Raw genomic sequence first — 144,179 nt, 5'->3', positions numbered from 1 at the left:
AGCTCCGCCCCTTTTTCGCTGACTTTTCTCCCGCTTTTTTATGGATTCTGGCAGGGGTAATTATCACATATATAGCCTCTGGGGCTATATAGTGATTATTTTGCCCCCCCCCCCCCCCCAGCGCCCTGCACCCTCAGTGACTGGAGTGTGAAGTGTGTATGAGGAGCAATGGCGCACAGCTGCAGTGCTGTGCGCTACCTTGGTGAAGACTGAAGTCTTCTGCCGCCGATTTTCCGGACCATCTTCATGCTTCTGGCTCTGTAAGGGGGACGGCGGCGCGGCTCCGGGAACGAACACCAAGGACGGGTCCTGCGGTCGATCCCTCTGGAGCTAATGGTGTCCAGTAGCCTAAGAAGCCCAAGCTAGCTGCAAGCAGGTAGGTTCGCTTCTTCTCCCCTTAGTCCCTCGTTGCAGTGAGCCTGTTGCCAGCAGGTCTCACTGTAAAATAAAAAACCTAACATATACTTTCTTTCTAGGAGCTCAGGAGAGCCCCTAGTGTGCATCCAGCTCGGCCGGGCACAGAAATCTAACTGAGGTCTGGAGGAGGGGCATAGAGGGAGGAGCCAGTGCACACCAGATAGTACCTAATCTTTCTTTTAGAGTGCCCAGTCTCCTGCGGAGCCCGTCTATTCCCCATGGTCCTTACGGAGTTCCCAGCATCCACTAGGACGTCAGAGAAAATGTGTGTGTCAGGAGCATTGTGGTGTGTTGCAAAATGTGTCATGGGCATTCTGGTATGTGGAATAATGCATCAGGGGCATTGCGGTGTGTGGCATATTGTGGAAGAGGGATTATGGTGCATGGTATAATGTGTCACGAGCATTACAGTGCGAGGCATAATGTGTAAGGGGCATTACTATAAGAAGGACAAATGAAAAGTAATGTAAGGGGCAAGAATAAGGATTTTCTTTTTTCTGTGGTGGCCAATGTCTGGGCGTGCAGGTTGCAAAACTGGGGTATAAGGTAGTAATGTCCTGTAAAGCCATGCCCCTTGCAGTGAGGCCACAACCCCTTTTTGGATCGTGCACGTTACTTCTTTACTTTTCATATGTCAATGGATGGGGTGCCAGACATTTTTTTGGCAGGGGGAGCAAAAGTTATAGCTACAGTACACCTCAAAACTGAGAGAACCCTAGCAACGGTCATGTCAGGCTGGAAAGTTGTATCCGACGAATGAACCTGAGCAGAGGTGGCAGAGGCCACTAACAGAAGAAGACATGGAGGCCGGATATAGAGCCTAATTCAGATCTGATCGCTCGCAGGCAATTTTTGCACTGCTGCGATCAGATAGTCACCGCCTACAGGGGGAGTGTATTTTCGCTTTGCAAGTGTGCGTATGCATGTGTAGCAGAGCTGTACAAACAGATTTTGTGCAGTCTCTGAGCAGTCCAGGACTTACTCAGCCGCTGCAAACACTTCAGCCTGTCCGGGACAGGTATTGACGTCAGACACCCGCCCTGCAAACGCTTGGATGCGCCTGCGCATTACGGTGCATATGCATGCGCAGTTTAGACCTGGCCCGCTGTACAAAAACGGAGCCTAGCGATCAGGTCTGAATTAGGCCCATAGTTCCTTCTCATGGACTCCCAGGGCAGAAGGAATAGCACACTGGGACAACTGGATTAGAAATAACTGGGCTGGGAAACGGTTACTGTGAAGTTGGAGAACGTGGTTACTGTAGCCGAAAGATAATAACTGCAAAGATTGGTACTTGATTACTGCGACTTGGAGATACTAGCTGTGAAGACAGAGTTTGTTAACTGTAGCTTGAAGATAGAACTGTGAGGACTGAGAGTTGGATAACTGTAACCTCGATGATAATAACCAGTGGCAGTTTTTACCTATGGGCTCCACCTCAGCTTACTGTAAGTGAAGCCAGATGCAGTCCGTGAAACTGCACAGGCTTCACTGTAACTGGCAGGGACTTACTATTAGAAGCACTACTTGCCAATAAAATAAACTACAGGGAGTCCCACTGAGAGGTGTGTCCTCCCTCCAGGACTGCCAGTCCAGGCTGCGATAGGGAGAGAGCTGGCTAGCTGTAGTAGCCAGCTTCTATGGGCTGCAGCCGATGCTGTCCAAAAAAAGCTGTGGTTTTGCGCATGCGCAGTACCGTCGCCGCTACTGCGCATGTGAAAGGGTTCCGGAATCTGTGAATTACATAGTGCAGGTGCTGGGACCCGGCCAGCGGCAGCGGAGAGCATCGCCAGCGGGAGCCCTCCACCTACAAGAAGGTAGGAGCTGCCGCTGATAATAACCATTAAGACTGGACCCTGGATGACTATGACTTGGAGATAACTGTGAAGACTGGATACTGAATGACTGTGACTTGAGGACTGTAACAATAAAGACTGGATACTTAATGACTGGGACTTAGAGACAATAACTGTGAATACTGGGTACTTGATCACTGTGACTTGGGACTAAAACTGTGAAGACTGGATTTCTGAGGGCCAAAGACAAAAATTAAGAAAACTGGATACTAGGAAAATGTGACTGAAGAACTAAGACTTTGGATTCTAGGATCTCGGAAATCATGTCTGAAGACCACTGACACTGGATTCTTGGATAACATGACTTTGGAAACTGGATTCTTAGAAAATGTGGTTGAAAGACTTGGACTGTGAACTATGGATACTTGTTAAATGTAACGGAGTGCGATTTTGCACAAACGTGCAAATTTAGCGTTAAACTCGCACGTTTTGCAAACTCGACCAATGTAATTGGATGCGAATGTGAGTAAACTCGCACGTTTTGCAAACTTGACCAATGTAATTGGATGCGAATGTGAGTAAACTCGCATTTTTCAGACCTTACTCCAGAGGTTCCCAAACACGGTCCTCAAGGCACCCCAATGGTCCAGGTTTTAAATTTATCCATGCTTGGCCACAGCTGACTTAATTAGCACTTAAGTCAATTTGATTTAACCATCTGTGCTGAGCCATGGATATACCTAAATCCTGGACGGTTAGGGTGCCTTGAGGACCACGTTTGGGAACCTCTGCCTTACTCAAAATTCACAAAGAACAACTCATATCCAGATGTTTTCCAATACAAAACATAAATCTCAGGCAATGTAATGCAATGAGAGTTTGTAACAAAACATTACCAAAAACTAGTCTAAACATAGACCAGGTTCAGGTAGGCGAGTTTGACAGAGGCATGCATAGATCAGTGAGATCGATGCATGCTTCTGCCTGTAAAGATAAAGAGAGTTTATTATTACCAGTTATTTTATATAACATATAACATAAATATTCCGCAGCGCAAGATAATATTTTGCCCATTCGCATCAGTCCCTGCCCCAGTGGAGCTTACAATCTATATTCCCTATCACATGTACACACAGACACATTTTACACTAGGGTTAATTTTTGTTGGAAGCCAATTAACCTACCAGTATATTTTTGGATTGTGGGAGGAAACCAGAGTACCCGGAGGAAACCCACGCAAGTACGGGGAGAATATACAAACTCCGCACAGTTGGGGCCATGGTGGGAATCGAACCCAGGACCTCATTGCTGTGAGGCAGTAATGCTAACCATTACACCATATGTACTGCCCAAAATAAAATAAAAAACAGGAGGTGCAGGTCCAGCCCCCACAAGCATAACCAACCCGTGCTCTTTGAGATGTAAAATACAGGGGGGGAAAAAATGCGTAGGGGTTCCCCATATTTTAACAACCAGCATGGGGCTCTTGGACCGGTCCTGGTTCCACAAATATGGTAGGAAAAAGAAGTAGGAGTCCCCCGTATTTTTGAAACCAGCCCCGGGCTCCACTAGCCAGGGAGGTAACGCCGCAGCCGGGGGACACTTTGATATAGGTCCCTGCGGCCGCAGCATCACCCCTCCCCCAAGTAGTCAACCCTGGCCTAGGTTCCCTGGGGGAGTGGGAACCCCTATAATAAAGGGATAAAGGGGTCCCCACCCCCTCCAGGCACCCAAGGGCCAGGGATTAGCACAAGGCTATCCCTGGCACCCATGGGCAGTGGGTACCAGGCTGTTTGCCATAAATAGTGTAAAAATAAGAAATACATAAATACTGTTCTGGAATACAATTTTGGTGTGGAACTACAGGTCCCACAAGTACCAGCATGTGGGACATTAAAGGGCCCACTGTTACCTATAGTTCTACAACAAAATAAATATTACAATAAACACACACCGTGAAAGTCAAATTTTATTAACATACACTTACACATTTAAAAATACTTACCTATATCCCATGCAGCCAATCACGTCTCCTTGTTCAGTAGAATCCACAGGGTACCTGTAAATTAAAAAATATACACTGTATACTCACCTAATCCAGTGTAGATCGGTCCTCTTCGCTCCATGTAGGCATCCAGGGGTTAAAAAAAAAAAACCCTGGTCCACTCAACTGAAGGCGATCCATGTGTATACATGGATCCACTTTCCCATGACTCTTGTCACTAGTGGACCCGCCAGCCAATCAGTGAGCACCACATCATAGCGCTCTCCTGATTGGCTATGTGCTCCCGGCCTCCCAATCAAGCTGAACGCATAAGCAGTAATGGGGAAAGAAATGGAGTGTTATGGTAGACTTACCATGGTTAACACTCTTTCTGCTAGGTGCATTGGGTTCCACAGGGAAACAGGTGTAGAGTGGATCTTGATCCAGAGGCACCAATAGGCTAAAGCTTTAGGTTGTCCCAGGATGCATTGGGGCCTCCTCTATAACCTCACCTCCAGGCACTGAGAGCTCAGTTTTGTTAACCAGTCCAATGCAGGAGCAGGCAAGAGAGAAGGCAGATGTTAGTCACATGGAACAACATTCTCACGACAGGAGACGGTACCAGTGGCTAATGCCATACAAACCCATAGAAGCTAGGTGCGTCAGGGTGGGCACCCTGTGAAACCCAATCTACCTCGCAGAAAGTGTGTTAACCATGGTAAGTCTACCATAACACTCCTTTACTGCAGCAGGGTACATTGGTTTCCACAGGGAAACATCAGGGATGTCCTAAAGCAGTTTCTCAAGGGATGAAAATCCGGCATCCAAAGGAAGCATCCTGGGAGGTTAAAGTATCAAAGGCATAGAACCTAAGAAACATGTTTACTGAGGATCACGTAGGTGCACAATTGTTCTGCGGATGCACCACGACTATCCGCTCAAGAAGGTCCAACAGACCGAGTAGAATGGACTTAAATAGCAGCAGGAGCTGGGAGTCCAGCCTGCGCATAAGCTTGTGCAATCACCATTCTACTCTACCTGGCCAAGGTTTGCTTATTCGCAAGGCCAGCCAAGTTTGTGAAAACCAAACCGGACAAAAAGGGCATCTGACCTCCTGATAAAGGCAGTCCTCTCCACATAGATATGGAGAGCCCTTACCACATCCAAAGAACGTTCTTTGGGAGACAAATCCATAGAGATAAAGGCCGGAACCACAATCTCTTGGTTAAGGTGAAAAGATGACATCACCTTAGGTAAATAACCAGGTCGAGTTTGTAGAACTGCCCGATCATAATGAAATATCAGAAAGGGTGGAGGACAGTACAAAGCGCCTGAGTGCGACACCCGTCTTGCAGAGGCAATAGCAAGCAAAAACAGGACCTTGGCCGTGAGCCATTTAAAGTCCACTGATTCAAGAGTTTCGAATGGAGACTCTTGCAGAACATTTAGTACAACAGACAGATCCCATGGAGTCAAAGGAAGGACATAGGGAGGCTGAATCCGCAGTACACCCTGAGTGAATGTGTGAACGTCAGGTATACACGCAATGTTTCTCTGAAACCACACTGACAAGACAGATATGTGAACCTTGAGGGAGGCCAGACGAAGGCTTAAATCCAGACCCCATCGCAGAAAAGCCAGAATTCTGTAGGTTCTGAATCTGTATGCATCATAATTCTTATCAACACACCAAGTGAAGTAAGAATTCCAGACCCTGTAATAAATCCGGGCAGATGACGGTTTGCAGGCCTTCTGCATAGTCTGGATAACCGCCTCAGAGAATCCTTTGGTCCTCAGGAGTGAAGCTTCAAGAGCCACGCCGTTAAAGCCAGTCTGGTCAGGTTTGGGTAAAGACAAGGGCCCTGTATGAGGAGATATGGGCGCTGAAGAAGTAGAAGGTGATGCTCTGTCGAAAGACCCTGCAGGTTTAAGAACCAATGCTGTCTGGCCAACGCTGTAATATTCCTTCTTGTTTGAACTTCCGTAGGGCAGGAGTGACAGTGGAGGGAACACGCAGGGCAGCTGAGAGTTCCATGGAACCGCCAGTGCATCTACGAACGCTGCTTGAGGATCTTTGGTCTTTGATCCGAAAACAGAACCTTGTGATTGTGTCGAGACGCCATGAGCTCTATGTCCGGGTAGGCCCCACCTGTCCACTAGGCGTTGAAAGACTTCTGTATGAAGACTCCATTCTCCAGCGTGCACGTCCTGGCAACTGAAGAAGACTGTTTCGCAGTTGAGGACTCCCGGAATGAACACTGATGATATGGCTGGCAGATGGCATTCCACCCAACAGAGGATTTTTGACACTTATATCATTGCCATGCGGCTTCGCCTTGATGGTTTATGTATGCTACCGTGGTGGCGTTGTCTGATCGTACTTGAACAGGCCTGTTCTGTATTAGAGGCAGGGCGAGAGATAGTGCATTGAACACTGTCCTCAGCTCCAGAATATTTATTGGAAGGAGTGATTCCTCCTTTGTCCAACAACCTTGAAAAGAGTGTTGCTCCAACACCGCTCCCCATCCCCTCAGATTAGTGTCCATTGTTAGCAGTACCCAGTCGGGGACCCAGAAGGGATGGCCCCTGCTCAATTGCTGGTACTGGAGCAACCAGGTCAGCGACAGACGAACCTCCGGAGTCAAAGAGATCATGTGAGATCTGATCCGATGAGGCAGGCCGTCCCACTTGGATAGGATTAATCTCTGTAAAAGGGAAGGAATGAAATTGAGCGTACTCTACCATGTCGAAGGCCGACAACATCAGGCCAAGAACTTGAATCGCTGAGTGTATAGACACTCTGGGGCAACAAAGGAAGCATCTTATACTGTCCTGAAGCTTCAGGACTTTTTCTGGAGACAGAAACAGTCTCTGACTGTGTGTGTCCAGGAGTGCCCCCAGGTGCACTATGCTTTGAGCTGGGACCAGTGAGGACTTCTTCTAATTGATAAGCCACCCGTGGGCTTGCAGGAAGGTTACCGTCAGTTGCAGATGACTGAGGAGGACTTTGTGGGAATTTGCTAGAATCAGCAGGAGCCGTAGCCAGTCCAAATGGCAGAGCCTGGAATTGGTAGTGAAGGTTGCCAATAGCAAACCACAGGAACTGCCGATGCTACATGGCAATAGGATTATGCAGATATGTGTCCCATATATACAGGGATACCCCCTATAGTCTCCGGGTTCCATAGCCAGTACAATGGAGCGCAGTGTTTCCACACAAAACCTGGGCACTCTCACAAACTTGTCCAAAGACTTGAAATTTAGTGTAGGCCGGAAGGACCCATTGAGTTTCGGGACCAGAAACAGGGTAGAGTAATAACCTCTGCCTCTCTGGGACTGAGGCACCAGTACAACCACTCCTGTACTCAGGAGGGAACTCACCACAGTTTGTAGAGTTTGCACCTTTAACAGATCCGAAAGGAGGGCCATAGTGCAAAACTGGCAAGGAAGACGTCTCTTCAACGAGACAACATACCTGCGAGAGACAACTTCCAGTACCCATGCGTCTGAAGTGGTCTTTAACCAGACCTGGGCAACTGTAGAAGTCGGCCTTCCACCCTGGGGTCCCCCAGGGGGAAGGTCCTCCCTGTCATGCAGCAGGCTTGTCAGGTTTTGAAGCAGGCTGCCCAGGATTGATTTGCCTTGGGCTTTGTGGTTTGGGGAGCACGAGATTGTCTCGGGTATGCCTGACCTTTTGCTTTCCCTTGAGGGCAAAAGGAACGAAAAGTGGTACCCTTTTGCCTTCTGTCCAGAAGGACTAGTAGTGGGATAAAAGCCGTCGTATTGGTTGCAATTCAGACACTATTTTATTTAGGTCTTCCCCAAACAAATGTCCCCAGTGAAGGGGAGTACCTCCAAGGTCTTTTTGGAGTCCAGGTCCACTTTCCACAACCACAGAATGCGGCGAGCCAGGACAGACATGGATGACGCCTTGGCTGCCATTACACCCGTAATAGGTGGCGGTGGAAATGTGAGACAGGTATTGTCTAGCAATGACAGATATATACTTGGGCAGCTTTCTCTCTAGTGTCTAAAACCATGCTATTTTTACAGCCCAGGAGGCAGTGATAGTGGGTCTATGATTAGCCCCTTGTAGGGGAATATATATATATATATATATATATATATATAAAAACAAATCTAGAAAACCACAGCACTCGCCACCCCAGAAGCGGGGTGCAATGTCTGCACTCACCACTCATAGGGTGGGGTGCATGCAGCCCATGGCCACCAACCCAAATATATACAGACAGAAAGTTCAGCACTCACCATAGCAAGCTCACTTATCCTCACAACATCAACAAATAAATGATGGGGGTTTAGTTAGTGAATTGGCCAATGCACGGAAGCCTGCAAACCGCTCGCCAAGGTACCCCACCTTCTTGCAGGTCCTACACTATCACAAAGTCTCAAAAATTAAAACCTGCCAACTGTATCACACATAATATAACTGCACACATGCCCACTAGGTTTAATGTGTATCTGCCATGTATCTTATGGCTTTTAAAGGTACACTAGTCACCTGACACTGGCTGATAAATTACTAAGGAGCAGCTGACACAGGTTTAGAACAAATGAGATTACACAGGGGTGCATGAAAAGGCCTGTGACCACGGTTAATAAGAGTTAACTAAAGATTTACCCCGCAATATACAAACAAATCTAGAAAACCACAGCACTCGGCCCCCCCCCCCCCCCCCCCCCAGGCATCCCTTCACACACTTATGTGTTGGTTCTTTCAGAGAAGTGACAGTGGTGATGAGCAGAGTGGATGACACCACAAGGCGGGTGACTTAAGAATCCGCCAGCGGTGGAATCTCCCATTTGTTAGACAACTCTGCAGTGAGAGGATAGTGAGCCAAAGCCCGTTTATGCAGAGGAAATTTCTTTCCAGGATAAGACCAGGGTTCCCACCTGAAGTCCGTGGTCTGAATTGGGTATTAAAGTTTTAACCACCTTCTGCTGTTTAAACTTACCAGTTTTCTTTGCCACCGTAGTGGAATCCACATCACAAGTGATTTGTAGGATATGCTTAAGAGCAACCACTAAGACAGGGACATCAATCTGCAAGGGAGAATCCTCATCAGTAACACAGGATTCACTGTCTGACAGGACCGTATGCTTCCCCCTCCCTCTTCTGATGAAACATCAGAGATGATTGTGAATTGTGAGGAGGAAGCAGCCAGCTTAAAGGACCCAGGGACACAGGAGATACCTGGGGTCGATTTTTGTCTTACCAATGACTGGTTTGTCTGCAGCTGGTTAGACAGATTTTCTGCCCAAAGCAGATTAACAATGGGGACAATTTGTGACTGTAGTTACAAAGATGGTCCCATAGGGGGTGCTAGGCATTCCACCACAGTACCCAGTAGGTAGGTGAACGCAGCCCAGGTAGGCTCCAGTGTAGATGCAGGAGCTGCGGACTGACTGGGAGATGTATGACAAATAGTACACAGACCATTATACAACACTGATAGGACCTCAACATCAAAGGTGAAGACTGCAGCATAGCCAACTAACTGGGGACTCAGAACTACAAAACACTGATCTCATTTACGGAATCTTGGCATTGTCCTGGATGTAGGCTTGACACTTAAACATCAGATATTAGCCACAATCAAATCCTTTTATCTGAGGAACATATCCAGAATCTAGCACTTAATTCCCCCTGAATATCTGCCAAAAGTCATCCATGCATTTGTATCATCTCGATTAGACTACTGCAATGCCCTCTACCTTGGTCTCCCAGCAACAGAGTAGCACCACTTACAGCTGGTACAAAACGCAGCTGCCATGCTATTAACCAATTACTCCCGTTCCAGCCACATAACACCCATTTTCTCCACTCGCTCCCCTGGCTGCCTATGAGATGGCGACTTGTTTTCAAGATTGGCTCAATGATTTTCAAAGCCCTACATGACCAGGACCCTAGGTACCCCACTCAATTACTATGATCTGTACATGAAGGACTTTTAGCAGTACCTAGAATCTCCCGTAACTCATCAGAGGGTCGAGCTTTTTGGCATACAGCACCGACTTTATGGAACTCTTTTCCCTGCACAGTTCAAGAGGACCCCCCTCTAGAATCAGTCAAAAACAGATTCAAGACTTTCCTATTTACTCAAGCATATCCTCAATGTCCCTTTAGTATCTACATGCTCTCTGTATTTTCTGAAAAGCTTTTCTGTACTGCATTATATTCATTCTATGTATAAAGCGCCTTGAGTCCTATTGGCTATATAAATACAATTATTATTATTACTATTATTAAGCACTGACTTCCCAGAGCTACAATAAGTCATTACATAAAGCAATAATGCAACACTAGTCTAACTTTAACCCTAGAATAAACAAGAAGTCACATACAGATGTGTCCTCACATGTAGCCTACATACGCCATGCAGCACGAGACGCCTTTCATGAGTGAGCCGCGCTGAACTGTGCAGTGTCTTTTTCTAATCTAATTTGTGTCTTAGCCGCAATGCAACAAAACAGCTTCATGAGACTACATTACTTTCATATGCGGCACATATATCTGTGCGCAGAGTCTGATTTGGTATACGAAGCACAACAGAACTTTGTCAGAAAACGAGATTTATGGTGAGAACTTACCGTTGTTAAATCTCTTTCTGCGAGGTACACTGGGCTCCACAAGGAATAACATCTGGGGTGTAGAGTAGGATCTTGACCCGAGGCACCAACAGGCTCAAAGCTTTAGACTGTTCCCAAGATGCACAGCGCCGCCTCCTGTATAACCCCGCCTCCATGCCAGTGAGCCCAGTTTAGTTAACCAGCCCAATGCAGCAGCAGGTACCAGAGACAACAACCGCTCGTAGCCAATTACACCACACTCACCGCAGGAGAGGGTCAGTGGCTATGCCAATACCAACCCAAAGAAGCTAAGTGCGTCAGGGTGGGCGCCTTGTGGAGCCCAGTGTACCTCGAGGAAAGAGATTTAACAACGGTAAGTTCACACCATAAATCTCATTTTCTGCTGCGGGGTACACTGGGCTCCGCAAGGAATAACATCGGGGATGTCCTAAAGCAGTACCTTATGGGAGTGGACGCACTGTAGCAGGCACAAGAACCCGGCGTCCAAAGGAAGCATCCTGGGAAGCGGCAGTATCAAAGGCATAGAACCTAATAAACGTGTTCCTCGAGGACCACGTAGCCGCCTTGTACAACTGTTCAAGGGTCGCACCACGGTGGGCCGCCCAAGAAGGTCCAACCGACAGAGTAGAATGGGCTTTGATGGTAGCAGGAACGGGGCGACCAGCCTGTACATAAGCATGTGCAATCACCATTCTAATCCATCTGGCCAATGTCTGCTTAGAAGCAGGTCAGCCACGTTTGTGAAAACCAAACACAAAAAGAGAATCAGATTTCCTAATGGAGGACGTTCTCTTCACATAGATACGGAGAGCCCGTACCACATCCAAAGACCGCTCTTTGGAAGACAACTCAAGAGAATTAAAGGCCGGAACCACAATCTCCTGGTTAAGTTGGAAAGAAGAAACCACCTTGGGTAAATAACCTGGGCGTGTCTGAAGAACCGCCCGGTCATGGTGAAAAATAAAAAATGGGGACTTATAGGACAAGGCGCCCAAGTCCGAGACCCTCCTAGCTGAAGCAATAGCCAGCAAAAACAAAACCTTAAGGTCAGGGAAAGCCACTTAAGGTCAGCAGAGGTAAGAGGCTCAAACAAAGACTCTTGTAAAGCCCCCAAAACCACAGACAGATCCCAAGGGGCCACTGGTGGCACATAAGGAGGCTGAATCCTCAGCACACCCTGAGTGAATGTATGGACATCAGGTAGGGTAGCGATATTTCTCTGAAACCAAACCGACAAGGCCGAGATGTGAACCTTGAGGGAGGCCTGACGCAGGCCTAAATCCAGGCCTTCCCGTAGAAAAGCCAATAGTTTGGCCGTACTAAATTTGAAAACGTCAGGATTGTGAGACGCACACCAAGTAAAGTAAGCATTCCAGACCCTATGGCATACCCAATGGTATAAGCCCGTCTGGCTTTGCCGGCTTATGGGCCTTCAACATAGTTTGAACGACCGCCTCAGAAAAACCCTTGGCCCTCAGGACGGAAGCTTCAAGAGCCATGCCGTCAAAGCCAGACGGGCCAAATCCTGGTAAACACAAGGGACCTGAACGAGGAGGTCTGGTTGTTGTGGAAGTAGAAGGGAACGATCCAACGAGAGGCCTTTTAGAGCGGAGAAACAGTGGCGCCTGGGCCACGCTGGAGTGACTAGAAGTAGGTTTCCTCCTTCTTACTTGAACTTCCGTATTACTCTGGGCAGAAGTGACACCGGAGGGAACACATACGGCAGCCGAAAGTTCCACGGGACTGACAGAGCATCCACGAACACTGCTTGAGGATCCCTTGTCCTTGCGCCGAAGACCGGAACCTTGTGATTGTGTCGAGACGCCATCAGGTGCACATCTGGGAGGCCCCACGTGTCCACGAGAAGTTGAAACACATCCAGATGTAGGTTCCATTCACCAGCATGCACGTCCTGACGACTGAGATAGTCCGCCTCCCAGTTCAGAACGCCCGGAATGAACACTGCTGATATGGCCGGCAGATGGCGTTCTGCCCACTGAAGAATCCTTGATACTTCCCTCACTGCCATGCGGCTTCGAGTGCCGCCCTGATGATTGATGTACACCACTGTGGTGGCGTTGTCCGATTGTACTTGAATAGGTCTGTTCTGTATCAGATGCTGGGCCATTGTCAACGCATTGAACACTGCCCGCAGTTCCAGAATGTTTATCGTGAGTAGCGACTCCTCCTCGGTCCACCGACCCTGGAGAGAGTGTTGTTCCAACACCGCACCCCAACCTCTCAGACTGGCATCCGTCGTCAGCAGGACTCAGTTGGATATCCAGAAGGGACGGCCCCTGCTCAATCATTGGTCCTGAAGCCACCAGCTCCGTGACAGACGGACCTCCGGAGATAGGGAGATCATGCGAGATCTGATCCGGTGAGGCAGGCCGTCCCATTGCACAGAATCAACTTCTGCAGAGGGTGAGAATGGAATTGAGCATACTACACCATGTCGAAAGCCGACACCATGAGACCTAGCACTTGCATCGCCGAACGAATAGACACTTGCGGAAGGGATAGGAAGCATCGGATCTTGTCCTGTAGCTTCAGGACTTTCTCCTGAGACAGGAACAACTGCTGGTTGTGGGTGTCCAATAACGCTCCCAGGTGTACCATGCTCCGAGCCGGAACCAGGGAGGATTTCTTCCAGTTGATCAGCCATCCGTGGGCTTTCATGCACTGGATTGTCAAATCGAGATGACACAGGAGAAGTTCTGGGGAACTCGCCAGGATCAACAAATCACCTTGGTATGGTAGTATCCTGACCCCTTGACGGCGTAGCGTGGCCATCATGACCGCCATAACCTTGGTGAAGACTCGCGGAGCCGTTGTCAAACCAAAAGGTAACGCCCGAAATTGGTAATGAAGGTTGCACACTGCAAACCGCAGGTACTGCTGATGAGATACCGCAATAGGAATATGTAGGTAGGCATCCTGTAAGTCCAGGGAGACCATATAGTCCCCAGGCTCCATGGCCAGAACAATAGAGCGCAGCGTTTCCATACGGAACTTGGAAATTCGCACATGCTTGTTCAAGGACTTCAGATTGAGAATGGGCCGCGAGGACCCGTTCGGTTTTGGGACTAGAAACAGCGGTGTGGACAGGAGGAAATGTACCACCGAGTGCAACGTGTTTGCTTTTGCCGGATCCAGAGGCACATCTGTTAGGCAAAATCGATGAGGGGGGCGAATCTTGAAGGGTATGGCGTAACCTTGAGCAACGACTTCCCTCACCGAGGTATCAAAAGTGGTCTTCAACCATTCCTGGGTAAAACCTAGAAGTCAGCCCCCCACCCTGGGGAGGCCCGCCCCGTCATGCGGCCGGCTTATCAGTTTTTGAAGCTGGCTGACGGGCGGCCCAAGCACGCTTCGGTCTGGGCTTGGCAGGCCTGGTAGTATGGGCTTGCTTTGGGTACGCCTGACCTTTTGCTTTACCTGGAGTACGAAAGGGTCGAGGGAAAGTACTTTTAGCCTTCTGTGCGGAAGGAGCCGTACTAGGTAGGCAGGCTGTTTTAGCAGTAGCCAGGTCAGCCGCAATCTTATTGAGGTCTTCTCCAAAGAGAATGTCTCCCTTGAAAGGAAGTACCTCCAGGGTTTTTCTGGAATCCAAATCCAGCGACCAGGATCTCAACCAAAGGATACGTCTGGCCAAAACGGACGCAGTAGCAGCCTTGGCCGCGAGCACCCCGGCATCGGAGGCCGCCTCCTTAAGGTACAGAGAAGCCGTGGCAATATATGAGAGACATTGTCGAGCATGCTCAGAAGCATCAGAAGGCAGTTCCGCCTCAAGTTCCTGAGCCCACGCCTCAACATCTTCAGCAGCCCAAGTCGCTGCAATAGTTGGCCTTTGAACAGCCCCAGACAGGGTACAAATCGCTTTAAAACAGCCCTCCACCTGACGATCCGTCGGTTCCTTCAGAGAGGTGACGGTAGTTACTGGCAGGGCAGAGGAAACAACCATACACGCCACATGAGAATCTACAGGCGGAGGGATTTCCCAATTTTTACACACCTCCGCAGAGAGAGGATAGCAAGCCAACAGTCTCTTATTCGGTGTAAACTTTGTCCCTGGATTTTCCCAGGATTCCTGACGTATGTCAATCAGGTGTTTAGAGTAGGGTAGAACCCGCTTAACCACCTTCTTACGCTTAAACCTATCAGGTTTCTTGGAGACAGTCTCAGGCTCAGAATCATAAGCCACCTGAAGAATGAGCCATATCGCCTCAATTAAATCAGAGACATCCACGGACGATTTCCCCTACCAATCTGAAACATCAGCGTCAGTGTCCGAGGGGTCAGTATAAGAACCGTCCTCCTCGGAGGACGTGTCAGTTAAGGCCGCGGATCGGGAGGAGGTAATGGCCCTTTTAGAAGTCTTATGCGGGCGAGAGTGATCCTTAGATTTGGACATGGATCGGTTCAAATGCTGTAACTGAGTGGAAAGCTGATCCACCCATGGCGGGTTCCCAGCGGGAACCATAATCTGTGGTAGCGGCACAGGCGGTCCCATAGGGATAATGTGTTTAACAATGTGGAAAATGTAGCCCGATGTGGTACTTGTGATGCCTCGAGTGCTACCGACCCACTGGGGGGAAAGGAAGCCCCTGAACCTGAACTCTTAGCTGCTGAATTATCCTCCATCCCATCATTGGCCTCCTTACCACACAGTGTGGGAGAGGCCCCAACGTCGTTGCCACGTGTAGCAGACATAACAATGCGCACAGTAATGGGCAACCCGGTACAAAAAGATATTTTTTATTTTGTAGAAGGACTATACCTAGTAAGAACTCTCAGAGAAACAGCCGAAGCTGGCACAGAACATATGGTGACTATAATTCACAAGTAAGAAAATAAGAATTTACTCACCGGTAATTCTATTTCTCGTAGTCCGTAGTGGATGCTGGGTACTCCGTAAGGACCATGGGGTATAGACGGGCTCCGCAGGAGACTGGGCACTCTTAAAAGAAAGATTAGGTACTATATCTGGTGTGCACTGGCTCCTCCCTCTATGCCCCTCCTCCAGACCTCAGTTAGGGAAACTGTGCCCGGAAGAGCTGACATTACTAGGAAAGGATTTGGAATCCAGGGTAAGACTCATACCAGCCACACCAAGCACACCGTACAACTCGTGATAACTATACCCAGTTAACAGTATGAACAATAACTGAGCCTCTCTCAACAGATGGCTCATACAATAACCCTTTAGTTAAGCAATAACTATATACATGTATTGCAGAGAGTCCGCACTTGGGACGGGCTCCCAGCATCCACTACGGACTACGAGAAATAGAATTACCGGTGAGTAAATTCTTATTTTCTCTGACGTCCTAGTGCAGGGGTGGCCAACCAGGCAAAGACAAAGAGCCAAAAAATCTTGTTAGGTACGTCAAAGAGTCGACATCGAGCCGAAGGCGCGTGTGCAAAAATGGGGTGTGGCTTTATGCCAGCTAGGACACACTGCCGGTATAAAATACATTGAAAAGGCTAGTTTCAGCATAAGATACATTTTAAAGCCAGATCCAACATAAAATACATTGAATAAATAATAAAATAATAAAATAATTGAAAAAGCCAAATCCATATAAAGGTGCCATCTGACCCCTGGGCCAGTGCAATATAAGTGTTCCAGGGCCACTTGACTGCAGATTCCCTATAAAAAAAATGGGGCCGCTTGCTTGAGTCTGCACCCCAGGCTAAAAGTTTCCAAGCCCGTGATTGCAGCAGCCCCTTATGTGTCCTATATTTGCCAGTGGATTTCTCACCTATAGTATTTGGCTCCCTCAGTTTTCAGTCCCTGTAGTGTTGCTGTGTGTCTGGCTGGAGTGCAGCGGTTTCTGTATCTGTTGTGGTCATGTGACTTTGAGTGTTGGGAGCCACATTTGAGTAAAGAAAGAGCCTCATGTGGCTCAAGAGCCACAGGTTGGCCACCGCTGTCCTAGTGGATGCTGGGTACTCCGTAAGGACCATGGGGATTATACCAAAGCTCCCAAACGGGCGGGAGAGTGCGGATGACTCTGCAGCACCGAATGAGCAAACTCAAGGTCCTCCTCAGCCAGGGTATCAAACTTGTAGAATTTTGCAAAAGTGTTTGAACCCGACCAAGTAGCAGCTCGGCAAAGTTGTAAAGCCGAGACCCATCGGGCAGCCCCCAAGAAGAGCCCACCTTCCTTGTGGAATGGGCTTTTACTGATTTAGGATGCGGCAGTCCAGCTGCAGAATGTGCAAGCTGAATCGTGCTACAGATCCAGCGAGCAATAGTCTGCTTTTAAGCAGGAGCACCCAGCTTGTTGGGTGCATGCAGGATAAATAGCGAGTCAGTTTTTCTGACTCTAGCCGTCCTGGAAACAAAGTTTCAGGGCCCGGACTACGTCCAGCAACTTGGAATCCTCCAAGTCCCTAGTAGCCGCAGGCACCACAATAGGTTGGTTCAAATGAAACGATGATACCACCTTAGGGAGAAATTGGGGACAAGTCCTCCATTCTGCCCTTTCCATATGGAAGATCAGATATGGGCTTTTACATGACAAAGCCGCCAATTCTGACACACGCCTAGTCCAAGCTAAGGCCAAAAGCATGACCACTTTCCACGTGAGATATTTTAGCTCCACGGTCTTAAGTGGCTCAAACCAGTGGGATTTTAGGAATCCAACACACGTTAAGATCCCAAGGTGCCACTGGAGGCACAAAAGGGGCTGAATATGCAGCACCCCTGTAACAACGTCCGAACTTCAGGCAGTGAAGCCAGTTCTTTTTGAGAGAAAAAGGGATAGGGCCGAAATCTTGGCCTTTATGGATCCTAATTTTAGGCCCATAGTCACTCCTGACTGTAGGAAGTGCAGGAATCGACCCCCCTGGAATTCCTCTGTAGGGCCTTCCCGGCCACACACCAAGCAACCTATTTTCGCCATATACAGTGAAAAAGTCTTGCTGTCACGTCTTTCCTAGCCGTTATCAGCGTAGGAATAACTGCATCCGGAATGCCCTTTTCCGCTAGGATCCGGCGTTCAACCGCCATGCCGTCCAACGCAGCCGCGGTAAGTCTTGGATCAGACAGGGTCCCTGTTGCAACATGTCCTGACTGAGAGGCAGAGGCCATGGGTCCTCTGAGAGCATTTCTTGCAGTTCCGGGTACCGAGTCCTTCTTGGCCAATCCGGAGCAAAGAATATTGTTCACACTCCTCCGTTTATTACAATTCTCAGCCCTTGGGTCTGAGAGGAAGAGGAGGGAATATATAGACTGACTGGAACACCCACGGTGTTACTAGTGCGACCACAGCTATCGCCTGAGAGTCCCTTGACCCAGCGTAAAACTTTTTTTATCTTTTTATTGAGGTGGGACGCCATGTAGTCCACCTGAGGCAGTTTCCATCAATTTGCAAAACTGCGTGAAGACTTCCTGATGAAGTCACCACTTTCACGGGTGGAGGTTGTGTCCACTCCCGGAATGAACACTGCTGACAGTGCGCTTACTTGATTCTCCGCCCAGCGAAGAATTCTGGTGGCTTCTACCCTCGCCACCCTGCTCCTTGTGCCACCCTGGCGGTTTACATGAGCCCCTGCGGTCTGACTGGATCAGAACCGGTTGGTCGCGAAGCAGGAACTCCGCTTGACTTAGGGCGTTGTATATGGCCCTTAGTTCCAGGATATTGATGTGAAGGCAAGTCTGTTGGCTTGACCACAAACCTTGGAATTTTCTTCCCTGTGTAACTGCCCCCCACCCTCGGAGGCTTGCATCCGTGGTCACCAGGACCCAGTCCTGAATGCCGAATCTGCGGCCCTCGAGAAGGTGAGCACTCCGCAGCCACCACAGGAGAGACACCCTGGCCCTGGGGGATAGGGTGATTAACCGATGCATCTGAAGATGTGATCCGGACCACTTGTCCAGTAAGTTCCATTGTCCTTGCATGGAACCAGCCGAAGGAGATGGCCTCGTATGATGCCATCATCCTTCCCAGGACTTTGAGTGCAGTGATGCACTGACACCTGTTTTGGTTTTCAATAGATTCCTGACCAGTGTCATGAGCTCCTGAGCTCTCTCTATCGGGAGCTAAACCCTCTTCTGGTCTGTGTCTAGGATCATGCCTAGGCGAGGCAGATGAGCTGTAGGAACCAACTGCGACTTCGGAATATATAGAATCCAGTCGTGTTGCCGTTTCACTTCCAGAGAAGGTGATACGCTGTCCAGCAACTGCTCTCTTGATCTCGCTTTTATGAGGAGATCATCCACGTATGTGATAATAGTGTCACCTTGCTTCCGCAGGAGCACCATCATATCCGCCATTACCTTGGTGAAATTGGTAATGACAATCCCGTACCGCAATTCTGAGGTACGCCTGATGAGGTGAATAAATGGGGACACGAAGGTATGCATCCCTTATGTCCCGATTCATTTCAGGCTTGCAATGACCGCTCTTAGCGATTCCATCTTGAACCTGAACCTTTTCAGGTATATGTTCAGGGATTTTAATTCAATATGGGTCTAACCGAACCGTCTGGTTTCGGGATTATAACATGGTCGAATAATAACACCCTCTTGTTGAAGGAGGGGACCCTTGACCACCACCTGTTGAAGATACAATTTACGAATTGCAGTTAACACTGGCTCCCTCTCTTGGGGGTAAGCCCGCCGGGTCCTCGGTGAGGGGGCATCTTCTCACAGTCCAGCCTGTATCCCTGCGATACAATTTCTATTGCCCAGGGATCTAACAGGGAGTGAACCCACTTGTGGCTGAACTTACGAAGGCGTGTCCCCACCGGGCCTAGCTCCGCCTGTGGAGCCCCAGCGACATGCGGTGGATTTTTGTAGAGGCCGGGGAGGACTTCTGTTCCTGGGGACTAGAATGTGTTGTACAGCTTCTTTCCTCTGCCCCCGGCTCTGACAAGAAAGGACGCACCTCAGACTTTGTTTCTTTATTCGAAAAGCTGCATTTAATAATGTCGTGCTTTCCTAGGCTGTGCAGGAATATAAGGCAAAATATCAGAATTACCAGCTATAGCTGTGGAGACCAGGCCCGAGAACCTTTCTCCACACAATCCTCAGCCTTCCATATGCCTCTTAAGTCGGCATCATCTGTCCAATGTATATTCTACAGGACACGTCAAGCAGAAATCGACATAGCTTTTGTCTCTAGGACCCAGTATACTCATGTCCCTTTGGGCATGCTTTCTAATTATATATCTATCACTTAAGACCGCATCTTAAAATATTTATATGCATACTAGGGTCTCAATCTCTGCTGATAAGGTACCTGTCCACGCTGCCACAGCGCTATAAACCCATGCCGACACAATCGCCGGTCTGGGTAGTATACTAGAATGTGCACACTATCTGCAGGATCCCTGAGAATAGCTAGTGCAAACAGGACACCCAAGGCCCTGGCCCTAGTGGGGAAAGGATACAGCCTGAGAATTCTCTTGTGGGAAGCTGCCGTCTCTTGTCTGGAGATTCCCGCTCTTTTTCCTCATGAGAGGAGGGAAATTTACCTCAGCATTCTTCCCCTTAACATGTGTACTCTCGTGTCAGGGACAGATGAGTCATCAGTGATATGCAAATAATCTTTTATTCCAATAATCATATATTGAATATCTTTTAGCCCTCTTGGCTGTAACTTTGCATTATCGTAGTCGACAGTGGAGTTAAACTCTGTGTCGATACTTTGTTATTTTGGATAGTGAGCATAGAGAGACTATGAAGGACTCTGTGACATAGGGACAAACCAGGGTAGATTTCCTTTCTGTTCCCTAACCTTTTGTGCAATAATTTTACCTCAGCACTTACACATATCCAAACAGGTGTCGGCGTTGTTGACGGAGACACCCTCCCACACACTTATCCGCTCTATCACCTCCTTAGAGGAGCCTTTTACCTCAGACATGTCGACACACGCGTACCGACACACCACACACACAGGGGATGCTCTATTTGAAGACAGTTCCCCCACCAGGCCCTTTGGAGAGACAGAGAGAGTATGCCAGCACACACCACAGCGCTATATAATACAGGGATGTACACTATACTGAGTGATTTTTCCCCTATAGCAGCTTATATACACAGTTTTGCGCCTAAATTTATGTGGCCCCCCCCTCTCTTTTTTATCCTTTGTGTACCAGGATACTGCAGGGGAGAGCCTGGGGAGCTTCCTTCCAGCTGAGCTGTGAAGAGAAAATGGCGCCGGTGTGCTGAGGAAGAAGTCACGGCCCCCTCAGCGGCGGGCTTCTGTCCTTTTATGTACTTTAATGGCGGGGGTTAATGCACATATATAGTTTATCAGACTGTATTATGTGCTTTTCGCCAAGTAAGGTAATCTAATTGCTGCCCAGGGCGCCCCCCCCCCCCAGCGCCCTGCACCCATCAGTGACCGGAGTGTGTGGTGTGCTAAGGGAGCAATGGCGCACAGCTGCAGTGCTGCGCGCTACCTTAATGAAGACCGGAGTCTTCAGCCGCCGATTTTAAACTTCTCTTCGTTCTTCTGGCTCTGCAAGGGGGGCGGCGGCGCGGCTCCGGACGACCGAGGACTGGGCCTGTGTTCGATCCCTCTGGAGCTAATGGTGTCCAGTAGCCTTAGAAGCCCAAGCTAGCTGCAAGCAGGTAGGTTCGCTTCTCTCCCCTCAGTCCCACGTAGCAGTGAGTCTGTTGCCAGCAGATCTCAGTGAAAATAAAAAACCTAACAAATACTTTCTTTTCTAGGAAGCTCAGGAGAGCCCCTAGGGTGCATCCAGCTCTGGCCGGGCACAGATACTAACTGAGGTCTGGAGGAGGGGCATAGAGGGAGGAGCCAGTGCACACCAGATATAGTACCTAATCTTTCTTTTAAGAGTGCCCAGTCTCCTGCGGAGCCCGTCTATACCCCATGGTCCTTACGGAGTACCCAGCATCCACTAGGACGTCAGAGAAATACTCCAGTAGCATATCTTGTGAAACAAACCTATATTATCAGAGAAAATCTGAAACACTTGGCCCCCACAGGTATAGTAATATAGGAATAGCACGCTGAGTGAAATACCCTGCAATAAGGCAACCACACAGCAGCTACATGCACACACACGTATATAGTCACAAACGTACCATGCAGAAATTATGTACCATAAACTGCACTGGACTAGCAATACAAAGTAATACTCAGTATGGCTATATGTGATAACAATAGATATAACAAACGCAGTAAACACTGGATGTATATCACAGGGTGTTTGTACCACACAACCCTGAAGGTATGCACTCTTTCTTAACTAACACAGTCGCAGTGACAGGTAGAATACTCAAGTGTCCTGTGGGAAGCACAGCACTGGCAGTCAGGCGGTTCCACAGAGGAGGATTTGCCCCAGCAGTCCTAGAAACAGCTCAGCTCAACCTGTAATGGCCGCTGGTTAGGAGTGAGGGAGAGATATGCAGCTCCAGGGCGGGAACATTATAGAAATGGCGCCCTGGGGCTGGGGGGAGGGGCCTCAGGTCCGGCTTGCTACCCCTGCTGGCATCCCCACCGTGCGTGCGGGCAGTAAAGAAAGCGGGGGTTAATGGTACAACGTCCCCCCTGACCTGTGCCCATATAGAATCACCCTGGTGGCTGGTGGAACATCAGCCCAGTAATCTGTGTCCACGCCAGCGCGCAGCCTGCCTCCTACGGCTGTGCGGGATCGCGGTGCAAAGTGTGGCACAGAAGCCCCTTACCTCACCCTTGTCAGCGGCCCTGCGATCCGGGAGATGGCGGCGTGTGTGTGACTCACGTGAGGACAGAGGAAGAAGCAGGCGCCTCCGCTGTAGTGAACCGGCAACCGCGGAAGTATACAGCGCCGCTGGGGGTGATGGAGCTGCAGCAGAGACGTCGATCAGACACAGCCTGCTGAAGCCCTTTCTAGAATCCTCTTATGTCTTTAAAGTTAAGTTAAGAATAGGCTGCCTGAAGCAGCCCCCTGTTAAGTGACCTGCTACTGCAGGCACCATCTACAAACTGAGCTCACTGGCATGGAGGCGGGGTTAAAGAGGAGGCGGCGCTGTGCACTTTGGGAACAGTCTAAAGCTTTGAGCCTGTTGGTGCCTCGGATCAAGATCCTACTCTACACCCCCGATGTTATTCCTTGTGGAGCCCAGTGTACCCCGCAGCAGAAAAAAAAAACTCTGCGGCCGCAGCATCGTAGCACTGCGCATACAAATTCAGTCACATACAGATATACAAGTGTTGCATATCAAATTAATTACTGCAGTCTCGTGAAGCGGTTTTGTTGCATTGCATTACGATTAAGACACATATTTTAGCAAAAAAGACGCTTGCTGCAGAATCAAACAGGACCTGGTGCACATAGATGGTCCATTTGTTGAGAAGGCATCAATAGTGTATGAGGATAGATCTGTAATAACCATACGAGTAAACAATCCTTCAGTACTGTACATATTTGTAGCAAAAGACACATACGAGTCAATGTTACATACTGATAAGAAGACAAGTTTATTTACCTAACGATATGTTTTAATGCATTACATTTGTAGACAAAACACTTTGGGGTAATTGTTATTAATAAACGATTTGTCAAAATCGTGATTCTCAGCTTTAAATCCTGTGACAAAAATCTTTGAGAAAAACAAAATGGTTTATGTAAGGTGCAAGGCATAGTTTTGTTTTGGTCCAAATTGCACTTTACATCCACCACCAATACTCATCAAGCGTCCCCATGTATTTCATATAAAGAAACAAAAAAATATGGACTTCTTGGGTGGTACATTAAAATTCATTATGAGCACCACCAGTGATTGGATATAATAGAAGGTGTCTCAGGTAGAGATACAGATGAATCCTCATCGCACCAAACAGCCTCCAGGTCAGCATGCCAAACAGCACGCCAGGTCCCGTGAGACACTGCTCGATGAGGGCACATTTGTATGTAAAAAGTCAATTAAAATTAAATAAAACATCCAAAGTTCCATACTAGACTCCCAAACCGATTCAAGAAAAAAGCGGATATAAGGCTGCAATGTTATGCAGCAAGTTCTGGAAAGCCTTACTTTCTGGAGCTTCTGCCAAAGGATAACATTGGACCCAAAGGATGCCCCCCCACAGAGTTTGGCTTCTGCAATAGGACATCCAGATCATAAACCTGGAAGTTCTCTCATTGCAAAGGACAGTTCTTATTGGAAGAGCTGTCTCTGGAGGGAATGTATTCACATTATTAAACGCCAGTCTGCATGTGACAGGGGTGGGATGTATTGCATAGTATATGCAATACCTGATACATCCAACACTTCTCTCTTGAGAGTATGGCTTCCAATACGGCAAGGAAAAAAGATCATAGAAAGGAAAATGATCCCCGACTACGGATCATTTGACACATGATTTATGATTCTTTGTAGGTGTGGAACTTTGGATTTCTACTTCTCTTAAGTTACATTTCAATCCATCCATCCTCTCTATCTGTCCTGGATACTTTATTTTATATACAATGACTGGTGATGGTCATACATATTTATTACTGTACCAAACTATAATTCTGTTTTTCTTGTTTCTCTATCGTCCTAGTGGATGCTGGGGTTCCTGAAAGGACCATGGGGAATAGCGGCTCCGCAGGAGACAGGGCACAAAAAGTAAAGCTTTTCCAGATCAGGTGGTGTGCACTGGCTCCTCCCCCTATGACCCTCCTCCAGACTCCAGTTAGATTTTTGTGCCCGGCCGAGAAGGGTGCAATTCTAGGTGGCTCTCATAAAGAGCTGCTTAGAGAAAGTTTAGCTTAGGTTTTTTATTTTACAGTGATTCCTGCTGGCAACAGGATCACTGCAACGAGGGACAGAGGGGAGAAGAAGTGAACTCACCTGCGTGCAGGATGGATTGGCTTCTTGGCTACTGGACATCAGCTCCAGAGGGACGATCACAGGTACAGCCTGGATGGTCACCGGAGCCGCGCCGCCGGCCCCCTTGCAGATGCTGAAGTAAGAAGAGGTCCAGAATCGGCGGCTGAAGACTCCTGCAGTCTTCTAAAGGTAGCGCACAGCACTGCAGCTGTGCGCCATTTTCCTCTCAGCACACTTCACACGCAGTCACTGAGGGTGCAGGGCGCTGGGGGGGGGCGCCCTGGGAGGCAAATGTAAACCTATATAAAGGCTAAAAATACCTCACATATAGCCCCCAGAGGCTATATGGAGATATTTAACCCCTGCCTGTATTCACAAAATAGCGGGAAACGAGCCCGCCGAAAAAGGGGCGGGGCCTATCTCCTCAGCACACGGCGCCATTTCCTCTCACAGCTCCGCTGGTCAGGACGGCTCCCAGGTCTCTCCCCTGCACTGCACTACAGAAACAGGGTAAAACAGAGAGGGGGGGCAAATTTAATGGCAATATCTTGATATATATAAAGCAGCTATAAGGGAGCACTTATTATAAGGCTATCCCTGTCATATATAGCGCTTTTTGGTGTGTGCTGGCAGACTCTCCCTCTGTCTCCCCAAAGGGCTAGTGGGTCCTGTCTTCGTTTAGAGCATTCCCTGTGTGTCTGCTGTGTGTCGGTACGTGTGTGTCGACATGTATGAGGACGATATTGGTGTGGAGGCGGAGCAATTGCCAAATATGGGGATGTCACCTCCTAGGGGGTCGACACCAGAATGGATGCCTTTATTTATGGAATTACGGGATAGTGTCAACACGCTAAAGCAGTCGTTTGTCGACATGAGGCGGCCGGACAATCAATTAGTGCCTGTCCAGGCGCCTCAAACACCGTCAGGGGCTGTAAAACGCCCTTTGCCTCAGTCGGTCGACACAGACCCAGACACAGGCACTGATTCCAGTGGTGACGGTGACGAATCAACCGTATTTTCCAGTAGGGCCACACGTTATATGATTTTGGCAATGAAGGAGGCGTTACATTTAGCTGATACTACAGGTACCACTAAACAGGGTATTATGTGGGGTGTGAAAAAACTACCTATAGTTTTTCCTGAATCAGAAGAATTAAATGACGTGTGTGATGAAGCGTGGGTTGCCCCTGATAAAAAGCTGATAATTTCAAAGAAATTATTGGCAATATACCCTTTCCCGCCAGAGGTTAGGGAGCGCTGGGAAACACCTCCTAGGGTGGACAAGGCGCTAACACGCTTATCAAAACAAGTGGCGTTACCTTCTCCTGAGACGGCCGCACTTAAAGATCCATCAGATAGGAGGATGGAAAATATCCAAAAAAGTATATACACACATGCAGGTGTTATACTACGACCAGCTATAGCGACTGCCTGGATGTGCAGTGCTGGGGTAGTTTGGTCAGAGTCCCTGATTGAAAATATTGATACCCTGGACAGGGACAATATTTTACTGTCGTTAGAACAAATAAAGGATGCATTTCTTTATATGCGTGATGCACAGAGGGATATCTGCACACTGGCATCACGGGTAAGTGCTATGTCCATTTCGGCCAGAAGAGCTTTATGGACGCGACAGTGGACAGGCGATGCGGATTCAAAACGGCATATGGAAGTTTTGCCGTATAAAGGGGAGGAGTTATTTGGAGTCGGTCTATCAGATTTGGTGGCCACGGCTACAGCCGGGAAATCCACCTTTCTACCTCAAGTCACTCCCCAACAGAAAAAGGCACCGATTTTTCAACCGCAGCCCTTTCGTTCCTTTAAAAATAAGAGAGCAAAGGGCTATTCATATCTGCCACGAGGCAGAGGTCGAGGGAAGAAACAGCAACAGGCAGCTCCTTCCCGGGAACAGAAGCCCTCCCCGGCTTCTACAAAAGCCTCAGCATGACGCTGGGGCTTCTCAAGCGGACTCGGGGACGGTGGGAGGTCGTCTCAAAAATTACAGCGCGCAGTGGGCTCACTCGCAGGTAGATCCCTGGATCCTGCAGATAATATCTCAGGGGTACAGGTTGGAATTAGAGACAGATCCACCTCGCCGTTTCCTGAAGTCTGCTTTACCAACGTCCCCTTCCGAAAGGGAGACGGTTTTGGAAGCCATTCACAAGCTGTACTCTCAGCAGGTGATAGTCAAGGTACCTCTTCTACAACAAGGGAAGGGGTATTATTCCACTCTATTTGTGGTACCGAAGCCGGATGGCTCGGTAAGGCCTATTCTAAATCTGAAGTCCTTGAACCTGTACATAAAGAAGTTCAAGTTCAAGATGGAGTCACTCAGAGCAGTGATAGCGAACCTGGAAGAAGGGGACTTTATGGTATCCTTGGACATCAAGGATGCGTATCTCCACGTTCCAATTTACCCCTCACACCAGGGGTACCTCAGGTTCGTTGTACAAAACTGTCACTATCAGTTTCAGACGCTGCCGTTTGGTTTGTCCACGGCACCTCGGGTCTTTACAAAGGTAATGGCCGAGATGATGATTCTTCTTCGAAGAAAAGGCGTATTAATTATCCCATACTTGGACGATCTCCTAATAAGGGCAAGGTCCAGAGAACAGCTAGAGATGGGATTAGCAATATCTCAAGAGGTGCTAAAGCAGCACGGATGGATTCTGAATATTCCAAAATCCCAATTAATGCCGACAACTCGTCTGCTGTTTCCTAGGGATGATTCTGGACACGGTTCAGAAAAAGGTTTTTCTTCCCGAGGAAAAAGCCAAGGAGTTATCCGACCTGGTCAGGAATCTCCTAAAACCAGGAAAGGTGTCTGTACATCAATGCACGCATCTTCAGATGCACCTGCGGATAACCCTGTCTCCAAGGACAAGGGTATCTCTTCTGTGGTGGTTGCAGAGGGCTCATCTATTGGAGGGCCGCAGATTCGGCATACAGGATTGGATCCTGGTGACCACGGACGCCAGCCTGAGAGGCTGGGGAGCAGTCACACAAGGAAGAAACTTCCAGGGAGTGTGGTCGAGCCTGGAAAAGTCTCTTCACATAAACATTCTGGAACTAAGAGCAATCTACAATGCTCTAAGCCAGGCGGAACCTCTGCTTCAAGGAAGACCGGTGTTGATCCAGTCGGACAACATCACGGCAGTCGCCCATGTAAACAGACAGGGCGGCACAAGAAGCAGGAGTGCAATGGCAGAAGCTGCCAGGATCCTTCGCTGGGCGGAGAATCACGTGATAGCACTGTCAGCAGTGTTCATCCCGGGAGTGGACAACTGGGAAGCAGACTTCCTCAGCAGACACGATCTTCACCCGGGAGAGTGGGGACTTCATCCAGAAGTTTTCCACATGCTAATAAACCGTTGGGAAAGACCAATGGTGGACATGATGGCGTCTCGCCTCAACAAAAAACTGGACAGGTATTGCGCCAGGTCAAGAGATCCGCAGGCAATAGCTGTGGACGCGCTGGTAACACCTTGGGTGTACCAGTCGGTGTATGTGTTTCCTCCTCTGCCTCTCATACCAAAGGTATTGAGAATCATACGGCAAAGCGGAGTAAGAACGATACTAGTGGCTCCGGATTGGCCAAGAAGGTCTTGGTACCCGGAACTTCAAGAGATGGTCACGGACGATCCGTGGCCTCTACCTCTAAGACAGGACCTGCTTCAGCAGGGACCGTGTCTATTCCAAGACTTACCGCGGCTGCGTTTGACGGCATGGCGGTTGAACGCCAGATCCTAAAAGGAAAAGGCATTCCAGAAGAAGTCTTTCCTACCTTGATTAAGGCAAGAAAGGAAGTCACCGCGAAGCATTTTCACCGCATTTGGCGGAAATATGTTGCGTGGTGCGAGGATCGGAGTGCTCCGACGGAGGAATTTCAACTGGGTCGTTTCCTACATTTCCTGCAATCAGGATTGTCTATGGGTCTCAAATTGGGATCTATTAAGGTTCAAATTTCGGCCCTGTCAATATTCTTCCAAAAAGAATTGGCCTCAGTTCCTGAGGTCCAGACTTTTGTCAAAGGAGTACTGCATATACAGCCTCCTGTGGTGCCTCCGGTGGCACCGTGGGATCTAAATGTAGTTTTAGATTTCCTCAAATCCCATTGGTTTGAACCACTAAAAAATGTGGATTTGAAATATCTCACATGGAAAGTGACTATGTTACTGGCCCTGGCGTCTGCCAGGAGAGTATCTGAACTGGCGGCTTTATCTTATAAAAGCCCTTATTTAATTTTCCATTCGGATAGGGCAGAGCTGCGGACGCGTCCGCATTTTCTCCCTAAGGTGGTATCAGCGTTTCACCTGAACCAGCCTATTGTAGTGCCTGCGGCTACAAGCGACTTGGAGGACTCCAAGTTGTTGGACGTTGTCAGAGCTTTAATAATATACATTTCAAGGACGGCTGGAGTCAGAAAATCTGACTCGCTGTTTATACTGTATGCACCCAACAAGTTGGGTGCGCCTGCTTCTAAGCAGTCGATTGCTCGTTGGATTTGTAACACAATTCAACTTGCACATTCTGTGGCAGGCCTGCCACAGCCTAAATCTGTTAAGGCCCATTCCACAAGGAAGGTGGGCTCATCTTGGGCGGCTGCCCGAGGGGTCTCGGCATTACAACTCTGCCGAGCAGCTACGTGGTCAGGGGAGAACACGTTTGTAAAATTCTACAAATTTGATACCCTGGCAAAGGAGGACCTGGAGTTCTCTCATTCGGTGCTGCAGAGTCATCCGCACTCTCCCGCCCGTTTGGGAGCTTTGGTATAATCCCCATGGTCCTTTCAGGAACCCCAGCATCCACTAGGACGATAGAGAAAATAAGAATTTACTTACCGATAATTCTATTTCTCGGAGTCCGTAGTGGATGCTGGGCGCCCATCCCAAGTGCGGATTATCTGCAATACTTGTACATAGTTATTGTTAACTAATTCGGGTTATTGTTTAGGGAGCCATCTTTCAGAGGCTCCTCTGTTATCATACTGTTAACTGGGTTTAGATCACAAGTTGTACGGTGTGATTGGTGTGGCTGGTATGAGTCTTACCCGGGATTCAAAATCCTCCCTTATTGTGTACGCTCGTCCGGGCACAGTACCTAACTGGAGTCTGGAGGAGGGTCATAGGGGGAGGAGCCAGTGCACACCACCTGATCTGGAAAAGCTTTACTTTTTGTGCCCTGTCTCCTGCGGAGCCGCTATTCCCCATGGTCCTTTCAGGAACCCCAGCATCCACTACAGACTCCGAGAAATAGAATTATCGGTAAGTAAATTCTTATTTTCTTTATATATGAAATACATAGAGGAGCTTGAAGGTAATCGACATGGATGTAAAGTGGAATTTGCAAACAGAAGGCTACGTCTTATGTAAACATTTTAGGTTGTTTTCCCTTATTCTAATGAGGATTTTCTAGTGGACCTTTTAGGGTTATCAGTGGCTGCATGTTAAAGAGTGCGCTCATATTTCCTTCTCCAATACATACTTTATTGCCGAGAACCTTCGATTTTGACAAAGCGCTGTTCATTACATTTGTACCTTAGTTATTTCAAAACATCATTAGATTATATAATTTTATATAACATTAGCCTTTCATACAGTTTTTCTGTTTACCAACTTAGAGTTTCACATATAATAATTCTGACAAAATTAATGCTGAGAGATAGTGTGTCCCACCAGTGATTACTGGTCATCAGATGGTAGTGCTTATTTACAAGCATGAAGCACACTCATTTTACAAACAAATTCAAGTGAAATGAAATGTAAAAAACAAAACTGCTGACAATTGTGGAAAAGTGATGTCACTATTATTTAACTGGCTGATAAGTTTGGGAAATTATTTATCTAAAAACGTAAAAAAAAAAATTTCTTCATGTGCATTGTACTATTTTATAAAAAATGAATGACCATATTTTCCAGTCCATATGGTATACACAAAACTATCAAAGCAGCAGCCTGCATTATTATAGCACCACCACTGCTTGCTGGAGAGGCAAGGATACGAAGGGGTCTATTTACTAAGCCTTGGATGGAGATAAAGTGGACAGAGATAAAGTAACAGCCAATCAGCTCCTAACTTTCCTGTCATAGGCTGGGTTTGAAAAATGACAGTTAGGAGCTGGTTGGCTGCTACTTTATCGCCATCCACTTCATCTCCACCCAAGGCTTAGTAAATAGAACTCAAAGTCTGTTTGCAATGAAAGAAGCAGTGTCACTGCTACAGGTATAACTATGCAACAGGTGCTAGTGAGATTGAGAGACGCAAGCAGTGACATCACTACTCCGCATCATCCTATTATAGATGCCACTGGTAGATTAAAGTAAAAAGCAAAATCAGTGCCACCTACGATTGCAACAGCAATATGCCGTAAGCATTAATGATTGCAAGAATGATATCAACTACTTGCATCTTGATGACTCAATCGTAGAGCAGGGGGATATGGGCTGCAATTAGTGATTGATGGGTCTATTCATGAAGCAGTGAAAAGTGTGGAGAAGTGCGCCAGTGGAGAAGTTACCCATGGCAACCAATCAGCATTGAAGTAACATTTATAATTTGCATATGATTGTACGGAGCAGATGATTGGTTGCCATGGGCAACTTCTCCGCAGGCTCACTTCTCCACGCTTTTCACTGCTTCATGAACAGACCCATGAGAGAGGAATAAATAAGGCTTGCAAAAGTAAAGGCTGTGAAAAGAAAAGTGAGCAAATGATAGTGAAAGGTGTATACCTGGGTGGCACACATGTGACAGTGACAAATGGAGAGAAGGGGATGTCTAACTTGCTGCTGTGTTTTACAAATCACTCGTAACTGATTTGTAATAGATCATTTAAATATAACCATACATTACTGAATGGTTCATTATTATAACTCCCTGTACCAGCTTTTCATCATTAGGCACAATGTTAAAACTTACACTACCATTTAATCAAAATCTATGGACACTATGGAGGGAATTCAAATGTTTGAAAAGTCGATTTCAACTTTTCAAACAACTGAATACCCCCCTATGTTAAAAATTTGTCCAAATCCTTCAGAAACCAAGCTGTACATCATTTTACATCGACTCACAAAATGTCACCATACATTTCTGCAGCTGCTGAGAATACCATCCATTACAACACTGTGTTTTCGCCAGATGTGTTATAGGTTATTGTCCACATCCTACTGTGCAGCCACTGTATAATTCTGGTCACATCTTGTGTTCTTTGTGGGAGATAGCTGTTTTTACAGGTGATCACTGTAACATAAACAGATACATGTGCTAATACGGACTTAAGCAAAATACACAAAATTGCTCAACTGAAAAAATATAAAATTGAAATTTTACTATATATCCTTTTAGCCAAATAGTCACTTAAAATTTAAAACAAGATAATAACATGAAGTTGAATACCTGAATATTTATTCTTGGTATATAAACAGAGGCAAAATATTGAAATCAATCTTATAAAAAACACAATATAGGTAGTTTTCTTACATTAACATAAAAGGTAACATGTCAACCTGCCTAAATGTAAGGACTTAGGGGCCGATTCAGACCTGATCGCTAGTCTGCGTTTTCTCACAGCCTGTGATCAGATCTGAACTACGCATGCATTGCAATGCCCAGGTGCGACGGCCCGCAGCAACGGAGATTGACAGGAAGAGGGTGTTTGTGGGTGGTAACTGACCGTTTTAAAGGAGTGTCCGGGAAAATGCAGGAGGGACCAGGCGTTTGGAGGGAGGGTTTCTGACATCAGCTCAGGCCCCGATCATCGCAGCGGCTAAGTCCTGGGCTGAGCAGAAACTGCACAAACTTATGTTTGTGCATATCTGCTACACATGCGATCGCACACCTGCACACACACCATACCCTCCCCCTGCAGGCGGCGACAACCTAATCGCAGGGATGCAAAAAACGCACCATAGCGATCAGGTCTGAATTACCCCCTATGTTATTTGCTACCTCACCCTTCCATTTGTGAGCTCATAGGTGAAGTCCCCTACATTGGATGTAGGCTGTTATGATGGCGACCCTACACGTTTTGTCCAAAAGCGGGACTCCATCAGGAGTATAGTTCAAGGATCAATTAAATGCAAAATCTGCGGTGAAGATATATTTTCTCCAAGTACAACAATTTTAGCGGGAGAAAATACTCGTATAAGCGCTTAAGAATAGGAAAAATAAGATTTTACTCACCGGTAAATCTATTTCTCGTAGTCCGTAGTGGATGCTGGGACTCCGTAAGGACCATGGGGAATAGCGGCTCCGCAGGAGACTGGGCACAGCTAAAGAAAGCTTTAGGACTACCTGGTGTACTGGCTCCTCCCACTATGACCCTCCTCCAGACCTCGGTTAGGATACTGTGCCCGGAAGAGCTGACACAATAAGGAAGGATTTTGAATCCCGGGTATGACTCATACCAGCCACACCAATCACACCGTATAACTCGTGATACTATACCCAGTTAACAGTATGAAATATAACTGAGCCTCTCAACAGATGGCTCAACAATAACCCTTTAGTTAGGCAATAACTATAAACAAGTATTGCAGACAATCCGCACTTGGGATGGGCGCCCAGCATCCACTACGGACTACGAGAAATAGATTTACCGGTGAGTAAAATCTTATTTTCTCTGACGTTCTAAGTGGATGCTGGGACTCCGTAAGGACCATGGGGATTATACCAAAGCTCCCAAACGGGCGGGAGAGTGCGGATGACTCTGCAGCACCGAATGAGCCAACTCTAGGTCCTCCTCAGCCAGGGTATCAAACTTGTAGACTCTTGCTTGCAAAAATGTTTGAACCTGACCAAGTAATAGCTCGGCAATTTTGCAAAGCAGAGACTCCTCGGGCAGCCGCCCAAGAACAGCCCACTTTCCTCGTGGAATGGGCTTTTACAGATTTAGGGTGCGGCAGTCCAGCCGCAGAACGTGCAAGTTGAATCATGCTACAGATCCAGCGAGCAATAGTCTGCTTAGTAGCAGGAGCACCCAGCTTGTTGGGTGCATACAGGATAAATAGCGAGTCAGTTTTCCTGACTCCAGCCGTCCTGGAAACATATACTTTTCAGGGCCCTGACTACGTCCAGTAACTTGGAATCCTCCAAGTCCCAAGTAGCCGCAGGCACCACAATAGGTTGGTTCACATGAAAAACTGATACCACCTTAGGAAGGAATTGGGAACGAGTCCTCAATTCCGCCATATCCATATAAAAAATCAGATAAGGGCTTTTGCATGACAAAACCGCCAATTCGGACACACGCCTGGCCGACGCCAAGGCCAACAGCATGACCACTTTCCACGTGAGGTATTGTAGCTCCACGGATTTAAGTGGCTCAACCCAATGCGACTTCAGGAAATCCAACACCACGTTGAGATCCCACGGTGCCACTGGAGGCACAAACGGGGGCTGACTATGCAGCACTCCCTTAACAAAAGTCTGAACTTCAGGCAGTGAAGCCAGCTCTATTTTGGAAGAAAATCGATAGAGCCGAAATCTGGACCTTAATGGAACCCAATTTTAGGCCCATAGTCACCCCTGACTGTAGGAAGTGCAGAAATCGACCTAGCTGAAATTCCTCATTTGGGGCCTTTCTGGCCTCACAGCACGCAACATATTTCCGCAATATGCGGTGATAATGGTTTGCGTTCACTTCTTTCCTAGCTTTAATTAGCGTAGGGATAACTTCCTCCGGAATGCCCTTTTCCTTCAGGATCCGGCGTACAACCGCCATGCCGTCAAACGCAGCCGCGGTACGTCTTGGAACAGACAGGCCCCCTGCTGCAGCAGGTCCTGTCTGAGCGGCAGAGGCCATGGGTCCTCTGAGATCATTTCTTGGAGTTCTGGGTACCAAGCTCTTCTTGGCCAATCCGGAACAATGAGTATAGTTCTTACTCCTCTCCTTCTTATTATTCTCATTACCCTGGGTAAGAGAGGCAGAGAAGGGAACACATACACCGACTGGTACACCCACGGTGTTACCAGAGCATCCACAGCTATCGCCTGAGGGTCCCTTGACCTGGCGCAATATCTTTGTAGCTTTTTGTTGAGGCGAAACGCCATCATGTCCACCTGTGGCCTTTCCCAACGGTGTACATTCATTTGGAAGACTTCTGGATGAAGTCCCCACTCTCCCGGGTGCAGGCCGTGCCTGCTGAGAAAGTCTGCTTCCCAGTTGTCCACTCCGGGAATGAACACTGCTGACAGTGCTAACACATAATTTTCCGCCCATCGGAGAATCCTTTTGGCTTCTGCCATCGCCATCCTGCTTCTTGTGCCGCCCTGTCTTGTCTGACTGGATCAGCACCGGCCGGTGTTGAAGCAGGGGTCTAGCCTGACTTAGGGCATTGTAAATGGCCCTTAGTTCCAGAATATTTGTGTGTAGGATAGTCTCCTGACTTTTCCATAGTCCTTGGAAGTTTCTTCCCTGTGTGACTGCCCCCCAGCCTCGAAGGCTGGCATCCGTGGTCACCAGGACCCAGTCCTGTATGCCGAATCTGCGGCCCCCTAGAAGATGAGCACTCTGCAGCCACCACAACAGCGACACCCTGGCCCTTGGAGACAGGGTTATCCGCCGATGCATCTGAAGATGCGACCCAGACCACTTGTCCAACAGATCCCACTGGAAGATCCTTGCATGGGACCTGGCGAATGGAATTTCTTCGTAAGAAGCTACCATCTTTCCCAGGGCTCGCGTGCATTGATGCACCGACACCTGTATTTGTATTAGGAGGTCTCTGTCTAGAGACGACAACTCCTTGGACTTCTCCTCCGGGAGAAACCCTTTTTATCCTGTTCTGTGTCCAGAACCATACCCAGGAACAGTAGACGCATCGTAGGAACCAGCTGCGACTTGGGAATATTCAGAATCCAGCCGTGCTGTTGTAGCACTTCCTGAGATAGTGCTACTCCGACGAACAACTGCTCCCTGGACCTCGCCTTTATAAGGAGATCGTCCAAGTACGGGATAATTATTTCGGCCATTACCTTGGTAAATACCCTCGGTGCCGGGGACAGACCAACGGCAACGTCTGGAATTGGTAATGACAATCCTGTACCACAATTTTGAGGTACTCCTGGTGAAGAGGGTAAATAGGGACATGTAGGTAAGCATCCTTGATGTCCAGTGATACCATGAAATTCTCCAGGCTTGCAATAATCGCCCTGAGCGATTCCATTTTGAACTTGAACTTTCGTATATAAGTGTTCAAGGATTTCAATTTTAGAATGGGTCTCACCGAACCGTCTGGTTTCGGTACCACAACATTCTGGAATAGTAACCCCGTCCTTGTTGAAGGAGGGGTACCTTGATTTCACCTGCTGGAAGTACAGCTTGTGAATTGCCGCCAGTACTACCTCCCTTTCTCCGAGGGCAGCAGGCAAGGCTGATGTGAGGTAACGGCGCGGGGGAGTCGCCTCGAACTCCAGCCTGTATCCCTGTGATACTACTTGCAGAACCTAGGGATCCACCTGTGTGCAAGCCCACTGGTCCCTGAAGTTCCCGAGACGCACCCCCACCGCACCTGTCTCCACCTGTGGAGCCCCAGCGTCATGCGGTGGACTCAGAGGAAGCGGGGGAAGATTTTTGATCCTGGGAACTGGCTGTCTGGTGCAGCTTTTTCCTTCTTCCCTTGTCTCTGTGCAGAAAGGAAGCGCCTTTGACCCTCTTGCTTTCCTGAAGCCGAAAGGACTGTACCTGAAAATACGGTGCTTTCTTAGGCTGTGAGGAAACCTGAGGTAAAAAATTTTCTTCCCAGCTGTTGCTGTGGATACGAGGTCCCAGAGACCATCCCCAAACAATTCCTCACCCTTATAAGGCAGAATCTCCATGTGCCTTTTAAAGGCAGCATCACCTGTCCACTGCCGGGTCTCTAATACCCTCCTGGCAGAATGGACATTGCATTAATTCTGGATGCAAGCCGGCAAATATCCCTCTGTGCATCCTTCATATATAAGACAACGTCTTTAATATGCTCTATGTTAGCAAAATATTATCCCTGTCTAGGGTATTAATATTATCTGACAGGGTATCAGACCATGCTGCAGCAGCACTATTTATGCTGAGGCAAATGCAGGTCTCAGTATAGTACCTGAGTGTGTATATACAGACTTCAGGATAACCTCCTGCTTTTTATCAGCAGGCTCCTTCAAAGTGGCCGTATCCCCAGACGGCAGTGCCGCCTTTTTTGACAAACGTGTGAGCGCCTTATCCACCCTAGGGGATATCTCCCAACGTGACCTATCCCCTGGCGGGAAAGGGTACGCCAGCAGTAACTTTTTAGAAATTACCATTTTCTTATCGGGGGAACCCACGCTCTTTACACACTTCATTCACTCATCTGATGGGGGAACAAAACACTGGCTGCTTTTTCTCCCCAAACATAAAACCCCTTTTATGTGGTACTTGGGTTCATGTCAGAAATGTGTAACACATTTTTCATTGCCGAGATCATGCAAGGGATGTTCCTAGTGGATTGTGTATATGTCTCAACCTCGTCGACACTGGAGTCAGACTCCGTGCCGACATCTGTGTCTGCCATCTGAGGTAACGGGCGTTTTTTGAGCCCCTGATGGCCTTTGAGACGCCTGGGCAGGCGCGGGCTGAGAAGCCGGCTGTCCCACAGCTGTCACGTCATCCAGCCTTTTATGTAAGGAGTTGACATTGTCGGTTAATACCTTCCACCTATCCATCCACTCTGGTGTCGGCCCCACAGGGGGCGATATCCCATTTATTGGCCTCTGCTCCGCCTCCACGTAACCTTCCTCATCCAACATGTCGACACAGCCGTACCGACACACCGCTCACACACAGGGAATGCTCTGACCGAGGACAGGACCCCACAAAGTCCTTTGGGGAGACAGAGAGAGAGTATGCCAGCACACACCAGAGCGCTATATAATGCAGGGATTAACACTATAACTGAGTGATTTTTCCCCCAATAGCTGCTTGTATACACATATTGCGCCTAAATTTAGTGCCCCCCCCCTCTCTTTTTAACCCTTTGAGCCTGAAAACTACAGGGGAGAGCCTGGGGAGCTGTCTTCCAGCTGCACTGTGAAGAAAAAATGGCACCAGTGTGCTGAGGGAGATAGCCCCGCCCCTTTTTCGGCTGACTTTTCTCCCGCTTTTTTCATGGATTCTGGCAGGGGTAATTTATCACATATATAGCCCTGGGACTATATATTGTGATGATTTGCCAGCCAAGGTGTATTATATTGCCCTCAGGGCGCCCCCCCCCCCCAGCGCCCTGCACCCATCAGTGACCGGAGTGTGAGGTGTGCATGAGGAGCAATGTGCGCTACCTTGTTGAAGACAGAAGTCTTCTGCCGCCGATTTTCCGGAACACTTCTTGCTTCTGGCTCTGTAAGGGGGCCGGCGGCGCGGCTCCGGGACCGAACATCGAGGTCGGGTCCTGTGGTCGATCCCTCTGGAGCTAATGGTGTCCAGTAGCCTAAGAAGCCCAAGCTACCACCAGTTAGGTAGGTTCGCTTCTTCTCCCCTTAGTCCCTCGCTGCAGTGAGTCTGTTGCCAGCAGATCTCACTGTAAAATAAAAAAACTAAAATATACTTTCTTTCTAGGAGCTCAGGAGAGCCCCTAGTGTGCATCCAGCTCAGCCGGGCACAAGATTCTAACTGAGGTCTGGAGGAGGGTCATAGTGGGAGGAGCCAGTGCACACCAGGTAGTCCTAAAGCTTTCTTTAGTTGTGCCCAGTCTCCTGCGGAGCCGCTATTCCCCATGGTCCTTACGGAGTCCCAGCATCCACTTAGGACGTCAGAGAAATGAATAAAACATTTCTTGTATATCCACAATGACGTTCCTTATTCCTCCGGCTTCGATATTGTGGTAGCAATTGATTCCACTCCAGTCCCAATGTATAAAAAAACAGAAAGAAAACACAAAATGTGTACAATTGCTTAAAGTCTATCCCGATGTATATAGCCCACTGGACCCACGGAGAGAGAAATTTTAAGAATCTGGCGTTCGTACCACGACTCACAATAGAGTATCCTACACTGTACACGTAGCAGTTTCTTTATCCTAGACCTCGTATACCCTTCACCAGAGGATCCCAGACTCACAATGGTATCTCCCAAAATATGTATTGGATGATAATCTCACATGGGACATCTACCCAACGTTTTTATGAAAGAATGCGTACCCAACTCACTTGAGAGAGGGGAGGAGACAAGCCTCAAAAGGTTTCTTTACTCGGGCCCAATGGTGGCTCCACCAGTACTTCCTGCTTTTCAATCACTCCTTTTATTCTTCCCAAAGTTCTTAATTCTCATGAGTATGTGGAAAAAGAATGACATACAATGTGTAGCGCTGTTTTATGGCCGTATATTGATCAACCCTCAAAAAATCCCAAACTGAAATGAAGGAAGTATATAGGGCGTACCCCGACTCACAGTACTGAACCCCACCATATGTGCAAAACGGTTTCTTTACAGCTGAACCCAGTATAGCCTCCACCAGAGTGTGTATAAGAGGCGTGCGTACCCAACTCACTTCTAAGCAATGGATTTTCAATCCTAATAAAGGTTTCTTTTATCTTGTTAAAGGTGATGCGTACCCTTACTCACACATATAGATGGAGATATCCCTCTTATCTGGGTTTCTTTTCATCTATGGATTCCACTGCTATAGTCCCCAAGGGCACAAGCTCCAACCTTAACCCGTGTATGATATTCTTTTCCAAGGAAACCAGTCCACAATGGTTAAAAGCGAATCTCTTTATAGTTTTTTAAAAAGGAATTGTACACATCCCATAGTTGAAATAAAAGGTACACTTGTTACAAACATCCAAATGGCAGAAAAACAGTATTCCAAAACAAAAAGAAGCAAAAACGGTTCCCCAAGAAGGAAAGGTTAACCACCATCCAACACAAAAGGGGAAGTCCGGACCCCCAAATGTATAGATAGTGAAACAGTACCTTCTGGTCCCAGAGCTGAATGAAAAAGCGTTCCAAAGTCACAGTACCAGGAGCTGTCAACGCGTTTCGGCCCTTTATGGAGCCTTTGTCAAGACATGCTGGTACTGTGCACACAGGTAGTATTTAACTGGTGAGTGACCAATCGGGTCTAACCAGGAAGTGACCTTCTAATTATCATTCCCACCTTTAAATGTAATAATAAACACAATAATGGCTCATAATCTCAAAATACAATAACCAGTAATAATGTCCTACATGCAAAAACCTAAAAAAGCATTCTAAATGCGATAAAAGTTTTTTTGGAAGGGATCCCTATTGACCCGGAAGTGGAAACAAACTTCCTTCCGGCACCAAAAATGTAATAAATAACATCAATTTAACACATTAGTCTCCAGATGAAAAAGTCTCCATTGATAAAAATTAGCCTAAGTGTCTGGACTTTTTCTGTAGGAACTTTGGACGGTGTGGAGCGGCTGGTGCGTTCCACCGCCGTCCGGATGCGTGTCACGCCGTACTTCCGGCCTCACTTGCGTCACTTCCGGCGTTACCGGAAGTGCGCGTCCGTATTCGCCGGAACCCGAAATCCCCACTACGGAGATGTGAGGAACCAGGACATCCTGTCCTTGCGTTCCATTCACAAACGCACCAGCCGCTCCACACCGTCCAAAGTTCCTACAGAAAAAGTCCAGACACTTAGGCTAATTTTTATCAATGGAGACTTTTTCATCTGGAGACTAATATGTTAAATTGATGTTATTTATTACATTTTTGGTGCCGGAAGGAAGTTTATGTTTCCACTTCCGGGTCAATAGGGATCCCTTCCAAAAAACTTTTATCGCATTTAGAATGCTTTTTTAGGTTTTTGCATGTAGGACATTATTACTGGTTATTATATTTTGAGATTATGAGCCATTATTGTGTTTATTATTAAATTTAAAGGTGGGAATGATAATTAGAAGGTCACTTCCTGATTAGACCAGATTGGTCACTCACCAGTTAAATACTACCTGTGTGCACAGTACCAGCATGTCTTGACAAAGGCTCCATAAAGGGCCGAAACGCATTGACAGATCCTGGTACTGTGACTTTGGAACGCTTTTTCATTCAGCTCGGGGACCAGAAGGTACTGTTTCACTATCTATACATTTGGGGGTCCGGACTTCCCCTTTTGTGTTGGATGGTGGTTAACCTTTCTTTCTTGGGGAACCGTTTTTGCTTCTTTTTACTTTGGAATACTGTTTTTCTGCCATTTGGATATTTGTAACAAGTGTATCTTTTATTTCAACTATGGGATGTGTACAATTCCTTTTTGAAAAACTATAAAAAGAGATTCGCTTTTAACCATTGTGGACTGGTTTCCTTGGAAAAGAATATCATACACGGGTTAAGGTTGGAGCTTGTGCCCTTGGAGACTATAGCAGTGGAATCCATAGATGAAAAGAAACCCAGATAAGAGGGATATCTCCATCTATATGTGTGAGTAAGGGTACGCATCACCTTTAACAAGATAAAAGAAACCTTTATTAGGATTGAAAATCCATTGCTTTGAAGTGAGTTGGGTACGCACGCCTCTTATACACACTCTGGTGGAGGCTATACTGGGTTCAGCTGTAAAGAAACCGTTTTGCACATGTGGTGGGGTTCAGTACTGTGAGTCGGGGTACGCCCTATATACTTCCTTCATTTCAGTTTGGGATTTTTTGAGGGTTGATCAATATACGGCCATAAAACAGCGCTACACATTGTATGTCATTCTTTTTCCACATACTCATGAGAATTAAGAACTTTGGGAAGAATAAAAGGAGTGATTGAAAAGCAGGAAGTACTGGTGGAGCCACCATTGGGCCCGAGTAAAGAAACCTTTTGAGGCTTGTCTCCTCCCCTCTCTCAAGTGAGTTGGGTACGCATTCTTTCATAAAAACGTTGGGTAGATGTCCCATGTGAGATTATCATCCAATACATATTTTGGGAGATACCATTGTGAGTCTGGGATCCTCTGGTGAAGGGTATACGAGGTCTAGGATAAAGAAACTGCTACGTGTACAGTGTAGGATACTCTATTGTGAGTCGTGGTACGAACGCCAGATTCTTAAAATTTCTCTCTCCGTGGGTCCAGTGGGCTATATACATCGGGATAGACTTTAAGCAATTGTACACATTTTGTGTTTTCTTTCTGTTTTTTTATACATTGGGACTGGAGTGGAATCAATTGCTACCACAATATCGAAGCCGGAGGAATAAGGAACGTCATTGTGGATATACAAGGAATGTATTATTCATTTTCCTATTCTTAAGCGCATATACGAGTATTTTCTCCCGCTAAAATTGTTGTATTTGTTCTGTCTGGGTGTGGTGACACCCTTGAGGGGGATTATATACGTTAAAGCTGTTTTTTTCTTGCGCACATCTCTAAGATAACTTCCTTCTGTTTTTTATTTTCTCCAAGTGGCCAGATAGAAACCACAATTTAGCTTTATACAGCCAGATACATCTTCATAAACATATGACTATAGATGTGTTGTGTGTTTCTCAGAAGGTGAAAAACCAATAAGACTTTATCTCTGCTGCGTGTGCCTCTCCCTCTGTCTTGCAATGATATCTATATTGATTAACCCTTAGTATAAGAGCTGATTTCTACATGACCCAAGACATTGTGGTATTTATGTAATCCTCCTACAAACATATAAAAAAAATACTTTAATATATAAAGGGATGGTTAACTCCAGCAGCAAGTAGGTACATTGTTTTAACTATTTTGCTGGCATAAGAATAACTTTAAAAAAAAAATAAAAAAAAAAATGTATGCACTTATTCATAGGGTGAGATTCAAATGATATATCACTCCCAATTTCCTTTCTAAAATGATCTCCGTTATCGTGCATATTGCGCTCATAGTAATCAGGTTTAGCTGTGTAAAGGGTTGGGTACTTCGCTACTTCGGGGGTAGGGAGCTGAAATAATGATACAACGTCCCTGAGGGCAGAAACAAAACGGGTGTGAAAAGAATTGAATCTCGCTCATAGTTACCATGTTAGCTACAGGTAGGGCCAGATTAACAATGAGGTGGATGGGACTATAACTCCAGATCTCCCCATAAAAGTATGCCCCTAATCATGACATTATGAGGATAATGAGCCACAAAGCTTGCAACATAGTTGGAAATAATAAGATTTTACTTACCGGTAAATCTATTTCTCGTAGTCCGTAGAGGATGCTGGGACTCCGTAAGGACCATGGGGAATAGACGGGCTCCGCAGGAGATAGGGCACTTTAATAAAGCTTTGGACTCTGGGTGTGCACTGGCTCCTCCCTCTATGCCCCTCCTCCAGACCTCAGTTAGGGAAACTGTGCCCAGAGGAGATGGACAGTACGAGGAAGGATTTTTGTAAATCTAATGGCGAGATTCATACCAGCCACACCAATCACACCGTATAGCTTGTGATACACTACCCAGTCAACAGTATGAACAACAACATAGCCTCGGTTAAACAGATAAACTATAACATAACCCTTATGAAAGCAACAACTATATACAAGTCTAGCAGAAGAAGTCCGCACTTGGGACGGGCGCCCAGCATCCTCTACGGACTACGAGAAATAGATTTACCGGTAAGTAAAATCTTATTTTCTCTAACGTCCTTGAGGATGCTGGAACTCCGTAAGGACCATGGGGATTATACCAAAGCTCCCAAACGGGCGGGAGAGTGCGGATGACTCTGCAGCACCGATTGAGCAAACATGAGGTCCTCCTCAGCCAGGGTATCAAACTTGTAGAACTTTGCAAAGGTGTTTGAACCCGACCAAGTAGCAGCTCGGCACAATTGCAATGCCGAGACCCCTCGGGCAGCCGCCCAAGAAGATCCCACTTTCCTAGTGGAATGGGCCTTAACCGATTTAGGCAATGGCAAACCTGCCGTAGAATGCGCCTGCTGAATCGTATTACAGATCCAGCGAGCAATAGTCTGCTTTGAAGCAGGAGCGCCAACCTTGTTGGCCGCATACAGAACAAACAGAGCTTCAGTACTCCTGATTCTAGCCGTTCTGGTCACCTAAATCTTCAAAGCCCTGACCACATCCAGGGACTCGGAATCCTCCAAGTCCCATGTAGCCACAGGCACGACAATAGGTTGGTTCACATGAAAAGATGAGACCACTTTTGGCAGAAAGTGAGGACGAGTCCTCAACTCTGCCCTATCCACGTGAAAAACCAAGTATGGGCTTTTATGTGATAAAGCCGCTAATTCTGAAACACGTCTTGCCGAAGCCAATGCCAACAACATGACCACCTTCCACATGAGGTATTTCAACTCCACAGTTTTGAGTGGTTCAAACCAAGGTGACTTGAGGAAACTTAACACCACGTTAAGATCCCAAGGCGCCACCGGAGGCACAAAGGGAGGCTGAATATGCAGCACACCCTTCACAAAAGTCTGTACTTCAGGAAGAGAGGCTAATTCTCTTTGAAAGAAAATGGATAAGGCCGAAATTTTGACCTTTATGGACCCTAATTTTAGGCCCAAAGTCACTCCTGTTTGAAGGAAGTGAAGTAGACGGCCCAAATGGAACTCCTCCGTAGGAGCAGCTCTGGCCTCACACCAAGAAACATATTTTCGCCATATACGGTGATAATGTTTTAACGTCACGTCTTTCCTAGCCTTGATCAGGGTAGGGATGACCTCCTCCTGAATCCCTTTTTCAAGCTAGGATCCGGCGTTCAACCGCCATGCCGTTAAACGCAGCCGCGGTAAGTCTTGGAACAGACAGGGCCCCTGCCGCAGCAGGTCCTGCCTTAGAGGAAGAGGCCACGGATCTTCTGTGAGCAACTCTTGCAGCTCCGGATACCAAGTCCTCCGTGGCCAATCTGGAACAATGAGGATTGTTCTGACCCTGCTTATTCTTATTATTCTCAACACTTTGGGTATGAGAGGAAGAGGAGGAAACACATAGACCAATCTGAACACCCAAGGTGTCACCAGAGCGTCTACCGCTACCGCCTGAGGGTCCCTTGACCTGGCGCAATACCGCTTTAGCTTTTTGTTGAGACGGGATGCCATCATGTCTATTTGAGGCAGTCCCCACCGACCCGTGATCTGTGAAAGGACTTCTTGATGAAGTCCCCACTCTCCCGGATGCAGGTCGTGCCTGCTGAGGAAGTCCGCCTCCCAGTTGTCCACCCCCGGGATGAACACTGCTGATAGCACGCTTACATGGCCTTCCGCCCAGCGTAGAATACTGGTCGCTTCTGCCATGGCCACTCTGCTCCTCGTTCCGCCTTGGCGGTTTATATGAGTCTGACTGAATCAGAACCGGTTTTCCCGAAGCAATTCCTCCGCTTGACACAGGGCGTTGTATATGGCCCTCAACTCCAGGACGTTGATGTGGAGAGTCTCTACATTTGACCAGAGACCTTGGAAATTTCTTCCCAGTGTGACTGCTCCCCAGCCTCGGAGGTTTGCGTCCGTGGTCACCAGGACCCAGTCCTGAATGCCGAACCTGCGACCCTCTAGTAGGTGAGCACTGTGCAGCCACCACAGGAGAGATACCCTGGTCCTGGGAGACAGGGTGATCCTTCGATGCATTTGTAAATGGGACCCGGACCACTTGTCCAAGAGGTCCCATTGAAAAGTCCTTGCATGGAACCTGCCGAAAGGGATGGCCTCTTATGAAGCCACCATCTTCCCCAGGACCAGCGTGCAATGATGCACTAAAACCTGTTTTGGTTTTAATAGGTTCCTGACCAGGGCTATGAGCTCCTGAACCTTTTCGGCCGGAAGAAAAACCTTTTTCTGGTCTGTGTCTAGAATCAGGCCCAAAAAAGTTAGATGCGTTGTAGGGACTAGCTGGGACTTCGGTATATTGAGAATCCAGCCGTGTAACTGCAACGTCTTCATGGACAGAGACACGCTGTCCAGCAACTTCTCCAGAGATCTCGCCTTTATGAGATCGTCCAAGTATGGGATAATTGTGACCCCCTGCCTGCGCAGGAGCACCATCATTTCCGCCATTACCTTGGTGAAAATTCTCGAGGCCGTGGACAGCCCAAACGGCAACGTCTGAAATTGGTAGTGACAGTCCTGCACTGCAAATCTCGGGAACGCCTGATGAGGGGAGAATACCGGAACATGAAGGTAAGCATCCTTTATGTCCAGGGACACCATCCAATCCCCCCCCTCCAGGCTGGCGATGACCGCCCTGAGTGATTCCATTTTGAACCTCTTCAAGTACAGGTTCAGTGATTTTAGGTTTAAAATGGGTCTGACCGAACCGTCCGGTTTCGGGACCACAAACAGGGTTGAGTAATATCCCTCTCCTTGCTGGAGATGAGGAACTGTGACAATCTCCTGTTGAATATACAATTTTTGGATTGCTGCCAACACTAGCTCCCTCTCTGACGGGGAAGCCGGCAGAGCCTATTTGAAAAACCGGCGAGGAGGTAAGTCTTCGAATTCCAGCCTGTATCCCTGAGAAACAATCTCTAATGCCCAGGGATCCACCTACGAGTGAACCCAGACCTGGCTGAAAAACCGAAGACGAGCCCCCACTAGATCTGCCTCCCCCCGGGAAGCCCCAGCATCATGCGGTGGACTTTGCAGACGCAGGGGAGGACTTCTGCTCTTGGGAATTAGCTGTGTGCAGCTTCTCTCCCCTGCCTTTCCCTCTGGCAACAAAGGACGATCCCCGTACCTTTTTGTTTTTATTGGAACGAAAGGACTGCATTTGATAATGAGGTGCCTTTTTTGTATGCTGCGGGGGGACATAAGGTAAGAAATTCGACTTACCAGCCGTAGCAGTAGAGACAAGGTCCGAGAGGCCGTCTCCAAACAACTCCTCCCCTTTGTAAGGCAAGGACTCCATATGCCACTTTGAATCGGCGTCTCCCGTCCACTGTCGGGTCCACAAGAGCCGCCTAGCAGAAATAGACATAGCATTTATTCTGGAACTTAATAACAAATGTCTCTCTGAGCATCTCTCATATACAAGGCAGCATCTCTGATATGCTCTATGGTCATTTGAATGGCATCCCTATCTAAGGTGTCAATCTCCGTAGATAAGGAATCTGCCCATGCCACAACTGCACTACAAACCCAGGCCGACGCCATAGCTGGCCTAACAATAGTACCTGAATGAGTGTAAATGTGCTTCATGGTAATTTCCTGCCTGCAATCAGCAGGATCCTTGAGGGAAGCCGTATCCTGAGAAGGCAGTGCCACCTTTTTGGACAAGCGTGTCAGCGCCTTGTCTACTTTAGGCGAAGATTCCCATCGTATCCTATCCGTTTGTGGAAAAGGATACGCCATAAGAATCCTTTTGGGAACTTGTGGTCTCCTATCCGGAGATTCCCAAGCCTTTTCGCACAATTCACTCAGTTCAAATGAGGACGGAAAGGTGACTTCAGGCTTTTCCCCTTTATACATGTGTACCCTTCGTGTCAGGGACAGGGGGTTCCTCAGTAATATGCAAAACCTCTTTAATGGCAATAATCATGTACCGAATACCTTTTGCCACCCACGGCTGTAATTTAGCATCTTCATAGTCGACACTAGAGTCAGTATCCGTGTCGGTATCTGTGTCATCGATCTGGGATATGGTGCGCTTCTGAGACCCCGAAGGGCCTGGTGCCACAGGGACAGGCATGGACTGGCTACCTGACTGATCCCTAGCTTCAGCCTTGTCTAACCTTTTATGCAATAGATTGACGTTTGCATTCAAGACATTCAGCATATCCACCCATTCCGGTGTCGGTGTTGACGACGGCTACATGACATTCAAGCACTCCCCCTCCACATTAAGCGAGCCTTCCTCGTCAAACATGTCGACACACGCGTACCGACACACTTCACACACACAGGGAACCTCTTTTCTGAAGACAGTATCCCCTTCAAGGCCCTTTGGAGAGACAGAGAGAGAGTATGCCAGCACACACCCAGCGCAATGACCCTGGAGACCAACACAAAATGTTTTTCCCCCAGCCGCGCTGTATAATATGTTATCCGCCAATTATGTGCCCCCCCTCTCTCTTTTAAACACCCCTTCACCGTGTGTAAGCAGGGGAGAGTCCGGGGAGTTTCCTCTCAGCGGTGTTGTGGAGAGAAAATGGCGCTGGTGAGTGCTGAGGGAGAAGCCCCGCCCCCTCGGCGGCGGGCTTCTGTCCCGCTCAAACTTACTAAAATATGGCGGGGGCTCTTTTATATACATGTACAGTGCCCACCTGTACATGTATATTGTCTAATATATTTTGCCATAATAGAGGTGTTATACTGCTGCCCAGGGCCCCCCCCCCCCCCCCCCTGCGCCCTTACAATGACCGGAGTATGTGAGGTGTATGGGAGCAATGACGCACAGCTGCAGTGCTGTGCGTTACCTCAGTGAAGCTGAAGGCTTCTGCCGCGTGACGTCTTCTGACTTCGGTTCTTCTGGCTCTGTGAGGAGAACGGCGGCGCGGCTCTGGGGGTGGACGCCCAGTAAGAACCTGTGTTCACCCCCTCTGGAGCTAATGGTGTCCAGTAGCCGAGGAAGCAGAGCCTATCTTAGACAAGAAGGTCTGCCCCTCTCTCCTCAGTCCCTCGATGCAGGGAGCCTGTTGCCAGCAGTACTCCCTGTAAAAAAGTAGAAAAAAATCCAAACAAAAATGCTTCTAGGCAGAGAACTCAGGAGAGCTCTCTGCAGTGCACCCATCTTGCTCTGGGCACAGTGTAAAACTGAGGTCTGGAGGAGGGGCATAGAGGGAGGAGCCAGTGCACACCCAGAGTCCAAAGCTTTCTTAAAGTGACCTATCTCCTGCGGAGCCCGTCTATTCCCCATGGTCCTTACGGAGTCCCAGCATCCTCAAGGACGTTAGAGAAAAATCATAAGTATTCACTCTCCATGGTGGATAATCCTACTCAAGTACTCATTAGACATGTTCCCAATGCAGACAATTGTGCTATTGCTGCTAAATGGAAAAAAAAGTGTATCCCCCACCTTCTTCTGCATAACATAACTCTATCTGATCTAGAATATCTATTTGTTCACATGAATGCCCTCACAAGTTTTATAAAATTTGGTCTCCCTGGATATCTTATCACAAGGTCCTCTATTCTTACCTTCTCTGCTTGAATACTTACCCTTCCATCCTTTCCCACGTCTCTCCCTGCCTTCCCTTATTCTCCCTACAACTTACCAGTCACCCTTGGTTTCTCCCTTTTCTCTGTTCAACCTCACGATTAATCTACTATTGTTCACATATGTAAGCAATTAGGTTTCCATGCTACTCTTTCTGTATACATGGTAATGAGATCATTTTTGGATAACTTTCTTTGGTTATTTACCTGCTTGTTATCTCTTTTTGAAAACTTCAATAAGTATTAAAAATCCATTTTGATTTTCATTAAAAAATTTATTATTTTTTCTATTTATTTTACATAGGGTCGATAGCTCCCCTGCTTGTTACAATAGGCTTTTATATCATTCTCAGTTGAAGGCTCATGTGGCTCTTAATTCAACCCTGGCTACAGGTAACTTTAGCCATAACAAGTTGGACTAATTGTATTCTTTAAGTGTGGGATCTTATTTGTCCAGTTAAAGAACGGCTGTTAATTCATAAATGAGCAAACTCACCTATTAATTCTAGATAAAATCTCCTTTATCCGGATCACCAGTTTCTCATGTTGAGCTGGGTTACCCTCAATCACATTGTGAAGTTTAGCCATGTACAAATCAAGATTTCCCATTGTAGGCGTCTCCCCTGTACCTGCATCATGGGAAATAAAAGTCTAATTTAAAGTATTGCAAGGCAGAAAGGATCATTTATAAACAATGATAAATATGCTCCCCAAAGCCCAGATCACCATGTAACATCATGTACCTATTTGTGCACTGATGTGCCCTTTTATACCAGAAGCCCATGTTAAAATGGATAATGTCAATGTTTGCATCTTCTGATAAAGCTTAACAGACACCTGCAGAAGACACTTCAGTAGAATATCCCCAACTGACAATTTCTTTTAAAAAAAGTGCATTACTTTAAGCTTCTTCCATGCTCAAACCCCACTCATTTGTGACATTAATATCCCTTTCACACTGCCGCAGGTTAACCTGGGTTGCAGCTCAGTGTGAAAGGGTTCCCGAAAAAACAAGTTTTATGGTAAGAACATACCCTTGTTAAAATTCTTTCTGCGAGGTACACTGGGCTCCACAAGTCTGGACAATGGGGTAGGATCTTGATCTGAGGCACCAACAGGCTCAAAGCTTTGACTGTTCCCAGAATGCACAGCGCCGCCTCCTCTATAACCCTGCCTCCCAGCACAGGAGCTCAGTTTAGTTAAACAGCCCAATGCAGTAGCAGGAAAAGAGACGACAACGGTTAGTAGCCACATACACCACACTCTCACGACAAGAGAGGTGTCAGCGGCTAATGCCATATCAACCCAAAGAAGCTAAGTGCGTCAGGGTGGGCGCCTTGTGGAGCCCAGTGTACCTCGCATAAAGAGTTTTAAAAAGGGTAAGTTCTTACCATAAAACTCGTTTTCTGCTGCGGGGTACACTGGGCTCCACAAGTCTGGACAATGGGGATGTCCTAAAGCAGTTCCTTATGGGAGGGGACGCACTGTAGCAGGCACAAGAACCCAGCGTCCAAAGGAAGCATCCTGGGAAGCGGCAGTATCGAAGGCATAGAACCTTATGAACGTGTTCCCGGAGGACCACGTAGCCGCCTTGCACAATTGGTCAAGGGTCGCACCACGTTGGGCCACCCAAGAAGGTCCAACAGACCGAGTAGAATGGGCCGTAATGTGAACAGGATTTGACAGACCAGCCTTCACATAAGCATGCGCAATCACCATTCTAATCCACCTGGCCAGGGTCTGCTTGTGAGCAGGCCAGCCACGTTTGTGAAATCCAAACAAAACAAAAGAGAAAATCAGACTTTCGAATAGAAGCAATTCTCTTCACATGGATACGGAGAGCCCGTACCACATCCAAAGACCGCTCTTTGGGAGACAAATCAGGAGAAACAAAAGCTGGAACCACAATCTCCTGATTAAGGTGGAACGAAGAAACAACCTTAGGTAAACATCCGGGACGAATCCTAAGTACCGCCCGGTCACGGTGAAAAATCAGATATGGGGAACTACAAGACAAGGCACCCAAATCAGACACTCTTCTAGCAGAGGCAATAGCCAGCAAGAACACCACCTTAAGGGAAAGCCACTTAAGGTCAGCTTGAACCAAGAGGTTCAAATGGAGGCTCCTGCAATGCCTCCAAAACCACCGACAAGTCCCAAGGAGCCACAGGCGGGACATAGGGTGGTTGGATACGCAACACGCCCTAAGTGAAAGTATGAACATCAGGTAAAGTCGCAATTTATCTCTGAAACCACACCGACAAGGCAGAAATATGAACCTTGAGGGAGGCCAGACGCAGGCCTAAATCTAGGCCCTGCTGTAGAAGAGCCAAAAGTTTGGCTGTACTAAACATGGAAGCGTCATAATGGTTAGATGCGCACCAAACAAAGTAGGAATGCCAGACCTGATGGTAAATCCGAGCAGAGGACGGTTTCCGGGCCCGCAACAGTTTTAATGACCTCTTCAGAAAAACCCTTAGCTCTTAAGACGGAAGCTTCAAGAGCCACGCCGTCAAAGACAGCCGGGCTAGGTCCTGGTAGACACAGGGGCCCTGAACGAGGTGGTCTGGGCATTGTGGAAGTAGACGTGGACGCCCTGACGATGGGCCTTGCAGGTCTGAGAACCAGTGCCGTCTGGGCCACGCTGGAGCTATGAGAAGCAGGTTTCCTTTTTCTTGCTTGTACTTCCGAATTACCCTGGGCAGGAGTGACACCGGAGGGAACACGTACGGCAGCCGAAACCTCCACGGCACTGCCAGCGCATCCACGAATGCTGCTTGAGGATCCCTTGTCCTTGCTCCGAAGACCGGAACCTTGTGATTGTGTCAGACGCCATCAGATCCACATCTGGAAGACCTCACCTTTCCACGAGGAGTTGAAACACTTCTGGATGGAGGCCCCACTCGCCGGCATGCACGTCCTGACGACTGAGAAAGTCCGCTTCCCAATTCAGGACTCCCGGAATGAATATTGCCGATATTGCCGGTAGATGGCGTTCTGCCCAACGTAGAATCCGTGAGGCTTCCTTCATTGCCAAACGGCTTCGAGTGCCGCCTTGATGATTTATGTAAGCCACTGTGGTGGCGTTGTCCGACTGTACTTGAACAGGACGGTTCTGAATCAAATGCTGGGCTAGGTTCAACGCATTGAAGACCGCCCGCAATTCCAGAATGTTGATCGAGAGGAGAGATTCCTCCTTGGTCCACCGACCCTGCAAGGAGTGCTGCTCCAGCACCGCGCACCAACCTCTTAGACTGGCATCTGTCGTCAACAGGACCCAGTTGGATATCCAGAAGGGACGGCCTCTGCACAATTGTCAGTCCAGGAGCCACCAGAGCAGCGACAGATGGACCTCCGGAGTCAAAGAGATCATGTGAGACCTGATCCGGGGAGGCAGGCCGTCCCACTTGGCTAGAATCAGCTTCTGGAGGGGGCGAGAATGGAATGGAGCATACTCCACCATGTCGAATGCTGACACCATGAGGCCCAGCACCTGCATTGCAGAGTATATCGACACTTGCGAACGAGAAAGGAAGCAACGAATCCTGTCCTGAAGTTTCAGGACTTTCTCCTGAGACAAGAACAACCTCTGGTTGAGAGTGTCCAACAGCGCTCCCAGATGCACCATGCTCTGAGCAGGGACCAGGGAGGATTTCTTCCAGTTGATGAGCCACCCGTGGGCTTATAGAAACCGGACCGTCATATCCAGATGACGCAGGAGAAGATCTGGGGAATTTGCCAGGATTAACAAGTCGTCCAGATACGGCAGTATCCTGACCCCTTGACGGCAAAGTACCACCGTCATCACCGCCATAACTTTGGTGAAGATTCGCGGAGCCGTTGTTAAACCAAAAGGTAACGCCCGAAACTGGTAATGGAGGTTGCCAATAGCGAACCTCAGGTATTGTTGATGTGACACTGCTATAGGAATATGCAGGTAAGCATCCTGTATGTCCAGGGAGACCATGTAGTCCCCAGGTTCCAAAGGTCAGAACTATAGAGCGATGGGTTTCCATACGGAACTTGGAAACCTTCACAAATTTGTTCAGTGCCTTGAGGTTGAGAATGGGCCGGGAGGACCCATTCGGTTTCGGGAGTAGAAACAGCGGAGAATAGTACCCCCGGCCCCTCTGAGCAAGAGGCACTTGTACTATGACTCCTGTACCCAGGAGGGTCTGTACCACCGGTTTTTGAAGGCTATGGCGTAACCTCGAGTGACGACTTCCCATACCCAGGCATCTGAAGTGGTCTTCAACCATTCCTGGGTATACCCTACAAGCCGGCCCCCCACCCTGGGATCCCCCAGGGGGAGGCCCGCCCCGTCATGTGGCAGGCTTATCTGTCTTGGCTGCTAGCTAACGGGCAGCCCAGGCGCTTTTGGGCTTCGAAGACAAAAAAGGAATATGTGTACAGGTGCGCTAACAACAGCAGCTGGTATTGTGGTGGTCTAAGGTTCCCCAAATAAATACAATAAGATAAAAAGAAAAAGGTATACCAGCGCTGGCTGTTTTGTCAATAATGGACAATTTAGGCTTATAATATTACATATAACATTTAATAAAAGTTGTAAACATTAAAAACACATTATGCAGAAAATATGATTTAAAAAAGCCACTGATGGCAATAAAACTATTTATGTTGGATTAAACCACAGTCTCACAGTAATAATGCAATCAGTATTGGTTTTTACCAGATTGATTGGTGGAGGGGAAAAAAAAAATATATATTCCCTTATTCTTACCGACTGTAATGTCCTTGGCGAAAGGATCCAATTTTCAGAAAAGAACCAGGACCATTGGGGGAGATAGCACTCTCCTAGTGTATCAGCTGTAATATCCTTTTAGTGCTGATGCGATGATATAACAAATATAGGTGGGAATAGGCAGTCCCTTTGATCTCCTCAGCTGGGATGTTCTTTAATGCTGGGAATGGGTCCCACTTGTAAATAAATGTATGGAAGTCTTTGGGAGATAGCGCACTCCTGGTATATCAGCTGGAATGTCCTTTAAAGTGCTGATGCAATGATAAAGTGACAAGTGATGAAATACTTATCAAATGAAGTCCTAGTTCTTAAAATGACTGGAGAGCGTGGATTCCAACAGTTGCGTCATCAGTGGCGTGCAAACTCAGCGCGTTTCGCTGGTATATAATCTATGTCCAGCTTCCTCAGGAGTATAGTTGCAAGTCACTCTGAGGGTTCCTTATATACCTCTCATAATTTATTAATTAGTAACCCTTGTGTATACAATCATTTAATTAAAAAAGCCTTATATAGAAATAGCTCACTCTCTATATCATGGGAGTCTGTATTGGTCACATAAATAGAAAATAAAGATTAATTGTAAAAACGAGCATTGAAATTGATAACAATCATAAATTTACCTTATCTCCATGTTCAAGAAAGTCCGATCATGTGATCATTCTGGTCACATGGTCGGATTTTTCTTTACATACATTACAATGGACCAAAGCAAAGATGTCCGTGATTGGGTAATATGGTCACATGATCGGTATTTCCCAGTGACCATTGCAAAATCGCGGGTCACATGATTAGGTCACGTGAGAGCGCTGAGAACAGCGCTCATCACGTGACCCGGCAATCTCCGCGAGGGTGTACATCACCTAGGTGATATAAACACACTCACACAATGCAGTCATTAGCTCCCGGAGTTTCGGCCCATGTGAGACCGCCTGCTCATACACACCCACATTAACGTGGATCACGTGTTATAAGTGGTTTTCATCTCACAAATGTATAGAGCCATATTGCTATGATGCCCCAGACAGTTTACTTTATAAAAGAGAACCAGCCTATATTATACTATGCATGTATATATATCACATCAATGAGTTATTATATTAATAAACAATAAAATAAATAAGAATTTACTCACCGGTAATTCTATTTCTCGTAGTCCGTAGTGGATGCTGGGGACTCCGTCAGGACCATGGGGAATAGCGGCTCCGCAGGAGACAGGGCACAAAATTTAAAAGTTTGACCACTAGGTGGTGTGTACTGGCTCCTCCCCCTATGACCCTCCTCCAAGCCTCAGTTAGGATACTGTGCCCGGACGAGCGTACACAATAAGGAAGGATTTTGAATCCCGGGTAAGACTCATACCAGCCACACCAATCACACCGTACAACTTGTGATCTGAACCCAGTTAACAGTATGATAACGTAGGAGCCTCTGAAAAGATGGCTCACAACAATAAACAACCCGATTTTTTTGTAACAATAACTATGTACAAGTATTGCAGACAATCCGCACTTGGGATGGGCGCCCAGCATCCACTACGGACTACGAGAAATAGAATTACCGGTGAGTCAATTCTTATTTTCTCCGACGTCCTAGTGGATGCTGGGGACTCCGTCAGGACCATGGGGATTATACCAAAGCTCCCAAACGGGCGGGAGAGTGCGGATGACTCTGCAGCACCGAATGAGAGAACTCCAGGTCCTCCTTAGCCAGGGTATCAAATTTGTAGAATTTTACAAACGTGTTCTCCCCTGACCACGTAGCTGCTCGGCAGAGTTGTAATGCCGAGACCCCTCGGGCAGCCGCCCAAGATGAGCCCACCTTCCTTGTGGAGTGGGCATTGACAGATTTAGGCTGTGGCAGGCCTGCCACAGAATGTGCCAGTTGAATTGTGCTACAAATCCAACGAGCAATCGTCTGCTTAGAAGCAGGAGCACCCAGCTTGTTGGGTGCATACAGTATAAACAGCGAGTCAGATTTTCTGACTCCAGCCGTCCTTGAAATATATATTTTCAATGCTCTGACAACGTCCAGCAACTTGGAATCCTCCAAATCGCTAGTAGCCGCAGGCACCACAATAGGCTGGTTCAGGTGAAACGCTGATACCACCTTAGGCAGAAAATGAGGACGCGTCCTCAATTCTGCCCTGTCCGAATGGAAAATTAGATATGGGCTTTTATACGATAAAGCCGCCAATTCCGACACTCTCCTGGCTGAAGCCAGGGCCAGTAGCATGGTTACTTTCCATGTAAGATATTTCAAATCTACCGATTTGAGTGGCTCAAACCAATGGGATTTGAGAAAATCCAAAACTACATTGAGATCCCACGGTGCCACTGGGGGCACAACCGGGGGCTGTATATGTAGTACTCCTTTTACAAAAGTCTGGACTTCAGGAACTGAAGCCAATTCTTTCTGGAAGAAAATCGACAGGGCCGAAATTTGAACCTTAATGGACCCTAATTTGAGGCCCATAGATAATCCTGTTTGCAGGAAATGTAGGAATCGACACAGTTGAAATTCCTCTGTCGGGGCCTTCCTGGCCTCACACCATGCAACATATTTTCTCCAAATGCGGTGATAATGTTGTGCAGTCACCTCCTTCCTGGCTTTGACCAGGGTAGGGATGACCTCCTCCGGAATGCCTTTTTCCCTTAGGATCCGGCGTTCAACCGCCATGCCGTCAAACGCAGCCGCGGTAAGTCTTGGAATAGACACGGTCCCTGCTGAAGCAGATCCCTTCTTAGAGGTAGAGGCCACGGATCTTCCGTGAGCATCTCCTGAAGTTCCGGGTACCAAGTCCTTCTTGGCCAGTCCGGAGCCACTAGTATCGTTCTTACTCCCCTTTGCCGTATAATTCTCAGTACCTTGGGTATGAGAGGCAGAGGAGGAAACACATACACTGACTGGTACACCCATGGTGTTACCAGAGCGTCCACAGCTATTGCCTGAGGGTCTCTTGACCTGGCGCAATACCTGTCCAGTTTCTTGTTGAGGCGGGACGCCATCATGTCCACCATTGGTCTTTCCCAATGGACTACAATCATGTGGAAGACTTCTGGATGAAGTCCCCACTCTCCCGGGTGAAGATCGTGTCTGCTGAGGAAGTCTGCTTCCCAGTTGTCCACTCCCGGGATGAACACTGCTGACAGTGCTATCACATGATTTTCCGCCCAGCGAAGAATCCTTGCAGCCTCTGCCATTGCCCTCCTGCTTCTTGTGCCGCCCTGTCTGTTTACGTGGGCGACTGCCGTGATGTTGTCCGACTGGATCAACACCGGCTGACCCTGAAGCAGAGGGTTTGCCAGGCTTAGAGCATTGTAGATTGCTCTTAGTTCCAGTATATTTATGTGAAGAGACGTTTCCAGGCTTGACCACACGCCCTGGAAGTTTCTTCCTTGTGTGACCGCTCCCCAGCCTCTCAGGCTGGCATCCGTGGTCACTAGGACCCAGTTCTGTATGCCGAATCTGCGGCCCTCTAACAGATGAGCACTCTGCAACCACCATAGCAGAGAGACCCTTTTTTCCAGGACTCTTGTGCATTGATGCACAGACACTGTCCCTGGTTTTAGGAGGTTCCTGACGAGTTCGGATAACTCCCTGGCTTTCTCCTCCGGAAGAAATACCTTTTTCTGAACAGTGTCCAGAATCATCCCTAGGAACAGCAGACGTGTCGTCGGGATCAGTTGGGATTTTGGAAAATTCAGAATCCACCCGTGCTGTTGGAGCACTACTTGAGTTAGTGCTACTCCGACCTCCAGCTGTTCTCTGGATCTTGCCCTTATCAGGAGATCGTCCAAGTAAGGGATAATTAATACGCCTTCTCTTCGAAGAAGGATCATCATTTCGGCCATTACCTTGGTAAAGACCCTGGGTGCCGTGGACAATCCAAACGGCAGCGTCTGAAACTGATGACAGTTTTGTACCACGAACCTGAGGTACCCTTGGTGTGAAGGGCAAATTGGGACATGAAGGTAAGCATCCTTGATGTCCAAGGACACCATAAAATCCCCTTCTTCCAGATTCGCTATCACTGCTCTGAGTGACTCCATCTTGAACTTGAATTTTTGTATGTACAGGTTCAGAGATTTCAGATTTAGAATAGGTCTTACCGAGCCGTCCGGCTTCGGTACCACAAATAGCGTGGAGTAATACCCCTTTCCTTGTTGTAGAAGGGGTACCTTGATTATCACCTGCTGAGAATACAGCTTGTGAATGGCTTCCAATACCGTCGCCCTGTCTGAGGGAGACGTTGGCAAAGCAGATTTTAGGAACCGGCGAGGGGGAGACTTCTCGAATTCCAACCTGTAACCCTGAGATACTACCTGCAGGATCCAGGGGTCCACCTGCGAGTGAGCCCACTGTGCGCTGAAATTCTTGAGGCGACCCCCCACCGCCCCTGAGTCCGCTTGTAAGGTCCCAGCGTCATGCTGAGGCCTTTGCAGAAGCCGGGGAGGACTTCTGCTCCTGGGAAGGGGCTGCTTGCTGCAGTCTCTTACCCTTTCCTTTGCCTCGGGGCAAATATGAATGTCCTTTTGCTCGCTTGTTCTTATAGGAACGAAAGGACTGCGGCTGAAAAGACTGCGTCTTTTTCTGCTGGGAGGGGACTTGAGGTAAAAAGGTGGACTTCCCGGCTGTTGCCGTGGCTACCAAATCCGATAGACCGACCCCAAATAATTCCTCCCCTTTATACGGCAATACTTCCATATGCCGTTTGGAATCCGCATCGCCTGACCACTGTCGTGTCCATAGACTTATTCTGGCAGATATGGACATCGCACTTACTCTTGATGCCAGAGTGCAGATATCCCTCTGTGCATCTCGCATATAAAGGAATGCATCCTTTAATTGCTCTATAGTCAATAAAATACTGTCCCTATCCAGGGTATCAATATTTTCAGTCAGGGAATCCGACCAAGCCACCCCAGCACTGCACATCCAGGCTGAGGCGATTGCTGGTCGCAGTATAACACCAGTATGTGTGTATATACTTTTTAGAGTATTTTCCAGCCTCCTATCAGCTGGATCCTTGAGGGCGGCCGTATCAGGAGACGGTAACGCCACTTGTTTGGATAAACGTGTGAGCGCCTTGTCCACCCTAGGGGGTGTTTCCCAGCGCGCCCTAACCTCTGGCGGGAAAGGGTATAACGCCAATAACTTCTTTGAAATTAGCAGTTTTTTATCAGGGGTAACCCACGCTTCATCACACACGTCATTCAATTCCTCTGATTCAGGAAAAACTACAGGTAGTTTTTTCAGACCCCACATAATACCCCTTTTTGTGGTACTTGCAGTATCAGAGATATGCAAAGCCTCCTCCATTGCCGTGATCATATAACGTGTGGCCCTACTGGAAAATACGTTTGTTTCTTCACCGTCGACACTAGATTCGGTGTCTGGGTCTGTGTCGACCGACTGAGGCAAAGGGCGTTTTACAGCCCCTGACGGTGTTTGAGACGCCTGTACAGGTACTAACTGGTTTGCCGGTCGTCTCATGTCGTCAACCGACTTTTGCAGCGTGCTGACATTATCACGTAATTCCATAAACAAAGCCATCCATTCCGGTGTCGACTCCCTAGGGGGTGACATCACCATTACCGGCAATTGCTCCGCCTCCACACCAACATCGTCCTCATACATGTCGACACACACGTACCGACACACAGCAGACACACAGGGAATGCTCTGATAGAAGACAGGACCCCACTAGCCCTTTGGGGAGACAGAGGGAGAGTTTGCCAGCACACACCAAAGCGCTATAATTATATAGGAACAACCTTATATAAGTGTTGTTTCCTTATAGCTGCTTAAAATAAGAATTTACTTACCGATAATTCTATTTCTCGTAGTCCGTAGTGGATGCTGGGGACTCCGTCAGGACCATGGGGTTTAGCGGCTCCGCAGGAGACAGGGCACAATAATAAAAGCTTTAGGATCAGGTGGTGTGCACTGGCTCCTCCCCCTATGACCCTCCTCCAAGCCTCAGTTAGGATACTGTGCCCGGACGAGCGTGCATAATAAGGAAGGATATTGAATCCCGGGTAAGACTCATACCAGCCACACCAATCACACCGTACAACCTGTGATCTGAACCCAGTTAACAGTATGATAACAACGAAGGAGCCTCTGAAAAGATGGCTCACAACAAGAATAACCCGATTTTTGTAACAATAACTATGTACAAGTATTGCAGACAATCCGCACTTGGGATGGGCGCCCAGCATCCACTACGGACTACGAGAAATAGAATTATCGGTAAGTAAATTCTTATTTTCTCTAACGTCCTAAGTGGATGCTGGGGACTCCGTCAGGACCATGGGGATTATACCAAAGCTCCCAAACGGGCGGGAGAGTGCGGATGACTCTGCAGCACCGAATGAGAGAACTCCAGGTCCTCCTCAGTCAGGGTGTGCCCCTGACCAAGTAGCAGCTCGGCAAAGTTGTAAAGCCGAGACCCCTCGGGCAGCCGCCCAAGATGAGCCCACTTCCTTGTGGAATGGGCTTTTACTGATTTTGGCTGTGGCAAGCCTGCCACAGAATGTGCAAGCTGAATTGTACTACAAATCCAGCGAGCAATCGTCTGCTTAGAAGCAGGAACACCCATCTTGTTGGGTGCATACAGGCTAAACAGCGAGTCAGATTTTCTGACTCCAGTCGTCCTGGAAACATATATTTTCAGGGCCCTGACAACGTCAAGTAACTTGGAGTCCTCCAAGTCCCTAGTAGCCGCAGGTACCACAATAGGTTGGTTCATGTGAAAAACAGAAAACACCTTAAGGAGAAATTGAGGACGAGTCCTCAATTCTGCCCTGTCAGAATGAAAAATTAAGTAAGGGCTTTTATATGATAAAGCCGCCCATTCTGACACACGCCTGGCTGAAGCCAGGGCTAATAGAATCTTCACCTTCAATGTGAAATATTTTAATTCCACAGTGGTGAGTGGATCAAACCAATGTGACTTTAGGAAACTCAAAACAACATTGAGATCCCAAGGTGCCACTGGGGGCACAAAAGGAGGCTGTATATGCAGTACCCCTTTTACAAACGTCTGAACTTCAGGCACTGAAGCCAGTTCTTTCTGGAAGAAATTCGACAGGGTCGAAATTTGAACCTTAATGGACCCTAATTTTAGGCCCATAGACAGTCCTGTTTTCAGGAAATGTAGGAAACGACCCAGTTGGAATTCCTCTGTAGGGACCTTCTTGGCCTCACACCACGCAACATATTTTCGCCAAATGCGGTGAAAATGTTTTGCGGTTACATCCTTCCTGGCTTCGACCAGGGTAGGGATGACTTCATCTGGAATGCCCTTTCAGGATCCGGCGTTCAACTGCCATGCCGTCAAACGCAGCCGCGGTAAGTCTTGGAACAGACAAGGCCCCTGCTGGAGCAGGTCCTTTCTTAAAGGTAGAGGCCACGGTTCTTCCGTGAGCATCTCTTGAAGTTCCGGGTACCAAGTCCTTCTTGACCCATCCGGAACCACGAGTATCGTTCTTACTCATCTCCTTCTTATGATTCTCAGTACTTTTGGTATGAGATGCATAGGAGGGAACACATACCCTGACTGGTACACCCACAGTGTTACCAGAGCGTCCACCGCTATTGCCTGAGGGTCCCTTGACCTGGCGCAATATTTGTCTAGTTTTTTGTTCAGGCGGGACGCCATCATGTCCACCTTTGGTTTTCCCAACGGTTTACAATCATGTGGAAGACTTCCCGCTGAAGTCCCCACTCTCCCGGGTGGAGGTTATGCCTGCTGAGGAAGTCTGCTTCCCAGTTTTCCACTCCCGGAATTAACACTGCTGAGAGTGTTATCACATGATTTTTCGCCCAGCGAAGAATCCTTGCAGTTTCTGCCATTTCCCTCCTGCTTCATGTGCCGCCCTGTCTGTTTACGTGGGCGACTGCCGTGATGTTGTCCCACTGGATCAATACCGGCTGACCTTGAAGCAGAGGTCTTGCTAAGCTTAGAGCCTTGTAAATTGCCCTTAGCTCCAGTATATTTATGTGGAGAGAAGTCTCCAGACTTGATCACACTCCCTGGAAATTTTTTCCTTGTGTGACTGCTCCCCAGCCACTCAGGCTGGCATCCGTGGTCACCAGGACCCAGTCCTGAATGTCGAATCTGCGGCCCTTTCATAGATGAGCACTCTGCAGCCACCGCAGAAGAAAACACCCTTGTCCTTGGAGACAGGGTTATCCGCTGATGCATCTGAAGATGCGATCCGGACCATTTTCCCAGCAGATTCCACTGAAAGGTTCTTGCGTGAAATCTACCGAATGGGATCGCTTTGTAAGAAACCACCATTTTTCACAGGGCCCTTGTGCAATGATGCACTGATACTTTTCCTGGTTTTAGGAGGTTCCTGACTAGCTCGGATAACTCCCTGGCCTTCTTCTCCGGGAGAAAACATCCTTTTCTGGACTGTGTCCAGAATCATTCCTAGGAACATTAGACGTGTCGTCGGAAAAAGCTGCGATTTTGGAATATTTAGAATCCACTCGTGCTGTCGTAGAACTACTTGAGATAGTGCTACTCCGACCGCCAACTGTTCTCTGGACCTTGCCCTTATCAGGAAAGCGTCCATATTTCTTTTAGGAAGAATCATCATTTCGGCCATTACCATGGTAAAGACCCGGGGTGCCGTGGACAATCCAAACGGCAGCTTCTGAACTGATAGTGACAGTTCTGTACCACGAACCTGAGATACCCTTGGTGAGAAGGGCAAAATTTGGACATGTAGGTAAGCGTCCCTGATATCCAGTGACACCATATCGTCCTGGTTCGCTATCACTGCTCTGAGTGACTCCATCTTGATTTGAACCCTTGTATGTAATTGTTCAAATCTTTTAGATCTCACCGAGCAGTTTGGCTTCAGTACCACAATATAGTGTGGAATAATACCCCTTCCCTTGTTGTAGGAGGGGTACTTTGATTATCACCTGCTGGGAATACAGCCTGTGAATTTTTCCCCAATACTGCCTCCCTGTCGGAGGGAGACGTTGGTAAAGCAGACTTCAGGAACTTGTGAGGGGAAGACGTCTCGAATTTCCAATGTACACCTGGGATACTACGTGTAGGATCCAGGAGTCCACTTGCGAGTGAGCCCACTGCGTGCTGAAACTCTTGAGATGACCCCCCACCGCACCTGAGTCCGCTTGTATGGCCCCAGCGTCATGCTGCGGACTTGGCAGAAGCTGTGGAGGACTTCTGTTCCTGGGAATGGGCTGCCTGCTGCAGTCTTCTTCCCTTTCCTCTAACCCTGGGCAGATATGACTGGCCTTTTGCCCGCCTGCCTTTATGGGTACGAAAGGACTGAGACTGAAAAGACTGTGTCCTTTTCTGCTGAGATGTGACTTGGGGTAACAAAAGTGGATTTTCCAGCTGTTGCCATGGCCACCAGGTCCGATGGACCGCCCCTTTATACGGCAATACTTCCATGTGCCGTCTGGAATCTGCATCACCTGACCACTGTCGTGTCTATAAACATCGTCTGGCAGATATGGACATCACATCTACTCTTGATGCCAGAATGCAAATATCTCTCTGCGCATCTCGCATATATAGAAATGCATCCTTAAAATGCTCTATAGTCAATAAAATATTGTTCCTGTCAAGGGTATCAATATTTTCAGTCAGGAAATCCGACCAAGCCCCCCCAGCGCTGCACATCCAGGCTGAGGCGATTGCTGGTCGTAGTATAACACCAGTATGTGTGTATATACTTTTTAGGATATTTTTCAGCTTCCTATCAGCTGGCTCTTTGAGGGCGGCCGTATCTGGAGACGGTAACGCCACTTGTTTTTATAAGCGTGTGAGCGCCTTATCCACCCTAAGGTGTGTTTCCCAACTCGCCCTCACTTCTGGCGGGAAAGGGTATACCTCCAATAATTTTCTATCGGAGGAAACCCACGTATCATCACACACTTTAATTTATCTGATTCAGGAAAAACTACAAGTAGATTATTCCCACCCTACATAATACCCTTATTTGTGGTACTTGTAGTATCAGAAATATGTAACACCTCCTTCATTGCCCTTAACATGTAACGTGTGGCCCTAAAGGAAAATACGTTTGTTTCTTCACCGTCGACACTGAAGTCAGTGTCCGTGTCTGTGTCGACCAACTGAGGTAAATGGGCGTTTTTACAAGCCCCTGACGGTGTCTGAGACGCCTGGACAGGTACTAATTTGTTTGCCGGCCGTCTCATGTCGTCAACCGACCTTGCATCGTGTTGACATTATCACGTAATTCCTAAATAAGCCATCCATTCCGGTGTCGACTCCCTAGAGAGTGACATCACCAATACAGGCAATTTGCTCCGCCTCCTCACCAACATCGTCCTCCTACATGTCGACACACACGTACCGACACACAGCACACACACAGGGAATGCTCTGATAGAGGACAGGACCCCACTAGCCCTTTGGGGAGACAGAGGGAGAGTTTGCCAGCACACACCAAAAACGCTATAATTATACAGGGACAACCCCTTATACAAGTGTTTTCCCTTATAGCATTTTCACATATGTAATCATATCGCCAAATAAGTGCCCCCCCTCTCTGTTTTAACCCTGTTTCTGTAGTGCAGTGCAGGGGAGAGCCTGGGAGCCTTCCTCACAGCAGAGCTGAGCAGGAAAATGGCGCCGTGTGCTGAGGAGAATAGGCCCCGCCCCCTAAAACGGCGGGCTCTTCTCCCGGAGTTTGTGAGATCTGGCAGGGGTTAAATACATCCATATAGCCTCAAGGGCTATATGTGATGTATTTTAGCCATAAAAAAGGTATAATACAGTGCTGCCCAGGGCGCCCCCCCCAGCGCCCTGCACCCTCAGTGACCGCTGGTATGAAGTGTGCTGACAACAATGGCGCACAGCTGCAGTGCTGTGCGCTACCTTATGAAGACTGAAAGTCTTCTGCCGCCTGTTTCTGGACCTCTGGACCTCTTCAACTTCGGCATCTGCAAGGGGGGTCGGCGGCACGGCTCCGGGACGAACCCCAGGGTGAGACCTGTGTTCCGACTCCCTCTGGAGCTAATGGTGTACAGTAGCCTAAGAAGCAAATCCATCCTGCACGCAGGTGAGTTTACTTCTCTCCCCTAAGTCCCTCGTAGCAGTGAGCCTGTTGCCAGCAGGACTCACTGAAAATAAAAAACCTAACTTAAACTTTTATTCTAAGCAGCTCAGGAGAGCCACCTAGATTGCACCCTTCTCGGCCGGGCACAAAAATCTAACTGAGGCTTGGAGGAGGGTCATAGGGGGAGGAGCCAGTGCACACCACCTGATCCTAAAGCTTTTATTATTGTGCCCTGTCTCCTGCGGAGCCGCTAAACCCCATGGTCCTGACGGAGTCCCCAGCATCCACTTAGGACGTTAGAGAAATATATATAATATCGCCAAAAAATGCCCCCCCTCTCTGTTTTTTACCCTGTTTCTGTAGTGCAGTGCAGGGGAGAGCCTGGGAGCCTTCCTAGCAGCGGAGCTGTGTAGGAAAATGGCGCTGTGTGCTGAGGAGATAGGCCCCGCCCCCTATTCCGGCGGGCTCTTCTCCCGGTTTTTCTGAGACCTGGCAGGGGTGAAATACATCCATATAGCCTCATGGACTATATGTGATGTATTCTTTTTAGCCAGAAAGGTATTAACATTGCTGCCCAGGGCGCCCCCCCCAGCGCCCTGCACCCTCAGTGACCGCCGGTGTGAAGTGTGTCTGAGCGCAATGGCGCACAGCTGCAGTGCTGTGCGCTACCTCATGAAGACTGAAAAGCCTTCAGCCGCCGGTTTCTGGACCTCTTCTTACTTCGGCATCTGCAAGGGGGTCGGCGGCGCGGCTCCGGTGACCCATCCAGGCTGTACCTGTGATCGTCCCTCTGGAGCTAGTGTCCAGTAGCCTAAGAAGCAAATCCATCCTGCACGCAGGTGAGTTCACTTCTTCTCCCCTAGGTCCCTCATTGCAGTGAGCCTGTTGCCAGCAGGACTCACTGAAAATAATAAAACTATCAAAACTTTTACTCTAAGCAGCTCTTTATGAGAGCCACCTAGATTGCACCCTGCTCGGACGGGCACAAAAACCTAACTGAGGCTTGGAGGAGGGTCATAGGGGGAGGAGCCAGTACACACCACCTAGTGGTCAAACTTTTAAATTTTGTGCCCTGTCTCCTGCGGAGCCGCTATTCCCCATGGTCCTGACGGAGTCCCCAGCATCCACTAGGACGTCAGAGAAATATAGTTAATAAAAATGAATATAAATTTAAATTAGAATTAGATCATGCATAATATATGTGTATGCATATACCCAAATCTTTAGGCATATTATTGAAAAACATAACAATTATCAATAGAGTACTAAAAATAAAAAAGACAAACATAAATATATAAATACACTAATATAGAGATCAATTAATAAAATATAGAAGATAATAATAAATATTGTGTATATAGGGTCAGCCTTTACTCAGAAAAAGGGCGATAAGTAAGGAAGAGAGACAAATAAACGCATGACAGCTAGAATGGTGTATTCATATAGACAGTCTATAGAACCGAGTTAAGTTCTATAGTCTCATTGAGACCGTCAGGATGTAATGAATTAAAGAGAAAAATAAAAAAATTGGCTGCGCTTACAGTGTTGTTAAAATACCATAATTGTGGAGAGCCGACAACCGAAATATATGAAATATATTTATTAAAATAATAACACACCTCCCCTATACTCTGATCACCGATCACTGAATCTAACCTATTGGTATCGCTCACTTACGGGGACGCTCCCCGCTACTCAATAGAAGATTCCCTCTATCAACAGAGGCTGCTCCGGCTAACGCTACTGCATAGCGCCTTTTCTCCATCTCCAGTGGCTGCCATTACATCGGTGGAACTTCTGTAATAAACGGCGTCTCCAGCCAGCGCCATTGCACAGCGCCTTTCAGCCAACAGAGGATTACCCTTGCAATTAAGGGCGGCTACGGCCAGCGCTACGACACGGCGCTCACAGCCATTAGAGGATTCTCCTTGTAATTAACGGCGGCCCTGGCCAGCGCTATTGCACGGCGCACTCAATTAACAGCGGCCATCAGCAGCACCTTCGACTGGAAATACCGGACATTATACTTTTTCATCCAAGTGGGCATTTAAAGGACTTCTTCCAGCCCTCGGGAGACCATATGAATGTATTGGTAACTATTATAGAGACGCCGGTAAATATATATTAGCAGCCTCTGTTAGAGCAATTCAGCTCACCTCCTCTCCTTGTTCAATCAGATAGTGGGCTATAGTGGACTCCACCGAGGACGCTCAGTGTTCATAGCCCCAGGAGAGGTAATTATATACCACTAATAACTGTTATCTAACTCACTGCTGGGACTTCTATGTTTCACTAGCTACAGAGTGCATGTTGCCTCTGCACTTGTAGCAAGATTTGTTACCAAGATAAATTCCTGAAGCGATACAATTTCAATAAGCATGTAAGAGTAATGATACATTTCTTAAACTGTTACAAATCTATATCTGCACTGAATTAATACTTCATATATTGGTATAACCATCTTAATTTGTGGACACTGTTTATCAAATATATTTACGTTTTTTTCAGAGTATATACATTTTTATAATTTTTCTATATATTGTGTCTCAGTTTTTATTGGTGTGTTATTATTTTAATAAATATATTTCATATATCTCGGTTGTCAGCTCTCCACAATTATGGTATATTAACAACACTGTAAGCGCAGCCAATTTTTTTCTTTTTCTCTTGCATAAATTACCAAAGGCACATACACAGTGCTTTTTTGGCAGCGCTTTATTGTTGTTTGAACCAGTTATTAATTTTAGGAGCTTGAAGCAGATTTGTCTTTGTAATGAATTAAACCTCAGCATCCAATAAACTTCATGACGACACAAAGTCTTGAATCTATCGCCCCCCCTGGAAGTTGGGGCGATATGTTCAAGACATAGGATAGAAAGATGAACAGGATCTGCAGCATGTTTAGCTAAAAAATGTCTAGAGACGCTATGTGTTGGACACTTTTTCAAGATATTACGACGGTGTTCCATAAATCGTGTCCTGAGTGGTCTGGTGGTGCGACCCACGTATCTCAGGCCATAGCTGCAAGTCAGGAGATATATAACAAATTTTGAAATCACAGTTCATAAATGTTTTTAATGTATAGATCTCGGTTGACATAGGGAGATTTATACTAGTGGTTTTAAGGGGCATATGGAGACACATATTACACCTTGATTTTCCACACTTGTGAAAGCCTATTGTTTTTTTTAACCATTCACATCCACTCAGGGAAGTTTTGTCTTTAGAGCTAGCTAGATGACTCAGTGCTAAAATGGTTTTCAAACTTCTATTTTTTCTATAGATGACTTGAGGTCTACTAGGTAACAATTTTCCTAATATATTATCTTGTCTAAGGACCCTGAAGTTACGTTCTATGATATTCCTGATTTTCTGTGCACAATTGGTATATTTGCATACGAAAGCCAACTCTCTATCTTTTTGATTTTGTAGGGTCTTGAGGGGCTTTCTTTTTTTGGAGAAGGTGTGACCTATCCATCTCATAAACTTCCGTATAAGCTTTTTGTAATAATTGATCAGGATATCCTCTATTTTTTAAAGATTGTGTAAGTTCATTAGCTTGAATTTTAAATGTGTCTAAATGAGTACAATTGCGCCTAAGGCGCATATATTGTCCTTTAGGTATATTTTGCTTCCATGGTAGGTGATGAGCACTGTTGTGATGTAAATAAGAGTTGGTGCTAACCGGTTTTATATAATTAGAAGTGAAAAGGTGATTATCTTTGATTTCAAGGGTCACATCAAGGAAATTAACAGTGAAGGGGTGATATGTGTGGGTGAAATGAAGATTATATTGATTATTATTAAGACTGGAAACAAAAGAAGTGGCTGAATCAGAATCCCCATCCCAAATAATAAAAAGATCATCAATAAAACAGCCATAGAGGACCAGGGACGCCGCCGAGTCACCTCCCCACACATGGGTTTCCTCAAAGTCACCCATGTATAGGTTGGCGTAACTGGGCGCGAACCTGGTCCCCATGGGTACCATCACCTGTAAATAAAGTGTCCATGAATAAAAAATAATTGTGTGAGAGAATGAATGAGATGGATTGAAGAAGAAATGATTGATGTTCCACACTGAGATCATCATCCACATGCAACCGTCGAGAAACTGCATCACAGCCAGCTTGATGTGGTATATGAGTATACAGAGCAGTAACACCAAGAGTGAGAAATGCATACGTGTCCTTCCATTGGATGGACTGAATTTTATTTAGAAAGGATAGGTATTGATTTGTCATGATGGGAAGTACTTAGGAATTATAAGAAAGACACATATTTTTCACCCAGAACATATACAAAGAAAAATCAAACTTACCTTAAAAAAAATCAGAGAATTATAGAACAGAGAGAGATGATGTAACAGACAGCTCAGATAATTATGAAAGGAACACTACTTTTTTAGGAGCACGCCCCAAAACCAATCTTCATTGGCACAATCATGCCAATCCAAACAATACTCCAAAAAGAAGAAGAGATTCAGATTTAGAGGAAATAGAGGAGGAAGAAAGAGGAAAGAAAAACGCCAGAAAGTATTAGACAAACCCGTACTATCCAGACAATGTGTATTTAACTTGTCTGATGAAACCCTCTAAATCTGAAATTTCCTTTCTAGAAAAAGGATTAAAATTCTCTCCTACAAATGAACCTAACATCTTTGAATTATATGTAGATCTTAATAGATTTGTGAGGACTTTATGCCGTAAGAGATATTTTGCTAAAAAACACCAGATTTCCCATCATGACGAATCAATACCTATCCTTTTAGATAGTAACGATGACATCATATTAAATGCACGAGAGGAACTTTGGGAACAGAATAACACCGTTGTGGATACACAACTGATTCCGGAAAAAATATATGATTTATCTAGGGAACAAAGTAAATTTAAAACCAAATCTGAGTTTTTTCCTATTTCTGCTAAAAGCAGCTGTATAGAATCGTTTTACAAGATAACATTAGAAGATTTCAAAATTCTAGTTGAGCAAAATCATGATAGTGCCAGAACCTCCTCTAATCTTACTAAACAAGAACGGAGAGCCCTAAAACATCTTACTTGTGATAAATCTTTAACCATCAAGGAGGCAGATAAAGGGGGAGGGGTAGTTGTTATGAACACAGTAGCCTATATTCAAGAAGCCCATAGACAACTGGGGGATACCAATTTTTACCAAGTTTTAAAAGAGGATCCTACATCAGTATTTGTGAAAGAATTGAAAAATATGTTGGATACAGCAATACAAACTGGGATCATATCAAGGGAAGAATATCGGTTTCTTTTCCCCACTTTCCCCATTACACCCACTTTTTACTTTCTCCCTAAAATTCACAAATCCCTCATCGCACCTCCGGGTCATCCTATAATTTCGGGTATTAATTCCCTCACCTCTAATTTATCATACTATGTTGACACGTTTCTTCAGTCCCGAGTTTCCACACTGAGATCACATTTAAAAGACACTACTCACTTTCTAAATAAAATTCAGTCCATCCAATGGAAGGACACGTATGCATTTATCACTCTTGATGTTACTGCTCTATATACTCATATACCAAGCTGGCTGTGATGCAGTTTCTCGACGGTTGCATGTGGATGATGATCTCAGTGTGGAACATCAATCAATTCTTCTTCAATCCATCTCATTCATTCATTCTCTCACACAATTATTTTTTATTCATGGACACTGTATTTACAGGTGATGGGTACGGCCATGGTGACCAGGTTCGCGCCCAGTTACGCCAACCTATACATGGGTGACTTTGAGGAAACCCATGTGTGGGGAGGTGACTGCGGAGGTGACTGGGCGGCGTCCCTGGTCCTCTATGGCCGTTTTATTGATGATCTTTTTATTATTTGGGATGGGGATTCTGATTCAGCCACTTCTTTTGTTTCCAGTCTTAATAATAATCAATATAATCTTCATTTCACCCACACATATCACCCCCTTCACTGTTAATTTCCTTGATGACTCTTGAAATCAAAGATAATCACCTTGTCACTTCTAATTATATAAAACCGGTTAGCACCAACTCTTATTTACATCACAACAGTGCCCATCACCTACCATGGAAGCGAAATATACCTAAAGGACAATACATGCGCCTTAGGCGCAATTGTACTCATTTAGACACATTTAAAATTCAAGCTAATGAACTTACACAATCTTTAAAAAAATAAGAATTTACTTACCGATAATTCTATTTCTCATAGTCCGTAGTGGATGCTGGGGACTCCGTAAGGACCATGGGGAATAGTGGCTCCGCAGGAGACTGGGCACATCTAAAGAAAGCTTTAGGACTATCTGGTGTGCACTGGCTCCTCCCCCTATGACCCTCCTCCAAGCCTCAGTTAGGATACTGTGCCCGGACGAGCGTACACAATAAGGAAGGATTTTGAATCCCGGGTAAGACTCATACCAGCCACACCAATCACACCGTATAACCTGTGATCTGAACCCAGTTAACAGCATGATAACAGAGGAGCCTCTGAAAGATGGCTCACAACAATAATAACCCGATTTTTGTAACAATAACTATGTACAAGTATTGCAGACAATCCGCACTTGGGATGGGCGCCCAGCATCCACTACGGACTATGAGAAATAGAATTATCGGTAAGTAAATTCTTATTTTCTCTAACGTCCTAAGTGGATGCTGGGGACTCCGTAAGGACCATGGGGATTATACCAAAGCTCCCAAACGGGCGGGAGAGTGCGGATGACTCTGCAGCACCAAATGAGAGAACACCAGGTCCTCCTCAGCCAGGATATCAATTTTGTAGAATTTTACAAACGTATTTGCTCCTGACCAAGTAGCTGATCGGCAAAGTTGTAAAGCCGAGACCCCTCGGGCAGCCGCCCAAGATGAGCCCACCTTCCTTGTGGAGTGGGCATTTACAGATTTTTGGCTGTGGCAGGCCTGCCACAGAATGTGCAAGCTGAATTGTACTACAAATCCAACGAGCAATAGTCTGCTTAGAAGCACCCAGCTTGTTGGGTGCATACAGGATAAACAGCGAGTCAGATTTCCTGACTCCAGCCGTCCTGGAAACATATATTTTCAGGGCCCTGACAACGTCTAGCAACTTGGAGGCCTCCAAGTCCCTAGTAGCCGCAGGCACCACAAATAGGTTGGTTCAGGTGAAACGCTGAAACCACCTTGGGGAGAAACTGAGGACGAGTCCTCAATTCCGCCCTGTCCGAATGGAAAATCAGATAAGGGCTTTTTCAGGATAAAGCCGCCAATTCTGACACGCGCCTGGCCCAGGCCAGGGCCAACAGCATGACCACTTTTCATGTGAGATATTTTAACTCCACAGATTTAAGTGGTTCAAACCAATGTGACTTTTGGAACCCAAAACTACATTGAGATCCCAAAGTGCCACTGGAGGCACAAAAGGAGGCTGTATATGCAGTACCCCTTTTACAAACGTCTGAACTTCAGGGACTGAAGCTAGTTCTTTTTGGAAGAAAATTGACAGGGCCGAAATTTGAACCTTAATGGACCCCAATTTCAGGCCCATAGACACTCCTGTTTGCAGGAAATGTAGGAATCGACCCAGTTGAATTTCCTCCGTCGGGCCTTACTGGCCTCGCACCACGCAACATATTTTCGCCAATTACGGTGATAATGTTTTTGCGGTTACATCCTTCCTGGCTTTGATCAGGATAGGGATGACTTCATCCGGAATGCCTTTTTTCCTTCAGGATCCGGCGTTCAACCGCCATTCCGTCAAACGCAGCCGCGGTAAGTCTTGGAACAGACAGGGTCCTTGCTGGAGCAGGTCCCTTCTTAGAGGTAGAGGCCACGGATCCTCCGTGAGCATCTCTTGAAGTTCAGGTTACCAAGTCCTTCTTGGCCAATCCGGAGCCACGAATATAGTGCTTACTCCTCTCCATCTTATCAATCTCAGTACCTTGGGTATGAGAGGCAGAGGAGGGAACACATACCCTGACTGGTACACCCACGGTGTTACCAGAGCGTCTACAGCTTATTGCCTGAGGGTCCCTGGACCTGGCGCAATACCTGTCGAGTTTTTAATCATGTGGAAGACTTCTGGGTGAAGTCCCCACTCTCCCGGGTGGAGGTCGTGCTGAGGAAGTCTGCTTCCCAGTTGTCCACTCCCGGAATGAATACTGCTGACAGTGCTATCACATGATTTTCCGCCCAGCGAAGAATCCTTGCAGCTTCTGCCATTGCCCTCCTGCTTCTTGTGCCACCCTGTCTGTTTACGTGGGTGACTGCCGTGATGTTGTCCGACTGGATCAACACCGGCTGACCTTGAAGCAGAGGTCTTGCTAAGCTTAGAGCATTGTAAATGTCCCTTAGCTTCAGGATATTTATGTGAAGTGATGTCTCCAGGCTTGACCATAAGCCCTGGATATTCCTTCCCTGTGTGACTGCTCCCCAGCCTCGCAGGCTGGCCTTCGTGGTCACCAGGACCCAGTCCTGAATGCCTAATCTACGGCCCTCTAGAAGATGAGCACTCTGCAACCACCACAGAAGGGACACCCTTGTCCTTGGTGACAGGGTTATCCGCTGATGCATCTGAAGATGCGACCCGGACCATTTGTCCAGCAGGTCCCACTGGAAAGTTCTTGCGTGGAATCTGCCGAATGGGATTGCTTCGTAGGAAGCCACCATTTTACCCAGAACCCTTGTGCATTGATGCACTGAGACTTGGCTCGGTTTTAGGAGGTTCCTGACTAGCTCGGATAACTCCCTGGCTTTCTCCTCCGGGAGAAACACCTTTTTCTGGACTGTGTCCAGGATCATCCCTAGGAACAGAAGACACGTCGTCGGAACCAGGTGCGATTTTGGAATATTGAGAATCCAATCGTGCTGCCGCAACACTACCTGAGATAGTGCTACACCGACCTCCAACTGTTCCCTGGATCTTACCCTTATCAGGGAATTGTCCAAGTAAGGGATAACTAAAATTCCCTTCCTTCGAAGGAATATCATCATTTCGGCCATTACCTTGGTAAAGACCCGGGGTGCCGTGGACCATCCATACGGCAGCGTCTGAACTGATAGTGACAGTTCTGTACCATAAACCTGAGGTACCCTTGGTGAGAAGGGTAAATTTTTACATGAAGGTAAGCATCCTTGATGTCCCGAGACATCATGTAGTCCCCTTCCTCCAGGTTCGCAATCACTGCTCTGAGTGACTCAATCTTGAATTTGAACCTCTGTATGTAAGTGTTCAAAGATTTTAGATTTAGAATCGGTCTCACCGAGCCGTCCGGCTTCGGTACCACAACAGTGTGGAATAATACCCCGTTCCCTGTTGCAGGAGGGGTATCTTGATTATCACCTGCTGGGAATACAGCTTGTGAATGGCTTCCAAAACTGTCTCCCTGTCAGAAGGAGACATCGGTAAAGCCGACTTTAGGAAACGGCGAGGGGGAGACGTCTCGAATTCTAATTTGTACCCCTGAGATATCACCTGAAGGATCCAGGGGTCTACTTGCGAGTGAGCCCACTGCGCGCTGAAATTCATTGAGACGGGCCCCCCACCGTGCCTGATTCTGCTTGTAAAGCCCCAGCGTACACTGGGGGCTTGGCAGAGGCGGGAGAGGGTTTCTGTTCCTGGGAACTGGCTGATTTCTGCAGCCTTTTTCCTCTCCCTCTGTCACGGGGCAGAAATGAGGAACCTTTTGCCCGCTTGTCCACGAAAAGACTGCGCCTGATAATACGGCGTCTTCTCATGTTGAGAGGCGACCTGGGGTACAAACGTGGAATTCCCAGCTGTTGCCGTGGCCACCAGGTCTGAAAGACCGACCCCAAATAACTCCTCCCCTTAATTAAGCAATACTTCCAAATGCCGTTTGGAATACGCATCACCTGACCACTGACGTGTCCATAACCCTCTACTGGTAGAAATGGACAACGCACTTAGACTTGATGCCAGTCGGCAAATATTCCGCTGTGCATCACGCATATATAGAAATGCATCTTTTAAATGCTCTATAGGCAAAAATATACTGTCCCTATCTAGGGTATCAATATTTTCAGTCAGGGAAACCGACCACGCCAACCCAGCACTGCACATCCAGGCTGAGGCGATTGCTGGTCGCAGTATAACACCAGTATGTGTGTAAATACCTTTTAGGATACCCTCCTGCTTTCTATCAGCAGGATCCTTAAGGGCGGCCATCTCAGGCGAAGGTAGAGCCCTTACAAGCGTGTGAGCGCTTTATCCACCCTAGGGGGTGTTTCCCAACGCACCCTAACCTCTGGCGGGAAAGGATATAATGCCAATAACATTTTAGAAATTATCAGTTGTTATCGGGGGAAACCCACGCATCATCACACACCTCATTTAATTTCTCAGATTCAGGAAAACTACAGGTAGTTTTTCCTCACCGAACATAATACCCCTTTTTGGTGGTACTCGTATTATCAGAAATGTGTAAAACATTTTTCATTGCCTCAATCATGTAACGTGTGGCCCTACTGGAAGTCACATTTGTCTCTTCACCGTCGACACTGGAGTTAGTATCCGTGTCGGCGTCTATATCTGCCACCTGAGGTAACGGGCGCTTTAGAGCCCCTGACGGCCTATGAGACGTCTGGACAGGCACAAGCTGAGTAGCCGGCTGTCTCATGTCAACCACTGTCTTTTATACAGAGCTGACACTGTCACGTAATTCCTTCCAACAGTTCATCCACTCAGGTGTCGACCCCCTAGGGGGTGACATCACTATTACAGGCAATCTGCGCCGTCTCCACATCATTTTTCTCCTCATACATGTCGACACAAAAGTACCGACATACAGCACACACACAGGGAATGCTCTGATAGAGGACAGGACCCCACTAGCCCTTTGGGGAGACAGAGGGAGAGTTTGCCAGCACACACCAGAGCGCTATATATATATACAGGGATAACCTTATATAAGTGTTTTTCCCCTTATAGCTGCTGTATAGTTAATACTGCGCCTAATTAGTGCCCCCCTCTCTTTTTTAACCCTTTCTGTAGTGTAGTGACTGCAGGGGAGAGCCAGGGAGCTTCCCTCCAACGGAGCTGTGAGGGAAAATGGCGCCAGTGTGCTGAGGAGATAGGCTCCGCCCCCTTATCGGCGGCCTTATCACCCGTTTTTCTATGTATTCTGGCAGGGGTTAAATGCATCCATATAGCGCAGGAGCTATATGTGATGCATTTCTTTTGCCAACCAAGGTGTTTTTATTGCGTTTCAGGGCGCCCCCCCCCAGCGCCCTGCACCCTCAGTGACCGAAGTGTGAAGTGTGCTGAGAGCAATGGCGCACAGCTGCAGTGCTGTGCGCTACCTTGTTGAAGACAGGAGGTCTTCTGCCGCCGATTTTCCGGACCTCTTCTGCCTTCTGGCTCTGTAAGGGGGCCGGCGGCGCGGCTCTGGGACCCATCCAAGCTGGGCCTGTGATCGTCCCTCTGGAGCTAATGTCCAGTAGCCTAAGAAGCCCAATCCACTCTGCACGCAGGTGAGTTCGCTTCTTCTCCCCTTAGTCCCTCGATGCAGTGAGCCTGTTGCCAGCAGGTCTCACTGAAAATAAAAAACCTAAACTAAAACTTTCACTAAAAAGCTCAGGAGAGCCCCTAGTGTGCACCCTTCTCGTTCGGGCACAGAGATCTAACTGAGGCTTGGAGGAGGGTCATAGGGGGAGGAGCCAGTGCACACCAGATAGTCCTAAAGCTTTCTTTAGATGTGCCCAGTCTCCTGCGGAGCCGCTATTCCCCATGGTCCTTACGGAGTCCCCAGCATCCACTTAGGACGTTAGAGAAATAGAGGATATCCTGATCAATTATTACAAAAAGCTTATACGGAAGTTTATGAGATGGATAGGTCACACCTTCTCCAAAAAAAGAAAGCCCCTCAAGACCCTACAAAATCAAAAAGATAGAGAGTTGGCTTTCGTATGCAAATATACCAATTGTGCACAGAAAATCAGGAATATCATAGAACGTAACTTCAGGGTCCTTAGACAAGATAATATACTGTATTAGGAAAATTGTTACCTAGTAAACCTCAAGTCATCTATAGAAAAAATAGAAGTTTGAAAACCATTTTAGCACCGAGTCATCTAGCTAGCTCTAAAGACAAAACATCCCTGAGTGGATGTGAATGGTTAAAAAAAACAATAGGCTTTCACAAGTGTGGAAAATCCAGGTGTACTATGTGTCTCCATGGGTTCACTACGGCTGGCCGGCGGTCGGGCTCCCGGCGACCAGCATACCGGCGCCGGGAGCCCGACCGCCGGCTTACCGACAGTGTGGCGAGCGCAAATGAGCCCCTTGCGGGCTCGCTGCGCTCGCCACGCTACGGGCACGGTGGCGCGCTACGCGCGCCACACTATTTTATTCTCCCTCTATGGGGGTCGTGGACCCCCACGAGGGAAAATAAGTGTCGGTATGCCGGCTGTCGGGCTCCCGGCGCCGGTATACTGAGCGCCGGGAGCCCGACCGCCGGCATACAGAAGACCACCCGTCTCCATATGCCCCTTAAAACCACTAGTATAAATCTCCCTATGTCAACCGAGATCTATACATTAAAAACATTTATGAACTGTGATTCAAAATTTGTTATATATCTCCTGACTTGCAGCTGTGGCCTGAGATACGTGGGTCGCACCACCAGACCACTCAGGACACGATTTATGGAACACCGTCGTAATATCTTGAAAAAGTGTCCAACACATAGCGTCTCTAGACATTTTTTAGCTAAACATGCTGCAGATCCTGTTCATCTTTCTTTCCTATGTCTTGAACATATCGCCCCAACCTCCAGGGGGGGCGATAGATACAAGACTTTGTGTCGTCAAGAAGTTTATTGGATGCTGAGGTTTAATTCATTACATCCTGACGGTCTCAATGAGACTATAGAACTTAACTCGGTTCTATAGACTATGTCTATATGAATACACCATTCTAGCTGTCATGCGTTTATCTCTCTTCCTTACTTATCGCCCTTTTTCTGAGTAAAGGCTGACCCTATATACACAATATTTATTATTATCTTCTATATTTTATTAATTGATCTCTATATTAGTGTGTGTGTATATATATATATATATATATATATATTTATGTTTGTCTTTTTTATTTTTAGTACTCTATTGATAATTGTTATGTTTTTAAATAATATGCCTAAAGATTTGGGTATATGCATACACATATTATGCATTATCTAATTCTAATTTAAATTTATATTCATTTTTATTAACTATATTATTTTATTGTTTATTAATATAATAACTCATTGATGTGATATATACATGCATAGTATAATATAGGCTGGTTCTCTTTTATAAAGTAAACTGTCTGGGGCATCATAGCAATATGGCTCTATACATTTGTGAGATGAAAACCACTTATAACACGTGATCCATGTTAATGTGGGCGTGTATGAGCAGGCGGTGTCACATGGGCCGAAACTCCGGGAGCTAATGACGGCATTGTGTGAGTGTGTTTATATCACCTAGGTGATGTACACCCTCGCGGAGATTGCCGGGTCACGTGATGAGCGCTGTTCTCAGCGCGCTCACGTGACCTAATCATGTGACCCGCGATTTTGCAATGGTCACTGGGAAATACCGATCATGTGACCATATTACCCAATCACGGACATCTTTGCTTTGGTCCATTGTAATGTATGTAAAGAGAAATCCGACCATGTGACCAGAATGATCACATGATCGGCCTTTCTTGAACATGGAGATAAGGTAAATTTATGATTGTTATCTATTTCAATGCTCATTTTTACAATTAATCCTTATTTTCTATTTATGTGACCAATACAGACTCCCATGATATAGAGAGTGAGCTATTTCTATATAAGGCTTTTTTAATTAAATGATTGTATACACAAGGGTTACTAATTAATTCATTATGAGAGGTATATAAGGAACCCTCAGAGTGACTTGCAACTATACTCCTGAGGAAGCTGGACATAGATTATATACCAGCGAAACGCGTTGAGTTTGCACGCCACTGATGACGCAACTGTTGGAATCCACGCTCTCCAGTCATTTTAAGAACTAGGACTTCATTTGATAAGTATTTAATCACTTGTCACTTTATCATTGCATCAGCACTTTAAAGGACATTCCAGCTGATATACCAGGAGTGCGCTATCTCCCAAAGACTTCCATACATTTATTTACAAGTGGGACCCATTCCCAGCATTAAAGGGCATCCCAGCTGAGGAGATCAAAGGGACTGCCTATTCCCACCTATATTTGTTATATCATCGCATCAGCACTAAAAGGATATTACAGCTGATACACTAGGAAAGTGCTATCTCCCCCAATGGTCCTGGTTCTTTTCTGAAAATTGGATCCTTTCGCCAAGGACATTACAGTCAGTAAGAATAAGGGAATATATATATATTATTTTCCCTCCACCAACCAATCTGGTAAAAACAAATACTGATTGCATTATTACTGTGAGACTGTGGTTTAATCCAACATAAATAGTTTTATCGCCATCAGTGGCTTTTTTAAATCATATTTTCTGCATAATGTGTTTTTAATGTTTACAACTTTTATTAAATGTTATATGTAATATTATAAGCCTAAATTGTCCATTATTGACAAAACAGCCAGCGCTGGTATACCTTTTTCTTTTTATCTTTTGGGCTTCGGCTTACCAGGTTTGGAAGTGCGGGCCTGCTTATGGTACGCCTGACCTTTTGCTTTACATGAAGGACGAACGGGCCGAAAGGACGTGCCTTTGGCCTTCGACACAGAAGTATCTGTATTAGGCAGACAGGCAGTTTTGGCAGTAGCCAAGTCAGCCACTATCTTATTTAAGTCCTCCCCAAACAGAAAATCTCCCTTGAAAGGGAGTACCTCCAGGGTTTTTCTAGAGTCCAGATCCACAGACCAGGATCTCAGCCACAATATCCTGCGAGCCAGGACTGACGTAGTAGAGGCCTTGGCTGCTAGGATACCGGCATCAGAAGCCGCCTCTTTAATATATCGAGAAGCTGTGACAATATATGACAAGCATTGTCTAGCATGGTCAGAGGAGATTTCAGCCTCTAACTCCAAGGCCCATGCTTCAATAGCCTCTGCTTCGCCCATGTAGCTGCAATAGTGGGCCTTTGTGCAGCACCCGTGAGGGTGTAAATCGCTTTTAGACAACCCTTGACACGTTTATCCGTAGGCTCTTTTAGAGACGTGACGGTAGAGACAGGTAGAGCTGAGGAAACCACCATCCTAGCCACATGTGAGTCTACTGGAGGAGGCGTTTCCCAATTCTTAGACAGCTCTGGCGCGAGGGGATAGCGAGCCAGCATCTTCTTTTGAGGCACAAACTTCGTACCCGGGCTTTGCCAGGGTTCCTGACGTATATCCACTAGGTGGTCAGAGTGAGGTAAAACTTGTTTAATCACCTTCTGACGCTTGAACCTATCTGGTTTCTTAGGAGGAACGGATGGCTCGGGATCATCCGTAATCTGCAGAATTAACTTAATAGCCTCCAAAAGATCAGGAACATACACATGTGAACTACCCTCCCCATCAGCCGTATCGGAGTCAGAACCTGTGGGGTCAGTGTATGTGCTGTCTTCATCAGACGAGGTGTCAGTGACAGCAGTGGATTGTGAGGAGACGAGCGCTCGCTTAGAGGACCTCTTGGACTTAGGCGAGCGTTGGTCAGACTTTTTAGTAGTCAGGGACTGGTTAAACTTCTTTAATTGAGCAGATAAATCGTCCGCTCACGGCGGGTTAGCTGCAGGGACCACATATAGTTCTACCGGCATTGGGGTTCCCATAGGGGGTGTTAGTTTATGAACTAGCGTATGCAGAAGCGTGGAAAAAGTGTCCCACGGAGGGTCAGTATGTGCCTCCATTGCCACAGTCCCACTGGGGGGCAAGGAGCCCCCAGAACCAGAGCCCACAGCTGCTATATTCTCCCCATATGTGCCTGTGGCTTCAGCAACACCAGCAGTGTGTTCCGCCCCAGAACCGTTACCCTCAGAAGCAGACATGATATAACTTGCAGTATGAGGTAACACAGTACAATTATTAGCAGCACTATATCCCTAAACCCAAACCCCTGCGCAGTGTAGTCAGCACCAGCAGAGATAAAGGAGAGATATGGTGACTAAATCACAGAGAAAAATACGTAATACCGTATATCTTTGTGAAAATCCTATATTAAATAACACCTGACGCACCAAGCCCCCTCAGGTTATAGAATATAGGGATAGCAAGTTGAGTGAAAGACACGAGATGGACACCACTCAGCTATCAATGCACACAAATAGTCACAGTTTGTACAATGCAGAGGTTATTACAGACAATAATACTGCACTGGACTAGCTTACACAGCTATATAGTCAATAGATATAACACTACACAGTAAGAAACTGGATGTATATCACAGGGTAATTGTACTATAAACCCCTGACTAAATGCACTCTTTCTTACGAACACTGACTAAAAAGGCAGGTAGAATGCTTAAGTGTCATGTAAAGTCACAGCGCTGACAACCAGACGGCTTTACATAGGAGGATTTGCCCAAGCAGCCCCAGAAACAGTGAGCTGAGGAGTAATGGCGCCGCAGACACTGCCAGGGAGTGAGGAAAGACAGAGATGCAGCTCCAGGGCGGGAACACTTGCTGGAAATGGCGCCCTGCGGCTGGGGGAGGGGCTTCAGGTCTAAGCCTTATACCCCTTGCTGGCAAAACCACCGGGTACTGTGGGCGATATTAAAATCGGTTTTAAGAGAAAACCTGACCTGCGCCCAATGCCCTGGTGATCTAGTGGGATCGCCTGTATCCAGTGTCCACCGCCAGCGCGCGCGGCCCGCCTCCCACTGACCGTGCCGGATGGCGATAAAGACCGGGTCCCACGAGCGGGACCCACTTACCACCTCCCAAAGCGCGGCCACGCGATCCTGGAGAGCCCCAGCCTTGTGTGCCTAACGTGAAGTAAACCGGAGCCTCCGCTGTAGGTACCCGGCAACCAGGGCTCGGGAGTGTACAGCGCAGCTGGGGAGAGCTGGAACTGCAGCAGAGAATGTCAGAAGACATTTACCCCTGCTGCTGCCCTTGAAGTCTTCACTTTTTACCTCATAAAAAGCTTTTCTTAGGGCTGCCTGGAGCAGCCCTCTGTTAAGTGCCTGCTTACTGCAGCACCAACTGACAAACTGAGCTCCTGTGCTGGGAGGCGGGGTTATAGAGGAGGCGGCGCTGTGCAATCTGGGAACAGTCAAAGCTTTGAGCCTGTTGGTGCCTCGGATCAAGATCCTACTCTACACCGGATTGTCCAGACTTGTGGAGCCCAGTTTACCCCGCAGCAGAAAATAACTTCAGTCAGGGTAGCAATCATGTTGGTCACAGGTAGGACACCGATTACGGAGCAGTGTGAACAGGTGAGCATGCTCATCTTCAAGTGCCGGCAGAGGAGAAGCCCTGGCAATATCTTGGGTCCCGCCTGCGTTGTGAATGGAGGAGTCAGGAATGCTTGTATGTAAAATTTAAAATTTATAGCAGTTTTATTGCCCCTTTTACTAAGTAGTGGATTAAAAAATATATAACACTGGAACATGGCTACGGTACCTTGGGAAATACATTCAGAGACTACTTTATTCTGTACATATTTCTAGCACTGGGAAGGATACCCATTTCCCCCAGAACAGCCTAAATTCTTTGTGGCATGGATTCAGCAAGGTGCTGGAAATAATTATTAGAGGTTCCGGTCCATGTTGGCACAACAGTATCACGCAGCTGCTGCAGATATGGCGGCTGCACATTCATGCTGCAGATCCTAAATCTCTTCCAGCACATCCCACAGGGTACTCTATTGAGTTGAGACCTGGTGACTGTTAAGTCCATTGGAGAGCACTGAAATCACTGTCAAGTCCATGTAACCAGCATGAGATGACGGGTGCGTTGTGGCATGGCGCCTTACTCTATGAGAAGTAGACTTTATAAAATGGGTAAGCACATAGGGTCGCAACTTAATGATTATTGATATTCTGCGCATGCATTAAGGCTGCAGTACACATGCGCCAAGGTCTGATAGGAAGAAGCCGTTTGGGGGAAAGTAATGGGATGTGTCTAAAAAAAAAAAAAGCAGGCGTGTGGTGACTATTCTGGGGGGGGAGTAGGGTCTCGGCGTGCGACTGCGATCTCGTAAGCATAATGTAAGTAAAAATTACTAACCTGGAATTGGCAGGGAGGAGAAACTTGCTAGTAAGATCTGTCGAATAGTTTGTAGCTGTTGCTGAAGGACCATCGTTTGCCTCTCTTCTAGTGCTAGCTCCTGTTCCAGCCTCTCTTTAGCACTACTCATACTCTCAGTGTGTCTCTGTAAGATGGTATTCTGCTCCTCAAACTCCATGTTCATTTTGCGCAATCTCCTCAGTTCTGCTTCACGAACTTAAAGCAGATTATTCATACAAACTTTAGACATTTTATTAGGGAATAATGAACATTTCTATACTGCACGTTCATAATCATGAGACAAATTGTCTCAGAGGTAAAAAAAAACACTACAGTGTAGGCCATTTAGCAGAGACAAGTGTGTGTTGCCTTCTTGACTTTATAACAGGTTTCACATGGAAAAAAAGAAGACGCTGGACTATAGGTTGGGACTGTGGAGCTGGCACTTAAAAAAAAACCCTAAAACTTGTAGCTAACCTGTAGCTTTAATACCTAGAATGAAGGCACCGTATATAGAACCATACTATAATCATTAAATATGAGAAATGGCTGCACCCAACTTGGAAACAAGATCTTAGGCAATGGTCATGAGGAAAACCAACTTTCAAGCAACAAATAAGATTGCTACAGTTAAAAAAATAAAAATATATAAATATATTATAATTTTTTTTTAAAGTTATGGTAAAACTTACCTTTGTTAAACTTTGCTACCTTTTTCTTCAAGGTCCATAGGATCCTCAAGGTTTACCCTGGGGTATGCTGGTGGAGACAAGGACAGGCACCGAATAGTTACGCTTTTACAAGCTCCTAGGATGCACTGAACCCTCTCCCTTTACACCCGCCCACAGCTCAGGTTTTTAGTTTTAGTTAACAAGGCCAAGGCAGGAGCTGGAGAGGAGAGAAGGCAGTAGATGGGAACTGGTGACCAAGAAGAGTAACCCACTGAAGCTAGGTGCGTCAGGGTGGGCGCCCTGTGGTCCTATGGACCTCGAAGAAAAAGCGTTAACAAGGGTACGTTCTATCATAACTTATTTTTTTCTTCAGGGTGCATAGGTCTCCACAGGGTTAATCTTGGGGATGTCACGAAGCAGTTGTAATAGGGAGGGAATGCTCCTAGGCGGAAAGGAGGATGTTGCCGCCAAAGTATGCATCCTGAGAGGCAAATGTATCAAAGGCATAGAACCTAAGAAACACGTGGGCAGAGAACCACATAGAGGTCTCGCATATTTGTTCAGCAGACACGCCGGGCTGACCACCAAGGTCCCACAGAGCGAGTAGAGTGAGCAGAGACTGTAATCAGTACTTGAAGATTCACAGAGCACGGACCACATCCAAGGAAGCCTCCTCTTTAGAGAGGTCTGGTATCGGGAAGGCCGCAACAATAATTTCCTTGTTGATGTGGAACTGGACAGCACCTTTGGGAGGTAGCCCTGTTTGATCGGTAGTACTGCCCTATCATGATGAAAAATAAAAAAGGAGAGCAGCAGGAGAAAGAGAACATTAGCAGTCAACCATTTGAGGTCAGCAGAGGTCAACGGTTCGAAGGGAGACTGTTGTCAGGCCCGAAGAACAACGGACAAATCCCAAGAATCCACTGGAGGGAGAAAGGGAGGCTCAAGTCGGACTACACCCTGAAGGAAGGTACGTACATATGGCAAAAGATCAAGTCTTCTCTGAAACCAGACGGACAGAGCTGAGACCTGAACCTTAAGAGAAGCAATGCGAAGACCCATGTCAAGGTCACCCTGCAGAAATGCCAAGAGTCTAAAAACTCAAAACACCAGAGGATCATAGTATTGATGAGTACACCACTGAAAGTAGGAGTGCCATATGCAGTAATAGGTGCGATCTGAGGCTGTTTCCGTGCACTGAGCATAGTTTGAATAACTGAACTGGAAAAAAACTTTATTAGGATGGATGATTCAAGAGCCACCCCGTCAAAGACAGGTGAGCCAGTCTGGGAGAAGACAGGCACTTTGTGACAAGAGGTCCGGCTGAAGAGAACTGGAAATGGCACGTTGGAGAGACACAGAAGATCCTTGAACCAAAGGCGTCTGGGTCATGCTGGAGCCAGCAGAATGAGCGTGCCACCTTCCTCTTTGAATTTACGGAGCACCCTGGGAAGTAGAGAGACACCGAAGGGAGAGAGATATATATGTCAGATGAAAGGACCATGGGACTGTTAGTGCATCCAGGAAGGTTGCATCTGGGTCCCTTGTTCTGGACCCGTATACAGGTACTTTGTCGTTGTGTCTGGAGACCATGAGATCCATTTCTGGAAAACCACATTTGTCCACCAGAAGCTGAAAGACTTTGTGGTGAAGTGACCACTCTTCAGCGTACACATACTGGCGACTGAGAAAGTCTGCTTCTTAGTTAAGGACACCCAGGTGAGAATCTGAGACACTTCTGTAAGTGCCCCCTTGTGGCATATGACAGCCTGGGGAAAGTTTGACCTCTGGCCTTGCCCTGAGGGCGAAAAGACAAACATATCGGCGGGCTATTTCAGAAGTGGCTGAAGCCTTGGAGGACAAAAGGGCCACATCTAGAGCTGCCTCAGCAATGTAAAAGGAGGCATCTCTGATGTTAGCAATATATGACCGTTGTTCAGTCATATTCTTCGAGGGGAAATAGTTTTCAAGGGCATCAGCCCACTTTTCTATAGCTTTAGACACCCACGCCATAGCAGGTCTGGGAGTGGCACCTGTAAGTGCATATAAAGATTTGAGACATGCGTCTGTCTCATCTGGTAAATCCTTAAGGAAGGACGCTGTAGGTATAAGTAAAGTGGAACTTTTTACCAAGCGTGTCACATGAGAATACACAATAATAAGATTTTACTCACCGGTAAATCTATTTCTCGTAGTCCGTAGTGGATGCTGGGAACTCCGAAAGGACCATGGGGAATAGCGGCTCCGCAGGAGACTGGGCACAACTAAAGAAAGCTTTTAGGTCACCTGGTGTGCACTGGCTCCTCCCACTATGACCCTCCTCCAAGCCTCAGTTAGGACACTGTGCCTGGACGAGCTGACATAATAAGGAAGGATTTTGAATCCCGGGTAAGACTCATACCAGCCACACCAATCACACCGTATAACTCGTGATACTATACCCAGTTTAACAGTATGAAAACAACTGAGCCTCTCAGATGGCTCAACAATAACCCTTTAGTTAACAATAACTATGTACAAGTATTGCACTTGGGATGGGCGCCCAGCATCCACTACGGACTACGAGAAATAGATTTACCGGTGAGTAAAATCTTATTTTCTCTGACGTCCTAGTGGATGCTGGGAACTCCGAAAGGACCATGGGGATTATACCAAAGCTCCCAAACGGGCGGGAAAGAGCGGATGACTCTGCAGCACCGAATGAGAGAACTCAAGGTCCTCCTCAGCCAGGGTATCAAATTTGTAGAATTTTGCAAACGTGTTTGCCCCTGACCAAGTAGCAGCTCGGCAAAGTTGTAAAGCCGAGACCCCTCGGGCAGCCGCCCAAGATGAGCCCACCTTCCTTGTGGAATGGGCTTTTACTGATTTAGGATGCGGCAGTCCAGCCGCAGAATGCGCCAGCTGAATTGTGCTACAAATCCAGCAAGCAATAGTCTGCTTAGAAGCAGGAGCACCCAGTTTGTTGGGTGCATACAGGATAAATAGCGAGTCAGTTTTCCTGACTCTAGCCGTCCTGGAAACATAAATTTTCAAGGCCCTGACTACGTCCAGTAACTTGGAATCCTCCAAGTCCCTAGTAGCCGCAGGCACCACAATAGGTTGGTTCAAGTGAAAAGCTGATACCACCTTAGGGAGAAACTGGGGACGAGTCCTCAATTCCGCCCTATCCATATGGAAAATCAGATAAGGGCTTTTACATGACAAAGCTGCCAATTCTGACAAACGCCTGGCTGAAGCCAAGGCCAATAACATGACCACTTTCCACGCGAGATATTTTAGATCCACGGTTTTAAGTGGCTCAAACCAATGTGATTTTAAGAAACTCAACACCACGTTGAGATCCCAAGGTGCCACTGGAGGCACAAACGGGGGCTGAATATGCAGCACTCCTTTCACAAACGTCTGAACTTCAGGTAGTGAAGCTAGTTCTTTCTGGAAGAAAATCGACAGAGCCGAGATCTGTACCTTAATGGAGCCTAATTTCAGGCCCATAGTCACTCCTGCTTGTAGGAAATGCAGAAATCGACCTAGTTGAAATTCCTCTGTTGGGGCCTTTTTGGCCTCACACCAAGCAACATATTTCCGCCATATGCGGTGATAATGCTTTGCAGTTACATCTTTCCTGGCTTTAATCAGCGTAGGAATGACTTCCTCCGGAATGCCCTTTTCCTTCAGGATCCGGCGTTCAACCGCCATGCCGTCAAACGCAGCCGCGGTAAGTCTTGGAACAGACAGGGCCCCTGCTGCAGCAGGTCCTGTCTGAGCGGCAGAGGCCATGGGTCCTCTGAGATCATCTCTTGAAGTTCCGGGTACCACGCTCGTCTTGGCCAATCCGGAACCACGAGTATTGTTCTTACTCCTCGTTTTCTTATTATTCTCAGTACCCTTGGTATGAGAGGCAGAGGAGGGAACACATAAACCGACTGGTACACCCACGGTGTCACTAGGGCGTCCACAGCTATCGCCTGAGGGTCCCTTGACCTGGCGCAATATCTCTCTAGTTTTTTGTTTAGGCGGGACGCCATCATGTCCACCTGTGGCCGTTCCCATCGATTTACAATCAGCGTGAAGACTTCTGGATGAAGTCACCACTCTCCCGGGTGGAGGTCGTGCCTGCTGAGGAAGTCTGCTTCCCAGTTGTCCACTCCCGGAATGAACACTGCTGACAGTGCTAGTACGTTATTTTCCGCCCATCGGAGAATCCTTGTGGCTTCTGCCATTGCCATCCTGCTTCTTGTGCCGCCCTGTCGATTTACATGGGCGACTGCCGTGATGTTGTCTGACTGGATCAGTACCGGCTGGTGTAGAAGCAGGGATTTTGCCTGACTTAGGGCATTGTAAATGGCCCTTAGTTCCAGAATATTTATGTGTAGGGAATTCTCCTGACTCGACCATAGTCCTTGGAAGTTTCTTCCCTGTGTGACTGCCCCCCAGCCTCGAAGGCTGGCATCCGTGGTCACCAGGACCCAGTCCTGTATGCCGAATCTGCGGCCCTCTAGAAGATGAGCACTCTGCAGCCACCACAGCAGAGACACCCTGGTTCTTGGAGACAGGGTTATTAGGCGATGCATCTGAAGATGCGATCCGGACCATTGGTCCAACAGGTCCCACTGAAATATTCTGGCATGGAACCTGCCGAAAGGAATTGCTTCGTAAGAAGCCACCATCTTTCCCAGGACCCGCGTGCAGTGATGCACCGATACCTGTTTTGGTTTCAGGAGGTCTCTGACTAGAGATGACAGCTCCTTGGCTTTCTCCTCCGGGAGATACACTTTTTTCTGGACTGTATCCAGAATCATACCCAGGAACAGTAGACGTGTCGTCGGAACCAGCTGTGATTTTGGAAAATTCAGAATCCAACCGTGCTGGTGTAGCACCTCCTGAGATAGTGCTACTCCCACCAACAACTGCTCCTTGGACCTCGCCTTTATTAGGAGATCGTCCAAGTACGGGATAATTAAAACTCCCTTTTTTCGAAGGAGTATCATCATTTCCGCCATTACCTTGGTAAACACCCTCGGTGCCGTGGAGAGTCCAAACGGCAGCGTCTGGAATTGGTAATGGCAATCCTGTACCACAAATCTGAGGTACTCCTGGTGAGGATAGTAAATGGGGACATGCAGGTAAGCATCCTTGATGTCCAGGGATACCATGTAATCCCCCTCGTCCAGGCTTGCAATAACCGCCCTGAGCGATTCCATCTTGAACTTGAATTTTTTTATGTATGTGTTCAAGGATTTCAAATTTAAAATGGGTCTCACCGAACCGTCTGGTTTCGGTACCACAAACAGTGTGGAATAGTAACCCCGTCCTTGTTGAAGTAGGGGCACCTTGATTATCACCTGCTGGGAATACAGCTTGTGAATTGCCGCTAGCACAGCCTCCCTGTCTGAAGGAGTAATCGGCAAGGCAGATTTTAGGAACCGGTGGGGTGGAGACGCCTCGAATTCCAGTTTGTACCCTTGAGATACTATTTGCAGGATCCAGGGATCCACCTGTGAGCGAGCCCACTGATCGCTGAAATTTTTGAGGCGGCCCCCCACCGTACCTGGCTCCGCCTGTGGAGCCCCACCGTCATGCGGCGGACTTGGAAGAAGCGGGGGAGGACTTTTGCTCCTGGGAACCTGCTGTTTGTTGCAGCCTTTTTCCCCTACCTCTGCCTCTGGACAGAAAGGACCCGCCTTTTCCACGCCTGTTTTTCTGAGTCCGAAAGGACTGTACCTGATAAAACGGCGCCTTTTTAGGCTGTGAGGGAACATGGGGTAAAAATGCTGACTTTCCAGCAGTTGCTGTGGAAACTAGGTCCGAGAGACCATCCCCAAATAACTCCTCACCCTTATAAGGCAAAACTTCCATGTGCCTTTTTGAATCTGCATCCCCTGTCCATGGTGAGTCCATAAGCCTCTCCTAGCAGAAATGGACAATGCACTTATTTTAGATGCCAGCCGGCAGATCTCCCTCTGTGCATCTCTCATGTATAGGACTGAGTCTTTTATATGCTCTATGGTTAGCAGAATAGTGTCCCTGTCTAGGGTGTCAATATTTTCTGACAGGGAATCTGACCACGCAGCGGCAGCACTGCACATCCACGCTGACGCAATAGCTGGTCTAAGTATAATGCCTGAGTGTGTATATAGAGACTTCAGGATCGCCTCCTGCTTTCTATCAGCAGGTTCCTTGAGGGCGGCCGTATCCGGAGACGGTAGTGCCACCTTTTTAGACAAACGTGTGAGCGCTTTATCCACCCTAGGGGGTGTCTCCCAACGTGACCTATCCTCTGGCGGGAAAGGGAACGCCATTAGTAACTTCTTAGAGATTACCAATCTTTTATCAGGGAAAGCCCACGCTTCTTCACACACTTCATTTAATTCTTCTGATGGGGGAAAAACTACAGGTAGTTTTTTCTCCCCAAACATAATACCCTTTTTAGTGGTACCTGGGTTTATATCAGAAATTTGTAACACCTCTTTCATTGCTTCAATCATGCAACGAATGGCCTTAGTGGACATTAGACTAGACTCATCGTCGTCGACACTGGTGTCAGTATCCGTGTCGACATCCGCGTCTGCCATCTGAGGTAGCGGGCGTTTTAGAGCCCCCGATGGCCTTTGAGACGCCTGGACAGGCACGAGCTGAGAAGCCGGCTGTCCCGCATTTGGCATGTCGTCAAATTTTTGGTGTAAGGAGTCGACACGTGCACGCAATTCCTTCCATAAGTCCATCCACTCAGGTGTCTGCCCCGCAGGGGGTGACATCCCTTCTATAGGCATCTGCTCCGCCTCCACATCATTATCCTCATCAAACATGTCGACACAGCAGTACCGACACACCGCACACACACAGGGAATGCTCAAACAGAGGACAGGACCCACAAAAGCCCTTTGGGGAGACAGAGTGAGAGTATGCCAGCACACACCAGAGCGCTATATAATGCAGGGACTAACTGAATTATGTCCCCTATAGCTGCTGTTATATATACTGCGCCTAAATTTAGTGCCCCCCCTCTCTTTTTTACCCTTTTCTGTAGTGTAGACTGCAGGGGAGAGCCAGGGAGCTTCCTTCCAGCGGATCTGTGAGGGAGAAATGGCGCCAGTGTGATGAGGGAGATAGCTCCGCCCCTTTTTCGCAGACTTTTCTCCCGCTTTTTTATGGATTCTGGCAGGGGTAATGATCACATATATAGCCTCTGGGGCTATATATTGTGGTATTTTTGCCAGCCAAGGTTTTTTTATTGCTGCTCAGGGCGCCCCCCCCTAGCGCCCTGCACCCTCAGTGACCGGAGTGTGAAGTGTGTATGAGGAGGAATGGCGCACAGCTGCAGTGCTGTGCGCTACCTTGGTGAAGACTGATGTCTTCTGCCGCCGATTTTCCTGACCTCTTCTTGCTTCTGGCTCTGTAAGGGGGACGGCGGCGCGGCTCCGGGACCGAACACCAAGGCCAGTTCCATGCGGTCGATCCCTCTGGAGCTAATGGTGTCCAGTAGCCTAAGAAGCCCAAGCTAGCTGCAAGCAGGTAGGTTCGCTTCTTCTCCCCTTAGTCCCTCGCTGCAGTGAGCCTGTTGCCAGCAGGTCTCACTGTAAAATAAAAAACCTAATTATATACTTTCTTTTTAGAAGCTCAGGAGAGCCCCTAGTGTGCATCCAACCTCGGCCGGGCACAAAATCTAACTGAGGCTTGGAGGAGGGTCATAGTGGGAGGAGCCAGTGCACACCAGGTGACCTAAAAGCTTTCTTTAGTTGTGCCCAGTCTCCTGCGGAGCCGCTATTCCCCATGGTCCTTTCGGAGTTCCCAGCATCCACTAGGACGTCAGAGAAAGATGATTTTCCCATTTAGTGCAATCAGCAGCAGACCATGGATAAAATAAGAATTTACTCACCGGTAATTCTATTTCTCGTAGTCCGTAGTGGATGCTGGGAACTCCGTAAGGACCATGGGGAATAGCGGGCTCCGAAGGAGGCTGGGCACTCTAGAAAGATTTAGGACTACCTGGTGTGCACTGGCTCCTCCCACTATGACCCTCCTCCAAGCCTCAGTTAGGACACCGTGCCCGGACGAGCAGACATAATAAGGAAGGATTTAGAATCCCGGGTAAGACTCTTACCAGCCACACCAATCACACCGTACAACTCGTGATACTATATCCAGTTTGACAGTATGAAAACAACTGAGCCTCTCAACAGATGGCTCAACAATAACCCTTTAGTTAACAATAACTATTTACAAGTATTGCAGACAATCCGCACTTGGGATGGGCGCCCAGCATCCACTACGGACTATGAGAAATAGAATTACCGGTGAGTAAATTCTTATTTTCTCTAACGTCCTAGTGGATGCTGGGAACTCCGTAAGGACCATGGGGATAATACCAAAGCTCCCAAACGGGCGGGAGAGTGCGGATGACTCTGCAGCACCGAATGAGAGAACTCCAGGTCCTCCTCAGCCAGGGTATCAAATTTGTAGAATTTTGCAAACGTGTTTGCCCCTGACCAAGTAGCTGCTCGGCAAAGTTGTAAAGCCGAGACCCCTCGGGCAGCCGCCCAAGATGAGCCCACCTTCCTTGTGGAATGGGCATTTACAGATTTTGGCTGTGGCAGTCCTGCCACAGAATGTGCAAGCTGAATTGTACTACAAATCCAGCGAGCAATAGACTGCTTAGAAGCAGGAGCACCCAGCTTGTTGGGTGCATACAGGATAAACAGCGAGTCAGATTTTCTGACTCCAGCCGTCCTGGAAACATATATTTTCAGGGCCCTGACAACGTCTAGCAACTTGGAGTCCTCCAAATCCTTAGTAGCCGCAGGCACCACAATAGGCTGGTTCAGGTGAAACGCTGACACCACCTTAGGGAGAAACTGGGGACGAGTCCTCAATTCTGCCCTATCCATATGGAAAATCAGATAAGGGCTTTTACATGATAAATCCGCCAATTCTGACACTCGCCTGGCTGAAGCCAAGGCCAATAACATGACCACTTTCCACGTGAGATATTTCAGATCCACGGTTTTTAGTGGCTCAAACCAATGTGATTTTAAGAAACTCAACATCACGTTGAGATCCCAAGGTGCCACAGGAGGCACAAATGGGGGCTGAATATGCAGCACTCCTTTCACAAATGTCTGAACTTCAGGTACTGAAGCTAGTTCTTTTTGAAAGAAAATCGACAGAGCCGAGATCTGTACTTTAATGGAGCCTAGTTTTAGGCCCATATTCACTCCTGCTTGCAGGAAATGCAGAAATCGACCTAGTTGAAATTCCTCTGTTGGGGCCTTTTTGGCCTCGCACCATGCAACATATTTCCGCCATATGCGGTGATAATGCTTTGCCGTAACATCTTTCCTGGCCTTAATAAGCGTAGGAATGACTTCTTCCGGAATACCCTTTTCCTTTAGGATCCGGTGTTCAACCGCCATGCCGTCAAACGCAGCCGCGGTAAGTCTTGGAACAGACAGGGACCCTGTTGTAGCAGGTCCTGTCTGAGCGGTAGAGGCCACGGGTCCTCTGAGAGCATCTCTTGAAGTTCCGGGTACCACGCTCGTCTTGGCCAATCCGGAACCACGAGAATGGTGTTCACTCCTCGCTTTCTTATTATTCTCAATACCTTTGGTATGAGAGGCAGAGGAGGGAACACATAAACCGACTGGTACACCCACGGTGTCACTAGAGCGTCCACAGCTATCGCCTGAGGGTCCCTTGACCTGGCGCAATAATTTTTTAACTTTTTGTTGAGGCGGGACGCCATCATGTCCACCTGTGGTTTTTCCCAACGGTTTACCAGCATCTGGAAGACTTCTGGATGAAGTCCCCACTCTCCCGGGTGGAGGTCGTGTCTGCTGAGGAAGTCTGCTTCCCAGTTGTCCACTCCCGGAATGAACACTGCTGACAGTGCTAGTACATGATTCTCCGCCCATCGGAGAATTCTTGTGGCTTCCGCCATCGCCATCCTGCTTCTTGTGCCGCCCTGTCGATTTACATGGGCGACTGCCGTGATGTTGTCTGACTGGATCAGCACCGGCTGGTGTAGGAGCAGGGATTTTGCTTGACTTAGGGCATTGTAGATGGCCCTTAGTTCCAGAATATTTATGTGAAGGGAAGTCTCCTGACTCGACCATAGTCCTTGGAAGTTTCTTCCCTGTGTGACTGCCCCCCAGCCTCGAAGGCTGGCATCCGTGGTCACCAGGACCCAGTCCTGTATGCCGAACCTGCGGCCCTCTAGAAGATGGGCACTCTGCAGCCACCACAGTAGCGACACCCTGGTTCTTGGAGACAGGGTTATCAAGCGATGCATCTGAAGATGCGATCCGGACCACTGGTCCAACAGGTCCCACTGAAAGATTCTGGCATGGAACCTGCCGAAGGGAATTGCTTCGTAAGAAGCCACCATCTTTCCCAGGACCCGCGTGCAGCGATGCACTGATACCTGTTTTGGTTTCAGGAGGTCTCCGACTAGAGATGACAACTCCCTGGCTTTCTCCTCCGGGAGAAACACTTTTTTCTGGACTGTATCCAGAATCATACCCAGGAACAGTAGTCGTGTCGTCGGAACCAGCTGTGACTTTGGGATATTCAGAATCCAGCCGTGCTGGTGCAGCACCTCCTGAGATAGTGCTACTCCCACCAACAACTGTTCCTTGGACCTCGCTTTTATTAGGAGATCGTCCAAGTACGGGATAATTAAAACTCCCTTTTTTGGAAGGAGTATCATCATTTCCGCCATAACCTTGGTAAATACCCTCGGTGCCGTGGACAGTCCAAACGGCAGCGTCTGGAATTGGTAATGGCAATCCTGTACCACAAATCTGAGGTACTCCTGGTGAGGATGGTAAATGGGGACATGCAAGTAAGCATCCTTGATGTCCAGGGATACCATGTAATCCCCCTCGTCCAGGCTCGCAATAACCGCCCTGAGCGATTCCATCTTGAAGTTGAATTTTTTTATGTATGTGTTCAAGGATTTCAAATTTAAAATGGGTCTCACCGAACCGTCCGGTTTCGGTACCACAAATAGTGTGGAATAGTAACCCCGGCCTTGTTGAAGTAGGGGTACCTTGATTATCACCTGCTGGGAATACAGCTTGTGAATTGCCGCTAGCACCGCCTCCCTGTCTAAGGGAGCAATCGGCAAGGCAGATTTTAGGAACCGGTGGGGTGGAGACGCCTCGAATTCCAGTTTGTACCCCTGAGATACTATTTGAAGGATCCAGTGATCCACCTGTGAGCGAGCCCACTGATCGCTGAAATTCTTGAGGCGGCCCCCCACCGTACCTGGCTCCGCCTGTGGAGCCCCACCGTCATGCGGCGGACTTGGAAGAAGAAGCGGGGGAGGACTTTTGCTCCTGGGAACCTGCTGTTTGTTGCAGTCTTTTTCCCCTACCTCTGCCTCTGGACAGAAAGGACCCGCCTTTTCCACGCCTGTTTTTCTGGGTCCGAAAGGACTGAACCTGATAAAACGGCGCCTTCTTAGGCTGTGAGGAGACATGGGGTAAAAATGCTGACTTCCCAGACGTTGCTGTGGAAACTAGGTCCGAGGGACCATCCCCAAATAATTCCTCACCCTTATATGGTAACACTTCCATGTGCTTTTTTGAATCTGCATCTCCTGTCCACTGGCGAGTCCATAAGCCTCTCCTAGCAGAAATGGACAATGCACTTACTTTAGATGCCAATCGGCAGATTTCCCTTTGTGCATCTCTCATATATAAGACTGAGTCTTTTATATGGTCTATGGTTAACAGGATCGTGTCTCTGTCTAATGTGTCAATATTTTCTGACAGTTTATCTGACCACGCAGCGGCAGCACTGCACATCCAAGCTGACGCAATAGCTGGCCTAAGTATAATGCCTGTGTGTGTATATACAGACTTCAGAATTGCCTCCTGCTTTCTATCAGCAGGTTCCTTGAGGGCGGCCGTATCCGGAGACGGTAAAGCCACATTTTTAGACAAACGTGTGAGCGCTTTATCCACTCTAGGGGGTGTTTCCCAACGTGACCTATCCTCTGGCGGGAAAGGGAACGCCATTAGTACCTTCTTAGGAATTACCAATTTTTTATCAGGGAAAGCCCACGCTTCTTCACACACTTCATTTAATTCATCTGATGGGGGAAAAACTACGGGTAGTTTTTTCTCTCCAAACATAATACCCTTTTTAGTGGTACCAGTAGTTATATCAGAAATGTTTAACACCTCTTTCATTGCCTCAATCATACAGTGAATGGCCTTAGTGGGCATCAGGTTTGACTCATCGTCGTCGACACTGGTGTCAGTATCCGTGTCGACATCTGGGTCTGCTTGAGGCAGCGGGCGTTTTAGAGCCCCTGACGACCCATGCGACGCCTGGGCAGGCACGAGCTGAGAAGTCGGCTGTCCCACATTTGGCATATCGTCGATTTTCTTATATAAGGAGTCTATACGTGCACTCATTACTTTCCATAAGCCCATCCACTCAGGTGTCTGCCCCGCAGGGGGTGACATCCCTTCTAAAGGCATCTGCTCCGCCTCCACATCATTATCCTCATCAAACATGTCGACACAGCCGTACCGACACACCGCACACACACAAGGAATGCTCCGAATGAGGACAGGACACACAAAAGCCCTTTGGGGGGACAGAGTGAGAGTATGCCAGCACACACCAGAGCGCTATATAATGCAGGGACTAACTGAGTTATGTCCCCTATAGCTGCTTTTTATATTATATATGTATTGCGCCCAAATTTAGTGCCCCCCCCCTCTCTGTTTTTACCCTGTTCTGAAGTGTAGACTGCAGGGGAGAGCCAGGGAGCTTCCTTCCAGCGGATCTGTGAAGGAGAAATGGCGCCAGTGTGTCTGAGGGAGATAGCTCCGCCCCTTTTCCGCGGCCTATTCTCCCACTTTTTTCTGGATTCTGGCAGGGGAATTTACCACATATATAGCCTCTAGGGCTATATATTGTGGTATTTTTGCCAGCCAAGGTGTTTTTATTGCAGCTCAGGGCGCCCCCCCCCAAGCGCCCTGCACCCTCAGTGACCGGAGTGTGAAGTGTGCATGAGGAGCAATGGCGCACAGCTGCAGTGCTGTGCGCTACCTTGGTGAAGACTGATGTCTTCTGCCGCCGTTTTTCCGGACCTCTTCTTGCTTCTGGCTCTGTAAGGGGGACGGCGGCGCGGCTCCGGGACCGAACACCAAGAACTGGGCCTGCGGTCGATCCCTCTGGAGCTAATGGTGTCCAGTAGCCTAAGAAGCCCAATCCGGCTGCAAGCAGGCGAGTTCGCTTCTTCTCCCCTTAGTCCCTCGCTGCAGTGAGCCTGTTGCCAGCAAGTCTCACTGAAAATAAAAAACCTAAAATTATACTTTCTTTCTAAAGGCTCAGGAGAGCCCCTAGTGTGCATCCAACCTCGGCCGGGCACGAAATCTAACTGAGGCTTGGAGGAGGGTCATAGTGGGAGGAGCCAGTGCACACCAGGTAGTCCTAAATCTTTCTAGAGTGCCCAGCCTCCTTCAGAGCCCGCTATTCCCCATGGTCCTTACGGAGTTCCCAGCATCCACTAGGACGTTAGAGAAAAGGAACTGTGCCTTTTTGGTACATTGCATTTCTTGCTAGGAGTTTTCCACGTCTCACCCATAGCATTAGTGAAATGGTCTGAATCGGGGAATTCTAACACTACTACATCTTCTAATTGAAGAGTGAATTTAACCGCCCTGACTAAAGCAGCCAGCAGAAGATTCCTTTGAATCGGAGATTATGACGATGGCACGGTACACTTGGTGGCAGAAGGTGTAGGTATTGGTACCTGGCCCTGTAATATATTATGAAAGGCAGCTGATGAGGCTGCAAGACTCTGTACAAATTTAGAAAACATGTCCATCCAAGGTGGAGACACAGCTGTGTCCGGTATAGGCTGATAAATGGGTTGTATTTGCACAGGCAGACCTATAGGTGGGGGGCAAAGACAGGGCTGTTATATAGTCAAAAAATTTTGCTAGCATGTGTGAGAAAGAAGCCAAACGAGGCTCTTGTGCTGTTATTGGGGGGCTGACTGGGCCAGGGGTGCAAAACAAGAGGCACACTGACCATCTTGTAACATATCCTGAGGTTATAACCCAGCTTAACAGATCCTACAGGATACTAGGGTAGGAGCCACAGTCTGTTTCGTTGCCTTACCTTTGTAAGACATATTTTCAAGGATAATGCACACACAATATGGCAATGTGCACCGTGTCACTGAGTACAGAACTGTATGCGACAATGAGCATCCATAAATACAATAAATTGTAATGCGGGCATTAGAAAACCCTGTACACATCTAGCATAAGTCACATACAATGCAGAAATTACAATTTACCTGCAGTGGACACTGAATTCAACTACACAGCTAAGGGAGCTGGTAGGAATTAGCGCTGTGTATAACCTGACTCCAAGGAGAGGTATACAGGGAGACTGGACCAAGCATTCCTGGAGACCTGCAGTGCTCTTGAAATGGTTGCCCAGTGTTTCTGTGAGGAAAGAGGGTGTAGAAGAAGCAGCTCAGGGTGGGAAGACCCTAAAAGAACGGCACCCTAAGCTGGGGGAAGGGCCACTGGGGAAGCACTGACCTCCCCTGGCTGACATTACCCACCAGTTCCCTGGCCTCTTTTAAACGGTCCCCAGCGTCCGTAACATTTGCCCTGGGGGACTAGTATAATCCAAACACCGGGGTGTGAGTGCACATCAACACCTCCTTCCTCCCGTCCCGGGAGATGGTCTGGAGTGAGCAGATCACGTGTCCCGCAAGCAGGAACCCGCCTTATCTGTACCCCAGTGTCCTGTTCCAGTCCAGGATAGCTCTTGGTGCACCTGCTAGTGAAGGCTGTTAGGGATCCACCAAAAATTCCTTGCCATGCCTGGAGTCGCGGCTCCAGTGGAGGTCTTGGAGCACCAGCGCTGGCATCCAAATGACTTCCTAGCAGTCTGCTCAAATATCAAAAAATAAAATTGGAAAAAGAAAAAAGAAAAAAATTAATTTCGAGAAGATCTGAAAAATTTACATACAGCTTGGGCTGCAAAATGCAGCCCCCACTGTTATACGGTGACCAGCTCCTGCTGGCACCAAACAAAAAACTGAAGAGCCTGAGCTGTAGGCGGGGTATGGGGGGAGAGGCGTCCAGTGCATCCTGGGACCTTGTAAAAGCTTAGCTCTTCTGTGGCTGTCATGGTATCCAACAGAATACCCCAAGGTTAACCCTGTTGAGACTACGTACCCTGAAGAAGAAAAGAAACTAGCTAGAGGGCTGCCAAGCATAAAGCCCCACCCCCAAAATGTACCCACTGAGAAGGCACTTAAAGAAAACTCTTGCATGCTGGGGGGAGGAGTTTTGGTATTAAAGCTACAGGTTTCAGTTTCAAGTTGCAGGCCCGCAGTCCCAGCCCACAACCCATGGTCCAGTGTTCCTCTCAGCCTTGATGAAGAAGAAAACAGAACAGCATTTCGATTGATCTGTATATTACTTATTGCAGCTAGTTGGCAGCACAGACCTACTCAATGAAGTGCTACAACCCGGTGCATTAAGCCCAGTGGAATTTTCCTCGTAGCCTCAGGACCTGCAGGAAAAAATGGGATTTATGGTCTTACCTGGATAAATCCTTTTCTTTGAGTCCATAGGGGGCACAGGAGCAGTACGCTGGGTATAGGCTGAAGATGGGAGACTCTGGGCACCAAACAGTTAAGAACTTTTACCCAGCAGCCCTCACTCTCCCTTCTCCACTATACCCCGCCCCCAGCCATCGCCCCACCAGTTTAGTTAGCAAGCTCACGGCAGGAGCAGGAAGAACAACATGGACAAGGTAGGCCATCAATCCCACAGCGATAAACTCACAAGATGGACACACCCACTAATATGGGAACAAAGTCCCACAAGCCAGGCGCATCAGGGAGGGTGTCCTGTGCCCCCTATGGACTCAAAGATAAGGATTCAACCAGGTAACATCATAAATCCCATTTTCTTTTACGTCCACTAAGGAGCACAGGAGCAGTACGCTGGGATGTCCTAAAACTGTCCCCTCAAGGTCGGGGACGCTCCAGGACTGCGATTAGAACCCAAAGCCTGAAGATGGCGACAGCCAAAGCAAGGGTCTCAACGCATAAGAGTGAAGAAATGTATGGACAGAAGCCCACATGGTCACCATGCCAGTTAGTCCGCAGAGGCCGCACACTGAGCAATCCAAGAAGCTCCAACCCACCGGGTATTATGAGGCATCACCCTAGTCGGAGAAGGAAACCCATCACCAATAGGCCATATGGAAAGACAGACGGATCCATCAGGCCAGTAACTGTTGCAAAGCCGGCCAGTCCTGAATCCAAATAAAAGGAAGAGGGAATCCAACCAGCGGATGACCTATGAACAGTCAATGAAAATGCGGGGCGACCACATGACATCCAGAGAAAACGTAAATACAACCACCTGGTTGAAGAAAAACCTAGAGATCACCCTTGGGAAGTAACCCCATTGAGCGTGAAGGGTCATCGGATTTTCAGTAACAACAAGTGGAGAGCACCAGGACCAGGCACGTCAATGCAAAACAGTTTCGGTTATCGAAATAGCAAGGAAGAGAACTGCCATCCATGAGAGGCAAGCAAACTCCACGTAGTTGAGGAGCAAAGGTAGCAGACCGGAGGACCCGTGAACTAAAAATAGGTCCAACAGAGCAACCAGGGCCTCAATTGAGGTAACACGAACAAGACACCAGAGGCATCTGAAGTTGCAAAGCCCGGACAGGTCAGAGACCTAGATAGCAAAGGTATAAAGTACCACCCTACATAGTCTTGACTGCAAGAACGTAGGGAGTCATGAGACTCATCATGAGACTCATCATGACCGCAAGTCTTTCGGGAGAACAGCATACCAAGTCAGTCCGCCAAATGCGGTGACAATTCTGGTCAAAAACTGTTTCCTGCTTTAAGCATGGTAGTAATGATCCATCTAGAAAAACCCCTACACTCTGAAGAGAGAGGCCACCAGAGCTGCCTCGTCAAAACAAGGAGGGCCCCATTCAGAAGAAGGCAGAGGCCTAAATACCGGCTGTAGAGGCCAACATCAATGTAGAGACCCCGAAGAACAGTATATTACACTTATCCCTGAAGAAATACCAAGATCATCCGGACATCTATCCGCCGGAACTTGTGGAGAAGTCAGAGAACAAGCTTCCACAGAATTGCGACAGAGTCTGTTAAAAAGGATACGGGATCCCTGTGTGGGAGCAGTATCTCAGCAGCTGGTGATTGTGCGGGGATCACCACATGGCTAAGGCCGGAGGCCCAAATGTCTAATCAAAAAGTAAGACACTGCTGGATGCAGGGCCCACTTACCGGAATGCATATCCCGGCGACAGAGGTAAACTCCGCAACTAGAGCAGATAGATACATGGGTGACCTCCCTTAAGATGCCTCAACTGAGAGCAGTATCCGATTGAGTAAGTAGGTGACAACTGTCACGTGTGGTAAATGGACAACTCCCGAGTAAAAGCCAGCTAATGGAGGTGGCAGTCGTAAACCACTATGAGTTCCAAGACATTGATGCATAGCTGGCTGTCAGCCCCCAGCCATGAAGAGTCGCTTCAGTGGTGATCAGGATCCAGACCTGGATCCAAAATGTGCGACCCCAGGTCCAGGGTTGACCAGCATAGTCCCACAAGAGGGAGTACCAATCAATATTATCCGGTTGACCCGGCCAGACTCTAAAATAGCTGAGGACTGGAGTAAACATGGGCATACCGTACCCTGTGGAACGTAACAACCGTGGAGTCCAAATTGCCAGGCAGATGCGGATGGTCACCCTGGGATAAACGCATGGAGGTTGGATTGTAAGTCCCAAATGCTGTCTAGTAGGAGGAGTAGCCGTTGCGAGAATCTAGTAGAGAACCCATGTAACCTTCTTCTAGAAAGAAGATAATGACGACCTGCATCAATGGACATTCTAGCCAAGAGACTGAAGAAGAATCATCCATCAAGTTGACGTGAACCGTAAATACATTCTTCAAGGGGGCTAAGAGGAGATGTTCATCCCAATAACAAAGGAACATGGCACCGCTGTGACGCAGGTAAGCTGCTATGACCCTTGGTCCTGGAGGCAAGAAGTGGACCATATGAAAATCAGAAGCAGCATTGATGCTGGTACATTTAGCAATGCATAGATTTGCATAATTAATGAGCAGGGATGCCATAAAGTTCACCGGTTGCATGTAAGAATAATGGAGGGAATTGGCTCCATACGATACAAGGGAACTGTAAATACATGTTCAACACCATTAGAATAAGGATAGGACAGCCTGACCTATCCGGCTTTTGAACTATTTGCACCGGTCCCGGAGGTACTGCAATACCAGTTCAATGTGTGGAGTGGACAGAGAAAGCCCTTTCCATCTCTGTGTTCTAAAAATCCATTTAAGATATTGCCCCCAGATAGGGGGTGTATCAGATATTAAACTGATAAGAACAGATACTACACATTATCTCAGCCAAAAGGCCGAGAAGCGATGAGAAAAGGTTGTGAACTAGTTTCTTTCCCTCTTGGGATCTGGAAATCCCATAGAAAAGAACCTAGGAGGACTCTTACCAATAAGTAATGTGTAGTTGTAAGAAACTAAACTTCATGGAAGGAGCTCCTGGTACCCATAGGACATGAGATCTTAGATCTTCCTTGAGAAAAAGGCTGAAAGGCCACAAATAAGGGTCATTGGATAATACATTAATGTGCCATTTGAGGATCAAACTAAGGTCTCCTTGTATGGTATACTAAGGTACTAGCCCGCCAGGCTATCAGTGCTGTGAGCAGTAATGTTAACTATTACACTATCCATACTGCTCCTTTGAATTTAAAAGCCGTAGCCAAAGGAAGAAATTCTGACCTTATCTATCTGCAATTCTATCTAAAATGTGTATCTCCAACATAGGGGAAACAGGTCAGAGGTATACGTAAAACGAGCTACAAATGTAGCTGAAAGGGCCATACTGGACGCTACAATTGAGGCCGACAACCTGGAGGTTAAAACCCTTGGTCACCTCCACGAAGTAAGAGGTCACCCTCTGACAAGCGTACTACCAAGCACAGTAATCCTTCTGTAATTCCTGAGAGAAGCTCATTTTGTCCCAGCCAGCTGCCTTTGGCTTTAGCTACCAAGGGAGACCTACGGGCTGGGCGAGTATAGTGACTGGTATAATTACACACAAAAGTGTATTCCATTAATAATCACTCTGGCATGAATGAATAGATATATAAAGCATAGACATGTAAAGAATTCTCATAGAACAGTCTATACGTAAATTAATAAAAAGGTAAACCTCTTGTCTCCCGAAAAATAAATTTTCAGTCTCTCTGTGATATAAGGTACTAGAGTTTTAGGAATTCTAAACAATGATATCTTCCAATTTATTGTTAATAGCCCATCTCTTGTAACTCTCTAAAGGTGCATACACACTTTGGCGTTTTTGCCCAGCGTGTATTCACAGCGATGATCGTGAACATCGCTGGCAGGAAAATGGCTCACCGCATACACACAGCTATTTTCCCTGTGCCAGCGATGTTCAGGGGGGCACTTTCCACAGTAGGAGACTGTGGAAAGTGCTTCACTCGGCTGTACAAACAGCCAGACGGGCAGCAATGATGAACGAGCACGCATCAGCGCTCACCGCTAGCCCATACACACTGGATAAGTTTGAACTCGTAGTAGCTCAAAATGCAAAAACTGACCTACTTTGAGTTCAAAATCGCCCAGTGTGTATGGGCCTTAAGTCACAATCAATTGCGGAACAGGTATGAAATGTTATGAATGTTTTAGATGTAGTTACAGTGGGGCAAAAAAGTATTTGGACAGCCACCGATTGTGCAAGTTGACCCACTTAAAAAGATGAGAGCGGTCTGTAATTTCTATCATAGGTACACTTCAACTGTGAGAGACAGAATCTGCAAAAAAAAAACAAACAGTAAATCATTGTATGATTTTTAAAACAATTTATTTATATATTCTTGCGGAAAATACATATTTGGACAATCAAAAAGTTTAACTCAATACTTTGTAATATAACCTCGGTTGGTAATAAAGGTGCATACACACGGTGAGATATTGACTATGAGAGATTTTGAATGAGTGATTTCCCTTTAACTGGCAGTAGGAGATTTCGGCTATGGGCGATTTTGGCTAACTCATTCAAGCAAGGGGATGCTTTTCTTTTCCAGCGACTTAGCCAAAATTTACTTGACTGCACAGTCTATTTTTAGCAGCGCTATCGCTGGCTGTGTACACATGGAGAGATATGCACTAACTTTCTGAGCGATTTTGACTATATAGTCAAAATCGCTCAGTTATATCGCTCCGTGTGTATGCACCTTTACAGAGGTCAATCGTTTCCTGTAGTCCTTGACCAGGTTTGCACACACTGTAACAGGTATTTTGGCCCACTCTTCCATGCAGATCTTCTCTAGATCTGTCATGTTTTGGGGCTGTCACCGAGCAACACAGACTTTCAACTCCTCCACAGATTTTTTTATTGGGTTGAGGTCTGGAGACTGGTTAGGCCATTCCAGGACCTTGAAATGCTTCTTACAAGGCCACTCCTTAGTTGCCCGGGCGGTGTGTCTGGGGTCATTGTCATGCTGGAAGACCCAACCATGTTCCATCTTCAATGCTCTTACTGAGGGAACGAGGTTTTTGTCCAAAATCTCACGATACATGGCCCCATTCATCCTCTTCTTAATACGGATCAGTCGTCTTGTCCCCTTTGCAAAAAGCAGCCCCAAAGCATGATGTTTCCACCCCCATGCTTCACAGTGGGTATGCTGTTATTGGGATGCCATTCATCATTCTTCTCCCTCCAAACACGGCGAGTGGAGTTTATACCAAAAAGTTCGATTTTGCTCTCATCTGACCACATTACATTCTCCCAAGATCATCCACATGGTCACTGACAAACTTTAGACGGGCCTGGACATGTGCTGGCTTAAGCAGGGGGACCTTCCGGGCGCTGCAGGATTTCAATCCATGACGACGTAGTGTGTTACTAATGGTAACCTTTGTGACTGTGGTTCCAGCTCTCCTGAAGTCATTGACCAGGTCCCCTCATGTAGCTCTGGGCTGATTCCTCACCATTCTCAAGATCATCGATACCCCACGAGGTGAGATCTTGCACGGAGCCCCAGGTCGAGAGAGATTGTCGGTGATCTTGTATTTCTTCCATTTTTTAATAATTGCGCCAACAGTTGATCTCTTCTCACCAAGCTGCTTGCCTATTGTCGAGTAGCTCATCCCAGCCTTGTGCAGCTCTACAATTTTGTCCCTGGTGTCCTTAGACAGCTCTCTGGTCTTGGCTATGGTGGAGAGGTAGCAGTCTGACTGTTTGAGGGTGTGGACAGGTGTCTTTTATACAGATAACCAGTTCAAACAGGTGACATTAATACAGGTAATGAGTGGAGGATAGAAGAGCTTCTTAAAGAAGGTGGTTCAGGTCTGTGAGAGCCAGAAATCTTGCTGCTTGGTAAGTGTCCAAATATTTATTTTCCACAAGAAAATACAAGTAAATTGTTTAAAAATCATACAATGTGATTTCCTGGGGGTTTTTTTCAGATTCTGTCTCTCACAGTTGAAGTGTACCTATGATAGAAATTACAGACCTCTCATCTTTTTAAGTGGGTCAACTTGCACAATCGGTGGCTGTCCAAATACTTTTTTGCCCCACTGTATATCTCCATAATGTAATTATAGCGGAACTGTATTTGATATAATAAGTTCGTACCTGAGTAAATTGTCACTTTACTCTCCTCTGATGAAATGACCAGTTCTGAAGTCAAGCTAAGACCTCCAAACTCCTGAAAAGCTATCCCTCTTCACAGACCTGTGAGTGACATCTCTGAGCGGCAATTGGCTGTACAAAACAACGGGCAGATATAACAAGCTCCAATGTGAGGCCGCCTTTTAATTGAATCGGCAGGTACAGACTCGGTAACACAATACAATATAAGGCTGCACTGAGACCTGACTGACCAAGCCATACTGGAGACAGCGAGCCACACCGTAGACATCAAGCTGACCTGTCCAGGAAGCACCCGGACACTAACTCGGTCATACAGCTATACAGTAACGGAGCTGTCAGAAGGTATCTGCGGATTAACTCATTACAGAACGGACTGATCAAATGATATTTAGGCTGGCCAGCCAACGAGTGTCGATTAGATATACTTGGGTACGCACTTATTATATCAAATACAGTTCTGCTAAAATTACATTATTCACATTATATTATTACAGATATAACTACATTACATGCTTGTTCCGCAACCGATTGTGACTTAAGGGACATATACACGGGAGAAATGTGTGTTGAACGAACCGCTCAGCACACATCTCTCCCGCCGCTCAGCACAGCGCGATGTGTGCTGAGCGATGCCGGGGAGCCGCTCATTTCACCCAGCGGGTGGAATGAGTGACGAGCTGGATTTGAGCCTGCATGCAGGCCAATCTAGCACCGGCGATAGCGCTGTGGGGGGTACACAAAAGTGATCTGTTCTTAAAATCTAAGCAATCTAGTCAGATTTTAAGCATGGATCTCTCCGTGTGTACCCCCCTTTAGAGAGATACAAGAGATGGACTATAAACAATACATTTTTATTAATTAACGTACAGGCTGTTTTATGAGAATTCTATACACGTCTAGGCTTTATATATCTATTTATTCATGCCAGAGTGATTATTAATGGAATATACTTTTGTGTCCGATTATACCTTTCTGCGCTCCCCCCAATTTTTTTCCCTACGTCTATCCAAGATTTTTGGGGGTTGGCAAACTCCCCCCCCCCCCTTTTTTGAGGGTGCTGCATTAAGGTTTATACCGTGAATATAGGTATATGGGCACCTATCTGTGTTTTGTGTTTGATTATAGCGTCTATTAGCAAAGCTGCGGGTCAGGAATCAGGAGGACAAAGAGGCGACTGGACCCACGAACTGAGCGTCCAGCAGTGGTGGGAACACCCTTATAGTTCAGTGTGTAGATACTGCTACAACTGCCCTCATTAGTACCTCGATCTCCGTTAGGTACTCCGTGGCCCCGATGTTTCAGAGGCGGCTGTAGCTCTAGCCTCCTAGGCAAAGTAGAACACGGTCGTGCAGGAGGACTGCGTCACGCTGTTAACCGCATACCAGCCCTTAGTGTCACTGCTTGTTAGGCTGATTTATAGCCAGCTCTAGGGGGTCCTCTAGTTATGCCTACTAGGGGCACCGAGATACTCTAAATGCAATAAGGAGGGGTAATGTGTCGAGGAGACTCCTAGAAAACACAAACACATGGTGCATCTTTCAGCCTCAATCCCACAGTTCTGATCCTGCGGTTCCTAACGTACGGAGCAGGAATGCTATGGCGACTACTCTCGTCATACTAAGGTGGGATTCAGACTGAAGCGAAAGACCCTGGCCTGCTTGCAGGTGAGCGTGGGGCCACACTAGCAGATGGAGCTGAGGGGGAGCAAGACTGTCTACTAATGGAGACATTACCTGCGTCAGTGTCGAAGTTCACTGGTCTGTGAAACTGTGAAACCCTGGCATGGATACCTATTATAGTACCTTAGTACAATTTCCATGCTACATAAAATAGGTTGAACCCCCCTACCCTCACAGGGTACATATCCTGGAGGACAATGTAAAGTCAGACCAGAATGTCCTCACACACCAAAGTTAACACCGTGGCATGTACTTACGGGGTAGTGCAATGAATGTTAAGCGTCACAACTCCTAAAACATGTGAGGCTATAGTGAGTGGAGGCCCGGACACACTTTATGAAGATGGCGCTCCATTATGGAGCCTAAGTAAGGCTACTTACTGTGGAATGAGACCCAGGAGCTTCCTGGAACAAAAAGCAGTTAGCTTTTGACCTAAATATAATATATAATATATATATCCCTATACGTACAAACATATATACACACACACACACACACACACACACACACACGCATACAAGTAAATTCATAGCGTTTTTAACCTTAATGGGCAAACCGTGCTCAACAAATCGCTCAGAGAGCGGGAAGGAGCTGTATATATGTATCCTGACTTGAAAATTGAGGAATACGGGGAGACAAGCCCAAAACTCTCTAAATTAGTGCTGAGGGAGGCATGTAAAATGGCTGCCCAGCATGTGTCTGAGGGGATAGACAGATATCTGCCTGAGGCAGGCAACATTGTTGCAAGCGAGCCCAGGGGTGGGGGAGGAACAAACAGGCTGTGTCTAGTTCTTCATGGGTGGCAACCACCAGGGGACAGTGCCTCGCTGCTTAACTGCGGTGCCTGTTACACTGGACCACCAGGGCACAGGTTAACGGAGCAGAAAACCGGGCCACCACTACACCCGCACCGCTGGTGGTCTCCCTCACCGGCAGTGAACAGCCGCAATGATGCAGCTCCCTGCAAACAGGGAGCTGACTCTTACCTGCCCAGGGACGGTTGCAGCTGCGGGGTCTGGAAGCAGAGGTGTGCGCTGCCCTCCTTGAGTCTCAAGGTGGAAGTCACCAATCCAGTCGCCGGTGCTGGGTGTCGGAGCGGCCTAAACAGACTACTCATCCATTAAAAATAGAACAAGAATTCTTAACCAGGGGACCACTTAATAGCAGCCCCCACAAAAAAGGTGTCCAGCTTCTGCCAGCACCAAACAAAAAACTGGCGGGCCGATGGCTGGGGTAAAGTGGAGAAGGTAGAGAGAGGGCTGCTAGGTAAAAGTTCTTAACTGTTTGGTGCTCAGAGTGTCCCATCTCCAGGCTATACACAGCTTACTGCTCCTGTGCCTCCTAGTGGACGTATAAGATAAATGCGTGTTAAATACACCCTCTGAGGCTTAATGCACAGGGAAAACCATAGACTTAATCACTTAATGTGCAAGGAAAATTCAGAGTTGAATAGCTCTGCAGGTAACTGAATCTGCCACATTGGGGTAAATTTATTAAGATGGGAGTTCCATTTAAGATCGGATGTTGCCCATAGCAACCAATAAGATTCTACTTCTTATTTACCGCCTAGCATCTTCTAGAAGATAATACCTGGAATCTGATTGGTTGCTATGGGCAACATCCCATCTTAAATAGAACTCCCATCTTAGTAAATTTACCCCATTGAGTCCAAAGTGAATACTATACGGATAGAACGGTACTGCAGTTTCACACACCAAAGCCTACCTCACTGACAACACTTTCAGTGGTATGCACTGGTCTAGAGCACTGAGAGGACTGCGATAGAGGAAACAGATAAGACAGAGTGCTGACCATCTCCTACCTTCAAATCCTCTCCTAGGCAATCTTTTTCTAAAATTTTCTCAGTAATTAAGTGAATTATAAATTAATGAAAACTATTTACAGATGCTGTTTAGAGATGACAACCTAAATTAAAATAATTACAACAGGTCACCTTTGTTTTGATCTAAAAACTCCTCCGTAAATATAGGAACATCAAAAGTTGGAAATCCATCACTCTGGGAATCACCAGTCTGTAGAGAAAGATGATGTATCAGTTTGGCCAGGAACAATCCAAGTGAGCAGAGGGAAGATAAACACTTTGCAACAATTAAAAAAACTTAAATGACTGAGCTTAATAGTCTTATTACAGTGTTAACATACAAGACCCCACTGTGGGAAAGCACATATTGCAACTTTAAGAAAAAACTGCTTGCATGAGGGGGTGACCTGGAAGTAGTTTTAGCTTGATCATCCTGATGCTTTACTTGGCCTTTAATGGTTTTCTCCTGTAAAAAAATATATTGTCGTTCATCCATCGGGCACCGTCCAGTGGCGGCGCCACAGAGGTGACTATATTGAAAAAACTCTGCATCTCTTGCTCCACTATCCGTATCTGCCCCTTACCACTCCACTCTGTCCCTATCTACCCCAACCCCTTCCCCCTCTCTCTCCCCCGTCCCTATCTGCCCCTACCGTCACGCCCTCTCTCTTTGTCCCACTCCCTATCTGCCTCTACCCCCACTCTTTCTCCCCAGCCCCCTCTCTCCCTATGCAAGTCTGAAACAGTCAGATCAGTGTTATTAATATTAGCAGCAGCAGGGTAGGAGGCTGTAATATCTCCCTGCAGAATCACTTTCACCTGTGAGTCATTTGGTCAGTGTGTTGGCCTCTAGTGGCCACCTGCACACATAACAGAGGTGAGGCACAGCTTTAGGGGTATATGCAATTGCGGTCGAATTCCCGAAATTGTCGAATTTCGGGTCATTTGACCAAAAAAAAAAAATCGCCTATGCAATTCAGTGCTTTCCGACCAAAAAACGGACTTTCAAAATTCGACTTTTTGAAATTCGACTTTTTGCAAATTCGACTTTTCTGCAATGATACAAGTGCTGCAATTCGACCAAAGCATATTCAATTCAAGTTTGGAAATTCGACAGCAGTGCTTTTAGACAGCAAATTCGTCATTTTCAATCCGCCACACTTTGGAGGGTGAAAACAAATAAAAAAATTTTAAACATGTTTTTTTTTGTGTTTTTTTGGGGGGGAATAGCAGATCTATTTATATTAGAAGGGATTAGGTACTTTTTTTTTTTTTTTTTTGGAGGCACAAATATTATTTATATATTTTTTAAAATATTTTTTTTTTTTTTTTTTTTATGCTGGAACGGTGAAATCATAAAAAAAAATGGCGTGGGGTCCCCCCTCCAAAGCATAACCAGCCTCGGGCTCTTCGAGCTGGTCCTGGTTCTAAAAATGCGGGGAAAAAATTGACAGGGGATCCCCCGTATTTTTAAAACCAGCACCGGGCTCTGCGCCTGGTGCTGGTGCCAAAAATACGGGGGACAAAAAGAGTAGGGGTCCCCCGTATTTTTAACACCAGCATCGGGCTCCACTAGCTGGACAGATAATGCCACAGCCGGGGGTCACTTTTATGCCGTGCCCTGCGGCCGTGGCATTAAATATCCAACTAGTCACCCCTGGCCGGGGTACCCTGGGGGAGTGGGGACCCCTTCAATCAAGGGGTCCCCCCCCCCCAGCCACCCAAGGGCCAGGGGTGAAGCCCGAGGCTGTCCCCCCCCATCCAATGGGCTGCGGATGGGGGGGCTGATAGCCTTTTGTGATAATAAAAAGATATTGTTTTTTCCAGTAGTACTACAAGTCCCAGCAAGCCTCCCCCGCAAGCTGGTACTTGGAGAACCACAAGTACCAGCATGCGGGAGAAAAACGGGCCCGCTGGTACCTGTAGTACTACTGGGGAAAAAATACCCAAATAAAAACAGGACACACACACCGTCGACAGTAAAACTTTATTTCATACGTCGACACACACATACTTACCTATGTTCACAAGCCGACATCGGTCCTCTTCTCCATGTAGAATCCACGGATACCTGAAAAGAAAAGATCAATATACTCACCTCAGCCATGGTCCAGAGATAAATCCACGTACTTGGCAAAAAAACAAACCGAACACCCGCTCCATGCCGGACTGAAAGGGGTCCCATGCTGACACATGGGACACCTTTCCACGAATGAGACCTGTCAGTGACAGCTGTCACAGAAAGGTCTCTAAGCCAATCAGGAAGCGCAACTTCGTTGCGCTCACCTGATTGGCTGTGCGCTGTCTGTACTGTGACAGCACATCGCAAAGCCGCTCCATTACTTTCAATGGTGGGAACTTAGCGGCTAGCGGTAAGGTCACCCGCCGGTCAGCGGCTGACCGGTGGGTGACCCCACCGCTACCCGCAAAGTTCCCACCATTGAAAGTAATGGAGCGGCTTTGCGATGTGCTGTCACAGTACAGACAGCGCACAGCCAATCAGGTGAGCGCCACGGAAGTAGCGCTTCCTGATTGGCTGAAGGGACGTCAGTGACAGGAGTCACGTGATGTCCCGGCATTCGGGAGAAAGGGGTCTGATGTGAAAACATTGGACCCCTTTCTAGTCCGGTATGGAGCGGGTTTTTGCGTGGTTTTTTTTTTAAACAAGTACGTGGATTTTACTCTCTGGACGTGGATTTATCTCTGGACGCTGGAAGGTGAGTATAATTTTTTCTCAGGTACCCTCGGATCGTCGGAGACCGTGGCAGTCGGCGTGTCAACATAGGTAAGTATGTGTGTGTCGGTAGTGTGTAATAAAGTTTTACTATCAAGGAGTGTGTGTCCTGTTTTTATTTGGGTATTTTTTCCCCAGTAGTACTACAGGTACCAGCGGACCCGTTTTTCTCCCGCATGCTGGTACTTGTGGTTCTCCAAGTACCAGCTTGCGGGGGAGGCTTGCTGGGACTTGTAGTACTGCTGGAAAAAACAATATCTTTTTATTATCACAAAAGGCTATCAGCCCCCCCATCCGCAGCCCATTGGATGGGGGGGTACAGCCACGGGCTTCACCCCTGGCCCTTGGGTGGCTGGGGGGGGGGACCCCTTGATTGAAGGGGTCCCCACTCCCCCAGGGTACCCCGGCCAGGGGTGACTAGTTGGATATTTAATGCCACGGCCGCAGGGCACGGCATAAAAGTGACCCCCGGCTGTGGCATCATCTGTCCAGCTAGTGGAGCCCGATGCTGGTGTTAAAAATACGGGGGACCCCTACTCTTTTTGTCCCCCGTATTTTTGGCACCAGCACCAGGCGCAGAGCCCGGTGCTGGTTTTAAAAATACGGGGGATCCCTGGCCAATTTTTCCCCTGCATTTTTAGAACCAGGACCAGCTCGATGAGCCCGAGGCTGGTTATGCTTTGGAGGGGGGACCCCACGCCATTTTTTTTTCGGGTTTTTCACGTTTTTTTACCGTTTTTTAAAATCGCGGCAAAATCCGCCAAATCGGCCGATTTTCGCCCGCGACTCTGGCGAATCCGTTTTTCATTGAATATGGTGAATTCCGGAAGCCACCTTCCGGGATTCACCTGTCGAATTGAGTCGAATTAAAAAACGGCGAAAATTGCCGCGAATTCGACCGCAATTGCATATACCCCTTAGCCTTTTATATACATAGGATAATACATACTTATTCCAAAGGGGTGGTCTTCAGTATGCTGACTGTCGGGATCCCGGTACACAGTATACCGGCGCCGGAATCCCGACAGCCGACATACCGACACTTTCTCCCTCGTGGGGGTCCACGACCCCCCCCTGGAGGGAAAAAATAGCGTGGCGCACGCGCGCCACCGTGCCCGCAAGGGGCTCATTTGCGCTCGCCGTGCTGTCGGTATGCCGGCGGTCGGGCTCCCAGCGCCGGTATGCTGGTCGCCGGGAGCCCAGCCGCCGGCATAATTCCAAAGTAATGAACAATAAAAGCAAGAAAATAGAGTTGTTTGCAAAGCAAAATTAACCTGCTAAACGACAGCTTTATGTCACCAACCTTTAGCATGTGTCCATTCAAAGTACTAACAGCTGATGCACCAGTTTCTTCTGTGGAATGGAAAAAGAGCATAAGTAAATCCAAACCCTGATGGCCTAAAACCCAGTAAAAATTAATTAGTGTTAACAGTATAAAGACATTACTATATAATAAAACATTCCAGTCAGTACAACATATTTTATTACAGTTTAAGTTCAGTATAAATATGCCTGGGGGTGACTGCATTTCAAGTTTTAGAACTTTATCAATTTTTATCTCAGATATTAATCCCCTTCCATTTGTGACCTTCATCTCTGCCTCCACAGAAAATAGTAAGATTCCTGGACTTGGCACCATGGAAACCTATCAATGAATCCACAGTTCAGTGCGAATTAATCTTAGCCTTGATTAGCTAAACTGCTCGGCCCTCCAACCAGCACAGTTATGTTGCTTTAAGCAGTGGATTCATGTAAAGTTCTCCCAGGTTACTGTTCAGGGCCCCATATACTACTGCGACATGTCCATCTGACATGTCGCAGGCGATCACCCCGGCAGCCTCCCGGGGGGCAGGATCGCCCAAGATACATTGTATGCTGTCCTTTTGCATACGGTGTATCTTTGGCAATCCTGGGTGATCCCAGCCATGCCCCCAGGTCGAACATGATTGAATGTGCAGTACATTCAATCTGGAGAATCCAATCCGATGCTCACGGGAACGCACATCTGATCAGATACACCTACAAAATGCCCGATTTCATCCGATATATCGGGCCGAATGCCTGAAATCGGGCATTATCGTCCTAGAGTATGGGGCCCTTTACTAGCAGAGGTGATTTTGCTGAAATGTGGGAACAATGCAGGCATAACAGATGGGGGAGAGTGACATCTTGTGGAACAAAAACAATATGGTACACATTGTAGGCATCTCTACTAATACTTGTCAGCCACTCTACAAGGGCTGTGTTGTAGTTCTCATGTTCCAACAGCACTAACCCAAGAGTACAGCTTGCTTTCAATGGTAACGTATAGTCGAAAATGTTGCATTTCATTGCAGTCCCCAATATTTTGAGAGAAGACAACTGACAGATAATTTTGTTGAATAATCTTGTATATTATATATGATGTGCGCTAACGCTCGTGTTTTTTGGTTTTGCCAGAACTACCTTTGAGTTGTTTTGGTTCAGATTTGGTTTTGGATTTCATGAAAGTTGATAAACAAAAACAAAAAAAACAGCTAAAATCGTGTAATTTGGACTGATTTTTGTTCCTGCAGTATTGTTACCCTCAATAACATTTATTTCCAATAATTCAATTTAAATTTTGACCACCTCACAGCTTACAAAATTGTTCACCAATATTGGCCAATGGCTGGCTGAACTAAGCAACATAGCAATGGCACAAACACGAAGCAATTACTTTAAAAGAATATAGTACATCTATGAAACAATACGTCACAGCAGTGGCAGACAGAATGGCAGGTTAATCAACTATATGACCCCATAGAAAGAATGCTCTCAAATAGAAGCAACACCAGGGCAGTACAGGAAAATGGCGGTGGAGTATATAGTGGCAGGCAGGTATTGATCGATCGAAATTTAATAATTACATTAATTGACCAATTTAGAAAATTAAATAAATTTGACAATCTGTTTTGCAGCAACTGACAAAAGGCCATACAAGAATTGATAATGTTAATAGCCAGGTATTCCTGACAAGGGTTGATAGTTGCACTGCAGAGCTGCAAACTCCAAAACAGTCTATGTTACACACTAACAAATATTAGGAGGCTGACTTGCTGGTCATACTACTCCACCCTTCTCTACCTCCTAATTGGGTAACAGACCCCAGTAGTGCATTTATGGAGGTACGGATCATCGATTATTTGAAATCATTGATGGTCTGTGACCAATGGCAATACTTTTACCATCGATGGGTGAGAACCAGATGGTTTTCCGCCATCGATGGTAGGGAGCTAACAATTTTTTTTTGTTCCTGCAAGTGTCGTGACACATAGCTTTAGCTCCATCCCCGACACACACAAAACCTCACCTCATGGCTCTGATTGGCATGCAGCTCATTACACACTAATACAGGGGTGCCCATCGGTGGGTGAAACCATGAATGGTTCCTTTACAGATGGTTTAACACCATCGAGGTTATCCATCATCGATGAATAACCCACCGATTTGCCATCCCTATTATGAGGAGCACCAGAGTGTCTGAGTATGAGGAAAACCACCATGTTTTGTCTCCTAACTCTAGTCTACAAGTGGTGCAAGATGGAATGGTCCTTGGGCCCTCCCGCACACCCTTATTTTGTATTTTAAAAAGGATATTTTAACAAACCAAGCACTCCAGCAACAGGGACTGCCACTTTTATGGCTAAAGTGCTTGCTTTGTATGGGCCTCCACAAGCCAATCTACCAAAGGGCTTAAGGCAGCTAACAGCGTTGTCATTCATGTCACATTTGGAACAAGTCAGACTCAAATAAAGCGAACGTGAGCACCCCTAGACTCTCCTCAGGGATTTGTGAAGTTTCTGACCACACAATTTGTTCCTCATCCTTAGTGATGTTCTTTTTTTTGGGTACGAATTTGTTTGTTTTAAAAGGCGACACATCTAAGTGTTGTCTACGAGGTTACAGAAGATGCCTGTGTTTGGCCCGGTTCCGGTATGAATGGTCGACCATGTTATGGTCGACAGTCATTAGGTCGACCACTAGTGGTCGACATTGACATGGTCGACATGGACACATGGTCGACACATGAAAATGGTCGACACAAAAAGGACGCCATGAGTTTTTAACTTTTTTTGGTGTCGTTTTTTGCGTAAAGTGACTGGGAACCCCAATTAGTGCACCGCTTTGCTCGCCATGCTTCGGGCATGGTGCCTTCGCTTCGCTCGGCACAGATTACCGCTCCAATCGTAGTCCACGTGGAACGTAAAGTATGGAAAAGTTCCCCAAAAGAAAAAAAAAGTTAAAAAACTCATGTCGACCTTTTCATGTGTCAATATTGACCATGTCAATGTCGACCAATAGTGGTCGACCCAATGACTGTCGACCATAACATGGTCGATCATGTGAACGGATACAGTTTGGCCCAGGCTTTCGCAAATTCTGCAATAGGCCTTTTATTGCATGAAACAGCAGTAGCAGGACCACCACTCAAAAAGAAAGGCCAAGCTCTGAGCATTTCCTTGCCACTGCGTGTGATGTATGGTATGTTGGCATTTTTACATTTTTCAGCAGTAAATTTTCCGCTCCTATTTAGAGGTAATGTTTTCTTAACCATTGTGAAATGCTGTTTAGATCTGAGGTGCCCTTTCATACACATTCTTTCCCCTTGACCACCTTTAGTAGTTGTTAAATAAGCACTATGACTGCCAGCAGCCACAGCACAAGGACTGGGTTGCTCCTGCTCTTTTATAGACTGATCCATGATTGATAAAACCAGGACAGGAATAAACTAAATGATAAAGCTAAATTACTTTTTTCCCCCTCTTATGATTTTTGAATGCAGATGATGGAGCTACCACACACCCAGTAACATAACCCAGCTAACATGATAGATGCTGCATAACTTGTTTTAATTTTTAAAAACAGCAGCAGGAACAACTACTCAACTTCAACAATAATAAGATTTTCTAGTAGACAGGTCAGATAGGTAGTACACATCACGCAATCCTAGGCACCCAGTGTGTATTATGTAACATAACCCAGCTAATATGATATTCGTTGTGTCACTTGTTTTAATTTTTAATAGCCCCAGCAGGACAATTACTGAACTTCAATAATAATAATTGTCTATTGGACAGGTCAGATAAGTGGCACGTAACAGCCAGGTACACCACAGTAACAAAAATAGGATTTTAATAACTACCGGTAAATCCTTTTCTCCTAGTCCGTAGAGGATGCTGGGGTCCACTTCAGTACTATGGGGTATAGATGGTTCCGCAGGAGCCATGGGCACTTTAAGACTTTTCAAGGGTGTGAACTGGCTCCTCCCTCTATGCCCCTCCTCCAGACCTCAGTATAAGAACTGTGCCCAGGGAGATGGACATTTCGAGGAAAGTATTTACTTTTAATTTACTGGTGAGATTCATACCAGCTCACACCTCAACCATGCCGCACAACATGGCATTCACAATTGCAGCAACATGCTGAAACAACCGTAACACAACATTAGTGTAACTACAAAATTAACAACTGCAGGTAAAGTACGCACTGGGTCGAGTGCCCAGCATCCTCTACGGACTAGGAGAAAAGGATTTACCGGTAGGTATTAAAATCCTATTTTCTCATACGTCCTAGAGGATGCTGGGGTCCACTTCAGTACCATGGGATTATACCAAAGCTCCAGTACGGGCGGGAGTTTGTAAAGTTGTAAAGCAGAGACGCCCCGGGCAGCCGCCCAGGATGAGCCCACTTTTCTAGTAGAATGGGCATTTACAGACTTCGGTACCGGCAATCCTGCCGTGGAAAGAGCGTGCTGAATCGTTCCTCTGATCCAGCGCGCAATAGTCTGCTTAGAAGCAGGACACCCAATCTTGTTGGGAGCATACAGGACAAACAGAGCCTCCGTTCCTTATCCGAGCTGTTCTTGCGACATAAATCTTCAAAGCTCTAACCACATCAAGAGACTTTGACTCAGTGAACGTTTCAGTAGCTACTGGCACCACAATAGGTTGGTTTATGTGGAAAGACGAAACCACCTTTGGAAGAAATTGTTGACGAGTTCTTAACTCTGCCCTATCTTCATGGAAGATCAGGTAAGGGCTCTTGTGAGACAAGGCCCCCAACTCAGACACCCGCCTTGCGGATGCCAAGGCCAAAAGCATCACCACTTTCCAAGTGAGAAACTTCAACTCTATCTCCTGTAGAGGTTCAAACCAACTCGATTGAAGGAACTGCAACACCACATTAAGGTCCCACGGTGCCACCGGAGGCACAAATGAAGGTTGGATGTGCAGAACCCCTTTCACGAATGTCTGAACTTCTGTAAGGGAGGCCAATTGCTTTTGAAAGAAAACTGATAAGGCCGAAATCTGGACCTTTATTGAACCCAGTCTAAGGCCTGCATCCACACCAAGCTGCAGAAAATGGAGAAAACATCCTAACTCAAACTCTTCCGTAGGAGCCTTCTTGGATTCACACCAAGAAAACGAGTGGGGATGACTTCCTTGGGAATACCCTTTCGGGCTAGGATCCGGCGCTCAACAGCCATGCCGTCAAACGTAGCCGCAGTAAGTCTTCATACACGCACGGCCCCTGTAGCAGCAGGTCCTCATGAGGAGGAAGAGGCCGAGGATCTTCTATGAGCAACTCCTGAAGATCTGGATACCAAGCCCTCCTCGGCCAGTCTGAGGCAATGAAGATTGCTCGAACTCTTGTTCTTCTGATGATTTTCAGAACTTTTGGAATCAGTGGAAGTGGAGGGAAGACATATACCGACCGAAACACCCACTGGGTCACCACTGCATCCACTGCTATTGCTTGAGGGTCTCTCGACCTGGAATAATATCTCTGAAGCTTCTTGTTGAGACGAGATGCCATCATATCTACTTGAGGAACTCCCCACAGACTTGCCATCTCTGCGTAGACTTCTTGGTGGAGGCCCCACTCTCCTGGATGGAGATCGTGTCTGCTGAGGAAGTCTGCTTCCCAGTTGTCCACTCCCGGAATGAAAATTGCTGAAGGCAGGCTTCCTGACTTGACCATTTTCCTTGGAAGCTTTCCCCCTGAGTGACTGCTCCCCAGCCTCGGAGACTTGCGTCCGTGGTTACCAGGACCCAGTCCTGAATCCCGAACCTGCGTCCCTCTAGTAGGTGCGAACTGTGTAGCCACCACAGGAGCGAAATCCTGGCTTTTGACGACAGGACTATCTTCCGGTGCATGTGTAGGTGGGATCCCGACCACTTGTCCAACAGGTTCCACTGAATACACTGGCATGGAACCTGCCAAACTGTATGGCCTCGTAGGCCGCCACCATTTTCCCCAACAACCGAATGCACTGATGGATCGACACACTTGTTGGCTTTAATATCAGTTTTACCATTTTCTGGATTTCCAGAGCCTTTTCCACCGGAAGAAATACTCTCTGAACTTGTGTCCAGAATCATCCAGAGAAAAGACAATCTTGTTGTCTGTTCCAACTGTGACTTTGAAAAATGTATGATCCAACCGTGTTGTTGGAGTATGGACAGGGAGAGTGTGATGTTCTGTAGCAACTGCCCCCTGGATCTCGCCTTTATCAGGAGATCGTCCAGATAAGGAATTATAGTGACTCCTTTTTGACGAAGGAGGACCATCATCTCTGCCATCACTTTGGTGAATACCCTCGGCGCCATGGATAGACCGAAAGGCAACGTCTGGAACTGGTAATGGCAATCCTGAACCGCGAATCTCAGATAAGCCTGGTGAAGAGGATAAATGGGAACATGCAGGTAAGCATCCTTTATGTCTACTGACACCATGTAATCCCCCTTCTCCATACTGGAAATCACTGCCCTCAGTGATTCCATCTTGAACTTGAACCGTTTCAAGTAGAGATTCAGATTTTTAGGTTTAGGATCGGTCTGACCGAGCCGTCTGGCTTCGGAACTACAAAGAGGCTTGAATAAAACCCCTCCCCTTGTTGTGACAAAGGTACCAGGACCATGACCTGATCCCGACAATTTTTGAATAGCCGCTGTTACTGCCTCTCGTTCTGGAAGAGAAGCTGGCAAGGTCGATTTGAAAAATCGGAATGGGGGAACGTCTTGAAACTCCAGCTTGTACCCCTGGGATACTATCTGCAAAACCCAGAGGTCCAGGCCAGACTGAATCCAACCTTGGCTGAACAGTTTGAGACATGCCCCCACCCGAGCGGTCTCCCGCAAGCGAGCCCCAGCGTCATGCTGTAGATTTGGCAGAAGTAGGAGTTGACTTCTGCTCCTGGGATCCTGAAGCCGCTGTGGACTTTTCCCTTTCCCCTACCTGCAAAGAAGGGGGAACCTTTTGCCTTTTTGTATTTATTGTGCCGAAAGGACTGCATGTGGGAGTGATATGTCTTTTTTGCTGGTGCAGGAGCAAGCGGCCAAAAAGTCGACTTACCTGCGGTAGCCGCCGAGACTAACGCATCTAGTCCATCACCAAATAAGGCCTCACCTTTGTATGGGAGAGCCTCCATATTCTGTTTGGAATCTGCATCCGCGTTCCACTGGCGAATCCACAACGCCCGCCGAGCCGATACTGCCATGGTAGCGGCTGTTGACCCCAAGAGTCCAATATCTTTCATCGCCTCTAGCATGTATGCGGCAGCATCTTTGATATTCCCTAACTTAAGGAGTATCTCATCTTTATCAATCGTGTCAATTTCCGATGACAGGCTTTCTGACCATTTTTCAAAAGCGCGAGTCACCCACGCGCAAGCAATTATGGGCAGGAGTAGCGTACCATTGGCAACATAAATGGATTTCCATGTAGTCTCCATTTTGCGGTCTGCCAGCTCCTTTAGTGAAGCCGTGCCAGGTGCAGGGAGAATTACCTTCTTTGTCAACCTGGACAGTGCACTGTCTAACACAGGGGATGACTCCCATTTTTTTCTGTCCTCCACAGGGAAAGTATAAGCTATCTGAATCCTCTTGGGAACACAAAATTTATTTTCGGGATTCACCCACACCCCTTCAAAGAGAGTATTCAGCTCGTGGGACGGAGGGAACGTGACCTTAGATTTCTTTTCTTTATAGAAATAGGCCTTCTCCTGAGGTACAGGAGTGGCTTCTGTGACTTCCAGAACCTCCCTTATAGCCACAATCATATATTGTATATTTTTTGCCAATTTATGATCTATTTCCCTGGAGTCACTATCGTCGACACAGGAATTAGTGTCCGCGTCGGTATCAGTATTCACAATATTTGCAAACGGTCTCTTATGTGACCCAGAGCGGTCGCCTGCGGATGGAAGAACAGAACCCTGAAATATCACATCTTCCACAGATTTTCTCCAGCATTCTGCATGAGATTCAGACTTATCTAAGCTCCTATTGATATGATGCATACTATCACATATTTCTTTCACCCAAGCAGGCTCTTGGAGTGTCGGCAGCGCCACCACATTCTAAGACTGTGTCCCTAAAATGGCTTCCTCCGGGGAAGAACTCCCTGCCTCAGACATGTCTTACACACGTGCACAACACACAGACACACTGGGACTTATAGGGGACAGACCCACAGTAAAATCTGTCAGAGGGACACAGTTTAGGAGCAGCCAGTTCACAACCCCAGCGCCAGTGTCTAATGCCTGTGAACACAAAATGCCCACTGACATGCAGCGCTGTTTTACACAGTAAACACACTTGTAAAGCACCAAATTCGCTTATGCCCCCACCTGTTTTGCACCCTGATACTTGTAGTCAGAAGCAGAGGAGGACCAGCGATGTCTCTGCAGCCTGAGGAGAGAGAGAAAATGGTACTGAGCAGTGTGCTGGCTGCCTGAGGAAGAAGCTCCGCCCCCACAATGGCGCGTTTTTACCTCAGAGATTTTACATAATATTTATACTGGCGGGGGTAGGGCTGTGCCTGGGCATCTTATGCCCCCTTTTAGCCAGTTTATTTAGGTATTCTGGTGCCCAGGGTGCCCCCCCTCCCGTGCCCTGCACCCTGCAGTGCCTGTGTGTGTGTGGGCAGCAATGGCGCGCTGCGCTCCCACCAGCAGCGCGGTACCTCAGCTGTCACTTTACTTGATTGAAGATCTATCTTCTTACACTCACCTGTCTTCTGACTTCTGGCTCTGTGAGGGGGGTGACGGCACGCTGTGGGAGTGAGCATCTAGACACGGCTAGTGTTCAGTACCCTTCAGGAGCTAATGATGTCCTGTCAGCCAGAAGCAGAGCCATGAAACTCTTTAGGAAGTTGGTTCCTACTTCTGCCCCCTCAGTCCCACGAAGCAGGGAGACTGTTGCCAGCAGTTCTCCCTGAAAATAAAAAACCTAACATAAGTCTTTTCAGAGAAACTCAGTAGAGCTCCTCTGGAGTGCATCCAGTCTGCCTTGGCACATTTCTAAAACTGAGGTTTGGAGGAGGGGTATAGAGGGAGGAGCCAGTTCACACCCATTGAAAAGTCTTAAGAGTGCCCATGGATCTTGCGGAACCGTGTATACCCCATGGTCATGAAGCGGACCCCAGCATCCTCTAGGACGTATGAGAAATATGAACGTTATGGTAAGAACTTACCGTTGATAACGTGATTTCTCTTATGTCCACAGGTATCCACAGGATAACATTAGGATATTGTCGAGCGACAGCGAAAATGGCACCAACACGGTCACGAGCTTTCTGGCCTCCCAGGATGCATTGGGGCCTCCACTATATAGTCCCGCTCACTGACTCAGTCAGATCAGTTCTTTCCACAGCGATTATAGGCAGGAACATTAGGTAGAGACCTGTACAGGCGATAAGAACACACATGCACACCCTTCCTTACAAGAAGGAAGAGGTTTTTAGTGTTTGTCTAGATCCTCAAATCAGATGCGTCCGGGTGGGATCCCTGTGGATACCTGTGGACATAAGAGAAATCACGTTATCAACGGCAAGTTCTTACCATAACGTTCATTTCTCTGGCTGGGTCCACAGGATTATCCACAGGATAACATTGGGATTCCCAAAGCCATTTTAGTGGTGGGGACGCTCCTGATTGCACAGGAGGACCTTTCGCCCGAAGTCTGCGTCATGGGAGGCAAAAGTATCCAAGGCATAATGTCTGATGAATGTGTTTATGGAAGACCATGTGGCTGCCCTACATATCTGTTCTGCTGATGCACCCTGTTGTGCTGCCCATGAAGGACCTACCTTACGTGTAGAGTGAGCAGAGACATTAGCCGGAATAGGGAGATCTGCATGAGAATAAGCTTCAGATATTACCATTCGGAGCCATCTCGCCAGCGTCTGTTTACTAGCAGGCCAACCTCTCCTATGGAATCCGTAGAGGATGAAGAGGGAATCTGTTTTCCTGATGGCACTAGTACGATCTATGTAGATTTTTAAAGACCGGACCACGTCCAGTGACGCTTCTCCCGCAGATAGTCCCGATACCTGAAAAGCTGGGACTACAATCTCTTCATTCAGGTGAAACTTTGACACCACCTTTGGAAGATAACTAGATCTCGTTCTGAGAACTGCTCTGTCTGGAAAAAAACTTAGGAAAGGAGACTTACATGATAATGCTCCTAAATCTGACACTCTTCTGGCTGACGCCATTGCCAGTAAAAAAAGAACTTTAACCGTTAACCACTTAAGATCTGCTCTCTCAAGTGGTTCAAACAAAGGACCCTGGAGAAATTTAAGAACTAAATTCAGATCCCAGGGAGCTGCAGGAGGAACAAATGGAGGTTGAATATGTACTACTCCTTGGAAAAAAGTACGTACATCCTGTAGGTCAGCAATCTTCTGCTGAAACCATACAGTCAACGCTGAGACTTGCACCCTCAAGGAAGCAACCTTCAACCCCTTATCCAATCCTGCCTGCAGAAAATCCAAAATTCTAGCTACTTTAAAGGCTCTTGGATTGTAATTTTTTCCAGAACACCAATGAATATAGGCTTGCCATATTCTATGATATACACGGGCCGAAGAAGGCTTTCTTGCTCTAAGCATGGTTTGGATTACTTGCTTTGAAAATCCTTTAGCCTCTAAGATACAGGTTTCAACAGCCACGCCGTCAAAGACAGGCGATCCAGATGACTGTGACAACAAGGGCCCTGCATTAACAGATCTGGACGTTGAGGGAGCAGTATCGGTGCTTCCACGGACATTCTCCACAGATCTGTGTACCAATGCCTTCTTGGCCAAGCTGGAGCTATTAGAATGATTGCTCCTTTTGCCTGTTTTATCTTTCTCACTACTCTGGGTAACAGAGATATTGGAGGGAACAGATATGCCAGCTGAAACCTCCATTCTACTGACAGTGCGTCTACCAGGACTGCTCCTGGGTCCCTTGTTCTTGATCCGTACCTCGGAACTTTGTTGTTTAGACGAGACGCCATAAGGTCTATCTCCGGTAGACCCCATCTGTTCACCAGTGTCTGAAACACTTCTGGGTGTAGTGCCCATTCGGTTTCCTGAATGGTGTGCCGACTGAGAAAATCCGCTTCCCAATTTAGTACACCCGGGACAAATACTGCGGACAATGCCGGGAGATGGAGTTCTGCCCACTTTAGAATGGGAGTTACTTCCTCCATCAGACTCTTGCTGTGAGTCCCTCCTTGATGATTTAGGTATGCTACTGCCGTCGCATTGTCTGAGCGGATCTGGACTGGTCTTCCTTGTAGATTGTCCTTTGCCTGAACTAGGGCCAAGTAAATGGCTCTTATTTCTAACAGATTTATCGGCAGGCGACTTTCCCTTGCGGTCCATTTTCCCTGGAACCATAGGCTTCCGAGTACCGCCCCCCAACCTTGCAGGCTGGCATCTGTCGTCAGGACTTGCCACTCTTTTATCCAAAAGGGTCTCCCCTTGTTTAAATGGTCTGTCTGTAGCCACCATGCTAGAGACCTTTTTACATTTACTGGAATCTTTATCATCTGCTTCTTTATTGTTTGATGATTTCCGTTCCATTTTGTCAAAATGAGATGCTGCAATGGTCTGGAGTGGAATTGCGCATATTCCACCATGTCGAACGTTGATACCATCAGACCCAACAGTCGCATTGCTGCATGGACTGACATTGTCTGGGCTTGCAACGCTTTCTGAGCCATGACCTGCACCTTGACTATTTTCTTCTCTGGTAAGAGAACTCTCTGTAGGTCTGAATCCAATATGGCTCCCAAATGAACCATCCGCTGTGATGGATTCAGGGACGACTTCTCCCAATTTATGAGCCACCCGTGTCTCTGTAAACAAACTATCGTCTGTTGGAGATGGCTCAACAGTAAATCTTGCGACTGTGCTAATATTAATAGGTCGTCTAGGTATTGGAATATCCTTATCCCTTGTTTGCGCAGACAAGCTGCCATAACCACCATGATCTTGGTAAACACCCTGGGTGCTGTAGCTAGCCCGAAGGGTAGAGCTTGGAACTGGAAGTGTTCCTTGAGGATGGCAAACCTGAGGTAACACTGATGTGATAGTGCTATAGGCACATGTAGGTAAGCATCCCGCACATCCAGAGATACCATATAGTCTCCCGGTTCCATAGCCAACATTATGGAGCGTAACGTCTCCATGTGGAACTTCGGGATCCATATGTAATTGTTCAACATCTTCAGATTTAGAATTGGTCGATATGACCCATTTGGTTTCTGGATTAGAAACAGATTGGAGTAATACCCCTGTCCCTTTTGTGATGGAGGTACTGGGACAATCACACCTGACTGCAGTAATTTTTGGACTGCTTCTTGCAGGGCATTGGCCTTCGACTCTATACGAGACGGGCTGGTGCAAAAAAATCTTTGAGGAGGCTGCCTCCTGAATGGGAACCCATACCCCTGAGATACTACCTTCTGCACCCAGGCATCTGTTGTTGACTGTTGCCATGTGTGTGCAAATTGCAGGAGTCGGCCCCCAACCCTGGAATCCTCCAGGCGGAGGCCCGTCTCTTCAGGCTGAGGGCTTTTGTTCAGGTTTGGAAGCTGGCTTTTTGCTAGCCCACTGCTTCTTACCCCTGGATTTAAACTGGGGTTGTTTAGGCTCCTCTTTACCTTTCGCTTTGCTTTGCCAGCGAAATGAGCGAAATTTTAAACCCTTGGACTTAGGGTTGTAGGTAGCCGGAAATCTGACCTCCTTCGATTCAGCCTCTGACTCTAGGATATCCGATAAAGGTTTTCCAAATAATATATTACCCATGAAAGGCAATGCTTCCAATTCCTTCTTGGACTCCGCATCTGCCTTCCAGGTCCGTAGCCAGACTGCTCTGCGAGCGACTACTGCCAGGGCTGAAGCTTTAGAAGCAACAGTGCCTACATCAATGGCTGCTTCTTCTAAATACTGGGCAGATTGTCTTAAACGGCAAAGACGATCCTCTTGCTCCCTAGTAGGAGAGGGGATGTCATTCTCTAGTTCCTCTATCCATTCGCCCATTGCCTTTGCTACCCAGGCCGAAGCCATAGCAGGTCTTACCACTGCACCCACAAGAGAAAAAATATTTTTCAATAGGCTCTCTACCCTCCTGTCTGTGACATCATTCAAAGAGGTAGATGACAGTGGCAAAGCAGATTAGTGCATGAGTCGCAGAACATGTGCATCTACTTTTGGAGGAACTTCTCTCTTCGAACAATCTCCAGCAGGAAATGGATAATAAGAATCCCATCTCCTAGGAATCTTATACTTTTTACCGGGCGCTGCCCAAGACTCATCCATCATTTCCGTCAACTCCTCTGACGCTGGAAATTCAGCTTTCACTGACTTTGTTCGTTTGAATACAGGTGCTTTTGCTTTTAACGCTGTCTTGGCTGGTTCTTCTAGAGAAAGCACAGCCTTTACTGCATTAATGAGTTCAGCTACATCATCTGAACTAAAGCTCTGCGACTGATCATCATACGGAGTTGAATCTATTGTTTCCGCATCATCATCCGATGTATCCTCTTGTGTAGTCTGCCATACAGACGTATCTGTCTTAGTCTTACCTACCCCTTGGTTGCTTGTAGAGGCTACTGGAACCAAACCATAGGAAGGGAGCTGCATGTATGGGTTCATAGTGTAACCTAACCCCTGAGGTGGTGCTACTGGAGCTAACCTGTCCGCTATTGAAGACAGAGTCTTTGCGAACATATTCCATGGTGGCTCTACTGGAGGTTGAACTAACTCCTGTTTTTTACTTCGCTGAAAAGCGAAACAGTTTGCACACAAAAATCCTCATAAGTGACCAATTGAATCATATCAATTACCCCTGACTTACAAGATAAGCATGTTAGGGCTGTAGGAGTGCTTGACAAATTCTCATCACTTTTGCCGCTCACAGACATTTTTTCTGATATTGACTACACAATTTTGTGACTGAACCACACCCTATAATCAGTATATAGAGGTGAAATCAATCTGACCACAGTGCACCTGATTTGAGGGTCAGAACAGGACTGACATTACACAGAAAAGTCAGCACACATACTAGCAGTCAGTCACATGTTAAAGCATTAGACATTGTCATATGAGAATACAACCTCCATAATAACTTATACATAAGTAGGAAATTTGTACTTCTGTTTAACTGGTTCTTTTTCAACATAACATGCAGAAAACACAGTAATATACAGGTCTCATATGCAATAGGTACTAAAAATTAACAGTGCACACTAAGTAGAAGGAATTTTTAGTACTGTATACCCTGCCTCCAGGGAGCGGGATACAGGGAGACTCACCACACTTCCATATCCAAGCAAAGACGCTCGAAAGACGCTGAGTGGATTCAGACGCTACTGGTGTACACTGCCGCTCTTGGTAACTGATAACGGACACGGACGCTCACCAACGGACACGGACGCTGAGCGACTCCACGTGCATGCAGACACTAAAGGCCTGCGACTCGGTCTGGGCGGGTTTATATCCAGTGTACACAACCGCAGCGTCTAAGCTGCGACCGAGTACCCTCGTGGTAGCGTCTGAGCCGGAAGTGAGGTCATTCAGTTCATGAAACGAGAGACCCGCGGGAACTGGCCATGAACTCGGAGGAGGGACGGCCAGGAGAGCGTCTGAAACCCCCTGTTGACTTAAACTCCCAGGATCGCGGCCTCACCTAGTCCTGGCGCCTATGATCCCCGGAGCGTAGCGCTGTCACACTCGAGATGTTCGGCGCATCAACACGCTGTTTGTAGTCTCCACCAAATCAGCGTAGCTGTGTCATGACCCCTCTAGTAAGAGGAAGTCCATATACTCACTGTCTCCCCATGCTCCGGCCACAGCCTGGTAACGTCTGCTGGACCTGCTAGAACATCTGACACAGACGCCCGTCGAGACAGCACTGTACCGCGAAGGTAAGCGTTGTTGCGACCCGGTTGGGAGTTGTTGGAGCGACTCTTTCTAATACACGTTTAAGACGCTGTTAAGAGAAGTCGCTCAAACAAAAACAGTAAGTCTATAAAAATGAAGTAATGAAAACTTGAGGCTGCTTTCACAGCAGCCCTGTGACCATGCGGCTTCCTGCCGCACCAAGCAAAAAACTGATCTGACTGAGTCAGTGGGCGGGACTATATAGTGGAGGCCCCAATGCATCCTGGGAGGCCAGAAAGCTCGTGACCGTGTTGGTGCCATTTTCGCTGTCGCTCGACAATATCCCAATGTTATCCTGTGGATAATCCTGTGGACCCAGCCAGAGAAATGCAAGTTCAAGATTTAATATTGTGGAGCAAGATCATTAAAATAAGAATTTACTTACCGATAATTCTATTTCTCATAGTCCGTAGTGGATGCTGGGGACTCCGTAAGGACCATGGGGAATAGCGGCTCCGCAGGAGACTGGGCACAAAAGTAAAAGCTTTAGGACTACCTGGTGTGCACTGGCTCCTCCCCCTATGACCCTCCTCCAAGCCTCAGTTAGGATACTGTGCCCGGACGAGCGTACACAATAGGGAAGGATATTGAATCCCGGGTAAGACTCATACCAGCCACACCAATCACACCGTACAACCTGTGATCTGAACCCAGTTAACAGCATGATAACAGAGGAGCCTCTGAAAAGATGGCTCACAACAATAATAACCCGATTTTTGTAACAATAACTATGTACAAGTATTGCAGACAATCCGCACTTGGGATGGGCGCCCAGCATCCACTACGGACTATGAGAAATAGAATTATCGGTAAGTAAATTCTTATTTTCTCTAACGTCCTAAGTGGATGCTGGGGACTCCGTAAGGACCATGGGGATTATACCAAAGCTCCCAAACGGGCGGGAGAGTGCGGATGACTCTGCAGCACCGAATGAGAGAACTCCAGGTCCTCCTCAGCCAGGGTATCAAATTTGTAGAATTTAGCAAACGTGTTTGCCCCTGACCAAGTAGCTGCTCGGCAAAGTTGTAAAGCCGAGACCCCTCGGGCAGCCGCCCAAGATGACCCCACCTTCCTTGTGGAATGGGCATTTACAGATTTTGGCTGTGGCAGGCCTGCCACAGAATGTGCAAGCTGAATTGTACTACAAATCCAGCGAGCAATAGTCTGCTTAGAAGCAGGAGCACCCAGCTTGATGGGTGCATACAGGATAAATAGCGAGTCAGATTTTCTGACTCCAGCCGTCCTGGAAACATATATTTTCAGGGCCCTGACTACGTCCAGCAACTTGGAGTCCTCCAAGTCCCTAGTAGCCGCAGGCACCACAATAGGCTGTTTCAAGTGAAATGCTGAAACCACCTTAGGGAGAAATTGAGGACGAGTCCTCAATTCTGCCCTGTCCGTATGAAAAATTAGGTAAGGGCTTTTATAGGATAAAGCCGCCAATTCTGAGACACGCCTGGCTGAAGCCAGGGCTACCAGCATTACCACCTTCCATGTGAGATATTTTAAGTCCACAGTGGAAAGTGGTTCAAACCAATGTGATTTTAGGAATCCCAAAACTACATTTAGATCCCAAGGTGCCACTGGAGGCACAAAAGGAGGTTGTATATGCAGTACCCCCTTGACAAACGTCTGTACTTCAGGAACTGAAGCCAGTTCTTTTTGGAAGAAAATCGACAGGGCCGAAATCTGAACCTTAATGGACTCTAATTTTAGGCCCATAGACAGTCCTGTTTGTAGGAAATGCAGGAAACGACCCAGTTGAAATTCCTCTGTAGGGGCCTTCCTGGCCTCGCACCACGCAACATATTTACGCCAAATACGGTGATAATGTTGTACGGTTACATCCTTCCTGGCTTTGATCAGGGTAGGGATGACTTCATCCGGAATGCCTTTTTCCTTCAGGATCCTGCGTTCAACCGCCATGCCGTCAAACGCAGCCGCGGTAAGTCTTGGAAGAGACAGGGTCCCTGCTGGAGCAGGTCCTTTCTTAGAGGTAGAGGCCACGGGTCCTCTGTGAGCATCTCTTGAAGTTCCGGGTACCAAGTCCTTCTTGGCCAATCCGGAGCCACGAGTATAGTCCTTACTCCTCTCCTTCTTATGATCCTCAGTACCTTGGGTATGAGAGGCAGAGGAGGGAACACATACACTGACTGGTACACCCATGGTGTTACCAGAGCGTCCACAGCTATTGCCTGAGGGTCCCTTGACCTGGCGCAATATCTGTCTAGTTTTTTGTTGAGGCGGGACGCCATCATGTCCACCTTTGGTTTTTCCCAATGGTTCACAATCATGTGGAAGACTTCTGGGTGAAGTCCCCACTCCCCCGGGTGGAGGTCGTGTCTGCTGAGGAAGTCTGCTTCCCAGTTGTCCACACCCGGAATGAACACTGCTGACAGTGCTATCACATGATTTTCTGCCCAGCGAAGAATCCTTGCAACTTCTGTCATTGCCCTCCTGCTTCTTGTGCCGCCCTGTCTGTTTACGTGGGCGACTGCCGTGATGTTGTCCGACTGGATCAGCACCGGCTGACCTTGAAGCAGAGGTCTTGCTAGGCTCAGAGCATTGTAGATGGCTCTTAGCTCCAGGATATTTATGTGAAGTGATGTCTCCAGGCTTGACCACAAGCCCTGGAAATTTCTTCCCTGTGTGACTGCTCCCCAGCCTCTCAGGCTGGCATCCGTGGTCACCAGGACCCAGTCCTGAATGCCGAATCTGCGGCCCTCTAGAAGATGAGCACTCTGCAACCACCACAGGAGAGACACCCTTGTCCTTGGAGACAGGGTTATCCGCTGATGCATCTGAAGATGCGATCCGGACCATTTGTCCAGCAGATCCCACTGAAAAGTTCTTGCGTGGAATCTGCCGAATGGAATCGCTTCGTAAGAAGCCACCATTTTTCCCAGGACCCTTGTGCATTGATGCACTGACACTTGGCCTGGTTTTAGGAGGTTCCTGACTAGCTCGGATAACTCCCTGGCTTTCTCCTCCGGGAGAAACACCTTTTTCTGGACTGTGTCCAGAATCATCCCTAGGAACAGCAGACGTGTCGTCGGAATCAGCTGCAATTTTGGAATATTTAGAATCCACCCGTGCTGTCGTAGCACTACTTGAGATAGTGCTACACCGACCTCTAACTGTTCCCTGGACCTTGCCCTTATCAGGAGATCGTCCAAGTAAGGGATAATTAAGACGCCTTTTCTTCGAAGAAGAATCATCATTTCGGCCATTACCTTGGTAAAGACCCGGGGTGCCGTGGACAATCCAAACGGCAGCGTCTGAAACTGATAGTGACAGTTCTGTACCACAAACCTGAGGTACCCTTGGTGAGAAGGGCAAATTGGGACATGGAGGTAAGCATCCTTGATGTCCAGAGACACCATATAGTCCCCTTCTTCCAGGTTCGCTATCACTGCTCTGAGTGACTCCATCTTGAATTTGAACCTTTGTATGTAAGTGTTCAAGGATTTCAGATTTAAAATAGGTCTCATCGAGCCGTCCGGCTTCGGTACCACAAACAGCGTGGAATAATACCCCTTTCCCTGTTGTAGGAGGGGTACCTTGATTATCACCTGCTGGGAATACAGCTTGTGAATGGCTTCCAATACCGCCTCCCTGTCGGAGGGAGACGTTGGTAAAGCAGACTTCAGGAACCGGCGAGGGGGGAGACGTCTCGAATTCCAATTTGTACCCCTGAGATACTACCTGCAGGATCCAGGGGTCCACTTGCGAGTGAGCCCACTGCGCGCTGAAATCCTTGAGACGACCCCCCACCGTACCTGAGTCCGCTTGTAAGGCCCCAGCGTCATGCTGAGGACTTGGCAGAAGCGGGGGAGGGCTTCTGTTCCTGGGAAGAGGCTGCCTGCTGCAGTCTTTTTCCCCTTCCTCTGCCCCGGGGCAGATATGAGTGGCCTTTTGCCCGCTTGCCCTTATGGGGACGAAAGGACTGAGCCTGAAAAGACGGTGTCTTTTTCTGCTGAGAGGTGACCTGGGGTAAAAAGGTGGATTTCCCAGCCGTTGCCGTGGCCACAAGGTCCGATAGACCGACCCCAAATAACTCCTCCCCTTTATACGGCAATACTTCCATATGCCGTTTGGAATCCGCATCACCTGACCACTGTCGCGTCCATAACCCTCTTCTGGCAGAAATGGACAGCGCACTTACTCTTGATGCCAGAGTGCAAATATCCCTCTGTGCATCTCGCATATATAGAAATGCATTCTTTAAATGCTCTATAGTCAATAATATACTGTCCCTGTCCAGGGTATCAATATTTTCAGTCAGGGAATCCGACCAAGCCACCCCCCAGCACTGCACATCCAGGCTGAGGCGATTGCTGGTCTCAGTATAACACCAGTATGTGTGTATATACTTTTTAGGATATTTTCCAGCTTTCTATCAGCTGGCTCCTTGAGGGCGGCCGTATCCGGAGACGGTAACGCCACTTGTTTTGATAAGCGTGTGAGCGCCTTATCTACCCTAAAGGGTGTTTCCCAACGCGCCCTAACCTCTGGCGGGAAAGGGTATAATGCCAATAATTTTTTAGAAATTAGCAGTTTTTTTTATCGGGGGAAACCCACGCTTCATCACACACCTCATTTAATTCATCTGATTCAGGAAAAACTACGGGTAGTTTTTTCACACCCCACATAATACCCTTTTTTGTGGTACTTGTAGTATCAGAAATGTTCAAAACCTCCTTCATTGCCGTGATCATGTAACGTGTGGCCCTACTGGAAAATACGTTTGTTTCCTCACCGTCGACACTGGAGTCAGTGTCCGTGTCTGGGTCTGTGTCGACCATCTGAGGTAACGGGCGCTTTAGAGCCCCTGACGGTGTTTGAGACGCCTGGACAGGTATTAACTGTTTTTCCGGCTGTCTCATGTCGTCAGTTTTTTGTAAAGTGCTGACGCTATCACGTAATTCCTTCCATACGACCATCCAGTCAGGTGTCGACTCCCTAGGGGGTGACATCACTATTACAGGCAATTGCTCCGCCTCCATACCATTTTCCTCCTCATACATGTCGACACAACGTACCGACACACAGCACACACACAGGAATGCTCTGATAGAGGACAGGACCCCACTAGCCCTTTGGGGAGACAGAAGGAGAGTTTGCCAGCACACACCAGAGCGCTATATATATACACAGGGATAACCTTATATAAGTGTTTTTCCCTTATATAGCTGCTGTATTATTAATCTGACAAATTTAGTGCCCCCCCTCTCTTGTTTTACCCTGTTTCTGTAGTGCAGGACTGCAGGGGAGAGTCAGGGAGCTTCCCTCCAACGGAGCTGTGAGGGAAAATGGCGCTTGTGTGCTGAGAAGATAGGCTCCGCCCCCTTCTCGGCGGCCTTTCTCCCGCTTTTTTAAGGAAAAACTGGCAGGGGTTAAATGCATCCATATAGCCCAGGAGCTATATGTGATGTATTTTTAGCCATCTAAGGTGTTTTTATTGCGTCTCAGGGCGCCCCCCCCAGCGCCCTGCACCCTCAGTGACCGGAGTGTGAAGTGTGCTGAGAGCAATGGCGCACAGCTGCGGTGCTGTGCGCTACCTTATTGAAGACAGGACGTCTTCTGCCGCCGATTTCCCGGACCTCTTCAGTCTTCTGGCTCTGTAAGGGGGCCGGCGGCGCGGCTCTGGGACCCATCCATGGCTGGGCCTGTGATCGTCCCTCTGGAGCTAATGTCCAGTAGCCTAAGAAGCCCAATCCACTCTGCACGCAGGTGAGTTCGCTTCTTCTCCCCTTAGTCCCTCGGTGCAGTGAGCCTGTTGCCAGCAGGTCTCACTGAAAATAAAAAACCTAAAACTAAACTTTTCACTAAGCAGCTCAGGAGAGCCACCTAGTGTGCACCCTTCTCGTTCGGGCACAAAAATCTAACTGAGGCTTGGAGGAGGGTCATAGGGGGAGGAGCCAGTGCACACCAGGTAGTCCTAAAGCTTTTACTTTTGTGCCCAGTCTCCTGCGGAGCTGCTATTCCCCATGGTCCTTACGGAGTCCCCAGCATCCACTTAGGACGTTAGAGAAAATCATATACAAATGCATCCTCTCTCATCTAGCCTCCATACGTAAATGATTTGCAGCACACAGGACACAGAGCCGCCAGCTCAGAGCATCCTTTTTCCTGGAAAACACTAATGTAGTATTTCGTATGCAGATACAGCTACAGTCCAACACAGAATATAGTTATTTTGCATAAAATTTTAAATTTGAAAAAGCACCCTGAGGTGCGAAACTGGCTGAGGTTTGTTCCTATCATCCAGCTCAGTCTAAGGAAGTCCAGAGGCACCCGCACCTATACTATTAGAGGCAAGCGACCCCTCCTGCATGAGACGCGGACCACCAAAAGGGAATCATCACCTCTGCATTCCAGCGGCACCGCCTATGGTTTGACTACACTGGCTAAAGACCTGCTGCCGCAAACTAAATACGTGACGGGCCCGTCAGATAGCGAAGGAACGGAGCCGCTATTCAAACACCTCCGGCTCAGGAGAGAGAGAGAGCTGGGAGGTGATTACATCCAGACAGGAGTGAGTGATTGCTTACACGCAATTCATCAGCTATACGGTACTTTTCCATTTGTGGTAAGCTTCCATAATGACAGTTACTCTTTCTTTTTACGTCTGGACATTGGACTTTTCATCACATTAAAAAAGTGTGGTTGCATTCTACATACGTTTTTTTCCCTTTTTAAAGGAATATAACATTGGGTGCTTCTAAATGTGATTATATTTACTTGTATAAATATATCTATATCTCTATCTATCTATATTCATCCTTGAAAAAGCGCATTGAATGCACGAAACACGTTGGAGACGTGACACAGAGCCAGGAGAAAGGACCATCACCCCCGGAGACCGCAGGGGACCGCCCGATCACGTCATCATATCCTCCTCTGGACGCAGCGGGAGAGAGGCGGCCAAAACATCAGAGGCTCCACGCCAGCACAGCGTTCCCCGCCTTCCGCAGCAGAAGTGAGAAGGCAACACACGTGGAGCCGCGGACGGGCATACAGACTGTAAAACATCACCTCCGCTAGAAGGTAGGGTCAGATACATCTTCAAGACCACACTCCTGACTGTTCAAACCCGCTCCAAAAAGGAGCTGTAAACATTATGTTTTAACCACACAAAATCCTTTTTTGCACAGGTGCCATGCTTTTATTAATCAGCGCTCATTTTTTCAACTAAGCATCTATTTTATATCTGAGCAGCTATCATTAACACAGCACGGTTCACAATCTTTTCTCATATTCATATTAGCGCCTGAAAATTCCTTAAAATTTTAAAATTAGCCAAGTCTGCTTGTGTCTTATTTTAATAGCAATGTAAAGATGATGCATTTTCAAAGGGAAAAATGCACAAAAAGATGCTCGACATTAGTAAATGCGCTCACAACTAGGTGCGACTAGTTTAACGTGACTGCAGCAACGATGAGGGAGGACACATTTGTTAAACTGTGTAGAGGAAACATTTTTACAGCGTTTCTGACTTTGCAGAAAGGTACATGCTCATCTCGCTCCCAAAAATTTTTTTTTTTTAAATAAATATATTAATATGCTATTAATAAATCGGAATACGATTTGAGGCTAATAACTACTTTCAAATCTGCAAGTTTTGTGTTTTAACATTCATTCACTACAGCACAAGGCTATCAATCAGCCTATTTTCCCCAATACAATGCCTGTATAGGTAATAACATCAGAATCAGCTTTATTGGCCAGGTATACTTGCGTATACTAGGAATTTGTCTTCGGTTTGCTATACAACAGCCAAGTAGGTAACAAATAAGCAGGTGGGGGTGGGCCCAGTAAAGTCAGACAGATAGGAATACCGTAGGGACACAAGCGAGTTACAGGTATGTCTAGTCAGTCAATGTTCAGGAGTTCAGCAGGCGGACCGCTTGGGGAAAGAAACTATAACATTGTATATTATCTATTGCATAATGTTATGCAATACATAAACATTATGATTTATGTACAGAATCTGCCCAATCATGAGTCATACAGAGGAAGAGGGTATTTTCGGTAAGGGTTTACCTTTTTTTATTTTTTTCTCCTGTATCTTCTCTGCACACATCTTGTAGGCCTCAGATTGCTGGTACTCTCTCAGCTCCTTCATGTACTGCTGTTTGTCCCTTTCTGCGTCATCCAGATACCTCTAAATTCAAATATTATACTCAAAATTACAGTATGTCTCTTAAATACGTGTTCATCATTTTACAAGCTTCCAAGCCAAGACATGAAATTACAAAAATTCTATACATTTGTATGAATCAGTCTGGAGTTCAAAGAGATGTGCAAAATCACCAATGTCATATCAAAACAAACACCAAGTAAATACTTAAACCAGCCATACTGTAATGCACAATGTGCAACCAGTAGTACTGCTGGCATAGTTCAGACAATACTGTAATACTACTTATGGTCATTAGATGCAATACATATCGCTGAAGGTTGCTGTAATACAGTGAACAGGAAAATAAATCTCTGAACAACTGCTTTATATCCTGGTACCAAGAAGCTTTTCTTTTCCATAAGAAAAACAAGAACCAATTCTAATAAGTCTAATAGCTATTTTTTTCCAGCAAAATAAATCAGTGTAATGTAAAGCTGTGGTACATTTTGATTTGATTATTTTCTGGGAGATTACACAACTTTATAAGTTTGGCTTGCTGACCTGTTTTATCATGGTTACTGCTCCCTACATGCAAGTATCCACACTTGGTTTAGTTGAGAAGGCTGATCAATGATTTGTCAGTGATATCCCTACTAGATGTGTACCTTTCCACATGTGTAAATTCTAGCTGCAGCCGCTGCCAAGCACTGTTAGGAGGGCCCCAATACATTTACTGTCTTTTTTGACTTTATACATTTATTGCAGAATAGATTTAATAAACATTTATAAGACCTGCTTTTCAGGAGCTGGCAAAGTGCTCCATTCGGCCCCCAACATCTTGGTTATTTCCGGGAAAGGTAGATCAGGATGCTGTGACCGAATCTGCTCCCTGCGCTCATTCAGAAACCGCACATAACCAGTAACAGGGGCTTTGGGTCCATTTGGTAGGATTTTTTTCCTTTTCTTTCCTTTGGGCCATCCTCTCTTCTTTACTGGCTGCATTCAAAGAAAAAGTAGTACTTTAGAACCTGCTTAGTTGTATACATCATTACCTTACTAACTTGTACCATTGTCAGAGCAATGCATAAAGAATTATTACTGCACATTTATTATGGTTTTAAGCCTAAACAATAGTAATTGCAAAATAGTTCTAGAAAAGCCACAGTATTTTACCTCTTCCTCACTGACCGTGTTCTTCTCTCCACTTGTCCTTGGTACTTCAACTTTCTCCTGTTTGACTGCAACCAAAAAATTGCCACTGTGCGTTTTGGCAACAGAATGTCTGAAATAAAGAATTGACCACATTTCTGCATTATAATTATCAACTGAAAAGATTTAAATAAAGCTGGAAGTGTAAATTACATAGTGCACACTCACAATACGCCAGTCAGATGCTTGGTTGCTTGGGACATGGTCTACGGATATTTGTTGTGCAACTTTTTGTCAAAAAGAACAAAGAACAAACATAATACTTATTAGAGTACAATAAAAAAAAAATAGATATTTTTTTTATCAGAGGCATGGATATTATACATATCTAAGGAAAACTTCACAGTATTAAAAAGATTCCATAGTTAACTTATGCAGTGCACACTTTCCCTGGCATGACATCCCATTCAACATCATCGTTTCATCACGAAGTGATAATGTATTCTGAGATACCAGGCACGTACTATAACTAGATTGTAGGTGAAAATGTATCACCCACAGCAGAGATTCCCTTTACTTTACTTCCCCCAGTTAAAGGATATTTAACGCACCAACCTTTACTTAGAAACCCCCCACGCTTTATTTATGAGGCGGTACGCCCAACAAGATTCCCTAATTCCTTGTAGCCCGGCACAGTGACGCAACCGTGACGCAACCGAAAGTCGCGCGGCGCTGACGTTCCATTTGGAAACGTCATAGCTGCGCGACTTTTTGGACGCGTCACTGTGCTGGGCAGAAGGGCTGGCCGGAGGAGATCCCTCCTCTGGTATAAAAGGAAGGGGGTGCGGTTACCTTGCCGTCGCCGGGCCGGGTGAATACCTGTAAAAAAGCGAACTGCATGCGTCTTCTCGCTGATTTTTAATGGACGTCTGCTTGTTATTGGGCCGGTTGTTCTGCGTATCCAGCAAGTGGGGCGGTATCTGATTTCTGTTAACAAATATAGTTGAACCCAAAAGTACTGTCATTGGATTTTAACTGGAAAAAAACAAACAAAAAACCCTACTGGGGTAAGGGGTTGCGTACATACCCTCTAATATTTTTCACATAAAAATAGGTACAAATTAAGAAAGGGGGCGTGGCCACGTCCCGTTTCATTTACTTTTAATGGAATTTTGGAGGGTCAAAAATCGTCATAGACTATAAAAAAAGGTACTGTACCTGCCAAAAAGGTACAGTTGAAGAGTATCTGGGTGCTGTTAAAATAAAAAAAATGCGTGTTACGAAAGCAATTTGCAGCTGTGGGGGGTGGAAGTATGTGGGTGCTGTTACAAAAATAAGAATTTACTTACCGATAATTCTATTTCTCATAGTCCGTAGTGGATGCTGGGGACTCCGTAAGGACCATGGGGGATAGCGGCTCCGCAGGAGACTGGGCACATCTAAAGAAAGCTTTAGGACTATCTGGTGTGCACTGGCTCCTCCCCCTATGACCCTCCTCCAAGCCTCAGTTAGGATACTGTGCCCGGACGAGCGTACACAATAAGGAAGGATTTTGAATCCCGGGTAAGACTCATACCAGCCACACCAATCACACCGTATAACCTGTGATCTGAACCCAGTTAACAGCATGATAACAGAGGAGCCTCTGAAAGATGGCTCACAACAATAATAACCCGATTTTTGTAACAATAACTATGTACAAGTATTGCAGACAATCCGCACTTGGGATGGGCGCCCAGCATCCACTACGGACTATGAGAAATAGAATTATCGGTAAGTAAATTCTTATTTTCTCTAACGTCCTAAGTGGATGCTGGGGACTCCGTAAGGACCATGGGGATTATACCAAAGCTCCCAAACGGGCGGGAGAGTGCGGATGACTCTGCAGCACCAAATGAGAGAACTCCAGGTCCTCCTCAGCCAGGATATCAATTTTGTAGAATTTTACAAACGTACTTGCTCCTGACCAAGTAGCTGCTCGGCAAAGTTGTAAAGCCGAGACCCCTCGGGCAGCCGCCCAAGATGAGCCCACCTTCCTTGTGGAGTAGGCATTTACAGATTTTTGGCTGTGGCAGGCCTGCCACAGAATGTGCAAGCTGAATTGTACTACCAATCCAACGAGCAATAGTCTGCTTAGAAGCAGGAGCACCCAGCTTGTTGGGTGCACACAGGATAAACAGCGAGTCAGATTTCCTGACTCCAGCCGTCCTGGAAACATATATTTTCAGGGCACTGACAACGTCTAGCAACTTGGAGGCCTCCAAGTCCCTAGTAGCCGCAGGCACCACCAATAGGTTGGTTCAGGTGAGACGCTGAAACCACCTTGGGGAGAAACTGAGGACGAGTCCTCAATTCCGCCCTGTCCGAATGGAAAATCAGATAAGGGCTTTTTCAGGATAAAGCCGCCAATTCTGACACGCGCCTGGCCCAGGCCAGGGCCAACAGCATGACCACTTTCCATGTGAGATATTTTAACTCCACAGATTTAAGTGGTTCAAACCAATGTGACTTTTGGAACCCAAAACTACATTGAGATCCCTAAGTGCCACTGGAGGCACAAAAGGAGGCTGTATATGCAGTACCCCTTTTACAAACGTCTGAACTTCAGGGACTGAAGCTAGTTCTTTTTGGAAGAAAATTGACAGGGCCGAAATTTGAACCTTAATGGACCCCAATTTCAGGCCCATAGACACTCCTGTTTGCAGGAAATGTAGGAATCGACCCAGTTGAATTTCCTCCGTCGGGCCTTACTGGCCTCGCACCACGCAACATATTTTCGCCAATTGCGGTGATAATGTTTTTGCGGTTACATCCTTCCTGGCTTTGCTCAGGATAGGGATGACTTCATCCGGAATGCCTTTTTTCCTTCAGGATCCGGCGTTCAACCGCCATGCCGTCAAACGCAGCCGCGGTAAGTCTTGGAACAGACAGGGTCCTTGCTGGAGCAGGTCCCTTCTTAGAGGTAGAGGCCACGGATCCTCCGTGAGCATCTCTTGAAGTTCCGGTTACCAAGTCCTTCTTGGCCAATCCGGAACCATGAATATAGTGCTTACTCCTCTCCATCTTATCAATCTCAGTACCTTGGGTATGAGAGGCAGAGGAGGGAACACATACCCTGACTGGTACACCCACGGTGTTACCAGAGCGTCTACAGCTTATTGCCTGAGGGTCCCTGGACCTGGCGCAATACCTGTCGAGTTTTTAATCATGTGGAAGACTTCTGGGTGAAGTCCCCACTCTCCCGGGTGGAGGTCGTGCTGAGGAAGTCTGCTTCCCAGTTGTCCACTCCCGGAATGAATACTGCTGACAGTGCTATCACATGATTTTCCGCCCAGCGAAGAATCCTTGCAGCTTCTGCCATTGCCCTCCTGCTTCTTGTGCCACCCTGTCTGTTTACGTGGGTGACTGCCGTGATGTTGTCCGACTGGATCAACACCGGCTGACCTTGAAGCAGAGGTCTTGCTAAGCTTAGAGCATTGTAAATGTCCCTTAGCTTCAGGATATTTATGTGAAGTGATGTCTCCAGGCTTGACCATAAGCCCTGGATATTCCTTCCCTGTGTGACTGCTCCCCAGCCTCGCAGGCTGGCATCAGTGGTCACCAGGACCCAGTCCTGAATGCCTAATCTGCGGCCCTCTAGAAGATGAGCACTCTGCAACCACCACAGGAGGGACACCCTTGTCCTTGGTGACAGGGTTATCCGCTGATGCATCTGAAGATGCGATCCGGACCATTTGTCCCGCAGGTCCCACTGGAAAGTTCTTGCGTGGAATCTGCCGAATGGGATTGCTTCGTAGGAAGCCACCATTTTACCCAGAACCCTTGTGCATTGATGCACTGAGACTTGGCTCGGTTTTAGGAGGTTCCTGACTAGCTCGGATAACTCCCTGGCTTTCTCCTCCGGGAGAAACACCTTTTTCTGGACTGTGTCCAGGATCATCCCTAGGAACAGAAGACACGTCGTCGGAACCAGGTGCGATTTTGGAATATTGAGAATCCAATCGTGCTGCCGCAACACTACCTGAGATAGTGCTACACCGACCTCCAACTGTTCCCTGGATCTTACCCTTATCAGGGAATTGTCCAAGGAAGGGATAACTAAAATTCACTTCCTTCGAAGGAATATCATCATTTCGGCCATTACCTTGGTAAAGACCCGGGGTGCCGTGTACCATCCATACGGCAGCGTCTGAACTGATAGTGACAGTTCTGTACCCTAAACCTGAGGTACCCTTGGTGAGAAGGGTAAATTTTGACATGAAGGTAAGCATCCTTGATGTCCCGAGACATCATGTAGTCCCCTTCTTCCAGGTTCGCAATCACTGCTCTGAGTGACTCAATCTTGAATTTGAACCTCTGTACGTAAGTGTTCAAAGATTTTAGATTTAGAATCGGTCTCACCGAGCCGTCCGGCTTCGGTACCACAACAGTGTGGAATAATACCCCGTTCCCTGTTGCAGGAGGGGTATCTTGATTATCACCTGCTGGGAATACAGCTTGTGACTGGCTTCCAAAACTGTCTCCCTGTCAGAAGGAGACATCGGTAAAGCCGACTTTAGGAAACGGCGAGGGGGAGACGTCTCGAATTCTAATTTGTACCCCTGAGATATCACCTGAAGGATCCAGGGGTCTACTTGCGAGTGAGCCCACTGCGCGCTGAAATTCATTGAGACGGGCCCCCCACCGTGCCTGATTCTGCTTGTAAAGCCCCAGCGTATACTGAGGGCTTGGCAGAGGCGGGAGAGGGTTTCTGTTCCTGGGAACTGGATGATTTCTGCAGCCTTTTTCCTCTCCCTCTGTCACGGGGCAGAAATGAGGAACCTTTTGCCCGCTTGTCCACGAAAAGACTGCGCCTGATAATACGGCGTCTTCTCATGTTGAGAGGCGACCTGGGGTACAAACGTGGAATTCCCAGCTGTTGCCGTGGCCACCAGGTCTGAAAGACCGACCCCAAATAACTCCTCCCTTAATAAAGCAATACTTCCAAATGCCGTTTGGAATACGCATCACCTGACCACTTACGTGTCCAAAACCCTCTACTGGTAGAAATGGACAACGCGCCTAGACTTGATGCCAGTCGGCAAATATTCCGCTGTGCATCACGCATATATAAAAATGCATCTTTTAAATGCTCTATAGGCAAAAATATACTGTCCCTATCTAGGGTATCAATATTTTCAGTCAGGGAATCCGACCACGCCAACCCAGCACTGCACATCCAGGCTGAGGCGATTGCTGGTCGCAGTATAACACCAGTATGTGTGTAAATACCTTTTAGGATACCCTCCTGCTTTCTATCAGCAGGATCCTTAAGGGCGGCCATCTCAGGCGAAGGTAGAGCCCTTACAAGCGTGTGAGCGCTTTATCCCCCCTAGGGGGTGTTTCCCAACGCACCCTAACCTCTGGCGGGAAAGGATATAATGCCAATAACATTTTAGAAATTATCAGTTGTTATCGGGGGAAACCCACGCATCATCACACACCTCATTTAATTTCTCAGATTCAGGAAAACTACAGGTAGTTTTTCCTCACCGAACATAATACCCCTTTTTTGGTGGTACTCGTATTATCAGAAATGTGTAAAACATTTTTCATTGCCTCAAGCATGTAACGTGTGGCCCTACTGGAAGTCACATTCGTCTCTTCACCGTCGACACTGGAGTCAGTATCCGTGTCGGCGTCTATATCTGCCATCTGAGGTAACGGGCGCTTTAGAGCCCCTGACGGCCTATAAGACGTCTGGACAGGCACAAGCTGAGTAGCCGGCTGTCTCATGTCAACCACTGTCTTTTATACAGAGCTGACACTGTCACGTAATTCCTTCCAACAGTTCATCCACTCAGGTGTCGACCCCCTAGGGGGTGACATCACTATTACAGGCAATCTGCTCCGTCTCCACATCATTTTTCTCCTCATACATGTCGACACAAAAGTACCGACATACAGCACACACACAGGGAATGCTCTGATAGAGGACAGGACCCCACTAGCCCTTTGGGGAGACAAAGGGAGAGTTTGCCAGCACACACCAGAGCGCTATATATATACAGGGATAACCTTATATAAGTGTTTTTCCCCTATAGCTGCTGTATAGTTAATACTGCGCCTAATTAGTGCCCCCCTCTCTTTTTTAACCCTTTCTGTAGTGTAGTAACTGCAGGGGAGAGACAGGGAGCTTCCCTCCAACAGAGCTGTGAGGGAAAATGGCGCCAGTGTGCTGAGGAGATAGGCTCCGCCCCTTTTTCGCGGACTTTTCTCCTGCTTTTTTATGGATTCTGGCAGGGGTTAAATGCATCCATATAGCCCAGGAGCTATATGTGATGCATTTTTTTTGCCATCCAAGGTGTTTTTATTGCGTCTCAGGGCGCCCCCCCCCCCCCCAGCGCCCTGCACCCTCAGTGACCGAAGTGTGAAGTGTGCTGAGAGCAATGGCGCACAGCTGCAGTGCTGTGCGCTACCTTGTTGAAGACAGGACGTCTTCTGCCGCCGATTTTCCGGACCTCTTCTGCCTTCTGGCTCTGTAAGGGGGCCGGCGGCGCGGCTCTGGGACCCATCCAAGCTGGGCCTGTGATCGTCCCTCTGGAGCTAATGTCCAGTAGCCTAAGAAGCCCAATCCACTCTGCACGCAGGTGAGTTCGCTTCTTCTCCCCTTAGTCCCTCGATGCAGTGAGCCTGTTGCCAGCAGGTCTCACTGAAAATAAAAAACCTAATCTAAAACTTTCACTAAGAAGCTCAGGAGAGCCCCTAGTGTGCACCCTTCTCGTTCGGGCACAGAGATCTAACTGAGGCTTGGAGGAGGGTCATAGGGGGAGGAGCCAGTGCACACCAGATAGTCCTAAAGCTTTCTTTAGATGTGCCCAGTCTCCTGCGGAGCCGCTATCCCCCATGGTCCTTACGGAGTCCCCAGCATCCACTTAGGACGTTAGAGAAATATGGTTTGTTTCCAGAAAGCAATTGAGCGGGCTTGTTGCGCTTGCCACAGGGTAGATGCTAGAATCAAGTGGGCTAAGGGACCTTTTCCGTCTGAGGGAGGAGCCACGACACGAGGGGGAGGAGCTAGGTCAGCGGGATAGTTCCTCTACTATCCACGCCACCAACTATTACCTTTAGTAATCAGGTGGTGAGCGGAGCGAGCCACCGTGCCCGAAGCGTGGCGAGCGTACTTTTCGGGTACCCTGTTCGCCCGTAGCTCCTCCCCCTGGTGACGTGTCTTTTCCCCTAGATACGTCAGAAGGTCCCTTCCCCCACTCCGATATAGAATCAACCCTTGCCACAGGTTCTATTCCCACTCTATGGGTGTTGTGGACACCCACAAGTGGGAATTGTCCCTGTTAGTGGGATTCCGGTGCCGAGATCCGACTGCTGGTAATGTAACTACATCCTAGTAGGTTAAT

At 47.3% G+C, this 144,179-nt stretch overlaps 1 protein-coding gene and 1 non-coding gene across 6 annotated transcripts; both read right to left on the bottom strand.

Moving 5' to 3' along the window:
* Positions 1-29,792: 29,792 nt before the first annotated feature.
* HMG20B (high mobility group 20B) lies at positions 29,793-137,659 on the bottom strand. 5 transcript variants are annotated; one of them, XM_063914829.1, is made up of 10 exons: positions 137,638-137,659; positions 137,014-137,072; positions 136,810-136,918; positions 136,429-136,632; positions 135,558-135,678; positions 112,573-112,622; positions 108,668-108,746; positions 82,607-82,822; positions 49,113-49,245; positions 29,793-31,831 (listed from the first exon to the last, which is right to left on the bottom strand). In XM_063914829.1, the coding sequence occupies exons 2-10, from the start codon at positions 137,046-137,048 to the stop codon at positions 31,819-31,821; spliced, it is 960 nt and encodes a 319-aa protein (XP_063770899.1). In that variant the 5' UTR covers positions 137,049-137,072; positions 137,638-137,659; the 3' UTR covers positions 29,793-31,818. The 5 variants fall into 5 exon arrangements, with proteins under 5 accessions (XP_063770899.1, XP_063770896.1, XP_063770897.1 ...); XM_063914826.1 differs by lacking the exon at positions 137,638-137,659 and adding an exon at positions 137,401-137,574; XM_063914827.1 differs by lacking the exon at positions 137,638-137,659 and adding an exon at positions 137,345-137,394.
* Positions 101,577-101,765, bottom strand: LOC134960023 (U2 spliceosomal RNA). Its single transcript, XR_010187689.1, has one exon. It is a non-coding gene; the product is annotated as a U2 spliceosomal RNA (small nuclear RNA).
* Positions 137,660-144,179: the final 6,520 nt, after the last annotated feature.

This window comes from Pseudophryne corroboree, chromosome 1, assembly GCF_028390025.1.
Source record: "Pseudophryne corroboree isolate aPseCor3 chromosome 1, aPseCor3.hap2, whole genome shotgun sequence".
Classification (NCBI taxonomy): domain Eukaryota; kingdom Metazoa; phylum Chordata; class Amphibia; order Anura; family Myobatrachidae; genus Pseudophryne; species Pseudophryne corroboree.
Note: the sequence above shows the minus strand (reverse complement) of the source record. Positions and strands in the feature narration are given on the sequence as shown.

Excerpts from the sequence above, each read along its gene's own strand:
- HMG20B (XM_063914829.1), bottom strand. The coding sequence starts at position 137,048 with ATGTCCCAAGCAACCAAGCATCTGACTGGCGTATT. Across the intron at positions 135,679-136,428 it reads TGCCAGCTCCTGAAAAGCAG|AGGTATCTGGATGACGCAGA; the intron begins GTCTTATAAATG and ends ATTTGAATTTAG. Across the intron at positions 108,747-112,572 it reads TGAATGGACACATGCTAAAG|ACTGGTGATTCCCAGAGTGA; the intron begins GTTGGTGACATA and ends CTTTCTCTACAG.